The sequence below is a fragment of the Eulemur rufifrons genome, chromosome 6 (assembly GCF_041146395.1).
Source record: "Eulemur rufifrons isolate Redbay chromosome 6, OSU_ERuf_1, whole genome shotgun sequence".
In the NCBI taxonomy this organism is placed as follows: Eukaryota; Metazoa; Chordata; class Mammalia; order Primates; family Lemuridae; genus Eulemur; species Eulemur rufifrons.
Window position 1 is genome coordinate 4605315 of NC_090988.1, and position 144179 is coordinate 4749493.

The 144179-nt window shown below is 46.5% G+C and overlaps 2 protein-coding genes across 2 annotated transcripts; both read right to left on the bottom strand.

Annotated features, from left to right (window-relative positions):
* Positions 1 to 8368: 8368 nt before the first annotated feature.
* LOC138383634 (paired amphipathic helix protein Sin3b-like) lies at positions 8369 to 34827 on the bottom strand. Its single transcript, XM_069468631.1, has 7 exons — positions 34818 to 34827; positions 27210 to 27316; positions 26856 to 26962; positions 25426 to 25579; positions 20018 to 22769; positions 9156 to 9320; positions 8369 to 8389 (listed from the first exon to the last, which is right to left on the bottom strand). The coding sequence occupies exons 1-5, from the start codon at positions 34825 to 34827 to the stop codon at positions 22476 to 22478; spliced, it is 672 nt and encodes a 223-aa protein (XP_069324732.1). The 3' UTR covers positions 8369 to 8389; positions 9156 to 9320; positions 20018 to 22475.
* Positions 34828 to 35299: 472 nt separating this feature from the next.
* Positions 35300 to 85989, bottom strand: LOC138383660 (NACHT domain- and WD repeat-containing protein 1-like). Its single transcript, XM_069468661.1, is given in 19 exon segments — positions 35300 to 35601; positions 37168 to 37273; positions 39770 to 40320; positions 42047 to 42323; positions 44190 to 44344; positions 48040 to 48130; positions 49185 to 49457; positions 52209 to 52417; positions 56932 to 57054; positions 60038 to 60235; positions 62674 to 62832; positions 63979 to 64096; positions 65376 to 65535; positions 66002 to 66205; positions 70768 to 72040; positions 79383 to 79680; positions 83595 to 83711; positions 85910 to 85944; positions 85947 to 85989. Coding segments are annotated over 19 exon segments (4692 nt in total).
* Positions 85990 to 144179: the final 58190 nt, after the last annotated feature.

The window sequence follows — 144179 nt, forward strand, 5'->3', positions numbered from 1 at the left end:
CTGAGGTAAGGAGAAGAACTTGTAGAGGCAGATCCCTTCATCTCGACTGTGAGTGACCCCTGGACGGAGCCCCCTGACCAGCCCAGAACACACTGTGGGAGGCCTTCAGCTTCTGCCCTGGCAGCCTCTCTGAGAATGTTAGTTCCCTTCCTGCTCTTGTCAATGTCCCACCCCATCTGCCCCTCCCAGGTGGTCCCATCCGTGACCCCTTCCCCTACCTTCAGGGAGCCCCTCCCTTTCCTCTTCTGGGCCCCTGATGCTGCCCGGGCAGCCTGGACAACACACACTGCCTGAGCCCACTCAGGAGCCCCCACAGGAGTGTCAGGCTCCTCCCCACCCTCTCACCTCCGGGTCCTCCTTCGTTCCCATCACACGCCTCCCGGGCCCATCTTGGGGTGGGGTGGGGGCAGTGCCATCCCCTTTGAGTGTTGCGATTCAAACCCAAACCACTGGACACAAATGCCAACCCCAAAAGCATGGGATCTGGAGCTTGACTGCTTGGGCTCAAGTCTTGTCTCTGCTGTGTGACTGAGGCAAGTTAATGTCCCTCTCTGTGCCTCTGTTTCCTCAACCATAATGGGGACAACAACACTACCTACCTGAAGATTGTCCTGAGGGCCAAATACAAAGGACTCAGAGCTGTGTCTAGTGCACAGTTAATGCTCAGTAAATGTGGCCTTATCACTGCCTCCCTCAGAAAGTCTGCTGAAGCATGCTGCCTTTCAAGGTAGTTGCTCCTGCCATGACTTTTAAGAGTGTGCCTTGGAACTCGGACACAGGTACTGTAAGATTTGTGCTCAATCAGGCCTTTCCCCTCCAGGGCTGTGCGTACAGGAAGCAGTTATTTCTGAGAGTGGTGGAGCCCCCGAACGTGCCAGGAGGTGGAGAATGAGAGTAATCTCAGATAATGTCTCAAAATATTGCCCTGCTACAGACGTTGACCTCTTCATAGCCTAAGGGACTCTGCAGCACTGAGCCCTGCTGAGTCCTCGAGTCTCTCCAGCTGCACTCAGCCACCCTGGACTAGCCCCTTTGCTCCTAACAGATTATCTTTCCTTGTCTGGGGCCAGTGCGTTGCCTTTGCACCTTTGGCAACGATCCGTTGCCTGTACTTACGTGAGTCTATTTTCTGTGCTTCCTATTCTGTTGCATTGTCTTTCACCAACACCATGACGTCTGGACGACTGTAGCTTTACACTCTCTTGAAGTTGGACAGGGTCAGTCCTCCAACTTCGTTCTACTCCTTCAAGATGGCACTGGCTAATGTGGGTCTTTTGTCGCTCCATATAAATTTTAGAATTAGTTTGTTGGTATCCACAAAATAACTTTCTTGAGATTTTTATTGGGGCTGTATTGAATCTATAGATGAAGTTGGGAAGAACTCACGTTCTGACAATATTGAGTTTTCCTCCTTTACGAGAAATGCTCAAGGAGCACTGCGGAGCCTCGGTTGGCCTCTCGTGCTGCTGTGCATGGAGACCGGGATCTGGTGCAGCGCACCCCTCATCGTGGGAAACCGGGCGCCAAGGGAAGATGTGGCCTCCCCGTCACCCGTCACGCAAAGCAGGTTCTTGGGGACCTGGTGCTAACCCATTCCTAGACGACCCACTTTTGGGTCAGCACTTCGTTCCCAGCACAGCAGCTCCCTTGGCGGGATCTATGGAAACTCAGCCCTTGACACAAGGGTTTGTCCGGCTGCCCCCGTGTGTGTCTCTGCACCCACCCATCCATCCTTCTCTCTGCCCCGGGGGCTCGAGAGTACGTGCCCTAGGAGGACACGCTGACATTGCAGCGCAATAGTGTGAAACACACTTGGAGGGAACAGGCATGGCTATCTTATTATGGGCTATTTGTTATGTGTGATAGCAGGATGGTGGTTATATCTTTCAAAGAAAGTGTCACGTGTCAAAGGTCCATACTGAAGTCATTATGGGTTAAGTAATACAGTGCTTGGGATTTTCCTATCAATACTATAGTCAATTCATGGCAGGGTTATAGATGAAACAGAACTGGTTTAATGTTTACAACTATTGAAGCTGAGACATCAAAAATCATTATGTTTTTCTTCTACTTTTGTGTCTATTGAAAATTTCCACATAAAATGGAATCAATGCAACTTATCTATTATTATGTTAGATGCACACATAGAAATGTAAGCGAATTTTAAAAATATTATCAAGTGAATAAAGCAAAAAATATGAACTCTGTAGTGTAATTCCATTTGAGCACATTAAAAGTATATGTACATAAAACTATCCTGTATGACCCAGTAAGGAAGGACACATGCCATTTGTCAAAATCCATAGAATGTACAATGTAAAAAGTGAACCCTAATGTAAACTGTGGAACTTGGTTAATAATAATGTATCAATACTGGTTCACCAGTTGTAACACATGCACCACACTAATGCAAGATGTAAATAATAGGAAAACTCTTATTTATAGGGATGAGGGGATCTGTGGGAAATCTCTATACTTTCTAGTCAATATTTCTACAAATGTAAAATTTCTCTAATAAACAAGTTCATTCATTTAAAAAATTTTAAATAATTTTAAAACATATGTGCACACAGAAAGCAATGTGTAGCTTACAAGAACATATACAAAAAGTACACATACGGTTCAGTATGTTAGAATGTCTGTCCAACAAAAGGAAGGAAGGGAAATGGAGTGAAAGAAAGGTGATCAATAAACAAAATAAGAAAGGATCTTTTGCAACCCATGGTCATCAAACACCACGAACTGGAGATATCATGGACTCAAACCTCTGCACCTGAAATCTACCAGAAAATGAGACAAAAATATTTTTACAAATACCTTCAGCCACTTTACTAAGAGTTACTGAAATCCTTGGCTCCAGGACAGGACCACCCTTAACTTCTGCGTGGTCTTATCAGGGCATTGTCTCCCAAGTATTCCCCCAGCAGGGGTCAGCCTGGAGCTTGGAGGACACGGAATCACCTGGACAATGAGGAACTTCACAGGAATGAGGACGAAGTAACCCACATGGGAAGACTGCACTTAAGACCTGGGGGAAAAGTCTCTGACCGACCACCCACTCGCCCTCCCCAGAAGTCACGCACCAGCATCAGCTCCCTTCTGTCCCTCACCCTCCCAGCACTTGGCGTCCTCTCTCCCTGCTACACAGCTCTCCCTTTTCTCCCCTCCCCTCCACCCTCCTGGCTCCATCCCCTCCCTCCTGGACCCCTCCCCATGCTCCTTCTCTGCACCCACTCCCCTCTGCCTTCCAGAGAGAATGTTCTGAAACACACACAAGCCATAGAGTCATCAGACCCAGGGCTCCAAACCCAGCTCCCACTGTGTGGCTTTGGAGAAAGAACTTTCCAGCTCTGGGCGTCTTCTGCCCAACTGCAAGAATGGCAGTAACCAGAGAACCGCCTTCGGAGAGTCCATGAGGATTCAGGTAAAGGGCTCAGGGTTCACCTAACAAATGGAATCGTCATTGATTCTGACATAGTTTTCAGTCTTCTGAGCTGGTTGGTTTGCATCCTCCAGTACCAGATGTCACTAACTGACCCCATTCTAAACTCAGGGGCTCTGACCCCAGCAAGGCCCTGAGGACCTCTGGTAATGTCACAACAGTTCCCCCAGGGGCTGATCCAACTGTCACGCTCTCCCCGAGCCCCTGCCTCACCCCTGCGGTCTCCCTTCCCACCTCCTGCTGGGTAGAGCACCCAGGGCTCTCGGGGCTGGGCTTCCCCATCTCCTCTGCAGGCGACAGAGCTCTGCCACTCTGGTCTCACTGAGGATGGCCCACACCCAGGTGCTGAGCAAACATCTCACAGCACGGGGACGCGCCCAGCTCCGCCCTGCCCTCCCCGCATCTTCCCACCCAGGCTGGCAGGGACACAACAGCGAAGGCAGAATACGCCCAGCACAGGGTTTCCCAACCTCGGCGCTAGTGACATTTGGGGCTGGGACATTATGGTGAGGGCTCTCCTGTGCACTGTCTGACATTTAGCAGCATCCTACTAGAAGCATCAAACCACTAGAAGCCAGAAGAACCCCACCCCAAGCTGTGACAACCAAAGTGTCTCCAGACATGACCAAATGTCCCCTGAGGGCCAGAATCACGTCCGGTTGGAAACTGATGCCCTATAAGCTGCAGTGGGCACCTGGGCTGGCTGAACAACCAGGAAGCAGACGGGCAAACAGACAAGACCCTGGCCAGCCACCCGAGGCTGAGGACTCCCTCTCTTCCCCTCTTCTTCCCAGCCCTGCACCCCATCTCCAGGCTGGACAGCTCTACCCACAGCTCTCTGATTCTGCCTCGTACCCTCTCACTCCCGGTCCGTCTCCACTGGCCAGAAGGAGAAGGCAGGAAAGCAACCCTGTTTGATGCTCTCAGGGGGCGCCTGCAGGCAGGTGTAGGTAGGGGCCAGACCAAGGGCCTCTTGGTTCAGATGCTGTGTGCTTTATACCTGCTGTGGCCTTCCTGGCAGGACATTCCCATGGGCCTCTGCAGGAAGCCAACCTGGAAGGGCTGTCCTCTGGGTCTGGAGAGGCCAGGAGTGGCCTCAAGCGACCTTCAGGGACCTGCAGCCCAACTCCCTCCTCCAGCACACAGCAAGGGCTCCCTGTCGCCTCTTCCTGCCCAAAGAGCCCCGGCCCCTGCGGAGGGTGAGGAGCTCCCAGTCCTGGGGGAGACAGAGCTGGATTCAAAAGCCTCCAGCCCCTTGCAATCGAGGCAGGGTCAAAGGGAGGACAGGAGAGGGGGGAGCCCAGAGTGGGACTCCAGGACTCAGCCCTGAGACAAGCGCAGCTGGAAGGCTTCCCAGAATAAGGGTAGCTTGGAGCCGGGTGTGTGGAAAGTGGTTTGTCTCAAGCAATGTAAGTGTTCCGTGTCTTCTGCTCAAGCTGGACAGCCCTGCATCTCTTCTTGGTCAAACCATCCCATCTCTGCTGTCCTGGTGATCCGAGCCAGACAGCTTGGCATCAGTGGTGCGCCTCCCTGTGATACAATGAAAAATAAACATTGGTTCTGTCAGTGGAAACGAACCCAAACTCTGTAAAGTAATTTAAAGAGGCTTATTCTAAGCCAAGTATGTGCGACCGTGACCCAGACAGCCACGCCAAAGAAGCCTTGAGCACATGACCCTGCCGTGGTTGGGTCACAGTTTGGTTTTGTACATTTCAGGGAGAAAGGGATCGCATGTAAAATCATAAATCAGTACATGGAAGGTGTACACTGGTTTGGCCTGAAAAGGCAAGACATCTGGAAGCAGAGGCTTGCAGGTTATGGGGGGGGGGGGGGGGGGGCGTGTTAAGGATTCTTTGATTTGCAATTGTTTAAAGAAATGAAGCTTTGTCTAAAGGCTTGGAGTGTTTTAAGTTAAGAAAGTCCGGGCCGGGCGTGGTGGCTCACGCCTGTAATCCTAGCACTCTGGGAGGCCGAGGTGGGCGGATCGTTTGAGCTCAGGAGTTCGAGACCAGCCTGAGCAAGAGCGAGACCCCATCGCTACTAAAAATAGAAAGAAATTATATGGACAGCTAAAAATATGTATAGAAAAAATTAGCCGGGCATGGTGGTGCATGCCTGTAGTCCCAGCTACTCGGGAGGCTGAGACAGGAGGATCCCTTGAGCTCAGGAGTTTGAGGTTGCTGTGAGCTAGGCTGACGCCACGGCACTCACTCTAGCCTGGGCAACAAAGCGAGACTCTGTCTCAAAAAAAAAAAAAAAAAAGTCCGTTAATCAGAGACAAGCCACTGGACATGTACTGAGACTCAAGTCACCTGGGAAGTAACTTGATGATGGCAGATGTGGTTTAACCTTTGTCTTCCATGGCCTTTGGCCTGTTAATGATTTAGCATCCTGTTGTTACAAAGAGTAACTCCAGAAGGGATGGGCACAATTAGGCACGTGTGACCTCCCTTCCCCTCATGGCTACAACTCAGCTTTAAAGTTTCTCTGGAGTCCCCTTGGCCAAGAGGGGGTCCATTCAGTCAGCTGGGGGGGCTTAAGATTTTATTTTAGTTCATAGATCTGTAATAAAATAAAATAAAATAAATATCAAGACCATCCAAACTCATTATGCCAAAGGGAAAGTTAAGTCTGGACATTGAGTCATGAGTCATGTGACACTGCTGTCTCTTTCCCAAATACGTGACTGCTGCTTCCCAACTTGGTATTCAGGTATTTTACATTAGTCAGATCCCCCCAAACAAACGAACAAACAAACAAAACCCCACAAGGCCCCATGCGTCTCTGGATGACTGCCCTCACAAACTGTTCATAAGTCAATTCTTCACTTAGCCCCTAAACCTTTCAAGACATGCGTCCTCCCATAAACAAAGAGATGTCAACTGTAACCTTAGCTCTGCAGCTAAGTCTGACCCCTTGTTCAGGGAACTAAAATGTGTTCAATTTCACACTGGCAATGTTGACGACAAGCTTCCTCTCCCAGGTGCAGAGCAAACATAGGATGAGATCCATTGTTAGGACGGAAGGAAGGTGTTTTCAGGAGTCCAGGTAGAGGCGGGATCCAGATAGATAAAAGAGAACTCAAACTTGGCTTTGTGACTGGTGTCACTGTTGTTATTTTTTTTAACACAGGGTCTCACTATGTTGTCCAAGCTAGAGTTTAGTGGCTATTCACAAGTGAGATCATAGCACACTACAGCCCAAAACTCCTGGGTTCAAGTGACCCTCTTGTCTCAGCCTTCCAAGTAGCTGGGACTACAAGTGCACCACTGTGCCTGAGCTAGTTGGCTTTTATCTGGAAGGTATGTGCCCATGGAAATGAACCAAAGTTTCAGATGCTAAGGTCTGTAGGGTACAAGGTGCAGAAAACAAAACCCAGAACCTGCCAGACTGGAAAAGTGTAAAATGAGATCCTTTCCCTTTAAGGCAAGAAACACTCAATGTAAGGAGACACCAGACATAAGCACCGCCCCCCCCCCCCGCCCCCCCCAAGGAAAAGTGACTATCAAACTTTTGTACAAGCAGAGGGAGAAAAAAATTACCAAAGAGAATTTGGAACTACAAATACAGGTTTCTGGACTAAATGCTTTCTTGCCAGTCCAAAAGTCTTAAGCTAAGTACTTAAGTTAATCACAAACCCCTTATGATACTCCAGGAGACCGGCTAGAGCAAAGAAAAATCTCTCTGGAGATTTGAGGCCCAATATCCAAATCAGGCTTCAAAGAAATCCTATAAATCTTCGGTTCCCAGCCCCTGGGCTGCAGACCCATACGGCTCAGCAGCCTGCTAGGAACCGGGCCACACAGCAGGAGCTGAGCGGCAGGTGACTAAGCGAAGCTTCATCTGTATTCATCTGCATCTTCATCTGTATGAACAGGATGGCTTTTCTAAACAGGACAAGGTCACCTACCATGGGTACAAGGATAGCAGTTAAGGTCCAGGGCCAGGGATCCTTCCATCTTGGAAAGAACAACAGGAGGAAATGTGACCTGAAGACTTTTAGGGGCTGTGAAAGTGAATAATTCAAAATCTAAGCCGGTGGAACTATAAATTATTTTGAGCCTCAAAGCATCCTCATTATGGGGTCAGAGTCACCTGACAGGCTCCTATGCAACCTTTGTTTCTCTGGCTAGAGATAAGCCTTCTTGCTTACCTACACTGTTTTGTAAAATGTTATAAATGACTAAGGGGAGCCAGGGAAGACCAATCCCCTCTGCACAGCTGATCTCCATTATGAAACCCACTATATTAATGTAATATGGGGCCATAAGGCAAGAAGCGTGGCAGAAGCCCGATTTCTACAGAAGTACAGGCATAGCTGCAAGATGACCAGCCCTTGTTTCATAGCTTGACTTCCTGTAGTTGCTGACTCCTTAGGAGTCACGCATCCCTGGCTGTCATGAGACTAGTAACTTCCCTATTCACATCTACACATACCATCTCTATGGTAAAGCCTAAGACTGGTCTTTGAGATATTTTCCACTCTGCCTTCAAGTGGACCAACCGACACCCAGCAGACCAGCGGCCATACTTAGGAAGTGACTCAGCAGGTCCTGGGACCCTCTACCTAGGAACTGACTCAGCACAAGAAGACACTTTCTGTTTCCCAACCCTCTGAGTTCATCCCCAGCCAATCAGCAACCCAATCGCCTAGCCTTTTGTCCCCCAGCTACCTTTAAAAACCCTGAATCCAAAATCCTGGGGGAGACAGACATGAGAAATTTCTCGTGTCTCTTTGCTCAGCGCCCTACATATGATACTAAAGTGTTTCTCCACTGCAACCCCTGCTGTCTCAGTGCATCGGCGTCCTTCTGTGCAGTGGGCAGTGGAACCCTGTTGAGCAGGAACAATTACAGATTAATTTCCCTGGTACCTTCTTCCCACCGACATCAAGGCTGTCACATCTTAAGATGGAATACTATTAAATTGGGAAGGAAATGAAACCTTCTGAAAGAAAATAAAACAAGCAGTGTGGAAAAGAAAACAAACCAACTAATTAAATTGTAGCAACTCATAAACCAGCCTTGTGGAGAAAATGTTATCCTGTTACAACAGACTTCTTTGTTTTCTGCTTATACAAGCAACAACTTTTAACTTTCCAGCACTTAGTCCATTTCTCTGAAGTTTGTATTTTACCCAGTGGCCATTCACAACTTCTGACTTGAATAAACTCTTTAAAACTGGATTCCATTGCGCCTTCATTTGAAAGTTACAAAAAACTGCATTCGGGTTCTCTCCACCATTTCGGGGTGACAGGACACACATTCACTCCAAACCTGCAGCCCCTTAACTCCTGCTTCCACGTCCTGGGTGGAGCACACGCCTGCCTCCAACCCTTCCCGCTGAACCCTCCTATCTCCCTCACTCCGGTCACTCTGGGCCCCCTCAACATGCCCAGAATGGCCCCACTAACTCTCTAGCCTGTCCCCACAACCTGGCCTGAGCCTAATCTCCTCCAGGGCGTCCCCACCCTCTGCCTGGTCTTGGCCAAGCTCTGAACTTCTGCCCCTGCCTCTCCACGTCCCCTCCCCCTCGCCCCACCCACGCCCCTCCCCCACACCTTGGCTAGCTGCACCGGGACCTCCCAACCTCCACGTCCTCCTAAAGGAGCCACCACCATTGCTAGCTGCATCAGGTCCCCCAACCCCAGGCCCCATCAGCACCAGTGACCTTCTTCCCTCAACCCCGGCTCCACGCAAAGCTCTGGACTCACCACGGGAATAGTCCGGGGTCCCCGCCTCCGCCAGGTCTGGCCACAGAGCCAGTTCTGCTGCGGGGCCCACACTGCCCTCGGTTCTGGGCTCCCCGCCTGCTCTGAGGCAAAGGGATGGTGACGCTGGACACTGAGTCTGGAATTCCCTTCCACGTGTGTGATCACCTCCAGGAGGAAGAGGCAGAGACAGTCGTGTAAAGAAGCCCACAGTGACCCTTCTAGCAATCCGGAGCAAGTTTGGCTGAATTGCAAATATCCACTGAGCAGGGCGCAGGGACCCAGATGGGCTTGAGAGGCTGTAATTAGAACCTGTCAATCAGTTTCCAGCGGTTCCGGCCTGTCACTCAGGCGTCAGGGGGCGGGGCCTCAAAAGTCAATTCCTTTCCTACACAATCACACAAATATACTCAACTAATCTTTGATAAAGAACCCAAGGAAATTAAATCATGAAAACATAAGTCGTTTCAGGAAATAGTGCTGAAAATAACATACAACCACATTTAAAAATTAATCCAGACATAGACCTTAATCTTTTGCAAAAATTAACTTAAAACAGATGATAGATGTAATTGTAAAATACAAAACTATAAAACTTCTAGAAGATAACATGGGAGAAATTCTAGGTGACTTTTGGTTTGCTGATATAATTTTAGATATTAATAATTATAACTTTGACTTCATTAGAATAAAAAATTTTTGCTCTGGAAAAATAGTCATAAGAGAATGAAAAGACAAGCCACAGAGTTGAAGAAATTCTTTGCAAAACACTTATCTGATAAACTGTCACCCAAAATACTAAAAGAACTATTAAAACTCAACAAGAAGAGAGGCAACCCAATTAGAAATGGGCAAATGATAAGAACACACACATCGCCAAAGATTCTGAGAAGGCAAAGGAAAAGATGCTCAACAGCATATGGCGTTAGCGAGGTACAAAGAAAACTGAATGAGGTGTCGCTACACACTTAAAGGAGTGGCTACATTTCAAAACACAGAAAACACCAGATGATGATGAAGGTGTAGAACAACAGAAATCCTCGCTTTCTGACTGCTCTTTCAGGAGCAACCACCCTATGTACCTGCATCTTGCACTTCGTATTGTTTTTCCTCTGAGCACCCTTTAGATTGCGCCCAAGGCCCAACAGAAGCCACAGGTTCACTCTAAAGCAGATAGGAGAAAGGGAGGCGAAACGGTTGACCAGAGACATTGGTCTCCAGACGGTCTCAGCAAGAGAAAGATTCAGGTGAAAAAACAAAGCCAGGTGTAATTCTGAGAAAAGAGCGCCAGAACCTACCGGAGATCCCATGGGAAGAAGCTGTGGAGCAGAACACGAAGGATGTGGTAGAGATCGACCCCAAGGGATTTGGAGCCCCACGGAAAGGGTAGGTGGGTGTGCTTGCGTCTCCTCCCTCGCGCTCCTGGCAGTCTGCAGGCTCCTGCACTGCTGGGGGCCTCTCTGTCTCCGAAAGCCCAGTGAACTGGGAGCTTCCTGAGAACAGAGCCCTGCGCTGCCAGCGCCCTCAGAGTCAGCCCCTCACCGCAGACCTGAGCCAAACTGGCAGGCGCCATACTGCTTTTCCACCCTCTGAGTGCCCTGTCCCACCCAGGGAGCTTCAGCCCTTCAGTTGTCTCGTCTCTGGACCCCACACAAACATTCCCCAACACTTGCCCAGACTGCGGTAGCCACAGGAGCCAGCAGGTCCGGGGGGAACTGTGCAACCCCAGAGCTTGGGCATTCGGGGCAGGCTGCCTTCAGCTGGCACAACCTTCAGCTGGCACAGCCGGGGCAGCTCCTGTGCTGGGCGGCACGAGTGCCCCAAGGGACAATTAAGCTAGGGCTCTCAGGAATGGCTGCGTCTCCTCTGTTGGCTCACCCAACACACCCAGGCTTCCCCGGAGAGTGGAACTCATGCCTCTGCCTCTCCCCTTCATGTCCTAGAGCAGACTGAAGGGTGCTCAGACAGCGCTCCCTGCTCCCCGGCCCTCCGCAGCCTTGCCTGCCCGGCTGCTCCAGCAGAGCGGGGCACGCCCTGGCGCAGAGGGGTGTTAAGTCGGCTCGAGTACTCTGTGGGCAACATTGGGCCAGCACAGCTCTCCCTGTTGTGGTTCGGGCTTGAACTTGGGGGATCAGAGGACAGGCCAGTAGGCCTGATCCCCCACCCCCAGGACCAGGTCGCATTGTTCAGGGGCATGGAGGAGAGATTTATGAACTGATCTTGAGAGGGTAGGGAGCCCACGTGGGCAGAACTAAAAGGCCCAAGTGCACTCCCCCTGTAGGTGACCCACGCTTTCAGTCTGGGACGGGGGACAGGGAAGCCTGCAGCTGCACTGCCAGTGAGCTCAGCTGGGTTGGGTTACTGTTTGTGGCCAGATGCCCAAAGGAGATCCATGGGGCAAGGGAAGTGGCAGAACAGTGGAACCTACTCCCGCCCGCTGGACTGTGAATTCCAGACTGCCTCTCCCCCGTGAGCAGACCTTTTTGGTGTGGTGGGGCTGCCTCAGCTCCTCCCTGGTGGCTTTTCCCCAGTGGCCCAGGAGCCGACCCTCAACCCCTGCTGAGACAGTGCTTGTGCCCACCCTTGTGGAGCCTGAATACAGGCTCTCCTGACCCAGCCCTGCCCAGTCGGAGCCCCCCACCCCACCTTGGTTGTGGTAGAACACAAGAAGGGGTTCCCTGGGAGCTCCAGGGCCTTGCCCATTGCCTGGGACACCTGAGTGCTGCTTCTAACTGACTAGGGCTGGACACAGGCTCCCAAAACACCACCGAAGCTGCCTCTCTCCTGTGAGAGCTGGCTCTTACCCACAAGTGCCACCTACTTACTTGGAGACTAAACTGGGCATCCCAACATAATGCATACTGTTAAGAAGTCCATGGGGCTGGGGAAAGAGAAAAGATTTCAAAGACTTCCATTTCTCCTATTCAATAAGAGGCAGGGGATCTGCCCACACATGCAGTACATCACCACTACCGCCTACAAATAATTAGCAGCTGAGAAAATCCCCACACTAAGGCTAAATCTCTAACCAAGATATCCATTCAGAACCCAGGACCCGCTGAAAGTACCCACAAGCGAAGCCAACGGTCCTTCCCTAACATATGCTACAGCTACACCCTTAAGAGGGAAGTGAGAAAAAAGTTCCATTTAAACAAAAGAAAATTCAAAAACAAGAAAGGACAACTGCCCTAGATGAGAATGAAACAGCATAAGAACTCTGGAAGTATGAAAATTCAGGGTGAGAGACAAGGACAAAGAGGAAGAAGAAATAAGGAAACAGAACACTGGCAAGCTAGGAACAGAAGGAACCTTCCTCAACCTAATAAAGGGCATTTATGAAAAACTCACAGCTCACATCATATGCAGAAGTGAACTGAAAGCTTTTCCTCTAAGATCAGGAACAAGGCAAAGACGCCTGCTTTCCCCACTTCTATCCAACACAGTTCTGGAAGGCCTTGCCAGAGTAATCAGGCAAGAAAAAGAAAAGATATCCACGTTGGAAAGAGAAGAGGGAAAACTATCTTCATTTGCAGATGATATGATCTGATATTTAGGAAATCCTGAAGAGTCTACAAAAACTATTAGCTTACAGAAACTATTAAAGCTAATAAACAAGTTCAGCAAAGTTGCAGGATACAAGATCAACACGCAAAAAATCAGTGGTGTTTCTATACACTAGCAATGAGGAATCCAAAAACAAAATGTAAGAAAATGTTTCCATTTACAATAGCATCAATAAGAGTAACATACTTGGGAATAAATTTAACCATGGAGGTGCAAAACTTGTACACTAAAAACTATAAAATATTGCCAAAGGAAATTAAATGGAAATTAAATAAATGGAAAGACTGTATTTGTAGACTGACTTACTGTTGTTAAATGGCAACATTCCCCAAGGTGATCTAAGGATTTAATGCATCCCCATCGAAATCCCAATGGCCGTTTTTGTAGAAATGTAAAAGCTGATTTTCAAATGCACATGGAATTGCATGGGGTGCTGAGCACCAAAACAATCTTGAAAAAGAACACAGCTGGAAGACACACTTCCTGATTTCGAACTTGCTATAAAGTTACAGTAATCAAAACAGTGTGGTACTGGCGTAAGAACAGACACAGACCAATGGCTTAGAAGTGAGAGTTCTAAAATAAAACCATACAACTATAGTCAATGCATTTTCAACAATGGTGCCAAGATCATTCAAAAGGGGAAAGAATAGTTTTTTCAACAAATACTGCCAGGATAGCTGGATCCCCATTTGCAGAAAAATGAATTTGGACCCCTACCTCACACCAGATACAAAAATTAACCCAAAATGGGTCAATGACCTAAATATAAGAGCTACAGCTATAAAACTATTAGAAGAAAACACACGAGGGTAAACCTTCAAGACCTTGACTTAGCAATAATTTCTTAGATTTCACATTAAAAGCATGAGCAACATAAAAAAAACAGATAAATTGGACTTCTTCAAAATTAAAAACTTTTGTGCATCAAAGGATACCAACAAGAAAGTAAGACAACCTACAGAACGGAAGAGAATATTTGCAAATCATATCTGATAAGGGTCTCATCTCAGAATACACAAAGAACTCCTATAACTCAACAACAACAAGAAAAACAAATTAAAAAATTAGCAAAGGACTTAACAGACACTTCTCCAAAGAAGATACATTGCCAGAAAGGATGTTCAACATCATTAGTCATCAGGGAAGTGCAAATCAAACCCACGATGCGATCTAAAGACACACTGATTATGATGGCCATAAAACAAACACACACACACACACACACACACACACACACAGAGAAAACTAGAAAATAAGCACTGGCCAGAATGCAGACCCCAGCACATTGCTGGTGGGAATGTAAAATGGTGCAGCCACTGTGGAAAACGGTTTAGAGGTTCTTCAAAAAGTTCAGCACAGAATTAGTGTATGACCCGCAATGTCTCTGCTGGGTATAAACCAAGAGAAGTGAGAACAGGGGTTCAAACAAATCCTTGTACTCGAATGTTCACAGCACCATTCCCCACAGCCAAAAGGCAGAAACGCACAAACGTCCATCAACAGATAAAGGGACTAGATAAATAAAACATGCTGTACCCACCCACGGGAGCATTTTATCATAAAAAGGAACGAACCTTGAAAACAAGCTCAGTGAGAGAAGCCAGACACAAAGGCCACACATGTGTGACTCCACTGATGTGAAATGTCCAGAAAAGGCAAATCCACAGACAGGAGGCAGATTAGTGGCTGCCAGGGGCTGGGGGAGAGGGAATGAGGAGTGACTGTTAATGGGGATGGGGTGTCCTTTTGGGGTGATGGAATGTTCTAGAACTAGATAGTGATGAAGCTTGTACAACATTGTGAACGCACTAAATGCCACTGGATTGTTTGCTTTAAAATGGTGAATTTTTTGTTACATAAAGTTCACCTCAATTTTTTAAAAAGGCGTATGTTCACAGAGGAAAAAAAAAACAAAAAGGACATGGAAACGGCAGCCGCGGCGGGGCTCAGGGCACAGCTGAGGGAGAAGGGCTGCCGTGCAGTCCGAGCCCTGAACCTCCCCACACAGGGCTCCTCCTCACCACCTCTGCTTCTACCCCCGCAGCCACTGCCCACCCTCAGGCCTCGCCCCATGCCCGCCCAGGCTCTTGAGATCCAACCTGCTGGAGCCCCAAGGCCAAGCCCTGCTCAACAGAGCCAGGGATGCAGGCTCTGACCCCTCCTGCACCTTCCCGCAGGGTCACAGGTGAGGTGGTTGCTCCTTTGCCCTGGGTGGCAGCTCCAAGGGTAGGCCCAGAAGGCAGACCATTCGGGGTCCCAGCAATCGGGGTCCCAGCAACCGGGTCCCATCGTCTCCATGGGAAGACAGGCTCCGCCTCCCACACCAGCCCTCAAGACTCAGGTACTGTCTGCACGGAGAAGTGCTTCTGAGCATCAGTCACCAGCTTGCTGTGCAAGTTCAGCCTAAGTTGAGGGGCCCCTAGATGCCTGCGGTACCCTTTGTAGCTTCCGGGGGACCCTGGGCGTGTCTTGGGGGGTGGACGGGCCTGCCTGGCCCTGGGCTGAGCTGGCTGAGGCCCCCTGCTGGGCTGGGGCTCTCTGTACTCACCAGGGACCGCTGGGCTTCAGGAAGGAACTGTCCAAACTCCGAGAGCAGGTCCTCCTGGCCCCGGAAGAGGTTGGCCACTTCGGTGAACACCTCCTCTTCAGACATGCCTTGGAACGGCCGGCCCTTCGTGTTCAGCTGCTCCTTCTGCCAGATTTTGGAAAAGGGGAAACGGGTCGTTAGGCAAGGAAGGAGGCACCCCGGGCTGGGACATTCAGGCAGCCCACCGTGGAGACAGAGGGACGACCCTAGGAGCAGAACCTGTTGGCGGCGCCCACGACATCCTGTGTGCCTGCTTCCAGATCCCACTGCCCGGCACGGCCTCAGCCCCTGGCTGGGGACAAGGCCTGTGCCAGGAGTGTGGCGGGGACACAAGGGCACCGGGAAGTGTCCACGAGCAAAGGGAGCGGGACGGGGTGGGGGTTGCTGGCTGGAATCAGGGGCAGGCTGGGGAAGTGCAAGGTCATGGGCAACCCCAGGCCCTCCCAAGGGCAAGGGGAAACGCAGGACCTAACCCTGGGCCCTGAAGGGGAGATAAGAGGTAAAGAACAAAGGGAAGGGACTTCCAGGCCCAGGGACCTGCTGGCCCGGGGTCACCAAGACCCAAGGGAAACACTCTGATCCGGAGCTTAAAGCAACAGGGGACCAAAGGGGACCCAGGTTGGAGGGCAGGAACTGGCCAGCACAACTGAAGGTGGCTGTTGAAAATACGTCCCTGTCAACTTTCTATGCAAGAATGTATGTCACAGTGCAAGAGGCAGCGGTGCCGGGCCCTGCAGAGTGCATGGCCCAGCTTTCAATATTTGCACCCCATGGGTGCAGCGTGGGATGAGTCACCCGCTGGCGGCTCCTCCCCACCGGGCCGGCTGCAGCCCTCGGGAAGGGAAGCGAGGTTTAAATCCTGGCCCTGTAGCCCCCGTACAGGAGAGGGAAAACCCAACAACCATCCTTCCAAAAAGTCACTGGTATACTTGAAAGCCAAATAAAAAAATGAGCAAAGGCCCCTCCATTCAGAGAGTAAGCAGAAATGACCTGTGTACAGATGAAACAATGGCCAAATTGACGGACGTTTAAAGAAACACAATTCAAAACAGGGCCACAGCTATCTTTTGCTCAGCAGCCTGACACAGATGGAAAGGGCTGGGGATTTTCCATGAGGATGCGGGAACAGCAGCTCTCAAACATGGAGGCAGAAAGGAAAATCGATGCGGCCTTTTAGAGGCAAGTTTGGCGACCTCTGCTACCGCGTAGCAGACCTCAACGCAGGAACGCGCTTTCTGGGAATCCATCCTGCAGAGACAGTCAGTCCTCCCACAATGCTTGTTGAACACAAAAATCTGTCTGAACACAATACTCGTACTGGGGACCAGTATGAGCACGATGGGAATTTTGTGTTTGCTTACGCACTATTTTGCCAGGAGAAACACCAGAGAATGCAGAGAACCGCACCTGGCTGACCCGAGCCACGTGGGAGCACACAAAATCGCACCTGCACCCCCTCCCACATCTACTCGCCCCCTCAGGGCCCCCCTGTGCTCGGAGCCACCCTTGTCCCTGTCTGGGGTTCCAATGCCCCATCTCATTTCAGACAACCTCCTGCCAGCCCTTCTCAGTAACTCACAGGCTGCCACCTCCCCGCACCCACAGCCACAAGTGAACCTCCGGGCTTTTCCAAGATCAGTACTGTATTTGCTGTAGTATTCATGTCATCTTAGCCATTTAACATGCGTACGACAGCGCCACCGTTTGAGCAGGGCCCTGTATTGTTTAGGTATCACCGGGGAAGTTTCTGGGTGCTGTGCTCTCACACTGTCTTCCCACGAGCCCTGCGGTTCGACTGCGATTTTTGCAGAAGGTCATTTTGGGGGACGCAGCTGCATTAGGGCAGGACTGTGTTCGTCTGAGAACACAATGACATATGCACAAGGTTGTATAACGGGTGGCAGCTGCCCAGGGCTGACTTGAGGCAGGCCGTGTGCTCGAATCGGCTGCCTCAGTTAACTGCATTAAACCTGGGGGTCACTTGGCACCACCAGCTTTATGGCCATTTTATGGACAAGAACCCCAAGGCTCAGGGAGGTGAAGAAAAAGGCCCCACAGAGCAGGTGGCAGAGGGAAGGTCTGAGGGGAGGCCCCATGGAGACAGAAAAATAGTTACATGCCATCAAATCGACCCTAGAGCCGCTTGGTTTGGCTCTAATGGTATCTCAGAAAACTCTGAACCAATGTTCTAAAATCAGGATAATTCAACAATTCAGATTTCTCGCTTCTCTTCAAGAGATGGACAACCTGAGGGTGGAGTTGCCGAGGGGCTTGTTTAAAATGCAGATGCCAGGTGGCCCCGATGAATGGCAACCCCATGCGTGGAGGCCCAGCCATCTGCACGTTCAACCAACTAGCAGCGGTTCGGGTTGGGGACACTGTGCTGTCCCGTCCCCAGGCGCTCTCTCTGAAATAGTGCATGACACGAACACAATAATTTGTATCATGCTCAGATTGTTGCCCAGTACGTGTAGTGTGTTCAAATAGATTTAAGTGTGCAAAATTAGCATTACAGCAGCACACTGTCCGTGTTGTGTGATCCTGGATAAATAAATCTCTAACTCTCCCGGGCTTCCCCTTCCCCTTCCCCAGAACGGAGCCACTGCACAGCTCTGCCGATCCTCCTGGCCCTAAATGTGAGGACCCCATGAAGCCTGGGAGGGATCCGCACACTCCACAGTCACAAGCGTCATCCCTCCACCCAGATCCAATGCTCACAGCTGCCACCTGCCACCACTCGTCTGCATGAAGCAAGAGTTTTAAGGCTGTACCAGCACCCCAAAGACGCCAGACACTGAGGCCAACAGGGCCTGCATGTGACACCCATACTGTGGACGGCAAATAGTCCCCCAAAACAGCCTGAGTGTACAGGGAGCAAATGCCATCAGTCTGATCTTAAGCGTTCTCTAAGCATTTACGCTAAAAAGAATAGTATTTCTTTACTTGACATATTAAAGCTGTACAGATTTCCTTTTTTTGTTGTTGTTCTTTTTCTTTTTTTGAGATAAGGTCTTACTCTGTTGCCCAGGCTGGAGTGTGGTGGTGTCATCATAGCTCACTGCAACCTCAGACTCCTGGGCTCAATTGATCCTCCCACCTCAGCTTCCCAAAGTGCTGGGATTACAGGCGTGAGCCACTGCGCTGGGCCAAATTTCATTTTTAAAAGTGAGTTCTGCTGCTTAAAAATTGGAAGTGTAGGCCAGGTACAGTGGCTCATGCCTATAATCCTAGCACTTTGGGAGGCTGAAGCGGGAGGATTCCTTGAAGCCAGGAATTTGAGACCAGTTTGAGCAAGAGCAAGACCCCATCTGTATAAAAAAACAGAAAAATTAACCAGGTGTGGTGGTGCGTGCCTGTAGTCCCAACTACTTGGGAGGCTGAGGCAGGAGGGTCATTTGAGCCCAGGAGTTTGAGGTTGTAGTGAGCTTTGATGATACCACTGTACTCCAGCCTGAGCAACAGAGTGAGACCTTATCTCAAAAACAGAAAAGAAAAAGAAAAAAGAAAAAAGCAGCATGGGAAATGCCACGTGTAGGTGAGGAGGACATCTGAGCCTCGTACAAGACGCAGACGTTCCTCACCACCAGCCTGCCTGCATTTCCCAACTCCCCTGCAGGCTGCCCTGACACCAGCTGTCTGCCCTGGCCCCTGACCTTTGCACAGGCTATTCCTGACACTGAGAGAGTCCACCTTTCCTCCGTGCTTATCCACCTGATGGTCTGACAATTTGTCAAGATTCAACCCGATAGTCCCCTCCCTGACCCCTGACCCACTTCTCCCACGCACATCCCTTCTCTCCCACCTGAAGCTCCTCCTGCCCCTGGACTGAACAACTAAGCACCAGCAACCATTCGTCTCCGTCGCCTCGGCCCAGGCACTGGGTCCAGTTGCGATGAGCAAAACTAAAGGGCAGTCGTATAATCTAAACAGTAACAAAGTCGTCTTACAAAAAGACGACTGTATTCTTAGGTTCTTTTTAAACTCCCCTAAGGCACGTTTCCTAGCAGTTCCTGGGTGCGGAGGTGCACAAAGGGACAAGTCAGAATTAGAACTGAGCAGAACTCCAGCAGGGTTTGTGTTCACAGCAACGTCATCCAGGGCAGCCAAAAGGCAGACGCAGCCCAGTGTCCACCGACAGACGGGTGGATGAACACACATGGTGCATCCGTAAAGCGGAATGACGATCAGCCTTACAAAGGAAGGACATGCCGCCACACGCTGCCACACAGCTGAACCCTGAGGACATCCTGCTACGTGAAATACGCCAGTCACAAAAGGACCAATACTGTGTGAGTCCATTTATGACAGGTCCCCAGAGTTGTTAAATTCAGAGAGACAGAAAGCAGAACGGGGGTGCGGGGCTGGGAGGAGGCAGGAGGGGGAGCGAGTGTGCAACGGGGACAGAGTTTCAGTCTGACGAGATGAAGAGTTCTGGAGATGGGATGGCTGCGGTGGTACATTCACAACAACGTTAATGTACTTAATGCCACCAAACTGTGCACTCAAACATGGTTAAAATGGTGAATTTTGTGTATATTTCACTAGAGTAACAAAAAATCAATGCCAAAAAACAAAACAAAAACAAAAACACCACTGATCAGAACTTTATAGGATGTCATGAATTCAGACAAGAAAATCTGAATATCTTCAGTGTTCGACACTGGATGATGCCACAGAAACCCACAAAGAAGTGTGACCTGAGTCCCCTTACCTGCTATGTGTGCAGTATCTCCAGGAACAACCGCAGATTTCCGGGTGGTCCAGGTGGGTCTTGATCTTATTCACGTAGCGGATGGCCGGGCGCGCTGCTGCCCGCAGCTGCAGACCTGTCGCCGCGACAGACACCGCTGCCGGGCTGCACCGGGCCGGGCTGCAGTCAGTGTCTCGGGCACCGTCATCCGGGTCGGTGTGATTAGTCAGCTCAGGCTGCCATAACAAAGTCCCCCAAACCGGGTGGCTCACACAACAGAAATTAATTTTTCTCACAGTTCTGGAGGCCGAGAGTCCAAGATCAAGGTGCTGGCAGGTTTGGGGTCCTCTGAGGCCTCTCTCCTTGGCTTGCAGATGGGACCTTCTTGCCGTGTCCTCACACGGCCATCTCTCTGTGTATGAGCGTCTCCGGTGTGTGTCCCAACCTCCTCTTCTGGTAAGGACTCCACTCGGATGGGATTAGGGCCCACCCTGATGGCCTCATTTCACCTTGATGACCTCTTTAAAGACCGTGTCCAAACACAGTCACATTCCCGGGGTACTGGGGTTAAGGCTTCAACATAGGTACTTTGGCAGGGGACGTATTAATAATTCTGCCCAGAACAGTAGCTACAGAGACAAATCCAGAAAGCCTGCGCCCTGGCAAGCAGAGACACACAAGATGCAGAGCAGCCGCAATGCGAAACACCATTTCTCCTCCACGGGGGGATTTGTTCTAAGAGACCCTGAGGATGCTCCTGCCAGTTCCATCTGCTCAAGCTCAGGTGGTCTGCGTTTGTGTTCCTTCGTGGTGCACAGGTTTGGCGGTGGAAGGAGCTGGCTGAGAGGGTGGGAGGGAAGGCTGTGCGCCCACTGGGAGCCCCCCTCCACTCTGAGGAGGTGTTTTCAGGCCCCCAAAGGTCCCCTAAGATGCCCTGAAGTGAGCCCCTGCGACAAGATGGAGAACCACCCTCTAGACCAGGGCTTGCCAAAAAGGGACGGATAGTGACGGTACAATCGCTGTGGAAATTCTGGCAGTTGCCTCAACAAGTTTAACACAGAACTACCATCGGATCCGATAGATCTGCACCAAGGTATACAACCAACAGAATGAAAACAGGTGCTCAGACAAATCCTTCTACATGAATCTTCACAGCAGCACTACTCACAGTAGCCAAAAAGGTAGAAAGAGCCCAGTCATCCACCAGTAGATGGAAAGAAACAGAATGTGGTCCACCCACACAGTGGAATATCACTCAGCCACAAAGAGGAATGGAGCTCTGACACCTGCCACAACGCGGATCGACCCCAAAAACACGGTGCTGAGTGAGAGAAGCCAGACACACAAGGCCACGCAGTGTGGTTCCCACTGATAAGAAACGGCCAGAACAGACAAATCCACACAGACAGGAAGCAGACTGGTGGCTGCCAGGGACTCGGGGGGAAGGGAGAATTAGGAGGTACCGGACTTGATCTTGGGGTGATGGAAATGCTCTGGAATTAGGGGTGATGGCTGCACAATGTTATGCATATACTAAAAACCACTCAAATTATGATGTTGAATTTTATGTTATGTGGCTATTATCATAATCTTTAAAAAAAACTTTTAAATGTAATCTTTTGAAAAATGTAAAAATCACCAACCATACAAAGCCAAGGTGGCTTTAGCCCATGGGCCACAATTTGCCCACCCTGCTCTAAACATTCTGGAACAAGCCCAGTCCTGCCTTTCTCTGCCCACACGCCCTCCCTCCCATGCTGCTGCGTGGCCACGTCCCAGCAGAGTGAGAAACGCCTCCCACGCTGTGACGAGCCACCCCGGGTGGCCGACTCCTCCACCTGGATATTTAAAAGAGGCCTCCAATGGCACCTGTCACACAAGGAGCAGCCCCCAACTGCCTCCCAGGCCTCAATCACCTCAGCAGGGGCCACCACCTGCACCCAGGGAATCAGGCATCCTGGAGTCACCCCAGACTCTCAACTTCTCACTGACTCCCCGCCCGCTGCCCCTCATCACTGCCCAGATCACCCAGCACCCCTCCCTGGTCTCTCAGGGGTCTCCCGACACCTCAGAGCATTCCCAGCACAGCAGCAGAGTAGCCTTCCAGAACCCTCCACCAGCCCCCATGTCCCTGGCTCTCTTTCCCTACTTTCTCTCCTTCATTTCCCAGCCCCACTGGCCTTCTGGCTGTTCCCTGTGCACACCCACCTGCTCCCACCCCAGGCCTCCACACCCCACCAGGAGTAGCCCCCTAAGCACTCCAGACCCAGGCCGGGTCTGGGGACCTCTGCACGCCCTTCCCTGGCCTGCCCCGTCCTCTCTCTGCCCCGACGCTGCTGTCTGTGGGCCACGGCACTGAAGCCCCTCGCACAGTCGGCATCTGCACATCTGGTTCCCATCTGAGTCCCCACCTCTGCCGTGCAGGCACCCCAAGAGCTGGTGCTCTGAATAAACCCAGGGCCTACCTTGGAAGAAGGGGTCACCCACCGCCTGCTCCATGAGCAAATAAGACACAAACACAAGAACTGACTTGTCGGGAACTGGCTGGGCCTCCCCCAAAGAGTAGCAAGGTGCGGGGGGTCTCCCTTTGCATGTACGGCGGCCACTTATGTTTTGAGCTGCACCTTAAGGGCTTCTCTCTGTCTCTGTGCAAGCCGGCTCTTGTCTCCCAGGAGACAGGGTCTGCCCTGAGAGGACCTGGGAGCCGAGAGTCGCTACTTTCCCACTGACATCCAATTTCTGGGTCTTGCTGTGCTGCTGCCTCAGCAATGTTCTGGAAGGTAGATACGGTCAAGAACAAGACAAGACTTCATCTAAGGACTCGATTTTTACTTCTCTTCCTACTTATTTTGCTATTTTGAAATATATTAATACAACCCAGGGTGGTGTAAGAATGACATGGGGTTGGGAGTGGGGGGCTCTCTGCAGAGGTGACATTATGACTGAGGCCCAAACTACTGGACCCAAAATGATGGTGACCCAGGAGGATGAGGTCCCAGCAGGAGGATGGTCTTTCTTCCAAGCTCCCCAGTCCGTGCTGGCCACACATGCCGTGATGTGTCCGTCTTCCCCTTTAAAAGTGCATTCTCAAGCGAGGGGATTCCACCCCCCAGGGATACCTGGCAATACTGGGAGATATTAAAATATTAAAATACTATCACATCTGGGAGAGGGGTGCGCTACTGGCATCTGGTGGCTAAAGCCAGGGACGCTGCTGGACACCCTACAGTGCACAGGACGGCCCCCACCAGAAAGAACGTCCCAGCCCCCGAATGGCAACAGTGCTGAGGTTGAGACCCTCCGCACCAAAGGATCCACAAGGGCTGCGACTCTCTTATTTACCTTCCTCAGCACCTGACAGCCACTCCTTCTTTGTAGTTGGCGGGCTTCAGGGTGAAATGAAGAATGGAAAAAACAAAAAGGCTCCCCTTTAAAATAGGGAAGCGAGAAAAACCAATAGAAAAAGAGTATCACCAGGGCATCTGTGGGTGAGGAGCCCCGTGAGGTTTTCAGGCTACTGTGGCCTCTAAAAGGACTCCAGGAACCCGAAAGGCCATCTAGTGTCTCCTGTGTGCCTGTTCGGAAGCCACCCGAATACCAGCCCAGACTGCTGGGAAGCAGGGCTGGAAACCGGGCGGGTCCCTCAGAACCCACTAAAACTGAACGGCCTGGCGGGCCGGAGGGAACCAAGCTCCCCAGCTGTGGGAGGAGGCCCTAGAAGTGGCTGCTTCCGGGCCGCAGCAAAACTACGAAGCCCTGTTGAGTAGCTATTAAGTGGAAGTTCTTGTCAAGCCTTTCTCCAAGTCACTGTCACCTAAGCCACCTATGGGGAGACAAGACTGCCAGCCGTCCACTGTGCTGGGAACAGCAGGGACGCCGCAGCTATTTAAAGGAAGCACCAACTCCGAGTCCAACCACAATGTGGCTCCTGTCAAGCTCCAGCCCTGACAGCCGAGCTACTCCCACGGTCAGGGACCGCTGAAAGGCAATTTCCACATGCAGAGGCACAATTTACACCTTCTGACTCCAGCACTTTCTCAGTGAGTGACTGGTAACAACGCCAGCATCTACACAGCATTTACACGGTGCTGAGACCCTACAAAGCGCTCTCGCAGATGCTGCTGCAGCAAACGAGCTCGGTTTCCCCGCAGCCATGACTGTTCCAGAGATTAATCTTGCCGAGGCTTTTATGGTCTGGAGGCACAGACCCTACATCTGGACCCTGGGGCTCCATTTGCAAGTGGGAAATGGAACCTCTTCGGGATTCAGCGGCCACACGCTTCCAAGTTCCCTTTTAAAACTGAGACGGCTTTAATGAGGCAACATGCTGAAGGCAGAGCTCGCCTTACACGGAGAAAAAGCAGCATTAACGCACAAGCCACTCTCAGGGAGGGACCCGTCACTGTCAACGTCACTGTCAACGTTACCTTTCGCTGTTCTCCTTCCAAATCCTGGCTCCCTAATTGATCTGACACTCTGCAATCTCCCCTCTCAAAGGAGAGACCTACCAAGTGCTTCCAGCCATAGATTTTTACATCCCTACTCAAACTGTCAGGGTGGGACTGGAGGAGGTTGAGAGAGCTGGTTCCCTTATACCGATGGTGTGTAACAGGGGCAATTTTGCCCCCAGGAGACACCTGGCAGTGTCTGGAGATGTTTTTGGCTGTCACAATCGGGTGACGGGCAATGGGGCAGAGGTCAGGGATGCTGCTAAACATCCCACAATGCACTGGGCAGCCCCCAACAGCAAAGAAGTGTGCCCAAAATGGCAACAGTGCTGAGGAGGAGAAAAAGACAATGGTCATCTTATAAAAGTAAAGCTCAAATAATCTGTTTTTGTCTCAGAGGTTCCAGTGAGCACAAGCATGAGACTGTAGAAACAGACCAGGTGGCAACCTATTGCCCGAGAAAGAAAGAACCAAAGCCACAAGCCTTAGCTGAACCAAGGGCCCTATCAACAATTAAATGAAGCACAGAGTGTAAACAGTAAAAATGGCCACTCACACATGCATCTCAACCACTTTATTACCTCGCTGGTGGTACTGAGAGCTACCAGATGCAGACTAGCACGTGCCCTAGCGCATGCCCAAGTACGAGGGCAGGCACGCCTGGTCCGCTCCCCAGGGAAGCCTCAAGCCAAGACCTCAGCAACTGTTGACGTGGTTATTTTGACTTATCATAAAATTCTGTCAGGAGGATGCCTCCCTGACAGAATTTAACCTTGATTTAAACCTTCCAAACAAGGGGCAGAGGCTGCCTGTGTCAGTGTTTCTACTTTGATTTGTGCTAGAAGCAATTAGCATGTCTAGGAAAAGAATGGATCATAAGTGGCTTTCCAGCAATGACACGAAGAGGACACGTGGCCCGACCTGAGCAGCAGGGTGTGCTGTGTTAAGGCCAAGATCACCTGAACCACCGCAGCAGCATACCTGGCTTGTCAGAGGCGACTGTATGTTTAACTTGCCATTCTTGGGAATGTCTATTCTGTATTCGAGGGGAAGGAAAGTGTTGAATCCAACAATGAGGTCAGGGTGCTCATGAAAGAGCTGTGAGACACATCTGATGACTCCAGGACTATCCATGCTAGAAGAAAGAGGAACGCAAGTGGGCAAAAGGGTCTTGGAGAGCAAATTAAAAACAAAATCTATTCCCGACTCCCTTGATACTGCCACATAACGAGCTGTTCAACTGACAACAAAACAACCTAAATGTGACTCTTGTGATAGCATCCGCAGACTATGATCTATTTCCAGAGCGGCTAGGCCTTAGCTCCCTGTGCCCTTCTGAAGAGAACCAGAGAATGTTTACACGGCACAACCCCCTAAGACACTCCAAGCACGTGCACACACGCTCAGTTCTGAAAATGTCAGGAGAGCCGAATGCAAGGCCTGGACTCCAACTTGTGGCAGGAGGCCAAAGCCCTCTAAGTGATGTGATAAATTCCCTCATTTGGTATGAATCAGGGATGACCATGACACAGGTTTTGATCTGAGCAACTGATTGCAAAGCATAAATACCAAAGGTCCTTCAAGTGAGGCAAATGCGTAAGAATGTGAGAGATGGGGTCTCCCTCCTGGCTGCAGTCATGGCCCAGGCCTTAGTCAGCCCTGCACTGGTGGAAGGAAATCGGGCCAGACCCACCACGATCCCTAAGAGGGAGCAGCATGGTTGGTATGTGACGCGCAAAAATCTAAGAGTCAAAGGGTCTGAGTTTTAGTCTCACTTCTGCCACGAAGGTGGGTTTCCTTCTATCTCTAACCCTCCTGATTCTGTGTCTACAAATACAGCTCATGTGTTTTAAATGCTCTCCGTGTGCCAGGTCCCTTACTAGGCATTTTATGCACCTTACTTCCAAGCAGGCCTGAGACCAGGGTGAGCCAAGTAAAGCATCTTGGAGACAGGATTTAAGGGAGAGAGGGGGCCAAAAAACTCAATCATCAAGACAAATAACATTTTAATGCAGTGCTCGGAAAAAAAAAAAAATCAAAATGAGTCCCCCCAAATCTTCCACGAAGACGACTTATTTAAAAATCAACATTTTAAATCGAGGCAGGATCTGACTCTGCCTGTGCACTCGCCTCGCCTCTGCCTCCCCTGTCCCTGCCCTCCTTCCAGGACTCCCCACAACAGCTCTCCCCACAACAGCTCAACAGCTCAACAAGGTGGGGGCTGCCCATTCCCATTTCTTTTTTGTTTTGTTTTTAGGAGAAGGAGCTGAGGTTCTGAGACGTTCCGACAACCTGCACAAGGTCACCCGGCTGGGGGAGGAGGAGACAGCGGGATAGGGGTAGCCCACCCTCCTTGGCCCGATTCCGGCCCAGGAGGGCCCCCCCGGGGAGGGGAAGAGTCCCGCGGGTACCTCTGACTTTTGAACTCCTTCATGATCTCCAGGAAGCCATGGTGGGTGGCAGGATCGCTGCCAAAGCGGATCTTCACCTGGTCCAGGTAGGTGAGGGCGTCCTCCACCTGTGAGAAGGGGGAGGGTACCAGTGGGCCAGGGGTCGCGGGAGGTGCGGACAGGAGGAGCTGCTGGGGTCCCTGGCGAGGAGGGGGACGGGCCGGGCCTCCGGAAGGCCGAGGTGAGGGATGGGGGGTCCGGGGCAGCGCGGAGGGGAGGCCGAGGCGGGGGCGGGAGCGGGGCCCGGGTGAGGGGCGCCCGCCCGCTGGGTCCAGAGGACAGGAAACCCCGCGGGAGGGCGGGGATGCTACTCACGTGCACCGGCAGCTTCTCGTGGCCAGCGGAGCCCGAGCGACCCCAGCGGGCGCCGCTCAGTCCCCAGTCCGCGGCGCCGCCAGCGTGCGCCAGGATGGAAGTCAGAGCTGCGGCCCGAGGGCCGACCGCGCACGCGCATGGCCCGCCCCGGTGGGTGGGTCCCAGTGACGTCAGAGAACGGGGCGGGGCTCTTAGAAGGACGCCTCAGATCCTCAATTGGAATCGTAACTAGTGATTGAGCTAGCAAGGGGAGGGTGGGCAAACCAAAACCTGCCGCCTGCTTGTGTCCGGCCCCTCAAGCTCAGAGTGATTTTTACAAGTTTACATGGTTGGGGGAAAAATCCAAAGGAGAAGAATATTTCGTGACGTGTGAAAATTATATGAAATTCACATTTCAGTGTTCCTAAATAAAGTTTTATTGGCACGCAGACACACCCATTCGTTTACCTGGCTGCTCTTGCTCTAAGGAGGCAGAGTAAGTAGCTGTGAAAGATCCAAAGACCTGCAGAGCCCGATGTATTTGCCATCTGGACTTTTATGGGGTAAGTTTATGGATCTCTGCTTTGAGGAGTTAATATGACAATGGGAGTGTGTGCACACGGCACCCTAATACAGGCCCCTGCGCAGTGACTTTTTGCTAAATGGCGTTTGACTTAGTCCCACTCCTCCTAGCTCTACTTCCCTAGCTTTGACACCATTACTTCCCAACTGGACCAGTTCAGGAGCCTGGTACTTTCCCAGCCCTGGTACTTTCAAGAACTCACAGTGTTTCACCACTGCTTCCAAACCTCCAAGGCCATCCTATTTCTTAGGAGATGAAATCTAAGCACCTACACTGCAGCCCATCAGACTTTGCCCTTCTGAACCTTTTCTTGCAGGATTTTCTACACAAGCAAACTGCCGTGTATTCACAATGGAACCTCCTGTTCCATTGCCTGACCAGGCTGGTGGCTTCCTGGCCTCAAGCACGTATATGAAGAGGTGCAGGAAAGTTGAGACTAAATCAGCATTGAGGGCATCATTTACCTGGAACTATGCTAGGTGTTGGGAATAGAATGGTGAAAACTAACATGAACTTGGAACTCAGAACTTTCAGTCTTCCTAGAGATAGACAGGAATCAAATAATCACACAAATGTAAAGTTTCAAGTGTAACATATACTTCAAAGGGAAGATAAAAATGTAACAGTTACTAAATTCCTGTTAGTATGGCTGTGTAACAAACCAGCCCAAGATTCAGTATCTTCAGATGACAGCAGCAACATTTATTTCAGTCTCCAATCTACAACTGGGGCAGGCTTGGCACAAATAGCTTATCCCTGGTGGCTTTGATGTCAGCTGGGGTGACTCATAAGGCTGGGGGCTGGAATCACTTGAATGTTTGTTCACACACATGCCTGTCATTTGCTCCTGGCTATAGGCTGAGACCCTTGCTGGAGCTGTTGCCTGGAACATGCACATGTGGCCCCCTCCCCACCCGACAGGCACGCTGGGCTTCCTCATAACTTGGCTGCTAGGTTCCAAGAGCAAACATCCTGAGAGTGAGTTAGCCAGGTGAAAATCATATTGCCCTTTCTTTTTTTGTTTGTTTGTTTAGCGAGATGGGGGATCTCATCATCTTGCCCAGGTCAGCCTTGAACTCCTGGACTCAAGTGGTCCTCCCACCTCAGCCTCTCAAGGAGCTTGGACTACAGACACACACCACTGTGCCTGGTTCCCATATTATTTTTTCTGGTCCAGCCTCAGAAGTCACACAGAATCATTTCCATTGCATTCTGTCCATAAAGGCTGTTACAAAGTCCCTCCCAAATTCAAGAGGAGGGCAACCTGGGGAGGGGCCAGCTTCCGGAATAGCCTGTGGGACAGGAAATATGCTATGCCTATTTTTGGAAAATATCACCTGCCACCTAGGGAACTTAACCCAGACCAGGACGGGATGGAGGAGGCTTCCCAGAGGAGGTGACATTCTAGCTGAGGTCTGAAGTTTGTATAGGTATTTGCCATAAGAAAATTCACAAGCAGCTGTGACTGTTTATGGCAGAAGGGAGCATAGTACATTTGAAGAACTTAGAAAGAGAGAAAAAAAAAGACTAGTTTCCCAGACTGCAGAGAGGGAAGGAAAGGAAAAGAGTGCAGGATAATCGTGAGCAACCAGGAGGAGCAGACCACGCAGCACCCCCATAAGGGACTTAAGGCTTTGGAGATTAGCGTTAGTGCTGGTGGAAACAGCGCTTGGGTTTTGAGTTAAGGAGCTGCACAATCAGGTTTGCATTTGAAAGTGATCACTCCGACTGTTCTGCAGGGAAGCGATTGGAGGGGACCCAGGGAAGGTGTAGGGAGGCGGTTTCATCATTTAGGCAAAGGACAATGGAGGCTTAGACCAGGATGGGAGCAGTAGAGAGAAGGCAGTGGAAGGGAGAGATATTTAGAAGGTAAAACATCGAGGATTCATGGCTCCCAGCCCAGAAAGGGATATTCCTGTACAATTAGCAGTGAAGGCAACCTGAACCCTTTGTGGCCACCAGATATCTGGACAGCCCATTTCACACCAAAGCCTCCTGTTAGTCACTGTCTTTGAGGGCCAACAGGATTGTCACACAATCCCCACTCCCTCCATGGAGTGTGGATTCTATTCAAATTTTAAGGATCACTTTCAGTTTTTTCTCAAATAGTCAGGTAAAGCCTTCACTCGTTAGGGGAACAGCCCACCTGGGGCATGTGTGTTCACCTGTGAGCATGTATAAGTAATACACATACATTTTTAAATTCTTTCTTTATTTATTTGTTTTTTTGTTTTGTTTTGTTTTGTTTTGTTTTTAGAGACAAGGTCTCACTTTGTTGCCCAGACTGGACATTCTTATTTTTATCAAACATAAAAAGTTGCTACATTTTTTTTCTTTACTATTCTCACCTACACAAAATTGGAAAGAGTTGACAATTTAGATAGACCAGCTTTGGAATGCAGATTTCTTTACCATTTGTCAAATGGAATGGCTTTAAGGCAAGGTTCTTAAGTAGGTCTTTCATGGGATAGTATTTTGGCAAGGTTAGAAAGACAAGATGAGGCCAGGTGCAGTGGCTCACACCTGTAATCCTAGCATTCTGGAAGGCTGAGGCGGGAGTTCAGGAACTCCCGACTGAGGTGAGGAGTTTAAGACCAGCCTGAGCAAGAGTGAGACCCTATCTCTACTAAAAAATAGAAAAAATTATCCAGGTGTGGTGGCATGTGCCTGTAGTCCCAGCTACTTGGGAGGCTGAGGCAGGAGGATCACTTGAGCCCAGGAGTTTGAGGTTGCTGTGAGCTATGATGATGCCACTGCACTTTAGCCAAGGTAACAGAGCAAGACTCTGTCTCAAAAAAAAAGACAAAATCAAAAGATCCTATTCTGGATTAATCTCATCTTCCCAGTGGCAAATTTTATGACCCAATTCTCTGAAGCCCAGAATCATGTGTTATGGTGGCAAAATTCTAAGGTGGCTCCCAAGATGCCCACTCCCTAGTAGTCATGCCTCTGAATGCCCTACCCTGGGGCTGTGAACAGGACCTGGGACTATGATGGAAGTCACTCCTGTGATTAGGCTACCTGAGCTGGCAAAGGGGAAGCATCTTCTATTTAAGATGCCAAATGAGTTGGTTTTGGGTCAATCAGAGGGGAGATTGCTCTGGGTGGGCCTGATCTCATCAGGGACATCATTTAAAAGATAATTTGAGTCAGGTACTAGGACCTGTAGTCCCAGCTACTCGGGAGGCTGAGATGGGAGGATTACTTGAGGCCAGGAGTTCAAGACCAGCTTAGGCAATGCATCAAGACCCTGTCTCTTAAAAAAAAAAAAAAAAAAAAAAAACAGTCTGAGGTCAGAAACTGGAAGTGCCAGAGAAATGCAATCCTTCTAGCCTTGAAAAAGGAACTAGCTGTTTATAAAAACTGCCTATGGAGAGGGGCAGCTGAGCTCCACACTCCTCCTGCTTGGAGGAACTCAATTCTGCCAACAGTCTGAATGAGCTTGGATGAAGTCTCTGAGTGTCTCAGTGAGAACCCAATCTGGCTGACACCTTGTGAGGCCCTGAACAAAGAATCGAGTTCCGCCATACTCAGACTCCTGATCCACAGAAATTATAAGATAATAAGTGGATGTTATTTTAAGCTGCTAAATTTGTGTTAATTTGTTTTGCAGCAATAGAGAATGAATACAGCTATGACGTATCCTTGTCAAAAATGTCTACCCTGTGATAAGGACGTGTCAATGCTGGTTCATCCATTGTGACAACTGTACCACTCTGGTGAGGGATGCTCACAACAGGGGAGTGTGCACATTTGTGGGGGCAGGGGGCATATGGGAAACTTCTGTACCTTCCATTCAATTTTGCTATAAACCTAAAACTGCTCAAAACATAAAATAAAATTTAAGCCAGGTGTGTTGGCATGCACCTGTAATCCCAGCTACTTGGAACACTGAGGTGGGAGGGTGACATGAGCCCCACTAGTTCAAGGCCAGCCTGGGCAACATAGCAAGACCCCATGTCTTAAAAAAAAAACAAACCCTAAAATCTATTAAAAAGATGTTTACCCTAAATCTAATCAAGCCTTAAGACCAAAGGTTGGCACAATTTTTTTTTTTTGATAAAAGGACAGATTGTAAATATTTTTGGCTTTGGGGCCATACATTCTTTATCACAATGACTCAACCCTGCTATTGTAGCATGGATGCAGTTGCAGGCAATACCTAAATAAATAGGCATGGCTGTGTTGCAGTAAAACTCTATTTACAAAAATAGACCAGGCATGGTGGCACATGTCTGTAATCCCAGCACTTTAGGAGGCCGAGGGGGGAAGGATCCCTTGAGGCCAGGAGTTCAAGACCAACCTGGGCAACATAGCAAGACCCCCCATCTCTAAAAAATTTTTTAAATTAGCTAGGCTTGGTAGCCTGCACCTTAGTCCCAGCTATTCAAGAGGCTGAGGCAGGAGGATCACTTGAGCCCAGGAGTTCGAGGCTGCAGTGAATTACAGTGATGCCACTGCACTCCAGCTTTGGTGGCAACATGAGACCCTGTCTCCAAATAAATAAATAAATAAATAAAAGGTGGCAGAACTGCAGGCTGTAGATTGTCGACCCCTGTTCCAGAATATGTGAGGAGGGTAAGGCAAGTTCCCAAAAGTGCAGGGTCAGATCCCAACTTTATATAAAATGTTGATTTTTCTTCATCATTCATTTTTAAATTCATTTGATTTTTTAAAAACTTATAATACATTCCTAATAAATAGTAAATGTTCATTCATTGTCCTCATATTGCAACTTTGCTATAGGTTTTAACATTTTCATAAAGGAAAAAGTTGAGATGGGGAGATAATTACAAAGTCTCTAGAATTATTTTTCTTTTTTTAAGAGGTGGGGTCTTGCTATATTGTCCCAGATGATCTCAAACTCCTGGCCTCAAACAATCCTCCCACCTCAGCCTCCAAAGTAGTCCCAAGGGACTACAGGTTCGAGGCACCATGCCCAGCCAGAGCCTCTAGGATCTAACATAAATCCATTCTTGCCGAAACTAGATGGTCTGGTATGTCAGTTGCCCTGGGAGTGTTCACTTTATTTCTGTTGTCCAGGAGTAATTGTTAAAAGTGTTCTAGTTTGGGTGACACGTTATGTGGTTATGTTTAGCTATAAGAGTATAAAGTAGGGATTGAAATAACCATATTCCCATCCTGCCTGTGCCATGGCTGGGAGACCTTAGGCCAACCAATCCTCCTTAAAGCACAGTGGTTGTCAAACATTCAGCACAAGCAAACTCTCAAATGAAAACTCACTGCAAAATCCCCTATGTAAGAAATAATTTGGAGTAGCATTTTATTAGTAAAAATTTTTTATGATGTTCATATTAGGATTTACATACCAAGCAATTGATTCTCACTGAGGCTGTTGAGATGGATGGACACAGAAATTTTAAACCAGAAGTTGTAGATGAAATGTTCTTCTATCTCTCAGCATCCACTTTGTTTCTGCTTTGGGTAAATCTCTGACTCACCGAGAAGCTGTGGAAAAGAGTAGCTTTTTTCTTTTCTTTCTTTCTTTCTTTCTTTTTTTTTTTTAATAGACACAGGGTCTTGCTATGTCACTGAGACCATAGTACAGTGGTGCCATCATAGCTCACTGTAAATCAAACTCTTGGGCTCAAATGATCCTTCTGCCTCAGTCTCCCAAGTAGCTGGGACTACAGGCATGTGCCACTATGCAACACAATTTTTTTAACTTTTTGTAGAGACAGGAGGATCTTGCTATGCTGCCCAGGCTGGTCTTGAACTCCTGACCTCAAGCAATCCTCCCCCATCAGCCTCCCAGAGCATTGGGATTATAGGTGTGAGCCACTACGCTCAGCCAAGTAGGCATTTTATTCTAGGCCTGTCTTCATAACCTAAGCGGCCTCTTAAATGGAGATGGTGGGAGAATCCTAAATTAGTCATCTCTAACACCTTAAAACCAGCTTCTCAATGTATCTGAGCGTGCACTTTAAAATTACAGTTTAAAATATTTTTTAATGGAATTTAATGCTAATGTTTGCAGAACTCCCAAAGCCCACCTTGGAACACTGGTTTGGGAGGCAAATGAATGAGCTAGACAGCAGGGTCTCATTGAGCTCAAAAGCCTCTGTTTCTAAGATTGCTTTTCCTGAAACTCTGTCTGGAGTTCAACAAAGGGGAGAAGGAACAGCACCTTTAAGATTTGGACTCTCCTACCATTATAGCAAAAGCCCCGGAAGCAAGTGGGAATTTTAGATAGCGGTGGGCAAAGAAAAAAGATCTATTTATGTGGAATGAAAACAGTTCGACTGTTGAACTTGCACAAGGCAGATGGTCCAAAAGCGAAGCAGAGATATGTCAGCAGCTCTTTCTGTCAACTTCCAAGAGCCTCCAGTTTTTAAGATTAAAAAAGCATCTTTGTCCTGAAAGTTTGGAAGTCAGGGAAGAGGGATAGGAGAACTATAACATGGTTATTGTTTTAATGCCAGCTTGAATCATGAAGTCAGCTCCTGTACCAAGGGCACACAGGCCAAATACACCTGTACATATAAATTTGATCCAATTGTCCACTTTAAAACATGGGAATGTTTTTGCATAAAAGTCTGCATTTCTGGCTTTGCTTATGACAACAGGAAGATCTGACAATGGGCTGTTTTGTCATGTTGATTCTGGGCTACTATCAGGGTTCCTATGCTCACCCTAGACACAACCTGTGCCCTCCATATGTCCAGAGCCTCCATCCCTTCCTGCTGCTCACCTAGGTGCATGGAAATCATCTGGATGACTCACTGGCCTCTGGGAGCATTTGAGGGTGCCACCTGTGGAATAGATGGTCGTGCTTCCAAGAGTAAAATTAGAATAAGGTGGTCCAACAAGGATTCGGGCAAAAGGCTCCTGGCTCTTAGAGCTCTTGCACCTTGGGCCTGTGACCTGGAGCAAATCTCAGCTACCTCTGCAAGGCTCTGTTTCACCATATGTAAAATGGATGCAGAAACTCCTGCCCTCCCTAAAGTATGGGCTGTGATGACGATCAGATGACAGCACCAGGTGCTTTATAGACTGATCCTCATCAGTGGTTTGGTCTGTCTCACACTCATCCATCCCCCCTTTACCTGGTACCAGTGCTCCAGTTTACCTCCCAGAAATATTTTCTTCCATTCTCAGACTACATGATTGGCTGGTGTCATCTCCAACCTCAGCCCCAATGGTGGACATTGGGTCCATCCAGCCAATCAGAGTGCTACATTCTCCCAGAGATAATCACTTGTTCAGAGTATGAATCAACTGGGGCCAACAGAGTTGAGGCCAGGACTTTGGTTTAAACTGTGGGAAAGGGAAGCCCTCTTTTCTGTTAAACTTGGAGAAAGTAGCATGTTGGCCACCATGTTGCTAACCTGGGGGTGGAAGATCTGAGACTAAAACCAACAATGAGGAAAGAAGAATAGAAAGATGGGAAGAGATAATGTCTGGGTCAAATAATCTGAGGCCTTGGGTCCAGGTATACACTTCACTTCACTTCAACCAGACTAAATGATACTAATTCATTGGACACCCATGCCCCCACAGGGGGTTTCTACACAATCAGGCAGACTTGTGAGCGTTTGTTTGATTTGGATTCATTTCCCTGGGTACTTTCTGATCCCAAGTCCTGGGGTGCTCCTGCAGCAGCAGACAGCTCTTCTCTCTGCCTGGATTTGACCATACACACTGCCTTCTTGAAGTTTTTGAGAGGGTCTTGCTGCGAGGCTCTTGATGAAGGGCACTGGAAACGCTCTCGGATGAGATAACCATGTCTGCTGGGGGCAATGAAGCCATTGGAGGTTGGAATGATTCTGTTTACCACAGCATGGACAAACTGGACAGCCAGCAGTGTGCCTGTGGGGGCGAAGAGCAGGGCACAAATGAGAAAACTGGGGTGCATAGGTCCAATCGTACACATTCTAGAGTTGGCTGCATGGGGTCAAATTTTGGCTCTACCCCTGACTAACTAACTTAGGCATGACATTGAGAAGGACTCTTAGAGTCCTTCTTGCTTTATCTGCAAAAACGAGAATGATAACAGAACCTACATGCCCCGGGGAATCTTGAAGATTTAAAGACATCATACTTCTAAGGTGCTAAGTATAGGATTTTGACCCACAGTGAGCTTAGTAAATATTATTGTTGGAGGGAGAAGAAAAAGAGGTTGTCAACATGCCCAGGATGAGCTTTTAAGGCCACAATCCTCAGACCTCATCTACTGAGCCATCTGTGACTTTTTTTTACAAGATATCTTTACTACAATGTATTAGACTATAATGTATTCAACCACAATGTATTAGATTAATGTAATAGATTAAAATGTATCAGATTACAATGTATTAGGCTCTACCTAATATTCTTAGCTGGTAACTTGCTCTGTGACCTTGAACAAGTCCACTTCTCCATTTGTCAAAAGAAGATAGCAATGATACTTATCCCCCCAGGGTCATCAGGGTTCAGAAAGGTAATAAATGATGAGAGTCTTCTCTATAGGAGACAGTGCAAAAAAATGACAAAGGTGAGCACCAGAATCAGGTAGGTGAGCTTCAAACCTCAGCCTACCAGTTACTCACCATGTGACCTTGGGCAAGTCACCTAGCCTCTCAGAGCCTCAATTTTTGCTCTGTAAAATGGGGATGACTGTTGAATTAAATGATTCAGGGATTATACCAAGTATACAATATAACTCTTGCTCATATGATGTTGGTGTAATATTGAACAGACCAAGCAACAAGGGGGATTTCAAAGTGATTGGTCTTAAAACAGGCTGCCCCTAACATTTATAGGGCCTGGGGCAAGAGAATACATTGAGATCCACATCCTATATGGCAAAATATGGAAACGCTGCAAATATAGTGAATAACTCTCTATCCTCCTACATTGATGAAGGTATCTTCAGAACCACCTGGAAGGCTGGGATTAGATTGAGAATTCTTGGGCTCTTAAGAGTTTAGTACTGGAATATAGCGATGTGGGAGAACCAGTACCTGCTGTTTGTGACTTGTTCCCACTTTTTCCAGTTTTGTCCCACACTGTAGGGCTCTCACATATATAGATATGAACCCTCCACTCCAGCTCAGACATCTGAACTCTACCCATACCACCCGATGGCTACCTCCTGAGCATAGGGGAGCACACACCAGGGACACTGTTTACCCTCAGAAGGATGACCCAATGGAAGAAGCCTGTGTGTGCCCTAAAGAGGGCTCAAGGCCATGTGGGGAGGGTGTTCGGGAGTTCCACAGCATCGGTCTAGGAGAGAGGTTGTGAACCCATCCCCTTGGCTTGAAGACACCTCCCTAAGCTAAGGAACCCAGCTAGATGAGTACATAACAGGGCACTCTAATACCCAGGACTGAGGACAGAGCCCTCTGTCTCCAGATCAAAGCTCAGTGCTGCCCTAAAAGCAAAACAACTTACCATCCGACACGCTCCAGACAATTATGGAGCGATCCTTTAAGCCTGCAAAGATGTACTTGTCATCCTTGGAGAAGCAAGCGCATTGGACCCCTCTGCAGTAAGAGCTCTGTTGAAATAGACAATGGGATCCTGATTCCAGACTGAAAGACACCCAGGAGATCAGCTCCAAGGAGCCAGGCTTTTTTTTTTTTTTGGAGACAGAGTCTCACTGTTGCCCCTGGTAGAGTGCTAGTGGCGTCATGATAGCTCACTGCAACCTCAAACTCCTGGGTTCAAATAATCCTCCTGCCTCAGCCTCCTGAGTAACTGGGACTACAGGCACCCATCACCATGCCTAGCTAATTTTTCTATTTTTTTGTAGAGATGAGGTCTCACTCTTGCTCAGGCTGGTCTTGAATTCCTGGCCTCAAATGATCCTCCTGCCTTGGCCTCCCAGAGTGCTAGGATTGCAGGCATGAGCCACCATGCCTGGCCAGGAGCCAGCCTTTGAAGCAGCCCACAGGGGAAGGATCAAGTGAAAACCTGGAAAGATGGGTAACACAGCATTCCCAGGAGCAAGGCACACCTCCATGGAGATTGGATTGAAAGGTTTAGAGCCAGTTTGCACTGGAGGGTGGGAATTATACAATTCAACTTCTTAAATGACTTTGGTTATATAAACATTAGCTAAGATTGTATTTAATTAAAAGCTGTGTGCTTAAATAAATAAATAAAAACTATGTGCTAAATGCAGTATGGCATCCCAGATTACATCCTAGAACAGAAGAAGACAATGAGTTGAAAAACTGGTAAGATTCTAAATAAAGTCTATAGTTTAGTTGACAGTATTGTTCCCATATTAATTTCTTAGCTTTAACAACAACACTCTAGTTACATAAGATGTTAACATTAGGGAAGGTGGGTGAAGAAGGTACTTTGTACTATTTTTTCAAATTTTCTGTAAATCTAAAATTATTCTAAAATTAAGCTGATTTAAAAACAAAGCTGTGTGTATTTAACTGTTGTGTTGAAATTTCCCATCTCAGCAAGGCAAAATACTTACATCCCAGTCTCAGTAGTGGCTTCATAAAAACAAGTAAGTCAGGTGGGACAAATATCTTTTAAGATGAAACTATAAATATGTGTTCTCTCTCTCTCTCTCTCTTTCTAAGAGACAGAAACACACTGTGGCTCAGGCTGGAGTGCAGTGGCTCATAGCTCACTGAGTAGCTAGGACTATAGATGCATACCACCAGACCTGGCTAATTTTTCTTAAAAAAGTTTTATAGAGAGGGGGTCTTGCTACATTCCCCAGGCTGATCTCAAATTCCTGGCCTCAAACAATACTCCTGCCTTGGCCTCCCAAGTAGCTGGGATTACAGACATGAGCCACCACACCCCATCACTCTGTTCTCTTTGTTACAATATCATCTCCCTATGTTTATTAATGATTTTTACATCTTGCAACCTAACATCTGACCTTAGTTCTCCATCTGAAAAGCTGGAACAATAACACCCACCCTACAAGATTGTTGTAATAATTAAATTACATAAAAATAGTATGACATATAGTATATATTATATTGCATCCATATATAAATATATAATATATAACATATAACATGTAATATACTCTTAAGAATAATATTGATACAAAAATGGTAATAGCTCCTTATAAGAGGACCCTAAGACACTCTGCTGGTTTCCCTCCTCCCTTTGCAGCTGCTGTTCCTTCTGCCCAGAATGCTGTTCCACTACACTTGCACACCTTTCTTACACAGCAGCCCTTGCCTCTATCCACCCCCTTTACTTTGCTGTATTTTCCTTCAAATCTCTTATTACTCTCTAACCCATCAGGTATTTGTTGCTTTGTTTTTATTTCACCAACATTTATTGAGCACCGAGGAAATGTCAGGACCTCTCTTAGGGACTGGGGACACCTCAGTGACCAGAACGCAGAAAACCCTAATGGTTCTCCCACAAGAAAGTGGCTCCAAGACTTGGGACAGTGTTTCTCCTGGTCCCAGCTGCCTCCTTGGTGCCAGAAAGGGGCCAGACAGAGGTCATGCAATAAATATCAGTGGAATGAAAGGACAGTAAAGAACCAGGGTGAGAAGAATGAGTCAGTGCTATTTTGTTCTTTGAAGATTTTTGGCATTCCTTTTGGGTTTTTTAAAAAATATTGCATTAAGGCTGGGCAAGGTGGCACGGTGGGCCACGCACTGTGAAGCTCATCTTGAATTTCCACTTGCACGCCTGAAGGTCCCAGAGTCCCAGCACTTTGGGAGGCTGAGGCAGGAGAATTGCTTGAGGCCAGAAGTTCAAGGCTACAGTGAGCTATGATGACACCACTGCACTCCAGCCTGGGGGACAGAGTGAGACCCTGTCTCTAAACTAAACAAATAAATATTGCATTAACATATTAGTTATCTGCATTGCTGAGTTTTTTGGTACCTCCTTAAACTTTGTTCCCAAGCCAAGTGCCTCACTTTCCTCATCCTCATTCCACCCCGGTCCCCCCACCCCTGCCCCGGAATTAATAAATGATGGCTGTTTATTGGTTTTCCAAAGCCAGGATCTAGCGCCAGGATCTAGTGGGACCAGGGTGTGGCAGGCCACGCACCGTGTAGCTCATCTCGAATTCCCACCGGCACGCCTGCAGGTCCCAGAGACACAGCAAGTCTTCCTCGGCCCCACTGACCGCCAGCTTCTCCTTGTGGCTGACCTCCACGCAGGTGACTCGGCTCCTGTGCGCCTCCAAGGGGAACACTTTGGAATTTGCGCACTGGTAGAGGAAGAGGTCGCCATTAGTCATGCCGTAGACCACGCGGTAGTCACGCAGCACGGCCACGCTGGATATGGTCTCCGGCAGCTGGGTGTAAAAGGTGTATGTTGGCCCATCGATGACCGGACAGGGGTCCCCAGGGCTGATGTCCAGGACCAGGACGATGTTGTCATAGGCAATGGCCAAACGGTCCTCACCCTTGCTCAAGGACATGCAGTTGATGGCTTTCCGGGCCTCGGGAGGGGGGATGCACATCACATCCTGCCTGGAATTCAGGGGGAACACCAGGACAGTCCCCGAAACAAGGCCAGTAAAAAGGAGCTTGAACTGCTCAGCAACCTCCAGACACCTGACCTCATTGGAAGTGTCCAGGACGTCTTGTTCCTCACCTGCCAGGGGAGAAGACCACACCGAGAACTCATCACAGAGGCATTGGTTCCCTGGCTTTCCTATTTTTTTTTACATTTATTCTTATTTTATTTTTTAGAGATCAGGGTCTTGTTTTGTTGCCCGGGCTGGAGTGCAGTGACGTCATCAAAGCTCACTGCAGCCTTCAACTCCTGGACTCAAGCAATTCACCTTGGCCTCCCAAAGCACTGGGTGTGAGCCACTGTGCCCAGCTGGTTTTCATATTTTTAAGGATTTTTAAAACACTTTTATTACCTGTAATCTTCAACTTGGGTACTACAGATTTTTCTGATTCCATTCCATTCTCCCAACAATCTGAGCTTCCCCCTCAAAATACACACACAGAGTCTCACTCTGTTGCCCCAGCTAGAGTGCAGTGGTGTGATCATAGTTCACTGCAGCCTTGAACTGCTGGGCTCAAGCGATCCTCCAGCCTCAGCCTCCGGAGCAGCTGGGACTACAGGTGCGTGCTTCCATGTCCGGCTAACTTTTTCTATTTTTAGTAGAGATGGGGTCTTGCTCTTGCTCAGGCTGGTCTGGAACTGACCTCAAGCGAGCCTCCTGCCTCAGCCTCCCAGTGTGCTAGGATTACAGGCAGGCCACAAGCCGCCCTGCCATGCCAATCTGAGCTGTTGAAAATGTAACTCATATCATCTCAGGCCCCTGCTTAACCCTCAGAAATGCAGGGTGCTGGGGCGTGGGGTGCGAATTCTGGCTTCCCACCACGACCCTCGGGACATAATACAAACTCCTTTCTACTGTCCTCAAGGCTTCACGTGACCTCTCAGACCTCATCCTAAACTTTTCCTTTACGAATGTCTTCTGCAAAGGGCCAGGTAATAAATATTTTTGGTTCATGAGTCCTATAGACTCAGTTACCTGCTGTTGTACCCCACAGGCAGACGCAGATAGTATGTAAACAAATGCATGCTTCCGGCTTTGGCCCTCAGGCTGCATTTGCAGACTCCTGTGTCATTGAACACCACTCTCCATTGCTTTGTGTCCCACTCTGCTCCCCAACTCACAGACAGGCACCTCGAGACTAGTAACCTCGTCTGACCTGTGCACTGCCAACCCCTCAGAGCCTAGGCTAGTGGGTTGCCACTGAAAACATATCTGTCTGGGCCGGGCATGGTGGCTCATGCCTATAATCCCAGCACTTTGGGAGGCCAGGGCAGGAGGATTGCTTGAGTCCAGGAGTTCAAGAGCAGCCTGGACAATAATGAGACTCCTTCTTTATAAAAAAAAAAAAACCTAAAAAAATTAGCTGGGCATGGTGGTGTACACCTTTAGTCCCAGCTACTCAGGAGGCTGAGGCTGGAGGATCACTTGAGCCCAGGAGTTTGAGGCTGCTGTGAGCTATGATGATACCACTGCACTCCAGCCTGGACAACAGAATCAAACCCTGTCTCAAAAAATAAATAAATAAATAAATAAATAAAAGGGGCCTCAGGTAGCTCCTTTGTCACCTTTGTCCATGTGAGGACAGAGCAACAGATGGCTGTCCATGAACCAGAAAGCGGGCCTTCATCAGAGGCCAAACCTGTCTCCACCTTGACCTTGAACTTCCCAGCCTCCAGAACTGTGAGCAATAAATGTTCATTGCTCCAGCCACCCAGTCTATGGTAACTTGTTACGGCAGCCTGAACCGACTAAGACAGCTTCAATTCTGACCCACACACATGACTATACTTATATCTCACAAACCTTCTGCCAAGTCCCAAATGGTGACTTTGTTTTTGTCCCCAATTTTGGGGAAGTAGACGTAGCTTCCATTGTGGGACACTGCAGAGAGGCCGGTGCGGTCCAGAAAGGGGGCCGATTCCTGGGGTTTCTGAGCACTGGCGAGATCCCAGACTTTGAAAGATGAGGACTGCCAGGAAGCAGATGCCACCAAAGCCCCACCGCGGGCCAGCAGGCTCACAGGGCCCCCGGCACCTTCGAGGATGTGCAGCAGGGTCCCCTGGTCCGACAGACTCCACACCTGAGGATAGAGAATAGGAGGGCAGATGTGACGTCTTCCTTACACAACTGTAGCTTGGAAACAGGCTTTATTAAGCCCATTTATCCACTTACGATGAATTTTTAGGCTGCAACTCAAGGGACTTCACATCTCCCCAACCCCTTAAAGTTCCTCATGCCTCACTGATCAGCTACCACAGCAGTTCCCAAAGCATGTCCCGGGGAACCCCTGTGGAGTACCCCTGGGCTCTTTTAGGGAGTCTGAAAGATAAAAACTATGTTCATAATAATTCTTTTTTTTTCTTTTTTATTTCTTTTCTTTTCTTTTGTTCATAATAATTCTAAGATATTATTTGCCTTTTTCACTCTCTTCCTCTGACAAGTAAGTGGTGGAGTTTTCAGAAGCTACATGATGTGATATCACACCAAATATGAGAATGCAGAATCAAACATGAGGATCTGTATGTCTTCTAATAAGCCAAACATTAAAGAGATTTGCAAAAATGTGAAACATTACCACTCTTCCCATGAATTTTTCTTTTGGTTTTAAGAAACGTATGGATTTTTCTTTAGATAAAAGTATGCTATTATGTGAATATCATGTTAATTAATTAATGGATATTTGTGTATCCATAATGAAATATCCCTTTTCATTTTTAATATGGTACATATTAATAGATACAAAATGCAATGAGGGACCCTGGATTAGATCCTGGAGGACATCATGCCAGGTGGAATAGGCACCGAAAGACAAACACTGCGTGATCTCATTTATATGTGGAATCTAAAAAAGTTGAACTCACAGAAGCAGAGAGTGGAATGATGGTTACCAGAGGCTGGGGTGATAGGGGAGGTGGGGAGATGGTGGTCAAAGGGTGCAAAATTTCAGGTAGACAGGAGGAATAAGTTCAACAGGTCTGTTGTACAACGTGGTGACTATTATTAATAATAATAACATATTGTATACTTGAAACCACTGAGAGTAGATTTCGTGTTCCCACCACCCACACAAAAATGAGAAGTATGTGCGCCGATGCATGTTAGTTAGCTGCATGGAGCCGTTCCACAACGTGTACATATTTCAAAACATCATTGTGGTACACCATAGATATATACTTTTATTATTTTTTTTGAGACAGCCTCACTCTGTCGCCCCAGGTAGAGGGCAGTGGCATTAACATAGATCACTGCAACCTCCAACTCCTGGGCTCAAGTGATCCTTCTGCCTCAGCCTCCCGAGTAGGTGGGACTATAGGCACATGCCACCATGCTGGCTAGCTTTTAAAAATTTTTAAACAGAACACCCAGCTAATTTTCCTATTTTTTGTAGCGATGAGGTCTGGCTCTTGCTCAGGCTGGTCTCAAACTCCTGATCTCAAGCCATCCTCTTGCCTCGGCCTTCTCGAGTGCTAGGATTACAGGTGCAAGCCACTGTACCCAGCCAAATATATATAATTTTTGTCAATTTCTTAAAAAGCTGGAAAAAAATAGCTCATAAGAAGGAGAAATTAAACAAAAACAACAAGAAGAACTTAAAGAGCTCCCGAGACTAACATGTTACCACGTGCTTCACTCCCCAGCTTTGACAACTTTGAACTTATCGAGAATTTTCTTCCCCCACAACCCTGCTCTGCTCTGAAGGCCAAAATCTTCCCAACATTTCAGGCTCCGTTGGGAACACCAATATGAGCATTTTAGTATTAAATAATTCCCACCCACATCTGCCATTGGTGCAGGAGACACCCTCGTGTCCTCTCAATGAACTGCTATATTTTACCTCACTCATTTGTGTGGGTTTCTGTATTTTGCAACTAAAAACAAATCCCTAAAGAATCACATTTTCTATTCCAGAGGCGGAGGTGAGGATGAGGGTTCCTGGATCTCCCACCTGAATGAGTGCATCGAGGGACCCAGTGACGATCAGGTTGTTCTTTGGACCAAAAACGGCTGTCTGGACTGTGTCCTCGTGTTGCAGATCGGTGGCCATGAACCGGTGAAAGCCCTGCGAGTCGGCCAAGAATATGCGCACGGATCTTCCAAACCCTGAAACGGCAGGGAGCTGGGCTTACTCCTCTTGTGCCTGGAGAAGCTTGAGGGTAAGGCGTTCAATCACCAGGGATGTTCTGGAGCACCTGCTGTGTGCCGGGAAGGTGGACGTGATCCTTGGGGAGGGAGCGCCCCCTGCTGACCTCCTGGTTTGAGACTTCAGGACTCTGGGACTATGAGACAGACAATCCCTGTTGTTTTAAGCCCCACCCCCCCAAGTTTGTGGGCTAGTTTGTTACAGTAGCCCCAGGACATTTGAGCCGGTTTAAGTGGGATTAGGAGGTGGCAGCCACTGGAAAGGTGGGAACAGCAAGAGAGTGTGTTTGAAGAGCTGCAGAGAGGCTGGTGCGGCTGCCAAGGAGTGAAGCAGGGGGAGATGGAGGATGAGAAAGCGTGGCTCGATTTAACAAATAAACAAACAAATACCAGGACATCCAGTTAAATTTGAATTTCAGATAGACAATGAGGTTTGTTTGTTTGTACTTTTTTACTAGTACAAGTATATCCCAGATAATTATGCGGGACACACTTACCCTAAAAACTTAATTTGTTGTCTATCTGCAATTCACATTTTGCTGAGGGTTTTGTATTTTTTATGGCAACCCTAACCCAGGGGACTTGCTCACTGGCATTCCAAATATGATCTGAGTGATGTTTTGTTGAGAGGACCCCTGGCAGGGCAGGGAGGTGCACAAAGGACAGATTTGCGTAGGGTCACTGAGGCCCCGTAAAGGACACAAATGGGCCGGGCAAGGTGGCTCACACCTGTAACCCCAGCACTTTGGAAGGCTGAGGCGGGAGGATCCCTTGAGGTCAGGAGTTGGACACCTGAGTAACATAGCGAGACCCCATCTCTACAAAAAGTAGGAAAATTAGCCGGGCGTGGTGGCATGCACCTGTAATCTCAGCTACTAGGGAGACTGAGGCAGGAGAATCGCTTGAGCCCAGGAGTTTGAGGCTGCAGTGAGCTATGCTTTTGCCACTGAACCTCATGTCTGGGCAACAAAGCAAGACCCTGTCTCCAGGAAAAAAACGGAAAAAGACTTTTGTCCTTGGAACAGCACGGGTCACCAGTTGATTTGCCCCTTTCCGTTGGCACCATCAGCTCAGGCGCCGTGTGTGCCTGGTGAATGTGATACCATTCAAGCGGGCGTCCTGCCCTGGCACAGGCACTATTTGCTTGTAAGATAGCTGTGCCATCAATTCTTCCGATATTCAGAAACAGCATATTGGTGAATACACAGATGTTCTGATGCAGGGAAGCATCGTGTTTGAGAGCGTGGAGTCAAGCCAGACTCTGGGTTCAAACCCCAGCCCCTCCACTTACAGCTGTGTGACCTCAGGCAAGTTACTTAACTTCTCTGTGCTTTAGTTTCTGCATCTATCAATGAGAATAATGAAAGTGCCTACCTCCCAGAGCTATTGTTGAGAAGTAAAAGAGTTAACACCTGCAAATCCCTTAGGACAGGTTCTGACACACTGTAACCACCCAAGTATTAGCGACTGTTATGACAGTAACTCTCATGAGTCGCTATGCTATGTGCTTCACATGCATCATCTCATTTTAGCAACTGTCTGATGACACACGTCTACCGTACAAGGATATCTATCTGCATTACATTCTTGTGCACAGAAAGATTCTCAGCAGGCCTGGTTTGACCACATGCTGCACATGAAAGGTTTGCCCTTGACCTACTCCTGGGAGGTGACCTCTAAGCACTTAGAATGTGCTGTCTGATAAGAATGGTTTGCTTACCTGGAGGGTTTGGGTTACACCAGATGGTAACGAAGTGATTTATGGTGGGAGCTTTTGGACATACGGTATCACCTTGACCTATGGGGGGGCTGTAGGCTAAGGGAAGCCCCCCCTGGCCGCCCTGGAGCAAGGACAGTCAGCCATGTCTATGTGACCGACTCCCGGAAAAAACCCTGGATACCAAAGCTCAGGGGTAGTACACCATGGCTATTGTCACACATTGTTGCTGGGAGAATTAAGAGCTGTCCCCATGACTGCACTTTGAGAGGAGAACCAGAAGCTGACACACCTAGGTCTCCTGATCTCTGTTGCATGCACCCCTTCCCTTTGCTGATTTTATTTTTATTTATTTAATTTTCTTTTTCTTTTCTTTTCTTTTTTTTTTTTTTTTTGGAGACAAGGTCTTGCTCTGTCACCCAAGCTGGAGTGTGGAGTGCAGTGACATCATCATAGCTCACTGCAGTCTCCAACTCCTGGGCTCAAGTGAACCTCCTGCCTCAGCCTCTCGAGGAGCTGGGACTACAGGCATGTGCCATCATGCCTGGTTAATTTTTCTATTTTTTGTAGAGAGAGAGTCTCACTCTTGCTAAGGCTGGTGTCAAACTCCTGATCTCAAGTAGTCCTCCCACCTTGGCCTCCCAGAGTACTAGGATTACAGGTGTGAGCCACCATGCCTGGGCCCTTTTTTTTTTTTTTTTGAGATGGGGTCTTGCTATGTTGTCCAGGCTGTCCTCAAACTCCTGAGCTCAAGGGATCCTCCTACCTCAGCCTCCCAAGTAGCAGAGCCCCTTATTTTTGTCTTGTCATAACACCAACCAGAATTTCTCCTGGCTACCTAATTGTCCCTCTTTCCTGCTAGACTGGAAGAACCTAACAGCTGGGGATTGTGTGGACGGACTCATCTGTGTACAAAATCATCCCTCCCTATCCTCGAACCTGGCCCACTCTATCTCTGTGACAATGTGGCAAGGATGATAACTCCTATTTCAAAGATAATAAAGTGAATCCCAGTCATTTAGGAGATTCCCCAAGAACAGGGATTGGCAAACTACAGCTCAGGGGCCAACACCAACCTGCTGCCTCTTTTTGTATGCCTGTGAGCTAAGAATAGTGCCTGCATTTTTATTTGATTTTATTTTTGAGACCGGGACCTGCTTTATTGCTCAGGCGGGTCTCAAACTCCTGGGCTCAAGTGATCCTCCTGACTCAGCTTCCCGAGTAGCTGCGACTACAGGTGTGCACCACCACATGTGGTAGTTTGTATATTTTTAAGCGGTTAAAAAAAATCAAAGTAAGATTCATATTTCATGACACATAAAAATGATATGGGATTCAAACATCAGTGTCTGTAATAAAGTTACATTGGCACATGGGCACAGCACTTTTTAAATAGTGTCCAGACCGGGTGTGGTGGCTCACGCCTGTAATCCCAGCATTTTGGGAGTCTGAGGTGGGAGGATTGCTTGAGGCCAGGAGTTCAAGACCAGCCTGTGCAACAAAGCAAGACCCTGTCTCTACATAAAATTAGAAAAATTAGCTGGATGTGGTGGTGTACACCTGTAGTCCCAGCTACTTGGGAGGCTGAGGGAGGAGGATGGCTTGAGCCCAAGAGTTTGAGGCTGCGGTGAGCTATGATCAGGCCACTGTACTCCAGCCTGGGCAATAGAGCAAGATCCTGTCTCAAATAAATAAATGAACAAACAAATAGATAAATAAATACTGTCTATGGTGATTTTCATGCCACAAGAGCGGAGTTGAGTCGTTACAACAGAGAACATCTCATGTGGAGTGCAAAAATGTTCCCTGTGAGGCCCCTTTGCAGGAAAAGTCTGCTAACTTCTCACCTAGGACTCTTCTTTGTCTCCAAGCCCCACCCCCGTTCCCACCCCACCCTGATCTGCTTCCTTGATCCCCCGAAATGAGAGCCAAATGCTACCTGCCGCGAGAAGGGACTCATCTTCAGAGACCACCAGGAACCCCACAGCATCTGGAAGCTTCTCCAGCAACCTGTCTCCTTCTGAGGAAACCTGTGCAAAGTCAAGGATACCTGTCAAACATTTCCGTAGGGTTGAGGGTTAAGCGCTTGGATTGGACGCAGGGCTCTGCAACTCTAAGCAAGTTTCTTAACCCCTCTGTGCCTCAGTTTCCTCCTCCTGTTAAATGAAAGATGATCTCAAAACCCCTTATCAGAGATATGGTGGGATGAGAAGTACATAGAATTATTGTTCAGCATATAGTCAGCCCTCCCAAAGTAGCAGCTATTGTTATTGTTGACATCATATTATTGTTGTAAGCAGTCAGGGGCCCAGAGAATATTCCAGCACTCCTACTGGCATCTGGTGGGTGGAGGCCAGGGATGCTGCTGAACATCCTATAAAGCACAGGACAGCCCTTGTAGCAAAGAATGATCCAGCCCCGGACGTCAATCGTCTCAGGTCGAGAACCCCTGCTTTCAGGTAACTTAAGAGTAGAAGTTAAAATCACAGATTCTAGAGCCAGACTGCTTGAGTTCAAAAATCACTCGCCACCTTTATGACTTTAGGCAAAGGACTTCACCTCTCCTTGCCTCAGTTTACCCATCCATCACAGACATAATGACAGCAACTACCTCATGGTGTTGCTTTCAGGGTTAAATACGTTCACAGGGCCGGGCGAGGTGGCTCATGCCTATAACCCTGGCACTCTGGGTGGCCGAGGCAGGAGGATCACTTGAGCTTAGGAGTTTGAGATCAGCCTGAGCAAGAGTGAGACCCCGTCTCTACTACAAATAGAAAAATTAGCCAAGTGTGGTGGTGCATGCCTGCAGTCCCAGCTACTTGGGAGGGTGAGACCGGAGGATCACTCGAGCCCAGGAGTTTGAGGTGGCAGAGAGCGATGATGACAGCAGTGCACCCTAGCTGGGGTGACAGAGTGAGACTCTGCCTCAAAAAGAAAAAAAAAAAAAAAAAAGAAAAATGAAAAAAGAAGCCAAGTGTCATTTATTAAAAGATATAAGGCAAGATCCTTTCTCCCAATTTCTAGGACATCGGAGCACTTTTAGGCTGATTTAATTTTCTCATCACAGTCAGTCAAGTTGCTTACCAAAGAGATGGAGCCGCTGCTAAACCCAGTGACCAGCTTTCCTTGTTTCTGACCTGAGACTGCACAGGTAGGGGTTTCTTCTTTGATGCTGGACAAACGTTGCTTCCCCTGCAGTTTTCCCGTGGCGGAGCTCCACACACTGACCACGCCACCCTTGGACACTGCCATCAGCCTGGCCTGGGAGGCCAGCACGGCTGTGCAAATCCAGGGGTCAGAGGCGTCTCCCAGGATATGGAAAACCAACTCCGCAGTTTCCAGGTTCCAAGCATTGATCTACGGAATAAAGAGGAAATGACATCTCAGCAGGAGACCTAGACTGCACGATTTCCAGACTCAAATGCAAGACCTGTTCTTTTTTTATGGTGTATGCGTTTTATTTTCAACACTACCAGTTCAGAAATAAAAAAGAGAGGGAGGCCGGGTGCGGTGGCTCACACCTGTAATCCTAGCACTCTGGGAGGATGAGGCGGGAGGATCGCTTGAGGCCAGGAGTTCGAGACCAGCCTGAGCAAGAGCCAGACTCTTTCTCTACATAAAATAGAAAAATTAGCTGAGCGTGACAGCACATGTGCCTGTAGTCCCAGCTACTCAGGAGGCTGAGGCCAGAGGATGGCTTGAGCCCAGGAGTTTGAGGTTGCTGTGAACTATGATCACACCACTGCACTCTAGCCAGGTCAACAGAGCGAGACCCTGTCTCAAAAAAAGAGGGAGTGGATCCTATATTGGATCCCAGAACAACAACAGAACATGTGAGAATAATTGATGAAATCTAAATAAAGTCTGGAGTTTAGTTGACAGTAATTATTAATATTAATGTCTTAGCTGTGACAAACATACCCTTGTTATGTAAGATAGTGACATTAAAGGACACTGAATGAAGAGTGTATGAGAACTGTACTATCTTTATAGCTTTTCTGTAAATCTAAAATTGGTCTAAAATAAAAAATTTTAAAAACAGAAAAAATAATGTCAGTGGTGCCATATGCATTCATATATATATGTTCATTACAAGTTTTCATGTTCAATTTCACCTCCCCCAAAGTATCTTTTCATTAGCAGTAACCATCTAAATATTAAACACTTGTCCATTAGTTCTACATCTGAGGTTTCAATTAAATAAATAAGCAGAGATACACACAAAGATATGTGTATAAGTAAAGTTATTTCAGTTATTTGTAAGATCAAAGGACTGGAAACAACCTTTTTGTCCAACAACAAAGGATTAGTTAAATAAACTTCAATGAAGCCAGACGATGGACTCTTGTACAATCACTAAATATGCTGTTTTCAAAAAATTAAGGTTATGAGAAAATGCTTATGAGCTCATGACATATTAAGTGGGAAAAACAGCTTTATAAAACTGTGCATGTGTGTGGGTTTTTTTGTTTTTTTGAGACAGAGTCTTACTCTTTTGCCAGAGCTAGAGTGCAGAGGCGTCATCATAGCTCACTGCAGCCTCAAACTCCTGGGCTCAAGCAATCCTCCTGCCTCAGCCTCCCAAGTAGCTGAGGCTAGAGGCACACACCACCAAATTGGGCTAATTTTTCTCTTTTTTTGTAGAGATAGGGTCTCACTATTGCCCAGGCTTTTCTCAAACTCCTGGGCTCAAGTGATCCTCCCACCTCAGTCTCCCAGACTGCTAGGATTACAGGCGTGAGCCACCTTGCCTGGCCCCAAGTATGTATTTTAATCCCAATTTTATTTTATAGACATAGTCACACACAAACACACACTCACGCACACATCACATAAAGCAAAATCATATAAATGCTAACAGTGGTTTTTTTGGGGGGGGGTCATTTCTATATATTTTATTTTCTAAACTTTTGGTGATAACAAAGATTTTTAGAATTGATTTTGAAATCAATCAATACTTCTCTAATATTTCAGCCTGCCCTGTCCAATAAAAATATAATGCAAGTCACATATGACTTTAAATATTTCATTAGCCACCTAAAACAAGGTAAAAATGAACAGGTGAAATCAATTTTAATAATATATTTTATTGAACCCAATTGGTCCAAGTATTATCACTTCAACATGGAATCAATATAAAAATTCCTATAGGGATAGTTTATATGATTTTTATTATACTAGGTCTTTGAAATCCAGTATGTGGGAACAGCCCCATTTCAAACGTTCAGTAGCCACATCTGGCCAGTTACTCCCATTCTGGATAGCACAGTTGACAAGCGCCAATATTACTGCCAACAACCACCAATAACTAATGCAATACAATAATTAAAAAATACTAATTTTTTGGTGCTTACTATGTGCCGGGTGTTTTGCCGTCATTATCTTATGAGGAAGATGAGAAAATGAGACTCAAAATGGTGAAGTGACATGACCAAAGTCACTCAGCTCTCAAGAAACTCTACTGACAGTTAAATACAGATTGTTCCGCCTGGCTTTAGTTACTAAGCTCTTACCCACAATGCTATTGTGTATATCCCTTCATAATGCTATCAAATTATAGGGTGTGATTTACATAAGGGAATAACACAATGGAATATACATTGTTTCCAGATGCACACGGAACATTTACCAAGAGAGATCATAAAACAAGTCTCAATAAATTTGAAAGGATTCACATCATGCAAATGGAATTCAACTAGAAAAAATGATAATGGAACATTATCTGGGAACCCCTCAAATATTTGGAAACTAATAGCACACTTCTAAATGGCCCATGGATCAAAGAAGAAATCAAAAGTGAAATGTCAATGAAAACACAACATATCAAAATTTGTGGTATGTAGGTATAGCAGTACTTTGAGGGAAATTCGTAGCACTGAATGACTATATTAAAAAAGATGAAAGATCTCAAATCTTAGGGTCAGAAAAACTATCAGGAAGCCAACCATGAAGTTTGAAACCTCTTATAGCACTCTTTCAAGTAGTTGTGTACTCCTGGCTACATTCCCCATGCATATATGGGAACTCCTCCTTATAGAAACAGCTTATTCCTGTCTTTGAAGGCTCTGGTCTCGGTTTTCCTTTACAAACAGGGCAGGTGTTTGTTACCTTTGAGCCAGATGCTGAATATACAACCTTGTTTGCTTCATCCACGTGAAGGCTCCAGATCTGAGGTTCAGTGGGAGTTTTCGAGCCTCCATCCCAAATGGTGAATTTCTCCTGACCAGAGAGTAAATTCCACAAGCGCAGCGTGTGGTCCCTCGAAGCAGAGATGGCGAGGGTCCCATTGGCAAACACTTTCACACACCTCACCTCTCCTGCAGTGGGCCAGGGTGGGAGAGAGTATATTAGTTGGGAACATTTTGACCTTGCAGCTACCAAAAAGCGTGTTGGCTTGGAAATACCTTGGTTTACCAAAGAAAAGATGGATGGATTTGAACATATCCAAGTTGAACATAATGGAATGTGGCAAAGTAAAATTAAGAGCACAGTAACTAGTTGGGATTCAATCAGTTGCCCCAGATGTTGAATTTGTAATAAACAAAAGTAACTAAATTTTATGAAGATTTAGCATCCAGGAAATGTCTAAAATTAATAAATGTTTAAAAAGGGTAAAATTCTGGAAAAATTATAGGACGTCTCTTATAATTTTTATTTCCTAAGACAAACATAAAATTTGGAAGACATAAAGGGGAAAAATTGACCAAATGGATTACGTAAAAATGTAAAACTTCAGGATGATAAAATGTAGTTGAAAGGCACATGACAGATTGGGGGAAAATATTTGCAACATATAACAGACAAATGGAGACTATCCTTAATAAACAAAAATTCTCACAAACAAATAAGAAAAATGCAAATAACCTATTTACTAATTAGACAAAGAATAGAAACAGGAAGTTTACAGAAATAGTACAATTGGAGAGTAAGTGTTTGAAAATAATACTCAACTTCACTGGTAATCACAAAAAGGCAAAATGAAACACCAATGTACTATTATAGCCCACCATAGGGGCAAAAATCTTAAAGACTGATCACTTGAATTCTGGCAAAGATACAAAAAAATCAGTTACCTTATTACCTTGCTGATGGGAGTGTGAATTGATAAAACTTTTTAAAGGATAATTTGGTAACATTTATTAAAAGTTAAAATGTGCAGTCTCCTAATTTTGAATAATGTTCTACACTATAGTTATGCAAGATGTTGCCATTGGGGGAAGGTGAATAAAAGACCTGCAGGACCTTCCTGTACTATTTTAGCAACTTCTTGTGAGTCTCTAATTACTTCAAAATAAAAAGCTAAGAAAAAGGGAAAAAAAGGAAAATTATGCATATGGTTTGACTCAGAAATCCCATTTCTAGGAATGTCTTACTGTTATTTCTAGTAGCAAAGTGTATAAAGATGTAGAAGGATTTAAATTGTAGCATTGTTTGTACCAATAAAAAATTATCCAGGTGTGGTGGCTCACACCTATAGTCCCTACTCTGGAGACCGAGGTGGAAGGATCCCCTGAGACCAGGAGTTTGATACCAGCCTGGGCAACACAGCAAGATCCCATCTCTAAAATTAATAATATAATAATAATAAGACCAAAAAATTACAAACAACAAAACTGTCTATGCAAAAGAAATTGGTTTAACAATATACTGCATCCATAAAAAGAATATTATGCAGACATTAAAAATAATGATATATACATTGACCCAACCATAATTATTATTGTTATAACAGTCAATATTTACTGAACATTTTCTATAGGCCATGCATATTTGTAAGTGGTTTACATGCATGAATCTCCTTTAATCCTCTTAACTCTATGAAGTACTATTTATTTATTTATTTTTAGAGACAGAGTCTCACTCTGTCACCCCGGCTTGAGTGCAGTGGCATGATCACAGTTTACTGTACCCTCGAACTCCTGGGCTCAAGTGATCCTCCTGCCTCAGCCTCTCAACCACAGGCATGCACCACCATGCCCAGCTAATTTTTTAAATTATTTGTAGAGATGGGATCTTACTGTGTTGCTCATGGTGGTATCAACCTCCTGGCCTCAGTGATCCTCCCATTTCGGCCTCCCAAATTGCTGGGATTACAGGCTATGAAGTACTGTTATTGTTACTGCTTATTTATTCAGCTTTCTTATGAATATATATTTCTTCTACAATTTTTGGCTATTAAAAACAATGCTCACTGGATATTTTAATACATGTGTACATGTATAAAAGTTTCTCTTTATCCTTTCTCCACTAAGGTTCTGTGAGAATTAAATCCTACTGCTCAGGCATCCATTATGTGCAATGAATTGATTCTTTGCTATGCATCTAGAATGGAGCTAGCTACTGAGAAGGTAGTTGTTCAAATTATTTTCTGTAGGACTGAGTTTTTACATAGAACTCCAATTTAGAAAGACTATACACAAATAAGTGAAAGGGGAAGTTTCAAAAAAGTATATAGAATATAATACTTCCAATCAAAATTTTACTAGCACACCAATTGTATGCACTGTTTTTCAATAAACATCTATGTAGTAAAAAAACAATTTTTTTCCTCATTAATGTTATAACTAAACAATGTTGAATGAAATTATGTTATCTGATGTTATTTAAACTGTATGTTGTTTTATTTCAAGTCAGAGTTTCCAAGAACCTATCAATGACATTCAGTGAGGACCTACTGTGTGTGTATATACATATATATATATGTATATATATGATATGGAAAGAGGTAAAATATTTGATGCTAATTGAAAAAAAAACAAGTTGCAAAAGCTTATATGAATACATATTTTATATATATATATATTTAATCTGAAGAAATATAAACTAAACAACCCCTAAGGGAAGTTAAAACAACAACAGGCTGGTAAATGTGTAACACCTGGCTCTCTAAGAGGGGTGCTTTGCTGTGATGCGTACGTAGTATTTGCCAGTTTCCATGGTGTAAATATTCTCACTGTGGTTGATTTCAAGCCACTAATGTGGTATCATTGAATGTGGAGCTGGGAAGAGACACTCAGCAGCACACACACTCTTTCCTCCACATGGATACAACAGCCAAGTGCATATGGAATAGTAAAGTGTGACAAAATAATTAGAAACTGATGCATTTTGAGTACTTATCTTCTTTCAATATAGTGTATTAACTGTAAGTTTTTATCATTTACTGTTTAATGATGGCGGTGTTTGACACCCGCCTCACAAGATTCCTGAAAATTCCACAGTCATCTCTTCTGAGCCAGTATAATCCAGTTCTAGCATGCCACCATGAGACAAGAAACTTTCACTTTCCATATTACATATATCTATGAGGTTTTGGGGGTCTTTTTTTTTTTTTTCAAAAAATCAATTACTGAGTTTTTCTGATTATAAATAATAAGGGTTTGCTGAATTTAAAAAATATAAATCAAGATCACCATTGGAAAATAGGGTCAGCTCATGAACAGATGGTTCACACAAAAAGAAATATAAGTATTGAACAGACCTATGGGAAAATAGTGATTCTGATGATAATAAAATGAAGGGAATCTGATTTGATAGATATTAATACATTATCAGTATCTACGCCACCCCCACCCCAAGAAAAAAAGGTAAAATAAAAACATTTAATGCTGGCAGCTTTTGGATTGGGGAATGTTTTAATCTGCTACAGACTGCTCAGAAAGCAGTAAGATAACACTTCTTAAAACCCACAGAAATGTTCATATCCTTCCATTCAAGATTCCCACTCATTGGAAACATTCAACAGAAAGAAAAAATATTGATCACAGTAAAAAGAGATTCAGCCGGGTACGGTGGCTAACGCCTGTAAAACTGGCACTCTGGGAGGCCTAGGCGAAAAGATTGCATGAGGTCAGGTGTTCAAGAACAGCCCGAGCAAGAGCGAGACCCCTTCTCTACTAAAAATAAAAAAATTAGAATGTCTTTTGTTCTTTTGGTTAGGTGCCCAATAATGGGATTGCTGGATCAAATGGTAGGTCTACTTGTATCTGTTTAAGGTATCTCCATATTGCTTTCCACAGAGGTTGCACTAGTTTGCGGTCCCACCAGCAGTGTATGAGTGTTCCTGTCTCTCCGCATCCATGCCAACATGTATTGTTTTGGGACTTCTTGATAAAGGCCATTCTCACTGGAGTTAATGATATCTCATTGTGGTTTTGATTTGCATTTCCCTGATGATTAGAGATGTTGAGCATTTTTTCATATGTTTGTTGGCCATTCTTCTGTCTTCTTTTGAAAAATTTCTGTTCATGAAAGACCACAATTCTTTACCCTCCCTGATCCATACCCTTGGTGATGTGACCTCGTAGCTCCTCCCATCAAAAGATGAAGCCTATTTCCCTACTCATTTACTCTGGACTTGTGACTTCCTTTGGCCAATAGAATGTGACAGTGTGCCTGTTCCAAGTCTGGGCCTTAAGAGATCTTGTGAACTTCTACTTGTTTTCTTGAAACCCTGCCTTTGCCAGGGCTAGGCTGCTGAAAGATGAGAGAACATGTGGAGCACAGCTGAGCTGTCTCAGTTGAAAACATTCTGATTCAGCTGGCTCTCAGAGCATCCGCTAGCTGACTGTAGATGCATGAGCTGCAGAACCGCCCAGCTGAGCCCAGCCTGAATTGCCAATTCTCAGAAGGCGAGCTGAAGAAACAGTTTGTTTGAAGCCACTGTGCTTTGGGGTGGTTTGTTATGCAGCTCTAGCTAACTGATGCAGGAACAAAGGCCAGAGTTTTGATACAGAGAAGTGAATCTGTGGGGAAGGGGTTCTAGGGAGGGACTTTTCCCTGTGGAACACTAGAAATAAGCCGACCATAAACCCCACTTCTCAAGCCTCACCTGTGTGTCCAGTTAGAATGTGCATCACCTGATGCTCTTCCATGTCCCACACAGCCACGATGCCATCCTGGGTGCCAATCACCAGCAGCATCTCCTCCACACCCCACGCCATGGCAGTGATGCCTGCAGCCACGCAGAGACAACAGCAATGACCTCAGATCCCATGTCCAAGTGCTCAGCCCTGGGCTTCTCTAATAAGCCCCCACTTCACAGATAAGAAAACTGAGGCATGGACAGATTCAGTCCCTTGCTCAAAGCCACACAGCTAGGATTTCAAAATCAGTGCAGTCAGACGCCCAGATTCAAACTCTGGGCTGCCCGTGATATTTATGTTGCTCTTAGGTAGCAAAAAGGACTGAACCGCAGCTCAGTCATAATTGTCTGTCTAGTCTAGTAGCTCTCACCCAGGGGTGATTCTGTCCCCCAGGGGACACACATTGGTGTCTGGAGACATTTGGGGGTGCCACAACTGGGGACAAGGGTGCTACCGGCATCTGGTGAGTGCAGGCCAAGAATGCTGCTCAACATCCCACAATGCACAGGACACCCCCACTACAGAGAATGATCCAGTCCAGACGTCAACAGTGCCATGGTTGAGAAACCCTGTCCTAGGTGGATACGACCCCAAAATAGAAATATAGGCCAGGCACAGTGGCTCACGCCTGTAATCCTGGCACTTTGGAAGGATCGCTTGAGCACAGGAGTTCAAGACCAGCCTGGGAAACATAGTGAGACCCTGTCTCTCTGTCTCTAAAAAACAAGCAGGGGTGGATTATAGTGGTTGAGAATGAGGACCCTGCTTCTGACTTCTCTTTGAATTTGACCTGTGTGAAAAAATAAAAGTCATAAGGAAAAATTATTTGCCAATAGTTTGGGCAAACACAGCCCAAGGCTCTCTGCTGGGTGGATTTTGGTTAAAACATCACTGGAGAGAGAAAGAGGAGTCACATTACATTAGAGAAAGCATCAGTCCAGATATTAAGAAACCAGACTTTCTGACTGTCATTGAGTAAGCACAGGAAGTCCTTTTCCTTCTCTGTGCCTCAGTATCCCCATATGCTAAATGGTGCAGGGAGTGTTAAATCAGAGCCAGTGCAGCTCTGAGAATCCAGGGTTTTGTTCCCACCTCATTGAGACGGAGAATGAGGAGATGGGATTTGTTTTCTTTTCTTGTTTTTCTGTTTCTTTTTTTCTTGTCACACTCACTGTGTGACCTTGGAAATAACTTAAACTCTTCCTTTTTAAAAATGAGCAAACTGAAGCCCAGAGCAGGTAGGAACTTTATTAACTTCAATGTGACTAGAGGATGTATGGTGGGGCACAGGGAGTCTGAAGCACAAAACATTTCCCTGCCGTGAAGATGACAAAATCATCACTCCAAGCTGTAGCTTCCTAGGCTTGTGCCATGGCAGACATCACTAATCAATCACAGTACTATATGTGATTTGAGGCCCCATAACCATTCTCTTGCCATGGCAGACATCACTAATCAATCACAGCACTCTAAGTGATTTGTGCCCCCATAGCCATTCTATCATTTGACCTTTACTAATAAAACCCCAAAGCCCAAAGGTTTTAGCTGAGTACATGGCTATCCACATAAAGACTGGATCTCCAAGGCTCCCTTATAGTTGATGATATCCACATTCTAGCCAATGAGACAGGAGCAGAAACAATCAGCTCTACTTCTAGGTCATGCATTCAAAAGGAAGGAGCCTGCCATCCACTCCTCCTTCCCACTTCCTGCTTGCTGGAATGCCATCGTGATGGTAAGAGCTAGCGCAGCCACCTTGGGCCAATGAGAACAGCTCTACACTGAAAATGTCAGAGCAACCAAATTGAAGGAATATGAGTCCCAGACACCCTACGGACTCCATTTTACATCTGTTTTTGCTTGATTTGTTACATGAGAGTAACAATAAACTCCTGTGTATTTATGCCACTGCTATTTAGGCCTTTGTTACACATCTGAACCTATATCCTAACAAACACACACTCTTTCCCACTAAACCAGCTTCCATCTCAGAATCCTTCTCAACACAGCACTCTAGGGGCTGCCCCTATGTCACGTTCTCCATGCATTGTACTTAGCATCTCTCAGAATTTCTATTTTGGAACTAATGTGCCTAGGGAGTGCTTTGGCTACCAGGTAATGTGGTACAGAAGGAGCCTGCATAGTAATGACTCTGACATGTGAACCCCAAGCTAATTGTATTCAGTGGTCTCACAATTAATGTGAGAGACCGTGGATGGGCAGATAAAGGGATGGGTGAAGGGAGGTGGAGAGACAGGTGGCTGGTGAGATGAGTGGGTGGGTGAATGGACAGGTTGGTAGGCAGGTAGATGGATGAATCAGTTTCTAGATGGCAGGCAAGCTGATGAACGGCTGAGTGCATGGATGGGTGGAGGGGTAAGTGAGTGGATGGAACATGGCTGGATGAGGAAAATGGAAGGGTAAGTGGGCAAAGGGGTAGATATATGAGAGGATATATGAGTAGAAAGATGAATAGAAGCATAGATAACTAATGGGTGGACAGATGAATGGAAGGAAGGAGGGAAGAAAGGAAGGCAGGTAGGTAGGTTGGTTGAGGGATGAATGAATGGATGAATGGATGGATGGGAGGGTGGGTGTGTAGTTGGATGGATGAATGTATGGGGTGAATGAAAGAAAAAAATGGATAACAAATGGGAGGAAAAAACTAAGTCTTCTCTCCCTGACATCCCGGGGCCCCAGGAGCAGTTACAGTTCCATCAGCCCCTCAGGGGCCAGCCGGGCGTCAAGTGCTAACTTCCACACTTCCTAACATGAGCCTTTCGGCTGCAGAGACTACCTGCAAGGTGGGTGCTAAGCTCCTGGCGATGGGAAGGTAGGAGGCATCCTCCAGCTGCAGGCTCCTTAGCAGTATTTACACCAGTTATCTAAAGTCCCTGGGGCGCAGAGAGAGCCGATTCTGCGTGAGACAGCAGGGGCAGGCCCTGATGGCACCCTCGGGGCCTTCCCACTGGCAGAGGGGAGCCCCAGAGAGCAGCCCCCAAACCCCTGCCAGCCACTGCCTTCACGCAAGCAGGGGCCTGGCAGGACTTTTGCTGTGTTGGGGAGACTCACCTTTGTGACATCCAGTTAGGGTCACCCGGAGGGGTCCTCCTGGGGGCTGGAGGAATCCTCCAAGGGGCACCAGCACAGGGTGTGGGCACACCCGGAACCAGCTCTGGGCCTGCTGGCACAGCGGCCCCACCAGCGCTTTATGTGAGGGGGCAAAGAAATACAGTCTGGCCAGGAGTTCCGTGTACAGCAGGCTCCGCTCTGCAACAAAGGGGACGTCAGTTAAGTCACCTGGGTTGAGTCCCCACGCTCTGCAGGGGCTTCTGGACAGAAGAGAAGACCCAACACCTTGGATGCTGACCCCTGCCATCCTCTCCTGCTTCCTCTACCATTCAGACACCCTCACCCCTACTTCAAGCACCCGGCGATCTCCAGCCTCAGGGCCTTTGCACATGCTGTTCCCTCTGCCTGGAACACTTTCCCATCGTCCCCCTTTCTCATAGCAACTGTTGACTAAGGAGGGGAGGAAATCAAGCTTTTAAAGAATTCCGGTTAGTTTTACTCAGAAGTCTTACTGAGGACTACAAACCGAGACCTGTAGCCCGGGAGCAGCCGTTCAGACGGGCTCAATCACACTGCCCCGGGACAGTGTTTCAGCCCAGGTGGTGGAGGTTTAGGACGTGCAAAATCACATCAGACTTCCTCAGAAGTTACATTCCAGCAGCAGCACATCAAGGTTTGGATATAAGAGTGCATCTGATTTTAGATCACAGAAGCATATTCATTAACCCCGTCAGATGCTATTTTTTGTGTAGAAAAAATCCAAGGCCACATTCATTTATCTTTTAAGGAATAGAGTGACTCAGGCAAGAGACATGGGGGCCCCCTGCTCTATTGTATTTTGTCTTCAAAGCATTTTTTCAGAGAGCTGCACGTCCTCACAGAGTCAGGAACTTCGTGAAATTATGCCGTCAAGCGGCCATGAGCATACATGGTCTCTGACATTTGCTACTTTGTGTCATACAAGCTACCCCTCGTCCTCAGCTTAGCCCAAACGTCACTTCTGCAAGAAGCACTCTGCAGCCCCAACCTCCTATCCCCACCTCGCCCCCAGCTCATGTTGTATCACAGTTGTGATTTCACATTTTTTGTGTGTGTTTTTACATTTCATCTCATTTCATTTTGTTTCATTTCCTTTCAGTTTTGGAGACCGACTCTCGCTCTGTCGCCCAGGCTGGAATGCAACGGCATGATCAGAGCTCACTGTAGCCTCTAACTCCTGGGCTCAAGTGATCCCCCCACTTCAGCCTCCCGAGCAGCTGGGACTACGGTTGTGCACCACCACATCACACCTGGCTAATAAGGTCTTTAATTAATCTTTAATTTAATCACATCTTTTGCCATGCAAGATAATAATCACAGGTTGCAGCAATGGGGAAGTAAAACAGTCAGCCCTGTGAGATATGGTCCATATCTGTGAGTTCTGCATCTGTGGACTCAACCAACTATGGACCAAAATAATTTTTTTTAAAAATTTAAATTTTGACAATGAAATGTTAAAGAATTTTTTAAAAATGTAAAAAAAAAAAATTGCACTTGTACTGAACATGTACAGACTTTTGTCAGGGTTCCCTAAACAATATAGTATCACAACTATATAGATAGTGTTTATATTGTATTAAGCATTTTAAATAATCTAGAGAGATTTAAAGTGTGCAGGAGGATGTGTGTAGGTTATATGCAAATACTACATTATTTATATCAGAGACTTGGGTGTCCACGGATTTTAGTATCCACAGGCGACCTAGAACTCATCCCCCTCGAATACCAAGGTAGGACTATATACCTTTTAGGGAAGCAGTTTTCTGCTTACTACACAGAGATATCACAATTATTATTCCAAGTTTATAAAGAGGAAAATTGAGGCACAGAGGTTAAGCAACTTGCACAAGTTCACTCAGCCAGTAAGAAGAGGGGCTCTGGTCCAAAATGATTCCGGCAGGGCACAGTGGCTCACACCTGTAATCCCAGCACTCTGGGAGGCCAAGGTGGGAGGATCACTAGAGCTCAGGAGTTCGAGACCAGCATGAGCAGGAGTGAGACCCCCCCCCCCCCCCGTCTCTACTAAGAACAGAAAAATTAGTAAGGTATCTTGGCAGGCACCTGTAGTGCCAGCTACTCAGGAGGCTGAGGCAGGAGGATCACTTGAGCCCAGGAGTTTGAGGCTACAGTGAGCTATGATGATGCCATCGCACTCTACCCAGGGCAACAGAGTGAGACCCTGTCTCAAAAATAAAAGTTTCTACAGCCATGTGTTTGCAATGGACTGAATGACAGGAAACATCAACTTTCAACCCTAAATTCTGCTGTCATTATTATTATATTTTGAATTTCATCAATACAAACACGTGGGAACTTTGTTTTCTCTTGTTACATAAGTACCTACACAATTTCCTCAATTCTGCTTGAGATATTTCCTGTCTGGCCTTTCTAGAGAAAGGTGCCCGCCCAGGGTGAGGGAGGGCGCTGCTCTCCCAGGTTCAATTCAAAATTCTAGAAGTGCTAGAAGAAAACCTACAGGTTTTACTGGGAAAGGTGAGAGTTTAATGAAAATCCAGCTCGCAGCTCAGGCAGCAGAGTGGGTTTCTAGAGGTCGGTGCAGAGCAGCCCCGCCCCCTGGCCAGGCCGTGCAGACTCACCCATGCCTCGGAGCTCCACGGCCGGGCGGCAGAGCTGGAGGGCTTCACGGACCAGGCTGACCTCAGGACAGTCCAGGTAAGGGGCACACAGGTCGAAATCATCCAGCAGGTCCTCAATGTCCCCGGAGAGGCCCCGGCAAGAAATCCAGCTCATGCTGCCTGCAGAGCAAAAGAGGGGAGAATGTGGGAAGGACACACCCACCTCCAGTTCATGCAGGGGGCAGAGAATCACCTCCCCAATTCATCCAGGGCTCAAGCTCCACAGTACTGACGTTGGGGCTGGATGATTCTCTGGGATGTGTGTGTGTGGGGGCTGAACTGTGCATCGTGGGATGTACAGCAGCAAGGCTGGCCTCCACCCACAAGAAGCCAGTAGCACCCCTGCCCCCGAGGGTGACAGTCAAACATGTCTGCAGACATTGCCAAGTGTCCCTGGGGGGCAAAGTCTCCCTTGGTTGAGAATCACAGGGATGGATTACTGGGTGGGTGGATGGATGGATGGATGGGCGAATAGATGGATGATGAACAGATACAAAGATGGATGGATGGGTGGATGGATGGATGGATGAACAGACAGGAAGATGGATGGGTGGGTAGATAAATGGATGGATGGACTGATAGATAGTTGGATGGATAGATGGATGGACAGATGGGAAGATAGATGGGTGGATGGATAGATGTATGGAAGGACAGATGGATGGATGGATGGATAGATGGATGGATTGATAGATGGATGGATGGATGGATGGACTGATGGATGGATGGATGGATGGATGTACAGATGGGAAGATGGATGGGTGGATTGATAAATGTATGGAAGGATAGATGGATGGATTGATGGATGGATGGATGAATAGATGGATGGGCTGATGGATGGATGGATGGATGGACTGATGGATGGATGGATGGATGGATGTACAGATGGGAAGATGGATGGGCAGATGGATAGATGTATGGAAGGACAGATGGACAGACAGACAGACAGGGTCTCTTGCGCTGAGGCAGGGTTTCTCATCCTCTGCACTCTCAAAATCTGGGGCCAGATCATTCTCTGCGGTGGGGTGTCCTGTGCACTGTGGGATGTTGAGCAGCATCCCGGGCCTCTACTCATTAGATTCCAGTAGCCCCTCTCCCGCAGTCGTGACAAGCAAAACTGTCTGCAGACACTGTCAAGTGTCCCCAGGTGCAGAATGGTCCCTTGCAAGAACCTCTGCCTTAAGAGGAGCCCAGGATGTCCACATTTGCCCCATGCCTCTATGGGCCTCCCGTGTGGCCCGATGCCCTCTGAGATGGGGCAGCCCTTACCCAGCACCTCCTGCTTCAGTTCCTCCCAGCGGCCCGAGTGGAGCAGGTGATAGGGCAACTCCTCCAGCTTCCGCACGTTCGCAACCGTGTCCGAGAACCACAGGGGCTGCGGGGCCACCTGGCAGGGGAGAAGGGAGGCTGCAGCTTGGAAACAAACATGGGCCAGGCCTGACAGTGCTGGAGGGGACGGTGACACAATGGCAGACCAACATACCCTTCGTCCCCCATGGTCAGGGCTGGGATAGGGGAGGGGATTTGGGGAGAGGAGAATCCAAGGGGGTGGTGTGTGACACTTCCTGGGGAAATAGGGAAGGTTTCCTGAAGGTGGGGGCATTAGAGCTGGGCCTCAGAGGACAAGTAGGAGTCTGCCTGGTAAATGTGTCAGAAAACAGTGGCATTCCAGGACAAAGGAACGGAATGCCAGGACTGAATTATTAATGTGGCAGGCCAGGTAGAGAATCACAGTGGGGAATGAGATTGGGGAGGTTTTAGGCGGCAGGTCATGAAGGTGAACATCAGGCTGGAGGTCCAGCTCAATATAGAGAGCACCGGGGAGGTATAGAAGGTGTTAGAGGAGAGGCATGATCAGGTTGGATTGTCAGAGCATTCCTTGGGAGGATGAACTGGGACAAGAGGTCCTGAAACTGGGAGACCAGAAAGAGGGTCAGACTATGTACTCGGGGGACAGGAGGAGGCTGAGACCGCAGGGGCTCTAGGCACACAGGAAGGGGTCTCTGAGTCACTGGATAGAGGAAAGAAAAGAATCAGGGTCTGGCCCTGCCTCCGGCCTCCCCGGTCCAGCAGGGGAGACAAAGAAAAAGAAAAAATTGAGCTATAACCAAAGAATTAAAAGTGTGATTTCCTAGTTGTGATTATTGTATATGGTTATATAAGATCTTAATATCTAGGGAAAGGGTCCATGGGAACTCTCTGTACTCTTCTTGCAACTCTTCGGTTTATCTAAAATTATTTCAAAATTAAAAGTTTTTTAGGATCTCATTGTTGCCCAGGCTGGAGTGCAGTGGTGCAATCACAGCTCACAGCAACCTCAAACTCCTGGGTTCAAGAGATTCTCCCGCCTCAGCCTTCCCAGCTGGGACTACAGGTGTGTGCCACCACGTCTGGGTAATTTTTTTTTTAATTATTTTTTTGTAGAGACAAAGTCTCTCTACGTTGCCCAGGCTGGTCTTGAACTCCTGGTTTCAAGTGATCCCCCTGCCTCAGCCTCCCAAAGTGCTGGGATTACAGGCGTGAGCCACAGTGCCCGGCCAAGGATGGTATGTTGAGTGGGAAAGAAGGAAGGACGGAGGTAAATATGCCACACCGGGTAGCCGTGGCCTTGCCGGCTCTGCAGGGTGGAGGCTGCAGGTGGGAAGCAGGGGTCCCGGGCACTTCACCTTGCGGTCCAAGTTCAGGGGCGTCCCCACGAGCGGCAAGGTGATGAGTTTCTTGGTGCCTTGGCCCCAGGCGCCTGAGAAAAAGTCAGCCAAGACGCTGTGCCTCTTGGCTCTCTCAGGCCCCGACAGGTAGCGCTCGAGGACCACCTCGACCAGCTGTCTGCGGAGAGGGGACACAGGCTGATGAACCTGGGAGACCCATGGAGCTCAGAGGTGGCCACTAGTCTTCCCGGAGGCAGATGAGTTGTTGCCAGGGGCTGGGGGAGGGGAGTGGGGAGTGGCTGCTAATGGGGATGGGGTTTCCTCTGGGTGTAATGAAAATATTTTAGAACTAGACAGAGTGGGTGATGACCACACAACATGGCAGGTGTCCTGAATGACACTGAATCGTCCACTTTAAAATGGTGAATTGCATGTTATGTGAATTTCACTTCAATTTCAAAAACAAGTTCATTGTGTAGGAGTCTCTGGTGTGGAAACCCTAGAATTCTGAACACACTGGATTTGAGTCTTTGAGAATCGGGAGTGAGGAAGGATCCGGCACAGAGAGGTGCTCTGTCAGTGAGTCCTCCTTCTTGGGGTCCTACCCAGACAGTGTCGCCGCCGCCACCGCCACCTGGACCTACCTGTGGCTGATGGCCAGGAGCGTGAAGCCGTGCACGGGCCGCCGGGCCAAGCAGTAGCCCAGATCCCGACGGAGCCGCACCCACAGCAGGGGTGGGAACCGCAGCAGCTCCTTGCTGGGCGGGGTCCAGTCCCGGTACACGGCCTGTAGGACCTCGTCGTCCAAGGACAAGACATCCTTCAGCTCCGCCTCTGAGAGCCCGTACCTGCAGGGAGGAGGGATGGGGCTTTGGAACACATCTTGTGTCTTCTGTGTTGGGAGGATGTAGAAGCCAAGAGAGGAAGAGACACAGCCACCTGCATGGAGTCCGGCCCCCACCCTAAGGAACAGCACTGAGACAGTGCCCAGCGGGGACCAGCGACCCCTGTGGCTGACCCACCAAAGAAAATCCTTCTGATCTTTTCCTCTGTACTCACAGCTACAGAACCAGGAAGCGTCTGCTCCCCAACCTCAGAGGAGTCTGACACAGTCAGCATAAGGAGGGAAGTACAAGATAATGCAAAGAAAATAATGCAAAAACCAACTGCACCCACCACACCCCACCACACCCTGGCCCACTGGGAAGTATCTTCTCATTGTTGTTCTTTGGAGACAAAGTCTTGCTCTGTCATCCAGGTTGGAGTGCAGTGGTGTAATCCTAGCTCCCTGCAATCTTGAACTCCTGGGCTCAAGTGATCCTCCTGCCTCAACCTCCTGAGTAGCTGGGACTACAGGCACATGCCACCACGCCCAGCTAATTTTTGTATTTTTTGTAGAAATGGGTTCTTGCTATGTTGCCCAGGCTGTCTCCAACTCCTGGACTCAAGGGATCCTCCTGCCTTGGCCTCCCAAAATGCTGGGATTACAGGTTTGAATCACCCACTGTGCCTGGCCCACGGAGTGTCTTTAAACAGGATGAGCCATTAAAGTTTCAGTACCAGGACTGGAGTGGCCTTCCTAATACCTGGGAGCATTAGATTGGAAAAACTGCAGGATTTCCTGGAAATTTCATCAGGGTGCGGAACAATCAAATGGAGTTTATTTCAGAGCAGGGAAGAAGGGGAGGCTGTTTTCTGTTTGCAACACACAGGGCCCGGCTCATCGACAGAGCCCCGGCACTCTTGCTCGAGGACTACTGGTGGAGTGTCGTCTCTGTAAGAGGCATGGTGCTGCCTGACCCCTGAGGGACAGGGAGCTAGGCACCTATTTTAGCCTATCTGGGCTGCTATGATAAAAATACTGTCCGTTGGGTGGCTTGACTAATGAACATCTATTTCTCACAGTTCTGGAGGCTGGAAGTCCAAGGTCAAGGTGCTGGCGGATTCGAGGTCCGGTCAGGGCCCGTTTCATGGTTCATAGATGGTGCCTTCTTCTGTGTCCTCATGGTGGAAAGAGCAAGGGAGTTCTCTGGGGTTCCTTTTATAAGGGCACGAATCCCATTCATGAGGGGTCCACCCTCATGACATAATCACCCTCCAAAGGTTCCCACCTCCTAATATCATCTCCTTGGGGGTGAGGATTTTGGTATAGGAATTTCAGGGGGCACAAACACTCAGTGCACTGCAGATTCCCTGGAGCTTGTCTTCTAGTGCAGGGAGCCAGGCAGGAAAGAAACACAAAAGCATTGAGTAGTACCAAGTGCAGGAAGATGATCAATGAAGTACCGTGAAAGAGAGGGACAAGGTGAGGGGTGGAGGAGGGATATGGATCTCGGAGCAGGTAGGCCTCTCTGGGAAGGCGCCATGTGAGCTGGGATTAGATGGGTGGGAAGCAGCAGGGGAAGATTTAAGGGTAGGTACTCCAGGCAGGGGGTGGCCAGGTCTGGCAGGCCGTGGTAAGGAGGGTGGATACTTTCTAAAAGCAGTGGGTGCTGGGCTCAGCAGCTCATGCCTGTAATCCCAGCACTTAGGAGGCCAAGGCAGGAGGATTGCTTGAGGCCAGGAGTTCAAGACCAACCTGGGCAACATAGTGAGACCTCGTATCTACAAAAACTAAAAAACACAAAAATTAGCCAGGCATGGTGGTGTGCACTTGTAGTCCCAGCTACTCAGGAGGCCGAGGCAGGAGGATCACTTGAGCCCAGGAGTTGGCAGCTGCAGTGAGCTGTGATGATGCCACTGCACTCCAGTCTAGGGACAGAGCAACCCTGTCTCAAAAAAACAAAGGGGGGGGGGGTTTAGAAATAGATAATTAGAGGTGACAGACAGACAGACAGACAGACAGGATCTCCCTGGCAGGGTTTCTCGCCCTGTGCACTACCTACACCAGGGTCTGGGACGTTCTCTGTGGTGGGGTTGTCCTGTGCACTGTAGGGTGTTGAGTGGCTTCCCTGATCTCCACCCACCAGAGACTCCGGGAGCACCCATCCCCCTCAGTTGTGACTCCCCAAATGTCTCCAGACCCTGTCAAACGTTCCTTGGGTGGCAGAGTCACCCAGAGGTGAGGACTCTGACCTGCAAGGAACTAAGATCCTCCCCAAGAGTGAGTCTCTCAATCATCCCAGCACACTGACTTCACATGGAAACGTAACATGCTTCATGGCACCAGACGTACCGACATCATCCTCCTTACTGTCGCCTTCGTAAACCACCACCCCTGCCAGCACCCCAGGGTGGAGGTCCTACACCCTGTGAGCCCCCCGGCTTTGCTGATTGCACCAGACACGGGGCCAAGTAGGCCAACTGGTTTCTGTCTCCCCAGATTTTCGAATTGGGACTCAAAGAACAAGCCAGCAAGAGAGTGCCTGGTCCCCAAAATACAAGCTCCTGACACCAACCGAATCTCAAGGCAAGCTGAAGTTCCAGGAAGGCAAAAGGAAGAACCTAGAAGAGAAGCCAATCTTCAGAGAGGACCCCTGAGGGAGAGAGGATGGGAAAATGCCCTTATTCTCATGACTTTCTGGTTTCCATGACAACTCGCTTCCTCCAAGTAGGCTTGACCAGAATGGCCTGATGGGGCCACCCTTCTATTCTGGAACATTGCCCAATCTGCTTGGGGTTTATTTTTGGAGTTTTTATTGTTGTTGTTTTGGAGACAGGGTCTCACTCTGTTGCCCAGGCTTGAGTGCAGTGGCGTGATCATATATCACTGTAACCTTGAACTCCTGAGCTCAAGGTATCCCCCCGACCTCAGTGTTTCAAGTAGCTGGGACTACAGACACGTGCCACCAGGCCCGGCTAATTTTTTTTTTTTTTTGGTAGAGATTGGGTCTCACTGTGCTGCCCAGAGTGGTCTTGAACTCCTGGCCTCAAGCGATCCTCCTGCCTTGGCCCCTCAAAGTGGTGGGATTATGGGTGCGAGCCTCAGTTCCCAGCTTGCCTTTGTACCCTTGTACAGTCCAGGCCAGTCATGAACTCTGGGGTGCAACATGAAATCTGGAGTGCACCCTTAGAGTCGGATACAAGGTGGCCCTGGACTTCCCCAACTCCCACCTGGAATAAGACCCTTAGTTCTCAACACTGGCATGAGCGGTTTCCGTTGAAAGGAAACAAACTAAAAGCTCCTCCTCACTGGGATCTGCCCTCTAGGCAAGTATGTTGTAACAGACAGAAGTCTGAAATAGCACAGATCAAAAAAGAAAAAACTGCCCCCTCCCCAAACCAAGAAGAGGCACAACTGTTAGTCTGTCACCCAGCACTTGGGGTGACGGGCTGCAGCACCTTCTGTCGGCCCATTGCGGCAAAGCAAAGCTTTGTTCCTTGGTGTCTCTGCTAATTGGCCTCTACCCAACCCTCCTGGGGAGGCAGCTTGGATGCTGAGGTGACTCTGATTAACACCCTCCTCTCTGTGACTCCCCGTCCACACCCAGCATTTCTGAGCAAAGGCTCTGGTCTGTCCTGTCCCTGGTTGATTGGTGTTCACAGCCCTGAGACTTTCATTGGGTTGAGCAACCGGGTAGGCAGTCTCTTCTTTCTTTTTTATGTAGGTACTTATTTTCCCGGCTTTATGAAGGTATAGCTGATGAATAAAAATTGTATCCGTGCAAGGTGTACAAAATGATGATGTGATACACACGTATACATTGTGTAATGATGACCACAATCAAATTAGTCAACATGTCTGTTACCATGCAGAGTCAAGATTGTGTGTGTGTATGTGTGTGTGTATGTGTGTGGTGAGGACACTTAAGATCTACTCCCTCTAGGCCAAGTGAGGTGGCTCATGCCTGTAATCCCCAGCACTTTGGGAGACTGAGACAGGAGGGTTGTTTGAGGCCAGGAGTTCAAGTACAGCCTTGGCAACATAGTAAGACCCTGTCTCTACAAAAAAATAGGAAAAATTAACCGGGCATGGTGGTGCACACCCTGTAGTCCCAGCTACTCAGGAGGCTGAGGCAGGAGGATCACTTGAGCAGGAGTTGGAGGTTGCAGTGAGCTATGGTGGACACCACTGCACTCCATCTCTCTGGATGAGAGTGTATCAAAACAAACAAACAAACAAAAAGACACAGAGACACTCAGGAAGGAGAAGGCTGTGTGAAGACAGAGGCAGAGATCGGAGTGGCGCATCTATAAGCCAAGAAATGCCCAGGGTGGCCGGGACCTAGAACCTAAGAGGAAGTTGCAGAATACATTCTTCCCTAGAGGCTTCGGAAGGATCGCGGCTCTGCAGACACCTTGATTTCAGTCCTCTGGCCTCAAGAAGTATGAGAGAATAAGTGTCTGTTGTTCTAAGCCCCCCAGTTGGTGATTTGTGACAGCAGGAAATGAATGCATGAACTATATCTCAGTTTTTAAAAAGGGGGGAAAAACAGAGTTAAAAAAAAACACACAAAAAACAGAGACTTACCGGGAAGACACGATGTAGCCCAGCACGTGGCCCACGAGGAGCTGCCCGTGTGTCTGCTCCAGGCGGGTGCAGAGCTGGTGTGTCGCTTCCTTGGCCGTGGTGGCTAAAGGGGCTGGCACAGAAAAGGAGGCCCATTTCCGGGCCTCCTCGAAGGCCAGCCTCAGCCGCCCAGGGTGCCCGCACTCCGGAAGGCTGGCCCAGAGCAGGTCCCTCTGCACAGGGGTCAGCATCCTTCTCGCAGCCACCAACAGGAGCTGGATCATCTCTTGCCCTAGGTTTCCTGAGAGGGGCTTCACCTCCCAGTAAGCCCTGGGGTCTGTGAGCATCTGCCGCATGGTGTTCAAAATCCCCCGCTCCCCTGAGCAAGTCGAAAGAATGAGGTGCACCCTCGGGGGGCATGTGAGAGGCAGCCAGGGGACCCTCCTAGTGTGGTGGGCCAAGTCCAGGTCGTCCATAGAATCCAGTAGGAGCACCAGGGACTCGAAGTTTCTGCAGGAGACCGTGTGGAGGAGGATGTGGAAAAACTGGAGCACCCTAGTGTGTGCATCCAGGACTTGGGCGGGGGGCAGGGGCAGCCCGTAGGCCAGGCACACCTGGAAGCAGATGCCCTTAAGAAGGCTGCGAGTCTCCAAGCTCATCTGTGATGTCCCCAGCAGCCGCAGGACGGTCACTGTCTTGTGGCCGAGCAGCCCTGGCATCTGCTCGGCCAGCTTGCACAGCAAGGCTGTCTTTCCAACGCCCGGAGGACCTGAGAGCACCAATGGGGTGTGGGGCTTGCTGTCGTTCTGCCTGAGCCGCTGCCCGAGCTGGGCCAGGAGCTCCTGGCGTCCACAGAAGGTCCGGGTGGCCTCCGCACTCTGCCAAAGGTGGTGGCGGATCTCCTGGTAGAGCCACCCCAACTCCTGCCTGGCCACCTCCAGCTCACGCAGGTGTTCGAGGACCTGGTGGTTGGCCCTGGCCACAAACTGCTCACTCAGCTCCTTCAGGTAGCGAGCGTGAGCCTTGTTCTTGGGGTTCACCAGGTCTCGGCTCCACGGGAGGTGGTGGACCTTGAGGACTCCTGGCTGTGTGTTGGCAATACGCCCCTTGAGGCTGCTGAGAAGGTTCTGGGCGTCGGCATCCAGGCAGCCGTCCGGGAGCCGGTCCACCATCTTGAGGGCACAGTCTTCCAGGATGTGTTTGTTGAGGTCTTGGATTTCTCGAAGGAAGACGGTGGCTCCCTGGTCCCTGTTCTCTGAGCTCAGCAAGCCCTGCTCTATCTCCCATTCAATGACTGCAAAAGTGGAAAAAAGGCGGTGATTATTATGTTAGCAATTGGCCTGCGCGGGGTTGCTTGGGAGACATGCTTATGGGGGGTACACTGGTTCTCAAGCTCAACGTGCACCAGAGTCACCTGGGGCTTTGGTCCCCAACCCTCAGGCCTTGGACCGGTACCAGTCCATGGCTTGTTAGGAACCAGGCTGCACAGCAGGAGGTGAGCGTGGGCGAGTGAGTGAAGCTTCATCTCTATTTACAGCCGCTCCCCATCACTTGCATCACCACATGAGCTCTGCCTCCTGTCAGGTCAGCAGCAGCGTTAGATTCTTATAGGAGCCCGAACCCTACTGTAAACCGCACACTCAAGGGATCTAGGTTGTGTGCTCCTTATGAGAATCTAATGCCTGATGATCTGAGGTGGAGCTGAGGTAGTGATGCTAGCGCTGGGGAGCTGCTGCAAATACAGATTATCATTAGCAGAGAGGTTTGACTGCACAATAAATGTAATGTGCTTGAATCATCCCGAAACCATCCCTCCCAACCTCGGTCTATGGAAAAGTTGTCTTCCATGAAAACCAGTCCCTGGTGCCAAAAAGGTCGGGGACCGCTGCCTTAGGGGGCTCAAAAAACCCCACATGGCTGGGCCCCATCTCCAGAAGTTCTGATTCCCCAGATCTGGGTGGAACCTGTCAGTTTGCATTTCCAATAAGCTCTGAGGCTTGCGGTCCAGGAGCTGCAAAGAACCCTTGGGGTAGGCAACACAGAGACCGTGTGTGAGAAGCAGCACCATCATAGAACAATTCTCTCATCCTCAAAAAGTGAAACCTGGCGTTATACAGGACCAAGCAATTCTACTTCCACATATCTGCCCCCAAAGAACTAAAATAGAGACTCAAAGAAATGCTGGCATGCTCTTGCCCACAGCAGCGCTATGCACAGTAGCTAAAGGGAGGAAACAACCCAGGTACCATCAACAGATAAGAGGATAAACAATATATGGTGTATCTATGCAATGGCCTATTATTCAGCCATGAAAATGGACAAGGTACTGACATGTGCTACAACGTGGATGGACCTTGAAAACAGTACACTGAGTGAGAGAAGCCAGGTGCAAAAGGTCACATATTGCACGATCCCAATGACATGAAATGTCCAGAACAGGCCAATACGTAGAAGGAAATGGATTAGTGGCTGCCAGAGGCTGGTGGAGGCAAGTGGGGAGTGACTGCTGATGGGGACAGGGTTTCCTTTTGGGGGGATGGAAATGTTCTGAACTAGATAGAGATGGTGGTCGCCCAACATGCCAAATGTATTATACTAAATGCCACTGAATTGTATACAGCTGACCCTGAACAACACGGGTTTGAACTGTGTGGGTCCACTTACACTCAGTTCGTCTTTCACCTCTGCCACCCCTGAGACAGCAAGACCAACCCCTCCTCTTCCCCCTCCTCCTCAGCCTACTCAACATGAAGACGAGATGAAGACCTTCATGATGATCCACTTCCACTTAGTGAATAGGAAATATATTTTCTCTTCCTTAGGATTTGCTTAATAACATTTCCTTTTCTCTTGCTTAGTTTATTGCAAGAATACAGTATATAATACGTATAACATACAAAATCTGTGTTCATCAAGTCTTCATGTTAATGGTAAGGCTTTCAGTCAACTGTAGGCTATTAGTAGTTAAGTAGTCAAAAGTTATATGTGAATTTTCAACTGCATGGGGGAGGATAGGAGGGTGGTTGGCACTCCTAACTCCTAAGTTGTTCAAGGGTAAACTGTATTTTAAAATGGTGAATTTCATGCTATGTGAATTTCACCTCAATTAAAAAAAATCGAATGTTGTCAGTTTCAGGTGCCGTCCTCACCCATTCATTCAACAAACTGTTGTTGAGTTCCTACTTGTGCCTCTGCTCTCCACACTGGGGATCTAGCAGTGCACACAGCACTCAGAGATCCCTGTCGAGGTGGAGTGGACATTCCAGAATGAATGAATAAATGGACACAGAAACAGACAGACAGATAGTGAAGGAATGAAGTTGGGGCATCCGAAGCTGCAGAAAGCCATTTCCAAAGCCACAGAGGCTGGAGAGAGAGTTTTTAACGAGCTTGGAGGCTGCATTCCTGGAGGGGTAGAAACCCACTCATGTATTTCTGAGAGCAAGGGTTGGCACATTTTGCTGTAAAGTGCCAGACAGTAAACATTTGAAGCTTTACAGGCCATATGGTGTCTGTCACAGCTTCTCAACTTTGCTGTTGTGGTATGAAAGCAAATGGACAACATGCAAACTAATGCACTTGAGTAGGTTCCAATAAAACTTTATTTACAAAAGCAAGCAGTGGGCCAGATTTGGCCCTCCAACCATAGTTTGCTGACCCCTGTTCCAGAGCATGCAGCAGCTGCCCCAAGGACCCATATTTTCTAGAGTCACAGGTCCATACTGACTTCTGCTTGGAAGCTGTTGTTTTGAAATAGCAGTCAGATCTAAGGAGTTATTTTTGAAGCAGCTCTGGGCTCAGTGGAGATTCCCAGATCTCTGTGGCTGAATGAGCCAGGCCCTTGGAGACAGGGCTCAACCTCCAAGCCACAGACAAGAGCCACTCAAAAGTCCTCCTTGGAGAGACCTCACGCACACACCTCTGCCACTTGGCCCTGTGAATGAAGGTCAAAGATGAAAGCAACTAACAATTCCAAAATGGGATTCCTCTCAGACACATTCCAGCATGAACCAATCTAAGACCACCTGCAGGCTGGCTGTGTGGCCTTGAGGAAGTCACTGCACCTCTCTGATCCTTGGTTTTCTCCTCTGTAACACTGGTGTACTATTTCATCCTGATAGGGGGCTGTTGTGTGAATTTTCTTACGGAACAAGCCTTGTACAAAGCTGAATGTATTACGCAGAAGGAAAAAGGCCAGTTTCTAACGGCTACAGGTCATTCCAACTTCTGTAACATTGTTAAAATAACAAAATTATAGAAATAGAGACAGATGGGTGGTTGCTAAGGGTGAGGGATTGGGGCGGGGAGAGTGAGTGTGGCTATAAAAGGGGTAGCAGGAGGGGCCTTTTCAGCGAGGAACAGGCCTGTATCTTGACTGCGATGGTGTTTACTCGAAACTGCATGCGATGAGATTGCATAGAATGAAATACACACACATGCAAAAATGTGCCTGTAAAAGTGTTGCTCTTTCCGGATTATAATGATGCCCATTTCTTGGTTGTAATATTGTTCTCTAATTTTGCAACTAAATGATGCTGGGGACATTGAGAGCCTAAATTCTCTTGAGTCTTCTTTCCTTGGGGTAAACCAGGGTGAAGATACATGGAATCTCTCCATCTATTTTTTTTTTTTTTGCAACTTCCTGTGAATCTCAAATTATTTGGAAATTAAAAGTTTTAAAAGAAATAGCTGAGCAAGATGCCTGAAAATCATATGCCCTGAAGACACAGTCACTGACATGCCCCCGACCCCCCTGAACTCAGCTCTAGTTTTCTGCTAATTTCAAAGTGTTCCTATTCATTCATTTGCATGGGACTTCTCAACGGGTGAGGTTGGACATTGTCTGATGAGGTCAAAAGAGGTCATGGCTGGGCTAAGATCCATTGCATCCTCACGTGACACCATGAGGTCTGACTTCTGACTAGTTCACTTTACAGATGAGGAAACTGAGGCTCTAGCTCCACATAGCTAGAAACGAGCAGGGCTGAGCTGCAAATCCCCGCCTGTCCCAAAGCACATATCCCAGATGCCGATTATGACACCAATCACAGACACCTCTATGAAAGCAATTAGCACGATTTGGCTTCATGTCACAGAGCAAGCAATAATGACATGATAAGTCTTCAATAAACAGTAGCCATTAACATCATTCACATAAGCCGTGTTTTCAAAATTAATGTGTGATATACTAGCTTAACTAAGGGATCAAAGTTAACATCACCCATGATGTCTCTTGGGTATCAGGTACCCCTGGTATGATGAAATAAGGTCTTCCTCCCACAAACCTGTAATCCCAGTCTAATCACGAGAAAACATCCGACAAGCCCAGATTGAGGGATATTCCACAAAAGACCTGACCAGAACTCTTCAAAAGTGTCAAGGTCATCAAAAAACAAGGGAGACTGAGAAACTGTCACAGACCAGAGGCACCTAAGAGAATGTAGTGGCTGAATGCAATGTGGGATCCGGAAACAGAAAGATATTCATGGGGAAACTGATGAGGTCCCCATACAGTCTGGAGTCGAGTTAATGGTTAGGTACCAACGTTAAGTACCAATGTTAATTTCTTAGCTTTGGCAAATGTACCCTGGCCGTGTTGCATGTTAACTTCATGGAAAGCTGAGTGAAGGGCGTGTGGGAGCTCTGTATTTTCTTTGTAGCTCTGTAACTTTGCAATTTATCTGTAAATGCAAAATTATCCCAAAACAAAAGGTTTATTTTTAAAAATGTATGTGTCATTAGTAGAATGACTATATATGCATATAATGGTCAACATATTATTAATAAAATTAAAACACTCGGCTGGGTGCAGGGGCTCACACTTGTAATCCCAGTACTTTGGAAGGCTGAGGTGGGAGAATTGCTTGAGGCCAGGAGTTTGAGACTAGCCTGGGCAACACAGAAGACTCTGTCTCTACAAAAAAAAACAAAAACAAAAACAAACAAAAAAAACCAACAAAAAAAGCTAGGTGTGGTGGTGCACATCTTTGGGACTCCAGCTACTCAGAAGGCTGAGGTTGGAGGATCCCTTTGGCCCAGTAGTTTGAGGCTGCAGTGAGGTATAATGATGTCACTGCACTCCAGCCTGGGAGACAGAGTGAGACCCTATCTCTAGAAAAAAACAACAACAAAAAAATTAAAACACTTTCATGTAAATTCTTATGTTCAATATCTTTAAATAAATCAATATATTTTATGTTGATAATATAAATTCACATATCGAATGTGGGTTTTTGTTTTTTTTTTTGAGACAGAGTGTCACTCTGTTGTCCTGGCTAGAGTGCTGTGGTGTCCGCCTAGCTCACAGCAACCTCAAACTCCTGGGCTCAAGTGATCCTCCTGCCTCAGCCTCCCGAGTCGTTGGGACTACAGGCATGCGCCACCATGCCCGGCTAATTTTTTCTGTATATATTTTTAGTTTTCCGTATAATTTCTTTCTATTTTTAGTAGAGACGGGGGTCTCGCTCTTGCTCAGGCTGGTCTCGAACTCCTGACCTCGAGCGATTCTCCCGCCTCGGCCTCCCAGAGTGCTAGGATTACAGGCGTGAGCCACCCCGCCCAGCCTGAATGTGTTGAGGATACAAATTCATATATTTAACATTCTTTGTAATATAAATTTACATACTAATAATCCACACAGGGACATATTACTAACTCATAAATAATAAGAAAGAATCTATTTCTTTCGGGCAGCAGGCAGTGGAGAAATGACTTGATCGTGTTGCATTTTTAGGAAAAAAAAAAATCTTTCTAGGGCCAGGCATAGTGGCTCACACCTGTAATCCCAGCACTTTGGGAGCCTGAGGCAGGAGGATCGCTGAGGCCGGGAGTTCAAGATTAGCCTGGGCAATACATTGAGACTGTACCAGTAACAATCACTCCATCTTAAAACTAACTAATAGCTCTTTCTTTTTCAATGCCTAATTGTGTGCTTGCTCAAGAATTCCCAGGAATTGGACTTGAACAGCTGACCAAAATCAAGACTGTGGGACTCTCCCCTGGTAGAAAATGCTGAGAAGCTAACCTTGAATTTTGTTGCAGTCTGGCTGGTGTCAGCCGCACTGCCAGATGGCCCCTACTCAAGGTAACTGTGGGAACAAGATATGCTGACCTGCATGTAGGCAGCACCTGCACGTAGCTCCCCGCAACTTCCTCCCACAACTCCTTCGCCTTCAAAATCACATGGTCAAGCCAGGCAAGGTGGCTCACGCCTGTAATCCTAGCACTCTGGGAGGCCGAGGTGGGAGGATTGTTTGAGCTCAGGAGTTCGAGACCAGCCTGAGCAAGAGGGAGACCCCTTCTCTACTAAAAATAGAAAAATTAGCTGGGCATTTGGCATGTGCTTGTAGTCCCAGCTATTTGGGAGGCTGAGGAAAGAGGATTGCTTGAGCCCAGGAGTTTGAGGTTGCAGTGAGCTATGATGATGCCACTGCATTCTACCCCAGGTGACAGAGTGAGATTCTGTCTCAAAAAACATAAAAATAAAATAAAATCACTTGGTCAGCCCGAAAATTTTGAGATGGTCTTTGCAATATGAGCCTGCCATCTCCTTAGGCTGCCGGCTCTTAAATAAAACCTGCTTTTCCTTTCACCAACTCTCAACTCTTGGGTTTTGGCTTTTCAAGTGACAGGCAGCTAACCTTGGGTCCTGTTACAAGACCCTGTCTCTACAAAGAAAAAAAAAATATTAGCCGGGCAAGGTAGTGCAGCACCTGTAATCCCAGAACTTTGGGGGACCAAGGTGGGAGGATCCCTTGAGGCCAGGAGTTCAAGACCAGCCTGGGCAACATAGCAAGATGGAGACCCCTTCTCTACAGAAAATAAAACACTTAGCTGGGCATGGTGGCACTCGCCTGTAGTCCCAGCTAGTGGGGAGGCTGAGGCAGGAGGATCGCTTGAGCCCAGGAGTTCGAGGCTGCAGTGAGCTATGATCTTGCCACTGCACTCCAGCCCAGATGACAGAGTGGGATCCTATCTCCCAAAAAAAAAAAAAAAAAAAAAAGTAAATAAACATTTTAAAAAAGAAAATCCTTTCTAGTAGCCAGTGTGAAAGATAGAAGGGACAGGGAGAGGCTAGAGGTGAGAGGCAGGGAGGGGACTGGTGCCCCAGGGGAGGTGATGTTCAGAGAGGTGGTGTTCAAGTGGAGGGACTCCCTGACATAGGACCCTTGCAGGGAGGTGCGGCCACAGCCCGCTGGGAGCTGGGTGAGGAACTCAGTCCCAGGTTTGAAGGTTTGGATCTTTACTCACCCCGTGGGCAAACGACTCTCCTTCTTGTGCCTCAGTTTCCACATAAAAGCAGCAAGAGGGTAGGGCTGGCTCTCAGGCCAACATGGGGTACACCCATACTTGCAGTTTGGCAGCTTTTGCTTTAATTTTTTTTTTAAGAGAAGATGTGTTGCTCTGTGGCCCAGGCTAGAGTGCAGTGGCATGATCATAGCTCACTGCAACCTCCGACTCCTGGGCTCAAGCGATCCTCCTGCCGTGGCCTCCCAGAGTGCTAGGATTACAAGCGCACACCACCACGCCCGGCAAGAATGTTGCATTTTTGGCAACAGCACATAGATATTCTGAACATGTGGTCAGTTCCTCACGGACCACCCCACCCCATCCCCGGAGAGTCCCCGTAGCCTCACCTGACCGGTGGTAGCGGTGCCACTGCTCCTGCGAGATGAGGCCGAGCCTCCGGGCCCCCTGGGCTCCGGAGTGTAGGACAGAGGTCAGGGTGGCCTCCTCGGGCCCGCGGGCCTCCCTGGCACCCGGCGCCTGCAGGACGTAGGTGGGGGGGATGGCGTTCTCGTCCCTCCGGAAGCGTCGCGCCACCAGTTCCAGGTCCTTCGGCCTGGCAGTTAGCTGCGCCCTCAATGCCTCCCACTCCTTCTCCTCGATCTGCGCAGGGAGCGGACAGGGGCCGTACAGGTCCCCCAGGAGGGCCTGGCAGAGAGGTGGGCAGAGAAGGAGGCACAGGTGTCACCACCGAGACACTGAGCTTTGTGACGGTGGGTGAGGCCCGCTGAACTCATAAAAATGAGACTGCAGCCAATAGCATCGTGATAATTACACTAAGTGCAGGCAGAGGTGGGGACCAGTGGCTCACGCCTGTAATCACCACACTTTGGGAGGCAGAGGTAGGAGCATCGCTGGAGGCCAGAAGTTCAAGACCAGCCTGGGCAACATAGTGAGACCTCATCTCAAAAATAAAATGAAAAAATTAGCTGGGCATAGTGGCAGGCACCTGTAGTCTCAGCTACTTGGGAAGTTGAGGCCGGAGGATCACTGGAGCCCAAGAGTTCGAGGCTGCAGTGAGCTGTGGTTGTGCCACTGCACTCCAGCCTGGGTGACAGAGCAAGACCCTGTTTCTAAAACAAACAAACAAAAAACACCAAAAATGCTCTGGTCTGTGGGATCAGAGCGAGGGAAATAGGAGGAGGTCCCTCCAGGAACAAGCCTCAGAGCTCTGGAGGCACCAGGGCTGCTGGTGGCCCGAGAGAGCAGAGCCTCTTAGCAGCAGTGCCATGGGGAGCTGTCCCCGGACTGGGTGCTGCCTAATGACTTATTTACCAGAGAGACACCTCTCCAAGGGCCCCCTCACATCTCTGATTTTCGTGGAAACTCCCCCAGATCAGAATCTTGGAGCAGAATCATGCTGTGCCTCTGGGACAACAGAGGGGTGATGGTGGGTTCAGAAGGAAAGCAGAAAGTAAGTAGACCTTAGCCAGCCACCGGACCTTCTGGAAGGTTCCAAGGCTGGTTGGTCAGGCCTGGAAGAAGCTCAGGGATCATCCTCCATTTCCCCATGCAGCCTGGAAGCCACGTTGTGCTTTTCGCTGCCTGCAATTTGGGTTGCAAAACCAAATTCCTCCTGGAATTCTTTTTCCTGAGTTAGAAGACCGGGGGAAATAAATCTATGAAGGAGATTTACAAGCAGGGGTGTAGAGCCTTCCAAATGTGAGAATGTATTTTAAAGTGATTACAATGAAAACAGAGTGGTGCCCACATGCCATGGAAGTGTGGGACAAAGGAATGAACATTCAGGCTCAACCCTATCTAAACGCTAATACATAAATCAAAAAAACTTCGTACATTCTGTGATATTGTTATACGTACACATATAGATGGTTTCTTGTGCACCGATCCTGGCTCATGAATCTCATAGCCCTTTTTTCCCCTCTGTGTGCTCACTGGTGTCTTGTCCCCTTCCCACTGCACCCCCTCTGTCACCATATCAACCCCTGGCCCACAATTAATGGTTTGGGCTGTTACTGTCAAATGACACTCCAGTGTCTTGATTTATTACACCACGAGGTAAGTCCAGATACATACAAGAACTATGACATTTTCTCTCATAAATTCTAGAGCAGGGGCCAGCAAGCTACAGTCCATTGGGCAAGCTACAGTCCACTGGGCAAGCTACAGCCTTTTGTTATAATGTTGGATACTTTATGTCCAAAAAGCAGCCTCAGGAAACAGAATTTCTCTCTGCCCTTCTCCTGCCCTCCTTCCTGCTCCTTTCTCTCCGAGGCAGGAACCGTCCCCTCCCTTTCTGCCTCAGAGCTGCCCAGACATTCTCTGACCTACCTTGTCTGACTGCAGACCCCCATTTCAGAAGCGGTCCTGCCCCACACCCTGGAGGAAGGAGTGCTGCCCAGAGAGGCCAAGAGGGACGTGGACAGACAGGCCCTGCTGGTTTCCCCGCTCCGTCTGGGAGTGTTGGATCACGCCCTCGTTGTCCAGCCACATTGCTACTCGGCTGCAATCAGGCCTGTCCAATGGGGGTTCCATAAAAGGCACAAGAGGAGGGGTTTGGGGGTCGCTGAACACGTGGAGCTTCCTGGAGGATGGTGCACTGCCCCCGGGGAGGACGCGGAAGCTCCACGCCCCTTCTCCACGCATCTCTTGATCTGTGTGCTTTGCAGGGTCCTGTATACTAAACCCAGTAACTAAGTGTTTCCCTGAGTTCTGTGAGCCGCTCTAGCAAGTTAATTGAACCCAAAGAGACGGTTGTGGGAACCCCGCCTTGAAGCTGCTCAGCTAAGGTTCCAGAGGCATCTGAAGGTGGGGGGCCGTCTTGTGGCACTGAGCCCCCCCCCCCTCGTGGGATCTGACTGTCTCCAGGCGGATCGGGTCTGCACGGAAGTGGAGGACGCCCAGCAGGTGTCCGCTGCAGGACCGGCTGCAGGCTTGCTGGTGGGGAGAAGCCCACACACGTTTGGTCACAGAAGTCTGTGTTGATTGCCGTCGAGGTGTGAGGACAGAGGGAAACACAGTTCCTGTTTTTTCCACTCACCGCTTCCCTGCCTGGATCTTAGTTTTATTCTCCTAGGGAGGCCTCATCTCTAAGCACTGCCGCCACAACTTTCTGCAAAGCTAGAAGACTTCTAACCTGCGCTGTCCGATATGGTGGCCGCCAGCCATGGCTGTGCATTTAGTACAACCCAGAAATGAAGATTTAAATTTCATTTGATTTTAATTTATTTAAAGTTCAATTGCCACATGTAGTTTTTGGCTACCACATTGGACAATGTAATTCTAAGGCCAAACAATTCTTCTTTATTTTTCTTCTTCCACTAGAAAACAGCTTTTAGAAAGGGAACCACTCTCTCTACTTTCTGATTCATTTTCAGGAGAGGTTCCACACGGCTTTTCCTCTTATCTGAAGTTGCTCAAAGCTTCCTCTGAGTACGGTATATTAAGCAAAAATACTTTCTTCACTTTTCTTTTCTTTCTTCCTTTTTTTTTTTTTTTTTGAGACAGGGTCTCACTCTCTTGCCCAGGCTGGAGTGCAGTGGTGTCATTATAGCTCACTACAACCTCAAAACTCCTAGGCTCAAGTGATCCTCCTGCCTCAGCCTCCCAAGTAGCAGGGACACAACCCCTGGCTATTTTTTCTATTTTTAGTAGAGACTGGGTCTTGCTCTTGCTCCGGCTGGTCTTGAACTCCTAACCTCAAGTGATCCTCCTGCCTCAGCCTCCAGAGTGCCAGGATTACAGGCATGAGCCACTGTGCCCAGCCCCTTTCTTTACTTTTTTCCTCTTTACTGTCTAGAATAGATGTCAGAAACTTTTCCCCAAAAGGACCAGAGAGTCAATATTTTTGGCGTTGCAAATCAGATGGTCTCCATCAAAACAACTCAGGTCTGCCATTATAGCTCAAAGGCAGCTCTAGAAAATGTGTACACAAATGGACATGGCTGTGTGCCAATAAAGCTTTATTTACAAAAGCAAGCAATGGGCTGAATTTGCCCAGTGGACTGTAGCTTGCTGGCCCCTGCTCTAGAATTTATGAGAGAAAATGTCATAGTTCTTGTATGTATCTGGAACTTGGTGGTGTAATAAATCAAGACTCTGGAGTATCATTTGACAGTAACAGCCCAAACCATTAATTGTGGGCCAGGGGTTGATATGATGACAGAGGGGGTGCAGTGGGAAGGGGACAAGACACCAGTGTGCACACAGAGGGAAAAAAAAATTCCCAAGACCCAATGGGTTTCTACCTTCTTTATGGTTTTCCAGGATCCCAAAGTTCCACAGATATGAAGTGGATGGGGTGGGAAAGGTGGCAGAAGGTCCAGATCAAATTCTAAGATTCCATTCTGCTTCGACACTGTACTCCCCAGCTCACCTGGTGCTTCCATTTGACAGTTAATGCCTGGATCCCAGCTAGCTATGCAGAAAAGAGTGCTGTGATCAATTAGCAATGTCTGCCACGGGCAGGCTATAGAAAAAGGGTATGATCGCATAAACGCCACCCACTTCCTTCCATTGATCAGCTGGGCTAGGGAGCAGAGGCTATATCCTAGTGATGGAATGAGGAGTAAGAGCTAACCCGTCCCTCCGAAGAGACTCACAACAAAAGCAGGTCCTATGGATGTTTTCTGACACCGGTCAACCTCCTCCAAGCAGAGTTCTGTGGTCAGGTGTTTGGTGGCCTCAGTGTGCTGCATACCCCACCTCAGATCAACGACCTGAGGATTACAAGCACCGGTTGTCAGGGAGGTGGCATGACAGGTGATTTTTTTTTTGATTCCCTTTGACAAAAGCATAAACTTTCTTTCAGTACTTTTTGACAGCCTCTCGCTGTAGTGGGATGTCTGGATTAAAAGACATTGAACAAAACCCATAAGCTCAGTGTAATCCTGAGAAAAACATCAGACAGACCAGACTGGGGGAAAGGGTAATGTCTACGGTGCCCTTCCAGTCCTCCCTAACACTGCCAAGGGCATGAGCAGCAAGGAGACTGAGAAACGGTCCCAGACCAGAGGACACTAGGGTGACATTACAACTAAATGCAATGGGATATATCCTGGGCGGGATCCCTCTAGCAGAAAGAGGATTTAGATGGAGGACTGGCAATATCTGAATAAAGTCTGGAGGTTGGTTAATATAATAGTAATGTACTAATGTCAGTTTGATAGTTGTAACAAAGTTACAACTATGGTAACATTGTTGGTTGTACCACCCTTAGGCAAGATGTTAGGCGTTATGGGAAACGGGTGTGAGATACATAAGAATCCTCTTTACAGTCTGCACAAATTTCCTGTAATCTAAATTCCAAAATCAAAAGTTTATTTAAAAATCACATTTAGCTGGGCATGGTGGCACATGCCTGTAGTCCTAGCTACTGGGGAGGCTGAGGTGGGAGGATCTCTTGAGTCCAGGAGTTTGAGACCAGCCACCTGGGCAATATGGCAAGACTCTGTCCCCCCTCCCCCCCAAAAAAGAAAATTAAACATAAAAAATGGTTTTTAAATGAGTAAGGTTTTTAAATAAAAGAAAGAAAACAATATTGGATAAACTTTTTTTTTAAAAAGGAACTTGGGTGTTTTCAAACTGTGCTTTTGAAAGTGAAGACATGTTCACACTTGTTTGCAGAGCTTTCTTTGCAAAGGACGGTGGTTAGTTTGGCCAGAATTGGACGTGGCAAGATCTCCTTGGCAACCCATACTTGTGGTCCCTTTCTGCCTGCTCAGGAGAGGGGGGCTGGGCTGACCCTGCAGAAGGCTGGGGTGAGGGGAATACAATGGGGGCAGGAACAGTCCCTGCCCCCTTGAATTCTTTAGCACGGAGAGAAAGACACACGAATTCCTAACCTACTACAGTGTGCGGTAAAAGGCCAGCAGTACTGAATGTGACTGCAGGAAGAGGGGGAGAAGCGATTAGTTGTGGGAACAGGAAACGAAGTGGGGCCAGGGACCAGCCTCCAGCAAGAGCTCCTGTCTGCCAACAAGGCTGTTTTAGGATATCTACAACATCCGCCTCAGAGTCCGGAGAGGGCTTTAAAGAGACGAGCACAGAGCATTTCAATGCAGTTCTCCATGCAGATGTTTTCCCTTTTAGTGCCTCTGACATTGAACTATGTCTCATGATCACGGGCAGGGCAGAGTGGAATTGCCAGCACCGCTTTTTTCTTGGTAATAAATATATCAACTATGGTGTATCTTTTAACCAAGGGGGACTTGGATGCGATGAATCACTGTCGTCAGTGGCAAGGCGGCAGCCACTGAGAGTCTCAGCCATTTAAGCTGAGACTCCAAGGATGATTCATCATTTTCCATGTGGAAACGTGCAGGGACATCCCCTGCCAGGGATTGGTGCCAGGACACACTGTTTGGGGTCCATGGTGGCTGTGCCCAGCAGGCATATCATTAGTGCTCCAGAAAAAGGCGTGTCCCACCTCCACACCCACCCCCCCACATCCTGTAGCTCTCCTTCTGCTCCTCCTGAAGCGCCCCGGTGTGTACAGGGCCAGGAGGTTCCGAGAACAGGACAAAAACAGCCACAGCTCACACCTGTAATCCCAGCACTCTGGGAGGCCGAAATGGGAGGATTGCTTGAGGCCAGGAGATCGAGACCAGACTGAGCAACATAGCAAGACCCCATCTCTACAAAAAATAGAAAAATTAGCCAGGCATAGTGGCATGCACCTGTGTCCCAGCTACTCAGGAGGCTGAGATGGGAGGATCACTTGAGCCCAGGAATTTGAGGCTGCAGTGAGCTATGATGACATCATTGCACTCTAGCCTGGGCAACAGAGCAAGACCCTGTCTCAAAAAACGTACATATATATATATATATATATATATATATATATCTCGTTATGAACTTCCAGACTCAATAGTAAAGCATAGAACGGAGCATGGAGCCCAGGGTGACTTCCTGTTACCTCGAACATCAAGCCGTGCTTCTGGCAGAAGGTTTGCACTTCGGGGTAAGCGGTGCCCTGCAGGGCTTCCCTCTCTGCATCCATATCTGCAAGGAAGAGCACAGAGGGGGTCAGGAGGAAGGACCCAGAACTCTTCCCAGCTCCACAGATCTGCTTTGAACCTCGGTGGCAGCCCCCCACCCCCAATACCCACTAAGGTACCCCCTAAGGCTGGAGTCCTTCACACAGCAAATCAAGATACAAAAATAGTGTGCTAAACCCAGGGAGGCTTACCATCCCGGATGGCCTGGAACTTTCCTGGGGTTAGCTCTAAAAAGCCCACATCTCAGCAAAACCCTCAGGCCTGGGTTAACCAAGATGGCTGGTCACCACCCCTGGGTTAGGGTTGCCAGATATTATACAGGACGCCCAGTTGAACTTGCATTCCAGATAAACTTGTTAGCATAAGTATATCCCATTCCAGCATTATTTGGGATGTACTTATACTAAAGGGTTATTTGTGGTTTGTCTGAGATGTAAATTGAACTGGATGTTCTGGTTTTGTGATTGTTTTGGGGTTTTGTTTGTTTGTTTCTGCTAAATATGGCAACCCCACTCACTGTAAACCTGGATCCTAAGACCTTCTCCACCACTAACTTCACTGTGTAGCCTTGTGCCAAGTGTCAGCTTATCCTCAGTTTAACCATCTGTAAAATGGGAGTGATGCTTCTGCTTGGCAGGGCTAGAAGCTCCCCAAAGTCAAGAACCTCCACTTGCTGTGGTCGTTGCTGCATTTTCAACACTCAGCACAGGTGCTCAGAAAATGTTGGTTGGATCACTGAATCCTACAAGTACAAGCACAGACTGCAATGTGGGCATTGAAGAAACATTTGTTTTTTCCATGTGGCCAGAAGGGAGGTCATTTGGGTGTCCATGAAAGAAGCTCCCCAAAGCCACTGGCCCAGAAAACCTACCCCCTCAAAGAAATAAAATATTTTTTGAAAAGCTGCCAGGTGCAGTAGCACACACCTGTGATCCCAGCTACTTGGGGAGCTGAGGCGGGAGGATCGCTTGAGGCTGAGAGTTTGAGACCAGCCTGGACAACATAGTGAGACCCCCATCTCTAAAATAATATAAATAAATCAATAAGAGAAAGAAAAAAAAAAAAAAAAGCACAAAAGAAAGCTGCCCAAATCCTAGCACTGGAGTTGACCTGAACACCAGTCTTGGATCTGTCTCGTATCTAAATATTTTCATCGCTTTCCTCATCTGGGATGTGGTACAATTGTGGCCTGCCTTACAGACTCCACAGGCTATTTAAATGTGTCCATAAAATATTTATTAGGCAGTTACCTTATGCCTGGACCTTTGCTACAGATCCGAGTAAAATGACAAACAAAACACATATGTAATCAACGTGGTGTGCTAGAAGCCGGCCCCTACTGGCTTCAGAGAGCTGATTGCTAAATCTTCAGAAATTTCATGAGCCATTTGTTAATACAGCAATTATTAAAAATTACATTAAATCAATGTAAAAATTAAAAGCAGAACTTACAATGGAATACATGATATTAAAGGCAGAAATAGAAAATACTCAAAAGTCATCACCCCCAAATTATTTTACTACATTTGGCTGTGAACACTACACTGGAGGTTGTTTACAAATATCGATTGATTTGGCAGGGGGGCGGGGCTGGAGAAGCAGCATCCCCCATAACGCTGATACCCTCTGCCTCCCTTCCCCAAATAAATAAAAAAAAAATTGATTTGGCATCAGAGAAATATTAGATAGTGGTGTGCTACCACACAGCTCTGCCCAACTTTGTGTTCAAGTGAAGTCCATTGGCAGCTTGAAATTGACTGTGGTGGGAGCATTTACGCCACAGAAATTGGCAGACAAAAAAAAAAAAAAATGAAATTAAAAAAAACACTGGAGGCCGGGCACGGTGGCTCAGGCCTGTAATCCCAGCAGTCTGGGAGGCGGAGGCCAGAGGATCCCTTGAGCTCAGGAGTTCGAGACCAGCCTGAGCAAGAGTGAGATCCCGTCTCTACCAAAAAGAAAAGGGAAAAAAACCCAGCCGGGCTTTTCAGGCGCACACCTGTAGTCCCAGCTACCCGGAAGCTGAGGCAGAAGGGTCAGAAAAAAGAAAAAAAAAAAAACTTGGAGAGCATTTGCCAGGACATCATGCTATATAGTCTTTGCCCTCACGGAGTTTACAGCCCAATTGGGAAACTTACACATAAATGAAATGATTGAAATTAAAAAAAAATAATTGGAATTTATGAAGAGTGCTGTCAAAAAACCCTGAGTGAGCTGGGCTAGAGAAGAACAATGACAAACCTATTAGACTGGGGGACAGGGAGGGGCTCCCTGAAGAGGGGGTGTTTATGCTAAGACCCAAAGGATGGGAAGAAGGAAAAGAAAGATCTCTGAAGGTGAAGGTCTTTATATGGGGTCCAGAGCTTCATGGGCTGCGGGACCTGTCGGAGGCAGCGTGGCTCCAGCACATGGTGGGAGAAGATCATATGAGATAAACGTAAGGAGGTGAGCAGCGTCCGGTCACACAGGGCCATGGATCTGTGGCAAGGCTCTGGCACTTTTTAAGCCTAGCACATAGTACGTTCATCATAAATGTTACTTGCAACATCATATACCTGCCACCTATAGCAACTCTATCAGGTCTGGCTCTTAGTCTGGTTTATCGAGGAGGAAACAGAGGGTCCAGGAGGATCCCTCTCACTGGTTCCCACGTTGGTCACTAGCCGAGCTGCATGCACATCCAGGTCTCTGCCCATTGCCCTAACTGCCCCTGAGAGTGCCTGCAGGCACTAAGTCCCCAGCCCTGCCCTGCTCCTTACCTGACACCGTGGAACTGATGAAGATGGTCACACCGCAGGACGGAGGCGCTGGGAGGGGGCCCACCTGACCTTGGAGAAGCCGCCGGCGGGTGCCTGGGCTAAGGGGGCTGACACTCATTGCTGCCCACCCAGCTCGATAATTCTTCCCTGGGAAAGGGCCCAGGGTTCAGCGACCTCACGCCGGTAGCCCAGCAGTCTTCCTGGGAGGCCGGCCGGCAGTGCCGTCTGCAGCGGGGCACCTGTCTCGCCTCCCACGGCCCCGCGGCGTCCTGCAGCCCCCAGCACCTCCAGCGACCCGGGGAGTTGAACCAGCTGCTCCCCACTGCCCTCGCCGGTCTGTAAGTGCTACCGGGTGGACATTAGACAGTGGCCTCCCAGCCACGGCCTCTGGATGTTGTCTCCTCGACGCACAGGCTCCCTCCCCAGCTCCCAGCCCTGAGCGCTCAGTGGTAGCCACAGCAACGGTGGTTTCCTGGCACTGGGTGTTGGGGCCCAGGGACCAGCCAGCCTCTCAAACACCTGGGTCCCCCGGGGCCTCCCTGTCAGTGGAGCCTGAGCCCCGGTGTGCACGGGGAGAGGCCGGGAGCTGTGCCCAGCCCCGGCAGCAAAGGTGAGAGGGACACTCGCCCACCAACCGGGAACAGTCCTTCCAGGTCCAGGCACTGTGTGTACTATTTATTTATACTTTTTAGAGATAGGGTCTCCCTCTGTCACACAGGCTGCAATGTAGTTGTGCAATCATAGCTCACTGTGACCTCAAACTCCTACGCTCAAGCTATCCTCCCACCTCAGTCTCCTGAGTAGCTGGACTACAGGTGCATGCCACTCAGCTAATTTTCCCTTTCTTTCTTTTCTTTTCCTTTTCTTCATTTTTAGACAGGGTCTCACTCTATCGCCCTGGGCTAGAGTGCAGTGGTGTCATCATAGCTCACAGCAACCTCAAACTCCTGGGTTCAAGCAATCCTCCTGCCTCACCCTTCCAAGTAGCTGGGACTACAGGTGTGCACCACCATGCCTGGCTAATTTTTTTCTGTTTTTAGTAGAGATGGTGTCTCACTCTTGCTCAGGCTGGTCTCAAACTCCTGACCTCAAGCAATCCTCCCTCCTCAGCCTCCCAGAGTGCTGGGATTAGAGGCAGGCGCCGCCACGCCTGGCCATGTGTGCTATTTAAACCATCGGTTCTCATATAGGGGACTTTCTGCCCTCAGGGGACACTTGCAATGTCTGGAGACAGTTTTGGTTGCCACGACTGGTGGGAAGGGTTTCACCAGCGTCTGGAGGGTGGAGGTCACAGATATTGCTTAACACCCTAGAAGGCACAGGACAGTCCCCACCACAAAGAAAGACCTGTTCCAGGTGGTCAGCAGTGGCGAGAAACCAGCTTTAAATCTTTGCCTGCTGGATGCGTGGAGACTGAGACCAGCTCTCTTTGACAAGGAGGGAGATTGGCAAGCCTCTGAGTGGTGACAAAGGACCTACTGGTGTCAAACTGAGACATGCTCTTTGAAATACTCAGCAGCATATGCTATATGTCCAGGGAAGACTCATGATTCAACATTATTGAAAATGCCCTGGGGGCCTGACCGTTGCCCCCCTCCTGTCAACTGTACCCACCCACCGCTGGAAGCAGAGAGAACAGACGACACCTTGGCATCCGTGCGCCTGGTTTGAACGCTGGCTCCTCCATCCCTTTCCTGGGGGGTTTATGTAAGGGGCTTCAGCCACACGGTCTGTGAAATGGGAACGAGAACCACTCAGGACACTCAGAGGCAATAGGCAATGGAGTGCAATGTGTTGACAGATCAAGGTCAATGCCAAAATCCACCATGAACACCACAATAATAAGGCAGGTGGGGGATGGGTCTGTACGTGCCCAGTGTGTAGTGGGCACCCGATAAACAGTGATATCGCTTCTACTGAACAACCTGGGCTTTTTCATATACCTTTGTGCCTTTGTCCATATTATCCTTTCTGCCTCAACTTCCCTTCCCTGCCTTGTCCGCGCAAGAAAGACTCTGCCACTCAGGGGTCACCCAGACCCTCCTCAGGTTCAACGATTTGCTAGGAGGACTCTGAGAATTCAGAAAAGCTGTTATACTCATGGTTGCGGTTTATTACGATGAACTTCCAGGTGTCTCCTCCCAATGAGGTTGTGTGAACAGTGCTTAAGTTTTCAAGCAACGACATGTGCCAACATGCATGGTGTACTACTAACCAGGGAACCCTGCCCTGAGCTTTGGTGTCCAGGGTTTTTATTGGAGGTTGATCATGTAGGCAAGGTTGACCACCTGCATGGCTGACTGCAATCTCCAGCACGTCCAGGGCTCAGCTGATACCATGCGACCCAAAGCTCACACCATAAATCACTTTGTGACTGTCTAGTGTGACTCAAGACCCTCCAGGCAAACAAAGACACTCTTATCAGACAGGATATTCCAAGGAGGTAGAGGTCAACTCCCAGGAGGAGGTCAAGCAATAAACCTTTAATGTGCGGGGTGTGGACAACCCAGGCCTCCTGAGTTAATCCTTTAGTCAGCAGTAGCGACACATTAAGTGGAGTTGACTGTCACCATTTGACAGATCGGAATACTGAGGCTCAGAATGAGAAATTTCTCACTAGCCTGAAGGGCAGAGTTGGGGAGTGAGGGCTGGTCTGGCCCCCACCCCAAAGCCAACCTGGCCATCCAGCCACCTTCCCACAATGCACCTGGACCTTCCAGTTTGGCCACACCCCACTGACTTCTCTGAGGCCCCGGTTCTGGGCTCCAGTGTCAGTCCAGACCTTCTCTTAGCACCTCATCTCACCCATCTCTAGACCTTGAATTTGCCTGCACCGTAATTTCTGTTCCTTCCCCCCTTTCCCTGGGTCCCAACAGGCTCCTTGGACCTATCTCCGCTGTATGGCTGCATATGGCTGTGACCCCTCGGTGATGCCTCTTGATGTTCATAGGAGGATCAGAAGGCTTTGACCTTGACTTTGACCCTGGCTTTCTTTCTATTCTCTAAACTGGGCTTTCTCAATCTCACCATGACTGATACTTGGTGCCAGATCATGCTCTGCGGCGGGGCTTGTCCTGCGCATTGTAGCATAGCATATCTTGAGTAGCATCCCTGGCCTCCACCACTGCCCCAACTGCCAAAGTTCCAACAATTAAAAAATATCTCTGGACACTGCAATGTCCCCCAGGGGGCAGAATTCCCCCTGTCTGAGAACCCCTGGTCTAACGCATCTAGCTTATTTCAGCCTCAGGGCCTTTGCACGTGCCATACCTGAAGTCTCCATCCCGTATCCTTTCGTGTCGTTCACATTTCAGCTTAAATGTGAACTCCTGAGGAGCTCTCACTGCCCATCCATTGCTCAATGTCCCCTTAAGTCACTCCCGATGCCATCATCCTATTTTAATTTTCTGCATGGTACTCACCACCAGCGGATATGTTTCTGCTTGTTTACTGTTTGTCCTGTAAGAACATGAATTCCATGAACACAAGGATCTTGTCGGCCAAAATAGGTGTGCCTGGTGCATAGTAGGTGCTCAGTAAATAATCGTCACATCAAAGGGCTGATCCATGACTGTTTCGTCTTTCTCTGCTCTTGTGTGTTACTGCAGACAGCTGAGCAAGACTGAACTGCCCCAGGAAGGACAGAGGCCCTCTGCAGCGCCTGCCTCCTTGGCATTCCTTGGGGGCTCCAGCCTCCCTTTTGCTCTTGCTGGTGGTAGAAGGGCCAATTTAGAACCCTCTGGAGAAGTAGGTTGGAGAAGAAATTTTCCTGGGCTCAATGCCACCCGGAAGACACACACCCCTGCAGCAACCCTAGTAACTTTTGTCTTAGCTACTTCATGGGTGTCTTCGTGTCCAATTCTCCCAGCAACTAAGATAATGAAAGGGACTGTTTGGCTCTTGGGTACTGGCTTAGCTGGGCACTCAGCCAGACCTGGTGGTTAACTGTTGTGTGCCAGGCTAATACAGCTGCTCGTAACAGATGCCATTCGTTGAGGGTCTGGGAGGTGCCAGCTGGTTGACATTCCGTGTTGGCAGTCTGCACAACGACCCCAAGAGGCAGACATTAGGATCCTGTTCCATGGAAGGAAAAGAACAAGGTGTAGAGAGATGGAATCCCTTGCCCATGATGCTTCCCCTCTGTGGGCTTGAGTTTTCTCAGCAACCTCCTGGGCTGTGGAGAGAATGAAATGCGTTTACATAGAGAGTGAGCTTTGCAACACGCCTGCATCGTGAGATGGGCGCGAGAGATGCTGGTCATGATTAATTAATATTATTCCTCCTGCCAGTTTCACCCAACAAGTGGTAGAGTCAGGAATCAAACCAAGTTCAGCCTCCAATGTCAAGGTTCCAGCAAGTGTTATTGAAATCTAAGTCTCTAGACTGGGGTTTTCTGTCTTCGATACTGCAAGACATTTAGGGCCAGACTGTTCGTCCTTGTGGGGGCTGTCCTGTGCCACAGAAGGTGTTGAGCCAGCAGCAACCTTGGTCCCCGCCCCTCCCCCCCCATGCAAGTAGCACACACACGCCCCAATTGCAACAGCCACAAATGTAGCCCAATATTGCCAAACTGTCCACTGGGGGCAGAATGTCCCCCCCACCAAGAACCACTGCTCTACCGGTAGTAATAATAATGTTACAATTTTTTTTTTTTTTTTTTTTTTAAGACAGAGTCTCGCTCTGTTGCCTTGGCTAAGTGCAGTGGTGTCATCATAGCTCACTGCAACCTCAGAGTCCTGGGCTCAAGCGATCCTCCTACCTCAGACTCCTGAGTAGCTGGGACTATAAGTGCGTGTCTCTTAAAAAAAAGAAAAGGAGAAAGAAAGAAAATAAGTGTCACAAACAATTTGCCAAAAGGCCCTCAGCAGGGAAGTGAGCTGAGAGTCAAACCCAAATACGATTCTAAAACCCAACAGTCATTGGCTAAACTGGAATCTGTGGATAGTAAAAGAATTCTTGGCAATTTTTTTGAAGTGTGACAATGGTATTGTGGTTCTTTTTTTTTTTTTTTTTTTTTTTTAAAGAGGGTATCTTTTAGGGACACATAATAAAATATTTATAGAATGATAAGATAATTGGTATTTGCTTCAAAATAATACCAGATGGGGAGGTGGATTGGGGTTGAGGGAGGGGGTAATGGTGGCAGGGGCTGGGCCTGCGGGGGGCTCATGACCCCATTCTGCCTACTTTCCTGAGTGTCTGAAATTCTCCAAAGGAAAAGTGTAAAATAGTCTTCAGCTTGTACTCTTAGAAAATAATCACCATTATCGTCACACATTGAGTAGGCTCTGAGCCCCAGGCCAGGAGATTCTAGACTTCCTTTGCTGTCTTGCATGGCTAACATGATCACTGCCACTTTATGGAAAAATCCAGGCTGAGCAATGTTAAGAAACCAAATTAATTAACTCTGAGCCAGGAAGCGCCTGGACTCGGCGTGAGCGGGGAAGCGGCGCCCCCTGGAGCCCATCCTGTGAATGAGCAGAAGGAGCTTGAACCCAGGGCAGGGTGGAGGGAGAGGTAGCAGGTAGCGGAGGTGCTGGCCAGGGAGCACTGCTTGGGGAGGGAGGGCAAAAACAAACAAACAAAATAACAACAATCAAAAAAACAGCAATCGAGAAAATCAATATTTTCTTTGATTTTTTTATTATGTCTAAATACTAAATAATATTTTAATGCAACATTTTAAAAAATCAAAATTAGGCCAAGCACGGTGGCTTATGCCTGTAAACTGTGATGCTGCCCATCTGCAACAAGGGCAGCCGAGGACCAGGCCTGCCAGGACCCCTGCGTGGCATCGGCCCCAGAGGGTCCTCTCCCATCAGCCCTAGGTGTAGACGCCTCAGCCCGCGTCTCCTGTCCGGGCTCAGAGACACTGTGCGCCACACTCTCACACGGCGTTGGGAATGTGCTACAGGAGAAAAAGGCTCGGGAGAGGTGGCTCTTCCCAATACCTTCTAATCCTCTCTGTATATTTCAAGGCCCCACACAAGTCTCTCTCCTCCAGGAAGCCCTCCTGGATCTTCTATAACCCTTCTGTGGGTCCCCATGGCACTTCCTTCCCTTTAGAGCAAGGAACGGACCTTTGCATCTCCGTGCCCCTAGGGCAAACACAGGCACAGACACGCTAAGCTTTAGCCAGTGTTTGTTGAATGAATTCATGTCCGCCCTGATGTGACAGGCTGAATTTTTGCATCACCCCCAGAAATCGATGTGTTGAAATCCTAACTCCTAGTATGATGGTATTTGGAGACGGGGCCTTAGGGAGGTCATTAGAGTTAGGTGAGGTCATAAGGCCGGGATCTTCATGATGAGATTGGTGCCCTGATAAGAAGCACACATTGAGAAAAGGCCATGCGAGGACACACGGAGAAGGTGGCCATCTACAAGCCAGGACGGGCCCTCACCAGACACTGAATCTGCCAGCACCTTGACCTTGGCCTTCCCAGCCTCCAGAGCTGTGACACGTAAATCTCTGTTGTTTAAGGCACCTGGACTATGGGATGTTACGGTAGCAGCTCGAGCTGACTAAGACCCCAAACTTGCTGCAAACCAAGTCACATCATGGAGCAGCTGGGATAGAGCTTGGCATGCTGGATTCCTAGGGCTGTCATCACAAAGGCTAACTCTTCTATTTTTTTGTAGAGACAGGGTCTCCTTCACTCTTGCTCAGACTGTTCTTGAACTTCTGGGTTCAAGCGATCCTTCTGCCTCAGCTTCCCAAAGTGCTGGGGTTACAGATGTGAGCCACTGTGCCTGGCCAGAAAGAATATTTCTCAAGGTATATGTAAGTAATCGGGGAGAGGAATGTCTGGGGAGGAGGAGGAGTCCACACACCACCCCTTGATAACTCTAAATCTTTTCCCACGTGCTTCTGTTATAGCGACCTCATTTTTATTTTTAGGTGCTAATTAGGAGTCCTCTATGGGGGCGCTGTCCTCCAGAACTTTCTGTGATGATGGAAGTGTTCCCTGTCCACCACACGCAGTGACTGAGTGCTTGAAATGGGGCTAATTCCACTGAGAAAGGGAATTTTCAATTTTATGTAATTGTCATCTGTTTAAGTGCAAACAGCCACAGGTAGCCGGTCACTGGTGACCAAATCAGACAGAGCTGCTGCATAGCACTGCGGAAAACATTTTAGGATGTTGGACAAAAAGAGCCAGGTTCCAAAGTCAGTGTAGAGTTTGCAGAAATTATGTTGTCTTTTTTTTTTAAAAAGTAGATGTATGGGGAGGAAAAAAACTGATGAGAAATTGACTAAAATACACGCAGGGGCTGGGATTGGGGTTATTTTTCTTCCTCCAAATGTTCTGTAACAAGGTTACAGTATTTTTAGAAATAACTTATACGTACAGTATTGTATAAATAGTAGAGTAAATGTTATATATTTAGGATATTAATTTACTGTATGCAATGATATAGTATATACTATTTAAATTACTATATGCTATTTTAAATTACTATATACCACTGCAATTTAAATGACATGTAGTATATTAATTTAGTATATGTGGCTGAGTGTGGTGGCTCATACCTGTAATCCCAGCACTCTGGGAGGCGAGGTGGGAGGAGGCTTGAGGCCAAGAGTTCGAGACCAGCCTGAGCAAGAATGAGACCCTATCTCTCCAAAAAATAGAAAAATTAGCCAGGCGTGGTGGCATGCCTGTAGTCCTAGGTACTTGGGAGGCTGAGGCAGGAGGATCACTTAAGCCCAGGTGTTTGAGGCTGCAGTGAGCTATGATAATGTCACTGCACTCCAGCCTGGGCGACAGAGCTAGACCCTGTCTCATAAAAAAAAAGAAAAAAAAAAAATTTACTATGTCCTATGTGGTAGGACATAGTAAATTAAATTACATACATTAATTTACTATATCCATGTTATAAGACATAGATTAAAATAGTATATTAATTTATTATATGCTTTGTGTATATGGTACACAGAAAATGAAATTACATACAGTATATTAACTTACTATATGCTTTGTTATGTATAGTACATAAAAATTAGATTACATATAGTATATTAATTTACTGTGTGTTATGTTATAGTACATTGTTACTCAAATTGCATATGGTATATTAATGTGCTATAATGTTATAAAGTTAATTTATAGTTATAAAGTTAATTTATTAATATAAACTTTATAACCATGTTATAAAGTTAATTAAATTATACATAGTACATTTATTTATACTATATCATAGTATATAATAGTTTACATTATATCTGGCATCGTAGACATCATTTAGACGTCCTCAGTTATTCAAGCCCTCCCTGCACGCTGCCTTTGAGTTTTGTAAGTGCAGTATGGTCCAGCTTCCCGGACACATGCACTTGTTCTTTGTTCAAAAGTTGGGGGTTTCAGTCCCTCTCTGGCCCTCTTGGACAAGCGGTTTTCTCTCCCTGAATGTTAGTTTATTCATCTGCAAAATGGGAATGTCGTCATGCCAATGAGGTGCTGATAAATAGTCTTCAAAGTGTGCTTGTTCCGGGGTCGTCAAGGTCAGCCCCGTGAGCGTGGTAATAGTACAAGGTCATTTGACCTTTGCCCTGGCTTGACATTTGAACTGACAGTACAAACTGCTGGCGCCTTAGCAGGAATCAAAGACGGTGGCACCAAACATACGGTTCATCACTGTGCACGCACCAGAAATGGGGAGAAAAGCTAGTTTCAGTTAAGGATGTTCTTAATGAAGCCTGATGAAACAGTAAGATTACTAATTAAAAAAAAATCTCAACCCTTGAGTATGTCTTTTTCTGCCTTATTCATTTTGTTTTATTTCCCCAGCTTTATTATGAAAATAATAATTGTATATGCAATGTGATGTTTTGATATCTGTGTGCATTGTGGAATGATTAAATCAAGCTAATTAACATATTCACCACCTCATGTACCTATCCTTTTTTGTGGTGAGAACAATTTAAGATCTACTATCTTAGTAAATTTCAAGTATACAATACCCTCACTCATTTTTGTCATATTAATTTCAAGTTTATATACAGTAAGATTGGCTTTTTTTGGTGTGGGGGTTTTTTGTTTGTTTTGTTTTTTGGAGACACGGTCTCTCTTTGTCACCCAGGCTGAAGTGCAGTGGTGTGATCATAGCTCACGGCAGCCTCAAACTCCTAGGCTCAAGCGATCCTCCTGCCTCAGCCTCCCCACTTGCTGGGACTACAGGTGTAGTCCCAGCTAATTTTTGTTTTTAGAGACAGGGTCTTCCTGCACTGTCCAGGCTGGCCTCAAACTCCTCAGCTCAAGCAATCCTCCCCGCTAAGCCTCCCAAGTTACTGGGCAGAACCGAACGGCTGTATCATCCCCCCGAAAAGCTCCCTCACGCTGCCCCTTTGAATTCCCACCCCCTCTGCAACCCCTGGCAACCACTGATGTGTCATTCTCTGTCACAATAGGCTTGTGTTTTGGAGCATGTCGAATGACCTCCCGAGGTGGCTTCTTTCACTTAGCGCAATGCCTTCCGGATTCACCCATATCACGTGTGCATCAAAAGCACCGTCCTTTCTTATTGCTGTCAGCATTCATTATACGAATGTATTGTGCATCAGTCTCTCTCTTTTCATTCCCCTGTAGAAGGATATTTGGATGCTGTCCTCATTTCCTGTGGTTGCCATAGCAAAATACCACTAGGTGGCTTAAAACAATAGAAGTGTATTCTCTCACAGTTCTGGAGGCCAGAAGTCCAAAATTAAGGGGTCAGCAGTCCAAAATTAAGGGGTCTTTGAAGACCTGAGGGGAGGATCGTTCCTTGTCTCTGCCAGCTTCTGGGGGTGACCATCAATCCTTGGCATTCCTTAGCTTGTAGACACGTCACTCCAATCTCTGCCTCTGTCACCGCACAGTGTTCTCCTCTCTCTGTGTCCAAATTTTCCTTTCCTGAAATGGACACCAGTCATTGGATTAGAGCCCACCCTAATGAACTCATCTCAATTTGATGACATCTGCGTTATCTTCTGAATGTCTGTCATCCCCCCAACCCCACCTGCCAAATCGCCATATTGAAACCTGATCACCATTTCAACGGTATTAGGAAGTGGCCATTTGGGAGGTGATTAGGTCAGGAGGCTGGAGCCCTCATAAGTGGAATTAGTGCTCTTATAAGTGGCCTTATAGGTGGCCCCATAGAGCCCCCTTCTCTGCTTCTACCACGTAAGGACACAGTACGCATCATTCATAAACCAAAAAGCAGAGCTTCAGCAGATAGCAAATGTGCTAACACCTTGATCTTGAAATTCCCAGCTTCCAGAATTGTGAGATGTAAATTTCTGTTGCTCATAGGAAGACCCCACCTCTACAAAAAATGGAAAAATCAGTTGGGTGTGATGCTATAGTCCCAGCTTCTTGGGTGGCTGAGGCGGGAGGATCGCTTGAGCCCAGGAATTTGAGGTCGCAGTGAGCTGTGATGATGCCACTGCACTCTACCTGGGGCCACAGAACAAGACTCTGTCTCAAATTAAAAAAAAAAAAAAAGAGAGAGAGAGAAGGAAAAAAACCTTCAATGATCCTAATTTCCAGATTAAGTCACATAAGGTACTGGGGCTATGGCTTCAGAATATCTTTTGGGGGGTACACAATTCACCCCACGACAGGAGAATGCGTGTCTTTTTAATATTCTGAGTGACGAAATGGGAAATCCACATAAAGTCCTCCTGCTAAGCATCAAGTCCATGGTCACCTCTAGAAAACGCACTTGAGCGAATGTTTGCTGTGTCGGCAACTGAACTGGTGGCCTTTTCCAGGTGACACCATTTTTGCTGGAAGTGTCTGACAAACTATGATTCAGACTCGGTTGTTTGGCAGGCATTTTCTTAAAAATGAACAAAATGAGCCTGTCACCTCAGGAAAACAACTGGCAGTATTTGTTGCCAAGGATAAAATTCAAGCTTTCAAGGGAAAGACAGAATTTTCAAAAACTTGTATCCACCACTGTGAGTTTGGCAGCTTCTTGGACATTTAAAGGTTTTTCTACGCCTGCAGTGCCAGCTACTCTGGAGGCCAAGGAGGGAGGGTCGCTTTAGGTCAGGAGTTTGAGACGAGCCTGGGCAACATAGTGAGAACCTGTCTCAAAAAAAAAAAAAAAAAAAAAAAAATCGTCTAGTCCAGAGGGTGGCAAACTTTGTCTGCAAATGGCCAGATAGTCACTCTATTCAGCTGTGCAGGCCAGACGGTCTGTCAAAATGACTCAACCCTGCTGTAGCGCAAGAGGGGCTATAGATGACATGTAAACAAAGGTATGTGGCTGTGTGCCAATAAAACTTTATTTGCAAACACAGGTGGGGGGCCAGATTTGGCCATGGGCCATAGTTTACCTACCCCTGACCTAGTCCAACATTTTTATTTGACCAGGAGGGGTTCACCCAGGTCACACGGCAAATTAGTAACAAAACCAGAACTCATGCTTGGGCCTGCCAACATCTGTCATTGTGCCCTCACTTTGTCCTCTCAGCTGGCTTCTAAGGACTCAGTTAGGTGCTCATTTCCTCCACTAATTGAGCAGGGACTTTTCCCAGATGCTTCCAGGCAGGTGCCAAAAAGAAACCACAGTGTGAATGTGGCAACTGCTGGATGGTGACCTGGGAACAAGCGGGGGATGGGAATGTGGCTAATGTCTGCTCCGTGTCAGGGATAACCTTAAATGCTTCCATGCCTGCATCTTACACATCCCTAAGGAGAATCAGAGAAGTGAAGTACACAGGGAAAAGCATAGTCTTTGGAATTAGGTGGTCCTGGACTTTAGTTCTGACCCACTGTTAGTAATATGTGACCGAGGTTAACTCACTTCACCATGGAGCCTCAATATTTTTCCATAAAATGAGGATAACACACCATCTCACTGTGTGTAAAATACCTGCTTATGTGCTTGGCATGTTGTGCATGCTTCATAGAAACTTCTAGGCTCAGCTGTAGACTGGATTTGCTTACAAGATGTGGTAGGCAGCTTCTAGAATGGCCTCTGTTGGTTCTCATCTCCTGGTACTCACTTCCTTGTGTAATCCCCTACCCTTGAGTGTAGGGCATTTAAGATTTGCTTCTAATGAATATAACACATCAAAAGTGATGAGGTGCGGTTTCTTAAAAAAATTAAATATTGAATTATCATATAATCCAGCAATTCCACTTCTGGGTATTCACCTAAAAGACTTGACAGCAAAGTCTCAAAGAGGTTTTGTGCACCCAACCCATGTTCAAAGTAGCATTATTCACAGTAGCCAAAATGCAGAAGCAACCCCCCAAAATGAATGGATAAACAAAATGTGGTATATTCACACAATGGAATATTATTCTTCAGACTTTATTTATTTGTTTGTTTTTGGGACACGGTTTCGCTCTGTCACCCAAGCTAGAGTGCAGCGGTGTGATCATAGCTCACTGCAGCCTCGAACTCCTGGGATCAAGCAATGTTCGTGCCTGAACCTCCCGAGTAGATGCGACTGCAGGCACATGTCTGGCTAACTTTTTTTCCACTAGAGATGTCTGGCCAAGCCTACCTAAATGTGCTCAGAATACTTGGATTAGCCTACAGTTAGGCAAAATCATCTAACACAAAGCCTATTTTATCATAAGGCGTTGAGGCTGGGCAGGGTGACTCAAGCCTGTAGTCCCAGCTACTCAGGAGGCAGAGGTAGGAGGATCACTTGAGATCAGGACTTTAAGGCCACCCTGGGCAGTCATACTGAGACCCTGTGTCAAAAACTAAATAAATAGGCTGGGTGTGGTGGCTCACGCCTGTAATCCTAGCACTCTGGGAGGTGGAGGCAGGAGGATCACTTGAGCCCAGGAGTTGGAGGTTGCAGTGAGCTATGACAACGCCACTGCATTCTACCCGGGGTGACAGAATGAGACTCTGTCTCAATAAATAAATAAATAAATAGTTAAATCTCTCATGTAATTTATCGAATACTGTACTGAAATTGAAAAGCAGAATAGTTGTTTGAGTACTTAAAGTATGGTTTCTGCTGAATGTGGATCACTTTCAAACCATCATAAATTTGAAAAATCCTAAGTCGGGGACCATCCACATTTACATGAGATCCCTGGAGTAGTCAAATTCACAGGGACAGAAAGCAGCATGGTGTTGCCAGGGGCTGGGGGATGGGAAATGGGGAATCCATGTTTCATGGGGACAGAGTTTCAGTTTTGCGAGACGAGAGAGTTCTGGAGACGATGGTGGTGATGGTTGCACAGCACCGTGAATGCAGCTAATGCCCTGAGCTGTGCACTTAAAAATGGTTAAGATGGTAACTTTTATGTTGTGCGTTTCAACACAGTTTTTTTTTAAGTGGCAAAAAGAACCTTTCTCCCAATCCAAGACCAAGGAAGTTAGTGAGTGTGACTGCTGCAGCTAAAATTAGCCTGGAGTAGGGAGCTCGCCATCCACGTCCTGACACCTGCACGGGCACGGCAGGGCCACCCTGTCCTGCCAGTCATCCCCCGGCCGGCCAGTGGGGGCCCAGAATAGGCAAGGAGGCTATTTTGGTACAATCTGTTTTCTCAGAAAGTGAGATCTGAGAACGTTCATGCTGGCAGGCAGGGAGCCGACTTATCGCCAACACTCACCAGGTGCTAGATAAACCCAAGCAGAGTCTATCCAGGCATTTTTACAGAGCTGGCTTTTGTCATCCCCACTCCAGACCTCATCTTGTGCAAGGGCTTTCTAGCTAACTCCTCCTCGTCATCCTAAGAGGAAACTGAGGCACAAGGAAGAGGAGTTACTTGCCCAGCACCACACATCTCAGAGGTAAAAAGCCAAGATTTGAAGGAATTTGGGAAACCTCAGAGGCTGGCCTCTATTTTCTTCTCTTTCTTGTTCTTTTTAGATTAGAGTGTAAGCATACTGCAAGTTCTGACAAACACATACGGTTGTGTAACTATAGCCACAATCAAGATACAGAACAGGGCCAGGTGCGGTGGCTCATGCCTATAATCCTAGCACTCAGGGAGGCTGAGGTGGGAGGATCACTTGAGGCTAGGAGTTCAAGACCAGCCTGAGCAACAGCGAGACCCCATCTCTACCAAAAATAGAAAAAATTAGCTGGGTGTGGTGGCTCAAGCCTGTAATCCTAGCTACTCGGGAGGCTGAGGCAGGAGGATCACTTGAGCCCAGGAGTTGGAGGCTGCAGTGAGCTGTGATGATGCCACTGTACTCTACCCAGGCAACAGAGTGAGACCTTGTCTCAAGGAAAAAAATAAGGTATGCATAAGTTTGCTATGGTTGCCGTAACAAAATACTTCCCCGCCCCAGATTAGGGAGCTTCAATAACAGAATTTTTTTTTTCACAGTTCTTGAGGCTGCAAGTCTGAGATCAAGGTGTTTGCAGGTTTCGTTCCTTCTGAGGTCTCTACTCAGCGGCAGATGGCCTCCTTCTCCCTGCGTTGTCACATGGTCTTCCCTCCGTGCATGTCTGTACCCTCATCTCTTCTTCTTCTTCTTCTTTTTTTTTTTTTTTTGGCATTACAGACACTTTTTTAATGACAACAGATGATAAATTTATACAAATTACAGGCTAGAATATAATGAATACAAGATCCATCCAGATAACAGTTAGAAAAGCATCATTTACAAAAGTAAATCTGATTCAAGTGGCTAAAGAATGCACGCCCCCCCCATTTTCATAATTACACGGCTTGAAACGCAGCACATCCAAACCTCCCCCCAGTCAGCGCACTATTCGATACTACATCATATTCAGTGACTGTAGGGATTTAAAGATTCTAACACTTTTAGCATCGACATCAAGAGACATCTGGTAACAGGTTCACTATGCAAAAGTCAAACGAGAATGTGTGAACATTCTTTGCAAACCGTGCAAAGCTGTGCAGATGTTGTTAGCTATTGCTATTATTACTGTTCAATGAGAGTTCACTGAACATGGGTAAAAGGAAGACTACTTTGTATAACTGACAAATATGACTTATAGAACATCTTAAAAGGAATGCAGATACTACTTTGAAGGACATGTAGCAATAACACGGGCAAGGAAAGTGTGGCCAGGAGTGGTGTCAAAGCATTCACAACTATTTTAAGGAATATATAAAGGATTAAGCTATTCATAGATTATGTGTAATATTTATTTGTTGTTAGGTTCCCAAAGTCCCTGAAAATAATTTGTTTTTTAAGGTGACTCTTTCCCCCTGCAAAAGGAAAAAGAAATCTTGTCCACTTGTTAATGTGCTGTTTCAGCCCAGCTCTTACAAAAAATTATCTTAAATAGGAGTACAGTCTGAATTAACAGCTATACTATTCTGGTGGACAACACAGGGTGCTTGACAGCAGAGAAACCTGCCACTAACCTAAGACAAGTGACAAATTCTGTGCCATAGTTGAACCATTTATCAAATGGGCCTAACAATAGTTTACAATTTCACCTGAGTATAAATTAAACAATAAACATGAACTTGTCTAGAGAAAAAAACTACACACTAGATAGGTTTAAAACAGGATAGATTTAAAACAGGATTTAAATCCTTTGTTTCATGTACCTCAGATTTAATCTTTCTTTGGGTATAACTTACTCCTTGGGTATTCTTACTGTATATATAAAATTTATATGAAAATGGAAAATAAACACCAAACAAGTCAATTAGTTGCTTCTTTTGGCAAAACCAATGAGATATGTGTGATGAAAACATTCTAATCACTACAAGGTATTTCTATTAGATTCCCATAAAACACAGGTTTAAGTTTCTTCACTAACAACTCAAAACCAAATTCTACCGTTATATGTGAAATGGTATCCATTTGAAGAGCTAATGACATCAGATGCATTCTACAGCAGACTTTTCATTTTTCAGCACAACAGGAAAAAGGATTAAATTCTGGGGGGCAAAATGGGAGGTGAGAAAGGTAACACGTTACAGTAAATAGGGTTAAATCAGTAGCTTGGACAGATAGTTCAAGTTACACTTCCTAATTGAGGTTATTCTTACAATCAGTTTTCGAACAGTAGTGAACATATTCCTACCTTAAAACATTTATAAGGGCTCATCTGTTGCTTTCCTTTCTATACATTTTGAAGTATATACACTATGCAAGAGGAAATAAGTGAGGCATCTTGAAAAACATATCTATCTGCCAAATACTGTATGTTATTTACCATAGTTAAGAACAGCAGCAAACAAGTGAGCTTACAGTTTAAAACCTAGGAAAAAACTGCTTTGAAAACAAGCCTATTTTGAAATAATCCTAAATATCAACCTAGCATTAAATTTTAACTTTCAAACACTTGTTTGAAATTACAACTGCTTGTGCACGTATCCCTGGTTTAAATATTGCTGAAAATACTCATATCATTACTTATTCAGCAAATATCTGAAACCAAACAAAATAATCCAACATTGGACATTAATATTTTACAAATAGCATAAGATCCCAAAAGTACAAGAAACACCTTGGCATTACATAAAAAGAAATTAGTTGGACAATTCTAAATCCAACAGGGCATCTTAAGAGGGGACCATCTAGAAATCTGTCACACGATACTTCGGACTCAAACATTATACTAAAATTGTAATCTTTATTAAACAAACGACACTTTACATTTAAAATAACTACTTAAAGACATTTACACTGTACACAACATGTAACTATAAGCAACAATGAAAAACAGTCCTATAATAATCATCCTGATATTTTATTTTTCTCAACAATTAAATAAATACAAATGCCTACTTGACTTTTAGGTCTAATCATCTCTCTATTCTTTTAGTCCAGTTCTACAACATAAAAAAATAATAAAGGTGAACAAACAAATCAGTAATGGCAAATACTTTAGCAAGGGCCATTGTATTAGAATTATCAGTAACAGGAAATTTGGATTTTAAAAGAGTAAATTTTAGTGTGTATCAAACTAACATTAGAAATGGCTTTCAAAGATGCATACATGATATAAACCAAAACAGTGGTTATCTTTAGGTGGCAACATTATGGGGAATTTTAATTTTCTTCCTGATTTTCTAGTTTTTTAAAGAGAACATATATTATGGTTTTATAATTAAAAAAACAAATAGTTGTGGGGGGTAGTGTTTTTAGATTACACAAATAGTGCCAAATGGCTAGAAAGAACACAGACTAAGTATACCCACATAAAATCAGGGGTTTTTATTTTTTTCCATCAGAAAGGGTCTCAAAAATTACCTAATTTACTGTGTATGTGTGTGTGTGTGTGTGTGTGTGTGTATAAAACTTAGCTCTCATTTAAAAAGACCGCTAGACCAGAAATCCCAAGGAGAATATTTCTTGGGTGATAAAAATAATCCATTTTTAAAATTGTTTACACTCCCAACATATGCAAAAATGAACACATTTAAATGTATACACTATCATATACGCTATAATGAAAAAAAAAACTGTAGGAAAAAATATTTTAAATGGAGCTTCCCCAAACCTTGTAACTGAAGCCTAACTTCAATGTTGAATGAGGAAGCAAAGCATATCATTAAAAAGTTGGCCTGAAAAGCACAAAGCTGGCCTGCAAGGGGACTTTAAGAAGCAAGCTGGGTGTCCTGAGTAGCAAGCTCTTTGCTTTGCTCTCTAGATCCTTCAGTAAATCAAAGTCCTTTTACATGAATGGGTGTAATTTAGCCAAGTTTTCCCATAAAATAATGTAATGAAAGATTTCTGCTGACTAGGGATTACACTTTATGTGAAATTCCTTAGTGACATTCAGATTAATTCCAGTGTCCACAATTTAAGCACCTTTACATAGGAAATTAAAACTCCAAATCCAAGGACCTGGCATTTTCATGATAGCTAGGGAAAGTATTCCAGCGTAAAATGAAGTTTAGATTTGCTTCACCGTGCACATCTTAATATATTCAGAGGAGTAAAACCCAAAAGCAACTGTAAGTCAAAATGCTATAAAACATTTTTTGTTGTAAGATAATTAAATTCTTTCCAGAATAACGTGTAACTAAGTTAATACAGTCATTTGTAACTAATTTAACTTTTCCAAATTCTCATTTGCAAATGAGACTCATACAGTTAAAATCAATTATACAAACTATTGTATTAGAAGGATCAAAATTTACACTACTCAAATGTGACTCCTTAAGACCGATTTTAACATGTTCTTTCAACTTTATTCAAATCATCAGTGTCCCCCACCCTCAGCATTTACCGTTTTAGAAAGATCAATTTAATGCTATCAAAAGGTGACGTTCACTTTAATCCTGTTTGCCTTCACGCCACTGTCGTGAGCCTTCATTCCAAGCCACGTACACACAGAGGGCCAGCACCGCATGGCCTGCCACCACTGCAACGACAGCAGCGTAAAAATAGCTGTCCCTGTTGGACATCCCAGGGGCGCCTTCAGATATATAAGATGTAGTTGTGGAATATAACCCAGTAGGAACAGTGAGCATTAAAGCTGCGAAGAACAGGAGCGCCTTCAGGGTAGACACTGACGACCTTCCGTTTCCGAACGGGCTGCCGCGCGACAGCGCCGCTTTCTCCGTGGCGACGCCGGTGGCAGGCGCTGGGCGGCCGCGCTGGGCAGGCCCCGGGGCGTCAGTTTCAGACAGGCCAAGTGCCCCCTCATCTCTGCTTATACGGATACCGCTGACATCCTCCTAAGTGCCCACCCCAAAGACCTCACTTTAACTTGTACTTCTTATAAACAACAGGAATTTATTTCTCACAGCTCTGGAGGCTGGGACGTCCAAGATCAAGGTGCTGGCACATTTAGCAGCTAGCGAACACTCTGGTTCAGATAGCATCTTCTCGCCCTAACTTCCCATGGCAGATGGAGCTGGAGCTTTCTCTGGGGCATCTTGAAAGGGCACTAAATGCATCACGGGGGTTCCACCCTCATAACCTAACCACCGCCCACGGGCCCCGCCTCCGAACACCATCACCTTGGACAGTAGGACTTCAACGTATGGATTTGAAGGAAACACAATTCAGTTCTTCACAGACACGCAGTGGCATTTTGTTGTGGTTTCAATGCGCAATTCATGTGATACTTGGCATTCCTATCTTTCCTTTGGTGAAGTGTCTGTTCAAATATTCTGCCCATTTTTTTGAGACAGTGTCTGGTTATGTCGCACTACAGGCTGGACATGAACTCCCGGACTCAAGTGATCCTCCCACCTCAGCCTCTGGAGTAGCTGGGATTACAGGCGCACACCATCATACTTCGCTTCTTTTGCCCAATTTTTTATGAAGTTATTATTACTATTGAAGGTTTTCTTTTTACAGCTTCACTGAGGTATAACATACAGGCACTGAACATGTTTAAAATGTACAGTTTGGTAAGTCCTGACATGTGTCTAGACCCACGAAACCAGCACCACAGTCAGACCGTCAACAGACCCGTCGCCCAGTTTTCTCATTCCTTCCATCTGCCCCGTCCCGGCCCCCTTTCTCAAAGCACCCACTGATCAGATTTCTGTTGCTACAAATTAGTTTGCCTTTTCTAGAATTTTAATTTTTTATTTTATTTTATTTTTTTGAAGCAGTCTCGCTCTGTTGCCCTGGGTAGAGTGCAGTGGTGTCATCTTAGCTCACAGCAACCTCAAACCCCTGGGCTCAAGCGATTCTCCTGCCTCAGCCTCCCGAGTAGCTGGGACTACAGGCACAACACCTGGCTAATTTTTCTATTTTCAGTAGAGACGGGGTCTCGCTCTTGTTCAGGCTGGATTTGAACTCCTGACCTCAAGCAATCCTCCCACCTCAGCCTCCCAGAGTGCTGGGATTACAGGTGTGAGCCACTGTGCCCACCTTTCAAGAATGTTATATAAATGGACTCATACAGTATATTCTTTTTTGTATGGCTTTTTTCACCCATCATGATGTGTTTGAGGCTCATTCATGTTGTTGCATGTCCACCCTTTTCTACTGCTGAGCACTATGGCATTGCATGGGTGGAGCACAGGTGTTCACTCATCCACCTTTTTGGGGGAGGGGAACAGGTTCTCACTCTGTTGCCCCGGATGCAGTGCAGTGGCATCATCCTAGCTCACTGGAACCTCAAACTCCTGGGCTCTAGTGATCCTCCTGCCTCAGCCTCCTGAGTAGCTGAGACTACAGGTGGGCACCACGACGCCCAGTTAATTTTTCTGTTTCTTGCAGAGACGGGGTCTTGCTTTTGCTCAGGCTGGTCTCGAACTCCTGACCTCGAGTGATCCTCCCTCTTTGGCCTCCCAAAGTGCTGAGATTACAGGTGTGAGCCACCATGCCTAGCCTTACTATTGGGTTTTGAGAACTCTTTCAGTATTCTAGACACACTCCCTTCATCAGATGCATGATTTGCAAAGCTTTTCTGCCAGCCTGTGGTTTGTCTTTCATTCTCTTTACAGGGTCTTGGACGGGACTCTCAGTTGCAAATGCCAAGCGCCCCGACTCATCCTCCCACTCGCCCTTGATGGACAGTGAGAAGCATCACCCCCCGCTTTTTCCCAAGGAGCCAACAGTCTCAGAGAAGGGAGGAGCCACTCAGCCTGTCGGTGGCAGAGCAGGGATTCGAACCCAGGTCTGCTTGACCTCAAATCCCGCAGACCTCACCTACTGCTGCCATCTCTGCCAGAGATCGGGGGCTGCCAGAACCATCATTCCTTTGTAAACCCTGAGCATCTCTGAGGACACAGACCCTGCAATGTCCATATATCGTGAAGCCAAAAGCCTAAGAATGAGCAAGACAAGCCGTGAGGGTTCAGTTACAAGAGATTTATTGGCTGATGCCTCAGGCCAAGCTCTGATGGACATGCAAGAGGATGAAATTGGGGGCCTTACCGCCTCAGGATCCACCCAACTCCCAGGCATCACTGGAACAAGGCACTTTCTCAACAGCTGGGCAACACCTGGGACCCGAACAGTGTCTGGGCCCAAACCTCACCTAAGACTGGCCATGCCCACCGCATCCACCCTTCTCGGATGCCCTGGTGACCAAGGCTGAGATGAGGGTGGCCAAGAGGGGCCCTTCAGCCATCATCCCCCTCACTTACCCCAAAGCAAGTTCCCGGCCTGCCCAGCAGCAGCACAAGGCTCAGCACAGAATAGGTAGGTAGCAGTGTTTGTTGAATGACTGAGTGAGCATCAGTGGACTTCCAACCTGAGGGAGGACTAATACTTTCAGGTCCCAATGTGAGCGCGTGGAGCCCCTTGATGAACCTGGATCTTGGAATCCCTGCCCAGCCGGCTGCATTTCTTTGGTTTAAGGGCAGCCTGAAGGCAATGGATCAGAACAAGCCTTACGCACACTGTGATTTCTCCAGCTTGCACCAGATGTGTCTACCAAGGGCTTCCTTTGTGCTGGGTAACTTGAGAGGTTCTCTGATCCACAAACACAAATGATCTAATGTGCAAAGCCATGTTTGATCGTAATTTACAACCGTCCTGGACTCCCCGCCTGACTGCATGGTGTTTATGAACTTGTAAAGCTTTTCCACGTCCAGCCTCACATCAGCTCTTCTGTACGGAGCAGGGCCAAGGGTTTCTGCTATACGGATGGGGGACAGGAAGCTCAGAGCAGCGAGGTCACCTGCCCAGGGACGTCCTGCAGGAGTCAGAACTTTCTGGGCATGGGAGAAAGTCTAGCCACTGTGGGTAAGAAGAGACTTGAAAATCAGCCCCAATCTCACGGCAGGTACTTCGGAAATGTCCATCAGATGAATGAGTCTCAATGTGGCCTGAGAGTCTTTCGGAGTCAAGGTGCAATTTTAGAGAAGGAAAAATAGAACCAAAAATTTAATAATCTAATGGCTGGGGTTTCTGGCCGCAGCTGCTGCTGGGATTCCGTTGGCCGCCCCCACGCCCCAAAGGCTGTGACTCTATGGGGGCCTGGGAGAGAGAGCGGGACCCTCTGTTAACCCCCACATCAGCCCTGGTAGGTGGGCTGATGGCCCCAACTCACAATTGGGGACATCAAGACCAGGAAAGGGTAGATCTGAGCCCAGGACACCTCCCGGTTCAGAGGTCCTGGGTCGGGGTCCTCTCCCCAGTGTCCCTCAGGGCAGCCCCTAATCTGCCTTGTTGGTCTTCTTCTTCCTGGAGCCCTCACTCAGCTCCTGCTTGGACTTGGCAGGCACGGCCAAATGCTGGGTGCCCGGCCCACCAATGCCGTGGGAACCACCGTGGGACCCTCGTGGTTGTCATGGTGATGGTCACCAACCCCCCACGGCTGCCCCAAACAACACGGGGCAGATGTAGCCCTCCAGGGCATCAAAAGGGGAGCTGTGAGAAAAAGTGGCCATCAGGAACACCTGAGGTGGGGTGACAGCAGGGGAGACAGCAAGAGAGCAGGAGGGAAACTGAGGCAGGAAGCAAAGCAGGAGGGGGAAGGGAGAGAAGAAGGAGAGAATGTCAGGGAAGCCCAGCCTTCTGGTTGCATGCACCCCCAGGAGGACGATCAGCCACCCCAGGTTCCCCATGACATGGGACTCCTGGTGTTGAAGGCTGGATAGTCTCCGGCATAGTGGGACTGTCGGTCACCCACCCGCTACAAACCCCCCCAACACACCTGGGCTCAGAGAGCAGCTGTGCCAGGTGCTATGGTCTGAATGCCTGTGTCCCCCAGAATTCACGTATTGAAACCTAACCACCCAGGCGATGGTATTAGTGTAAGCTTTTGTCTATTTTGTCAAAGACAAGTGGTTGAGCTAGTGCCCTGTGCCCCGCTGGGCGCCGCATGGCCCTGTGGGAGCTGTAGTCCAGGCACAAGATTGACAGCGAGGCAAGAGTCAAGAGACAAGAGTCTCACTCTGTCACCCTGGGTGGAGTGCAGTGGCATCATCATGGCTCACTGCAACCTCAAACTCCTGGGATGAAACAATCCTCTTGCCCCAGCCTCCCAGGTAGCTGGGACTGCGGGTGCATGTCAGCATGCCCGGCTAATTTTTCTATTTTTCAGTAGAGACGGGGTCTCACTCTTGCTCAGGCTGTTCTCAAACTCCTGAGCTCAAGTGATCCTCCTGCCTTGGCCTCCCAGAGTTGTGACATTAGTTGTTTATTTGTGATCTTTATCTTTTTGCGGTAGGCATTTAATGCTATCAACTTCCCTTTTAGCACTGTTGTTGCTGAATCCTGGAGATTTTGATAGCTTATGTCACCATTGTCATTTAATTCAAAAAAATGTTTGATTTCCACCTTGCTTTCATCTTTGACCCGAAGATCATTCAGCAGCAGGTTGTCTAAGTTCCACGTGTTTGTATAGTTTTGAGAGTTCTGCTTGAAATTGGTTTCTAGCTTTATTGCACTGTGGTCTGAGAAGATACATGGTTGATTTCAGTTTTTAAAAAATTTTTAAGACTTGTTTTATGGCCTAACATATGATCTACCTTGGAGAATGTTCCCTGTGCTGATGAGAAGAATGTGTATTATGTAGTTTTGGGGTAGAATGTTCTGTAAGTGTCTGTTAGGTCCATTTTTCCATTTTCTCTAGCATCTCGTTTAAGTCCAGTGTTTCTTCGTTAATTTCTGGCTTGGTGATCTGTCTAATTCTGTCAGTGGAGTGTTGAAGTCCCCCATTATTGTTATGTTGCGGTTTATTTCTTTTCTTAGGTCTGGTAGTGTTTGTTTTATGAATCTGGGAGCTCCAGTGTTAGTTACATATATATTTAGGATTGTTGTATCTGTTTGTTGAATTGATCCCTTTGTCATCATATAATAACCATCTTTGTTTTTTTTTTTTTTTTTACTGTTTTTGATTTAAAGTCTGTTTTATCAGATATAAGAATAGCTACTCTCACCCACGGCCATACCACCCTGAAAGCGCCCGATCTTGTCTGATCTCAGAAGCTAAGCGGGGTTGGGCCTGGTTAGTACTTGGATGGGAGAATAGCTATTCGTGCTCACTTTTAGTTTCCATTTGCATGAAATATTTTTTTCCACCCCTTCACCTTGAGTCTATGAGAATCTTTACAAGTTAAATGGGTCCCTTGGATCCATTTGCCTCTGTTGGAGGCAACAGATATTTGGGTTGTTTTTTTATTTTTTTGAGAGATTAAATGTGCTTTAATGGGGGTAAGCGCCCAGGTCCTGCATGGGCCCCGGGGGGTGGTGGCGGCAGGGCCTGTGGGCTGTTTGCCCTTCCCTCTCAGCCTCCCCTTCTTGGTGGCTCAGGAGCTGGCCTTCCTCTCACCAGGCAGGATGGGGGCGGCAGTGTCCATGGTGGGGCTGCAGGCAGGGTGGCAGCTTGTGGTCCAGCGCCCTGAAGTTGAAGAAGCAGTCCACATTGGACACGGTGTCCAGGATCTCGGGGACGCTGTAGTCAAAGGACGGCGGCTCCTTGGGCAGGTGCAGCAAGCAGATGTGGCTGGTTGAGTCGTCACCACCACTGTCACTGTCTGGCAGGGTGGCTAGGGGCTTTGCAGGGGCCACCTTCGGGTTCGGCGCTGCCCGGCAGGTGGTCAAAGAGCTTCATGGAGTCTTCCAGCAGCACCTTGTCAGGCAGCGTGAAGGCTCTGGCTGCCTCGGGGGCCTTGGCCTCGCCTGTCCCCAGCGGGGCCACCTCCTGAGCCGTGGCCAGATGGCAGCAGCTCCTTGGCGGGGAAGGCCTCATGCCCTGGGTTGTGTTTTTCTATCCCTTCCGCCAGTGTATATCTTTTAAGTGGGGCATTTGGACCATTTACATTCATTGGTAACGTGGATAAGTGAGACGCTGTCCCCGTCATTTACATTCATTGGTAACATGGGTAAGTGAGACGCTGTCCCCGTCATTTACATTCATTGGTAACATGGATAAGTGAGACGCTGTCCCCGTCATCTTGCGGATCGTTACCGGATGCTTTGTATTCTCCCTTGTATCACTGTTTTATAAGAGCTGTGAGTTTTTACTTTTGAGTGTTTTTATACTGGTGAGTATCAACCGTTCTTTTTTATTTTAAGAGCACTTTTGAGCATTTTCTGTAGGGCAGGCCTAGGGTGACAAATTCCCTTAGTGCTCGTTTGTCTGGGAAAGACTTTATTTCTCCTTTCTTTGTGAAACTTACTTTTACAGGATACAAAATTCTTGACTGACAGTTACTCTGTTTAAGAAGACTAGAGACAGGACTCCAGTCCCTCTGGCTTATAAGGTTTCTGTTGAGAAGTGTGCTGTTAGTCCGATGGGTTTCCTTGTAAGTTACTTGGTGTTTTTGCCTCACAGCTCCTAGGAGCTCCTCCCTCACACTGACGCTGGGCAGCCTGATCGCTGTGTGTGTCTCGGTGACGTCTTTTGTGCAATAAGTCCCCCAGGTGTGCGTTCAGCTTCTCGTATCTGGATGTCTAAATCTCTGGCAAGACCAGGGAAGTTTTCCTCACTTATTCCCTCAAACAGGTTTTCCAGGCCTTTTGTTTTTTCTTCTTCTCCCTCAGGGATACCTATGATTCTTATATTTTGGTGATTTACATGACCCCCTATGTCTTGGAGACTTTGTTCATTTGTCTTGATTCTTTGTTCTTTACTTTTGATTGAATGGGTTCATTTGAAAAAGTTGTCTTCAAGCTATGAAATTCTTTCTTCTATTTGGTCTAGGCTAGTCTTAAAACTTTCCCCTGTGTTTTGTATTTCCCTAAATGAATTTTTCATTTCCAGAAGTTCTGTTTGTTTTTCTAAAAAACTTATCTATGTCATTAGTAAATTTTTCACTCATTTCCTGAATTATTTTTCTGGTTTCTTTGGGTTGGTTTTCCATTTCCTCTTGAATCTCATTGAGCTTCCTTACAATCCACATTCATCTGTCATTTCTATATTTTCATTTTGGTTGGTATTTATTACTAGAGAGCTGGCATGATCTTTTAGGGGAATTCTCTCACCCTGAATTTTCATACTTCCAGAGTTCTTATGCTGATTCCTTCTCATCCAGAGCAGCTGTCCTTTCTTGTTTTTGAATTTTCTTTTGTTTAAATGGGACTTTTTTCCCGTTTCCCTCGTAAGGACACGTGTAGCTGTAGCATATGTTGGGGAAGGACCGTTGGCTTCGCTTGTGGGTACTTTAAGCGGGTCCTGGGTTCTGAATGGACACCTTGGTTAGAGCTTTAGCCTTAGTGTGGGGGTTTTCTCAGCTGCTAATTATTTGTAGGCGGTAGTGGTGATGTACTGCATGTGTGGGCAGATCCCCTGCCTCTTTTTGAGAAGGAGAAATGGAAGTCTTTGAAATCTTTTCTCTTTCCCCAGCCCCATGGACTTATTAACAGTATGCATTATGTTGGGATGCCCAGTTTAGTCTCCAAGTAAGTAGGTGGCACTTGTGGGTAAGAGCCAGCTCTCACAGGAGAGAGGCAGCTTCAGTGGTGTTTTGGGAGCCTGTGTCCAGCCCTAGTCAGTTAGAAGAAGCACTCAGGTGTCCCAGGCAATGGGCAAGGCCTTGGAGCTCCCAGGGAACCCCTTCTTGTGTTCTACCACAACCAAGGTGGGGTGGGGGGCTCCGACTGGGCAGGGCTGGGTCAGGAGAGCCTGCATTGAGGCTCCACAAAGGTGGGCACAAGCACTGTCTCAGCAGGGGTTGAGGGTCGGCTCCTGGGCCACTGGGGAAAAGCCACCAGGGAGGGGCTGAGGCAGCCCCACCACACCAAAAAGGTCTGCTCACGGGGGAGAGGCAGTCTGGAATTCACAGTCCAGCGGGCGGGAGTAGGTTCCACTGTTCTGCCACTTCCCTTGCCCCATGATCTCCTTTGGGCATCTGGCCACAAGCAGTAACCCAACCCAGCTGAGCTCACTGGCAGTGCAGCTGCAGGCTTCCCTGTCCAGGACCCCGTCCTAGACTGAAAGCGTGGGTCACCTACAGGGGGAGTGCACTTGGGCCTTTTAGTTCTGCCCACGTGGGCTCCCTACCCTCTCAAGATCAGTTCATAAGTCTCTCCTCCGTGTCCCTGAACAATGGGACCTGGTCCTGGGGGTGTGGGATCAGGCCTACTGGCCTGTCCTCTGATCCCCCAAGTTCAAGCCCGAACCATGACAGGGAGAGCTGTGCTGGCCCAACGTTGCCCACAGAGTAGTCTAGCCGGCTTAACACCCCTCTGCGCCAGGGCGTGCCCCACTCTGCTGGAGCAGCCGGGCAGGCAGGGAGCTCACAGTCTGAGCACCCTTCAGTCTGCTCTAGGACGTGAAGGGGAGAGGCAGAGGCCTGAGTTCCACTCTCCAGGGAAGCCTGGGTGTGTTGGGTGAGCCAACAGAGGAGACGCAGCCATTCCTGAGAGCCCTAGCTTAATTGTCCCTTGGGGCACTCGTGCCGCCCAGCACAGGAGCTGCCCCGGCTGTGCCAGCTGAAGGCTGTGCCAGCTGAAGGCAGCCTGCCCCGAATGCCCAAGCTCTGGGGTTGCACAGTTCCCCCGGGACCTGCTGGCTCCTGTGGCTACCGCAGTCTGGGCAAGTGTTGGGGAATGTTTGTGTGGGGTCCAGAGACGAGACAACTGAAGGGCTGAAGCCCCCTGGGTGGGACAGGGCACTCAGAGGGTGGAAAAGCAGTATGGCGCCTGCCACTTTGGCTCAGGTCTGCAGTGAGGGGCTGACTCTGAGGGCGCTGGCAGCGCAGGGCTCTGTTCTCAGGAAGCTCCCAGTTCACTGGGCTTTCGGGGACAGAGAGGCCCCCAGCAGTGCAGAAGCCTGCAGACTGCCAGGAGCACGAGGGAGGAGACACAAGCACACCCACCTACCCTTTCCTTGGGGCTCCAAATCCCTTGGGGTCGATCTCTACGACATCCTTCGTGTTCTGCTCCACAGCTTCTTCCCGTGGGATCTCCGGTAGGTTCTGGTGCTCTTTTCTCAAAATTACACCTGGCTTTGTTTTTTTTACCTGCATCTTTCTCTTGCTGAGACCGTCTGGAGACCAATGTCTCTGGTCAACCGTTTCGCCTCCCTTTCTGCTATCTGCTTTAGAGTGAACCTGTGGCTTCTGTTGGGCCTTGGGCGCAATCTAAAGGGTGCTCAGAGGAAAAACAATACGAAGTGCAAGATGCAGGTACATAGGGTGGTTGCTCCTGAAAGAGCAGTCATTTTAAAAAAAGAAAAACGAAGAAAGAAGAGAGCAGCCATCAAATGGTGGGCTAAGCCCACAAGCCTAATGCCAAAGGGCTCACCTGAACTTGGTAGCCAAGTCCTTGGCTACCACTGCCACCTGGTTTTTAGCTGCAAAGATCCTGATCCTTATAGTTATGGGGGCAACATGAATGGCACCCCTGTGGCAGAGCAAGGCGGATCGTTGAAACATGACTTAGGCCCAGGGTCCTTAAACTTTTTAAAGCAACCATTGCCATTGATGATACCGAGTTGAGGCTCTATGGAGGGGAAAAAAATGATGAATGTTAAGATAGAGGGGACCCTCCCTCCACCTAGAAGTATGTCAGCAGCTCCTGTTTTGTTTTGTGAAAACTGCCCATCTTCCAGAGTAGGTGCGCAAGTTTCCACTTCTGCCGGCATGGAGCGAGGATTTCTGTTGTTCTACACCTTCATCCTCATCTGGTGTTTTCTGTGTTTTGAAATGTAGCCACTCCTTTAAGTGTGTAGCGACACCTCATTCAGTTTTCTTTGTACCTCGCTAACGCCATATGCCGTTGAGCATCTTTCCTTTGCCTTCTCAGAATCTTTGGTGATGTGTGTGTTCTTATCATTTGCCCGTTTCTAATTGGGTTATCTCTCTTCTTGTTGAGTTTTAATAGTTCTTTTAGTATTTTGGGTGACAGTTTATCAGAAAAGTGTTTTGCAAAGAATTTCTCCAACTCTGTGGCTTGTCTTTTCACTCTCTTATGACTGTTTTTCCAGAGCAAAAATTTTTTATTCTAATGAAGTCAGTTATAATTATTAATATCTAAAATTATATCAGCAAACTAAAAGTCACCTAGAATGTTATCTTCTAGAAGTTTTCTTCTAGAAGTTTTATAGTTTTGCATTTTACAATTACATTTATCATCTGTTTTGTGTTAATTTTTGCAAAAGATTTAAGGTCTATGTCTGGATTAATTTTTAAATGTGGTTGTATGTTATTTTCAGCACTATTTCCTGAAAAAACTTATGTTTTCATGATTTAATTGCCTTGGGTTCTTTATCAAAGATTAGTTGAGTATATTTGTGTGATTGTGTAGGAAAGTAATTGACTTTAGAGGCCCCGCCCCCTAACGCCTGAGTGACAGGCAAAGCGAAGGGAAACCAGAACCGCTGGAGACTGATTGACAGGTTCTAATTGCAGCCTCTCAAGCCCATCTGGTTCCCTGCGCCCTGCTCAGTGGATATTTGCAATTCAGCCAAACTTGCTCGGGATTGCTAGAAGGGTCACTGTGGGCTTCTTTACACGATGGACTGTCTCTGCCTCTTCCTCCTGGAGGTGATCACACACGTGGAAGGGAATTCCAGACTCAGTGTCCAGCGTCACCATCCCTTTGCCTCAGAGCAGGAGGGAAGCCCAGAACCCAGGGCAGTGTGGGCCCCGCAGCAGAACTGGCTCTGTGGCCAGACCTGGCGGAGGCGGGGACCCCGGACTATTCCCGCGGTGAGTCCAGAGCTTTGCGTGGAGCCGGGGTTGAGGGAAGAAGGTCACTGGTGCTGATGGGGCCTGGGGTTGGGGGACCTGATGCAGCTAGCAATGGTGGTGGCTCTTTTAGGAGGACGTGGAGGTTGGGAGGTTCAAGTGCAGCTAGCCAAGGTGTGGGGGAGGGGCGTGGGTGGGGCGAGGGGAAGGGGGCGTGGAGAGGCAGGGGGCAGAAGTTCAGAGCTGGCCAAGACCGGGCAGAGGGTGGGGACGCCCTGGAGGGGATTAGGCTCAGGCCACGTTGTGGGGACAGGCTAGAGAGTTAGTGGGGCCATTCTGGGCATGTTGAGGGGGCCCAGAGTGACCGGAGTGAGGGAGTTAGGAGGGTTCAGAGGGAAGGGTTGGAGGCAGGCGTGTGCTCCACCCAGGACGTGGAAGCAGGAGTTAAGGGGCTGCAGGTTTGGAGTGAATGTGTGTCCTGTCACCCCGAAATGGTGGGGAGGATCCGAATGCAGTTTTTTGTAACTTTCAAATGAAGGCGCAATGGAATCCAGTTTTAAAGAGTTTATTCAAGTCAGAAGTTGTGAATGGCCACTGGGGAAAACACAGACTTCAGAGAAATGGACTAAGTGCTTGAAAGTTAAAAGTTGTTGCTTGTATAAGCAGAAAACAAAGAAGTCTGTTATAACAGGATAACATTTTCTCCACAAGGCTGGTTTATGAGTTGCAACAATTTAATTAGTTGGTTTGTTTTCTTTTCCACACTGCTTGTTTTATTTTCTTTCAGAAGGTTTCATTTCCTTCCCAATTTAATAGTATTCCATCTTAAGATGTGACAGCCTTGATGTCCGTGGGAAGAAGGTACCAGGGAAATTAATCTGTAATTGTTCCTGCTCAACAGGGTTCCACTGCCCACTGCACAGAAGGACGCCGATGCACTGAGACAGCAGGGGTTGCAGTGGAGAAATACTTTAATATCATATGTAGGGTGCTGAGCAAAGAGACACGAGAAATTTCTCACTTCTGTCTCCCCCAGAATTTTGGATTCAGGGTTTTTAAAGGTAGCTGGGGGACAAAAGGCTAGGAGATTGGGTTGCTGATTGGCTGGGGATGAACTCAGAGGGTTGGGAAACAGAAAGTGTCTTCTTGTGCTGAGTCAGTTCCTAGGTAGAGGGTCCCAGGACCTGCTGAGTCACTTCCTAAGTATGGCCGCTGGTCTGCTTGGTGTCGGTTGGTCCACTTGAAGGCAGAGTGGAAAATATCTCAAAGACCAGTCTTAGGCTTTACCATAGAGATGGTATGTGTAGATGTGAATAGGGAAGTTACTAGTCTCATGACAGCCAGGGATGCGTGACTCCTAAGGAGTAAGCAACTACAGGAAGTCAAGCTATGAAACAAGGGCTGGTCATCTTGCAGCTATGCCTGTACTTCTGTAGAAATCGGGCTTCTGCCACGCTTCTTGCCTTATGGCCCCATATTACATTAATATAGTGGGTTTCATAATGGAGATCAGCTGTGCAGAGGGGATTGGTCTTCCCTGGCTCCCCTTAGTCATTTATAACATTTTACAAAACAGTGTAGGTAAGCAAGAAGGCTGATCTCTAACCAGAGAAACAAAGGTTGCATAGGAGCCTGTCAGGTGACTCTGACCCCATAATGAGGATGCTTTGAGGCTCAAAATAATTTATAGTTCCACCGGCTTAGATTTTGAATTATTCACTTTCACAGCCCCTAAAAGTCTTCAGGTCACATTTCCTCCTGTTGTTCTTTCCAAGATGGAAGGATCCCTGGCCCTGGACCTTAACTGCTATCCTTGTACCCATGGTAGGTGACCTTGTCCTGTTTAGAAAAGCCATCCTGTTCATACAGATGAAGATGCAGATGAATACAGATGAAGCTTCGCTTAGTCACGTGCCGCTCAGCTCCTGCTGTGTGGCCCGGTTCCTAGCAGGCCGCTGAGCGGTATGGGTCTGCAGCCCAGGGGTTGGGAACCAAAGATTTATAGGATTTCTTTGAAGCCTGATTTGGATATTGGGCCTCAAATCTCCAGAGAGATTTTTCTTTGCTCTAGCTGTCTCCTGAAGTATCATAAGGGGTTTGTGATTAACTTAAGTACTTAGCTTAAGACTTTTGGACTGGCAAGAAAGCATTAATTTAGTCCAGAAACCTGTATTTGTAGTTCCAAATTCTCTTTGGTAATTTTTTTCTCCCTCTGCTTATACAAAAGTTTGATAGTCACTTTTCCTTGTTGGGGGTGGGGGTGTGCTTATGTCTGGTGTCTCCTTACATTGAGTGTTTCTTGCCTTAAAGGGAAAGGATCTCATTTTACACTTTTCCAGTCTGGCAGGTTCTGGGTTTTGTTTTCTGCACCTTGTACCCTACAGACCTTAGCATCTGAAACTTTGGTTCATTTCCATGGGCACATACCTTCCAGATAAAAGCCAACTAGCTCAGGCACAGTGGTGCACTTTTAGTCCCAGCTACTTGGAAGGCTGAGACAAGAGGGTCACTTGAACCCAGGAGTTTGGGGCTGTAGTGTGCTATGATCTCACTTGTGAATAGCCACTAAACTCTAGCTTGGACAACATAGTGAGACCCTGTGTTAAAAAAAATAACAACAGTGACACCAGTCACAAAGCCAAGTTTGAGTTCTCTTTTATCTATCTGGATCCCGCCTCTACCTGGACTTCTGAAAACACCTTCCTTCCGTCCTAACGATGGATCTCATCCTATCTTTGCTCTGCACCTGGGAGAGGAAGCTTGTCGTCAACATTGCCAGTGTGAAATTGAACACATTTTAGTTTCCTGAACAAGGGGTCAGACTTAGCTGCAGAGCTAAGGTTACAGTTGACATCTCTTTGTTTATGGGAGGACGCATGTCTTGAAAGGTTTAGGGGCTAAGTGAAGAATTGACTTATGAACAGTTTGTGAGGGCAGTCATCCAGAGATGCATGGGGCCTTGTGGGGTTTTGTCTGTTTGTTCGTTTGTTTGGGGGGATCTGACTAATGTAAAATACCTGAATACCAAGTTGGGAAGCAGCAGTCACGTATTTGGGAAAGGGACAGCAGTGTCACATGACTCATGACTCAATGTCCAGACTTAACTTTCCCTTTGGCATAACGAGTTTGGATGGTCTTGATATTTATTTTATTTTATTTTATTACAGATCTATGAACTAAAATAAAATCTTAAACCCCCCAGCTGACTGAATGGACCCCTCTTGGCCAAGGGGACTCCAGAGAAACTTTAAAGCTGAGTTGTAGCCATGAGGGGAAGGGAGGTCACACGTGCCTAGTTGTGCCCATCCCTTCTGGAGTTACTGTTTGTAACAACAGGATGCTAAATCATTAACAGGCCTAAGGCCATGGAAGACAAAGGTTAAACCACATCTGCCATCATCAAGTTACTTCGCAGGTGACTTGAGTCTCAGTACATGTCCAGTGGCTTGTCTCTGATTGACGGACTTTCTTAACTTAAAACACCCCAAGCCTTTAGACAAAGCTTCATTTCTTTAAACAATTGCAAATCAAAGAATCCTTAACACCCCCCCCCCCCCATAACCTGCAAGCTTCTGCTTCTAGATGTCTTGCCTTTTCAGGCCAAACCAGTGTACACCTTCCATGTACTGATTTATGATTTTACATGTGATCCCTTCCTCCCTGAAATGTACAAAACCAAACTGTGACCCAACCACAGCAGGGTCACATGCTCAAGGCTTCTTTGGCGTGGCTGTCTGGGTCACGGTCGCACATACTTGGCTTAGAATAAGCCTCTTTAAATTATTTTACAGAGTTTGGGTTCTTTTCCGTTGACAGAACCAATGTTTATTTTTTATTATATCACAGGGAGGTGCACCACTGATGCCAAGCTGTCTGGCTCGGACCAGGACAGCAGAGATGGGGAAGGTTGACCAAGAAGAGAGGCAGGCTGTCCAGCTTGAGCAGAAGACACGGAACACTTACATTGCTTGAGAGAAACCACTTTCCACACACCCGGCTCCAAGCTACCCTTATTCTGGGAAGCCTTCCAGCTGCGCTTGTCTCAGGGCTGAGTCCTGGAGTCCCACTCTGGGCTCCCCCCTCTCCTGTCCTCCCTTTGACCCTGCCGCGATTGCAAGGGGCTGGAGGCTTCTGAATCCAGCTCTGTCTCCCCCAGGACTGGGAGCTCCTCACCCTCCACAGGGGCCGGGGATCTTTGGGCAGGAAGAGGCGACAGGGAGTCCTTGCTGTGTGCTGGAGGAGGGAGTTGGGCTGCAGGTCCCTGAAGGTCCCTTGAGGCCACTCCTGGCCTCTCCAGACCCAGAGGACAGCCCTTCCAGGTTGGCTTCCTGGAGAGGCCCATAGTCAATTGGTTTTAATAAGATTTTGTTGATATTGAGGCTTTTGTTGCATGCAGTGTATAATGTTTATGTAAAGGTACAACCATGCTGTCTTTTGTTCTTTTGGGTAGATGCCCAATAATGGGATTGTTGCATGACATGGTAGGTCTACTTGTGTGTGTTTATGGTATCTCCATATTGCTTTCCACAGAGGTTGCTCTAGTTTTCTGTCCCACCGGTGTGTATGAGTGTTCCTATGTCTCCACAGGCACGCCAGTGTTTAGTGTTATGGGACTGTTTGATAAAGTGCATTATCACTGGATTTAAGTGATATCTCATTGTGGTTTTGATTTGCATTTGCCTCATGATTAAAGATGTTGAAGATTTTTTCATGTTTTTTGACCATTTTTCTGTCTTCTTTCTAAACATTTCTATTCATGTCCTTTTCCCCCTTTTGGGTAGGGTTGTTTGTGTTTTTCTCGCTGATTTTCCTGAGCTCTCAATAGATTCTTGTCATCAATCCTTTATCGGAAGTGTAGCATATGAACATATTTTCCCATTCTGTAGGTTGTGTATTTGCTCTCGTGACTGTTTCTTTTTGTGTGCAGAAGCTATTTTTTCTTATTTCAGCATATTGTGGGGGTACAAAACTTTAGATTACGTGTATTGCCCTTTCCCCCCGAATCCCCCGAGTCGGAGCTTCAAGCGTGTCCATCCCCTCTACAGTGCACTTCGCACTCATCATGTATGTATACACCCATCCCCTCCCCCACCCACATCTGCCCGACACCCGATCAATGTTATTCCTAAATGTGCTCTTAGGGGATGATCAGTGAAACCAATTTGATGGTGAGTGCATGCGGTGCTTATTATACCATCTTTGGGATGCTTCACTGGGTAGAATGGGTTCCCACTCTATCCAGGAAAACACGAGAGATACTGTATCACCATTGTTTCTTACAGCTGAGTAGAACTCCATGGTATGCATATACCACATTTTATTAATCCACTCATGGATTGATGGGCACTTGGGTTGTTTCCACATCTTTGCAATTGTGAATTGTGCTGCTGTAAACATTCGGGTGCATATGTCGTTTTTATAGAATGTCTTTTGTTCTTTTGTGTAGATGCCCACTAATGGGATTGCTGGTTGAAATGGTAGGTCTACTTGCATCTGTTTAAGGTATCTCCATATTGCTTTCCCCAGCGGTTGCATTAGTTTGCAGTCCCACCACCAGTGTAGGGGTGCTCCTGTGTACATAAGTATGCCAACATTTCTTGTTATGGGACTTTTTGATAAAGGCCATTTTCAGTGACTTTAAGTGTTATCTCATTGTGGTTTTGATTTGCATTTGCCCGATGATTAGAGATGTTGAGCCTTTTTTCACATGTTTGTTGGCCATTCTTTTGTCTTCTTTTGTAAAATTTCTGTTCATGTCGTTTGCCCACTTTTTGATAGGGTGGTTTGATGTTTTCTTGCTGATTTTGCTGAGTTCTCCATAGATTGTAGTTATCAGTCCTTTCTCAAATGTGTAGCATGCAATCATTTTTTCCCATTCTGTAGGTTGTCTGTTTGCTGTGGTGACAGTTTCTTTGGCTGTGCACAGACATTTTGATTTCATCAGTTCCCATTTATTTATTTTTGTTGTTGCTGTGATTGCCTTTGGGGTCTTCTTCATAATATCTTTTCCTAGGCTGATGTCTAGAAGTGTTTCTGGATGGATACCTTCTTCCTAGACACGGGGAGTGTGATGGTTTTGTCAACTGCTCGTTATTGGTAGGCTACAGTCCTGGTGTCCTGTGGCTTTGGAAGATTCCCTGTGTCTTGTTGGCAAGGGAAGATGGAAAGCTTTGCAAGTTTTTGTGTCTGGAAGGAGGGGCCATGTGGTGCCAGGAGGAGGTGGCTAGGCCAGCGAGCCTAGCAGGTGAGAGCCCCAGCCTAGCAGGTGACAGCGGACCGATCTGTCCAGGCCTGGGGCGGTGGTGAGGCGGTGAGGCGGTGAGGCGGCCACTCATTGGGGCGAACTTGGCCAGAACTTGGCAGAAGAGCGCAGGGTGCGCAGGCAGGCGGCAGGGCTCCGAAGAGTGCTGCGTGGCTGCCGGCGCCCAAGCTGGTGTAGCCGCTGCCGCCAGAGCCGCAGCCCCAGCAGTGCGAGGTCGTCGTCATCGTCGCCGCCATGGCCCGCTGGAGGTGGACCAAGAGGAGGAAGTCCGCGAGGTTGGTGAGTGCTCGCCCCCCGAAGTTTGTTGAGAGAGGCCCTGCGGGTGTTGCAGGGAGCCCGGCGGTGGACGCCGGCCAAGGGGTGCGCCCTGCCCGGCCTGGCCTCAACGTGTTACCCTGGCGGGCGGGCGCCATCCGGGCTGAACTGCTGCTGCTGGGCTCCAGAGCCTGTGGCGGTTGGAGCCATCTCCCTCCTGGGAGCGTCCTTGGGGAAGTCATGTGTGGTTTGGGGACTGTGGCTCAGAGCGCAGCTGGGCTTCAGGACCCTAATCCCGCGCCGGGATCCCGAGCTCCAGCGCTAGGCACAGTGGCAACGTCAAGGGAGGGAGCGCGCCTGAGACTCCCGTGGCGCCGCCGCGCTGCCACCCGCCTGGTGGAGCCAGAGCCAACTTGGGGTCTCATTCAGGAGTAGGTAGCCGCCAGGGGTCGGCACGTGGCTTGCTGCTCCTTGTCGCTGTGCTTCTTGCCTTCCCTCTCTGTAGGTTCTTCTCCCATGCTCCTAAGTGAGGAGTCCAGGGTGGAGAGCCACCCCTCCCCGTTTCCTCTGGGGACTGGACCCCTGGCAACTGTTGTCAACTGAATGGGAAACCAAAGTCTTGATGTGGTGGTGACGGAAGGGTCAGGAAGTGTGTGGCATGGGCAGGGGCTGGCTGGCCGGCCCTTGGGGCTGTTGGTGTGGTCACTGGTCCCCTGATGGAGCATGTATGGAGAGGGTCCTAAGGCTGTCTTCTGCATCCTGAGTTCCATCAGGGGACAATTTCATCAGATGACATTTTATTCAGAAAACGGTGACAAGGCTGGCGCTGGGTGCTGGGCATTTCTGACAGCTGTGGTGGAGAGCCCCCAGGAAGCCCTAGAGAGTGCTCGCTGTGTTGCTGTGGATCCTAAACAAGGGATGTGTGTGTTGTGGGGGGGGGGGGCAGCAGGGCGGGTGGTTGACTCAGGTGAAAAACCTTGGATCCTTTCATTTTTTTCTCAAAGAATGTGGTGGTTGAGGTCAAATGGGAAGACTTCTGCCATTAGCCGGGGCAATTACTACTGGCTGTTAGAATCAAATATTACCCAGGTGTGTGACCAGAGTGATCCCTTTGGTCATTGGCAACACTGAGGCTTTGTGATCCTTTCAACTTGGGATCCTTTGTGTTCCTTCCCTTTTCTTCCTTTCCACTATGCTGTCGTGCCTCCTCCCCCTTTCCTTTAACCTCTTTTATTTCCTTTCCCTTCTCTTCTAGTTGACAAGTTCCTGTAAATCAAAATAGCTCAGTCACTTTCACCCTCCTGGTCTTTAGCTGGTGGTCAGTGTTTTTCAATAAGATTTTGTTGAATTTCAGTGGTGTGGAGGCTTTTGTGGAGTGCATTGTGTAATCTGTATTTAAAGGCACCAACAGTAGGCAGCGCTGCCCCTGATTTTATAGCATGGGTATAAGGTTGCATGTTTCCCGATGATTATTTCAATTTTTTTAAATTGAAGCTCAGAAATGTCTTGAAATTTTCCTCTTCTATGTGGGGAATTATCCTAACCATTGGGCAAACACACATATAGTGAAAGGATACCTGTGTAAAGGGTCTGTTTATTGCATAACACATGTTACAGTAGTTCTCAAGCTCTGGGATTACTGAAAAGGTATATCAATTTATATTTGCAGCAGGAATACATTCTGTGAATAATATTTCACACGTGAGTACTACTGGTTTTCCAATGAATCAGTTTAAGGGTGATAAGAGTGTAGTGTGGAGTCCGACTGTCTCGATTCAAACCCCAGCTCCACACATACTATCTGTGAGATTTTGGGCAAGTTCTTGATGTCTGCGTGCCTCAGTTTCTTTATGTATAAAATTGGGATGATAACTATCTCATGGAATTGTTATGGGGATTAATTTGGTTAATTAATTGAATTTAATTATATAAGTGTTGCCTATCTTTATTAAATGGCTATTATTGCTATTACTGCACTCAAAGTTTCTATTGAAAACAATTATAAATTTAGAGTAGCATTTTGCTGTTGTGAGTGGAGAAGAGTTGTAGGAGTCCTTGTACATACTGACTATAGTTGGTGACTATGGTAATAATGCATAACAGGCTTTGGTCAGCAGTATTACTGATTTGCATAATGAAACACATTATTGAACAGACTCTGAAGTGGGAGTCACATAATACAATGGAAAAGGCCCCTGACCTGGCAGTCAGGAGACTTGGGTTCTGATCCCACCTCTACCACAAACTAACCAGCTGTGTTGCTTTGAGCAAATGACTTGTCTTTTCTGGCTATCAGTTTACTCTGAGTAGCATGAGGACTAGATAACCTCTGTAGCTCCTTTCAATTTTACCATTTTTTGTTTGTTTGTTTTTGAGACAGGGTCTCTTTCTGTCACTGGGGCTGGAGTGCAGTGGCATCATCGTGGCTCACTACAGCCTGAAACTCCTTGGCTTGGCAGTCCTCCTGCCTCTGTGTCCCAAGTGGCTAGTACTGTAGGCACGTGCCACCATGCCTGGCTAGTTTTTCTATTTTTTGTAGAGATGGGGTCTCGCTCTTGCTCAGGCTGGTCTCAAATTCGTGGCCTTAATGAATCCTCCCACCTTGACCTCCCAAAGTGCTAGATTACCCAGCCCAGACTGTTACTCTTCGCATTAAATGGGGAAAGCATTGTCCATTTTAGAGATGGCCAACTCACTCATTGCCTTTTATCCTTATGTGATTGGTGAGTGCTTCATGTTGCAATTCTTGAACCAAGCTGAAGGAGAAAAATGATTGCAAATTGTACTGATGCTGTAATTAAAAGGGATTTGTCCTTTGAAAAACCTTAAATAATAGTATATGAAGGCATCTAACCAACCAACATCAAAGAAACCACTTTTTCAGCAAAGATAAAATTGGTTAGAAAGTCGGATACCATGAATTGAAACCTTAGGGTTTGTGCGAATTATGTCTGATGACAAAGCTAACGCTCTATTCTAAAGTTATGGATTTTAATCATGACATTTATCGAATAATTCAAATGTCTTAATTACTTTGGTTCTTAAAATGCCCATATATAGTTTAGACCAGATTTGAGCTATCTATAGCTCATAGACCAAATCTTTATCTATGCATGAAGAATTGTTTTTACCTCTCCAAATGGTTGGAAAAAAAATCAGAAGAGGAAGGAGATTTCATTACATGTGAAAATTACATGAAATTCATATTTTTGTGTACATAAAGTTTTACTGGAACACACACAAAGAAATCTGGGATAGGATAGTTGAAAACAAATGGAGTTGCTATTTGCCATGCTTGTCTTAAAAATTTTATCAGGATGGGGAAAAATGGTATTGAGAGTTTTTGTTTTGCTACACTTTGGGTCAAATATAGTTCTCTGAGAACTAAAGATGTAGCATTATTGTCCCTAGTGGAGTCTCTTAACCTCATGAGAATGGAAAAAAAACCAACAACCTGGCCTTTTATTTGATGGTCTCAGGGCTTCATCATGTCTTGGAAGAAAGGCCTTGGGCCCTCTGGACTACAACAATCTGTGTGTAACAATTTAATTGTCACCTTGCCATATGAAGGCTTTCATTTTTGGGAGTACTTTTTTCTCATTAGCATGTGTGTGAATCCTTAGAAAATTGAATAAATTGCATATTCAAGATTCAAGAATTAGGAAAATGTGGCATAATGGACAAAGTATTGCATGGTTTAGAATCAGAGAACTTGTGTTGAAGTTTTTGTTTGGTCATTTGTAGCTTTGTGATCTTTTTATAAGAGGCTTAAGCATCCTGAATCTTCTCTTTCTCATCTCTACAGTAGGGACAGTCATGAGGCCAGACTCAGGGTCCTATGACAGTGCCATCAAAGTGATTTATACCTAGTTGGTGTTCAACAACTGTTTGTTAAGAACAACGTGTTGGGGGCCGGGCGCGGTGGCTCACGCCTGTAATCCTAGCACTCTGGGAGGCCGAGGCGGGTGGATTGCTCAAGGTCAGGAGTTCGAGACCAGCCTGAGCGAGACCCCGTCTCTACTAAAAATAGAAAGACATTATATGGACACCTAAAAATCTATATAGAAAAAATTAGCCGGGCATAGTGGCGCATGCCTGTAGTCCCAGCTACTCGGGAGGCTGAGGCAGTAGGATCGCTTAAGCCCAGGAGTTTGAGGTTGCTGTGAGCTAAGCTGACGCCACGGCACTCATTCTAGCCTGGGCAACAAAGTGAGACTCTGTCTCAACAAAAAAAAAAAAAAAAAGAACAACGTGTTGGGGAAGGGTGAATAGAAATGGAATAAAATGTGGTGGCAGGTGGGGTTGGAGATAATTTCAGATCTTTGCTGTTATCAGTAAAATGAGAAAAAATTTAATCATCACTAAAGTATATTAAAAGCATTTATTGCATTACTTACAATAAAGCTATAAAATTTAACATCTGCCCTCACTAAAATTTTTGACAGATCAGCAGTTACACTTTAATTTATAAAATACACATGTAAATGAGTTTAGGTAAGACTCAGAGTGTTTAATATATAATAGACAATTTCATAATAAAGTATACTTACATCACACTGATTGTAGAGCAATTGGTATTTTCTTCTTTCATGTATGTTAAGAAATTTGAACTTGGACTATTTTTTCTTACTACATACCATCCACTATTGAAAAGTTTTTATTACTGCAACTTTGAGTTCTTTATAAATTTCTGTCTCATCCAAGAGTCTTCCTCATATCATATTGAATCTCCTTTCCAAACCACACCCAGTGGTTATTCAAAGTTTCCTTAAATACTCCTTCCCTTGATTAAAAAACTGTCTTTTTGTAATCTCTGATTGCTTTTCTCAGTTAATTTTCTTAGTCTAATTGAAGAAGTCTAAGTCTTGACTTAGACTAAATTGCAGTATTATACTATCATTTACTCTTCAACACTTCCAGTATGTCTTAATCTCAGAACATTGCTGTGAGTTTAAAGCCATATATATTCTGGATGACAGTTTTGTCAAGAGGGGCAGGATCGTTAGGTTTGGTGATGAATCAAGAACTAAGACACAACTGAATTAAGCATAGGCCTTCTGCCTTGTATTTTAGACCTGTGGTAAAAGTGAACGAAAATTTTTCAACTCCCAGATTTTCTTTTCACTTGTACGAATGTGATTCCCTCTCTAATCATTCACTTTCTATTTCTTTAGTGGATCCAACCAGAAAATTGGAATTTCTAAAAGCCATAAAATGTCAGATTAGAAAAGAACTTAAAAGGTTTAAGAGCCAATCTGATTTCTAGAAAGGTCTGCAACCTCTTCAACAAGTTGTTGGCCAGTGATGTTAAACTCACCATTCTTGAAGCATCTTATTTTACTTTTACAGCTCTGTTTGCTAGACAATTTCATATTTGTATTCACTGAAATCTCTCTTTAAATCTCGTCGTGTTGTTTAGGCAGTCCTGTTTATTCACCAGCCATGTTGTGACTTGATTGTAGATGTATCCACCTCATTTGCTCTCTCCAGAAAATAATATGACCTCGCCTAAGGCAATGTGATTGCAATTGTGATCTTTAAGAATGTTTATTTTCACCTTCAGAGATTTGGCTTAGAATGACTCTCGGGACTGTTGCATAAAGAGGTTAATTATTATCGTAATCAGAGTGTTAGAACTGAAGTAACTAATCACAGTTACAAAGTTAAGGTCTTCTGGAAGAGTCTCTTGGGTGCTCTATTTTGTTTAAAAAAAAACTGAAGAGATTCGTTTCAAATCCTCACGGAAAGAGAGACTTGGAAAACTTAAGAAAAACAACAACAAAGTGTACATAATATCTTAAAGGTTTAAGCTGCTGCTTGAACTGAGATTATTTACATATATGTGTATGTATATATTTTAAAATCCATTTTACTGAGTTTCAATTTATATATAATAGGCAATTTTAAACACATAATTTGTTGAATTTTTGACAAGTGTATGCAGTCATATAGCCATCATCACCACAATGGTTTAGAATTTCCCATTACCTTAAAAAGTTTGTGCCTCTTTGCAGTAAATGCTTTTCTTTCTCCAATTTAACCCCTAAAACCACTGATATGCTTCCTGTCACAGTAATTTTAAATTTTCTAGAATTTTATATATGTGGAATCTTACAGCATGTAGTGTTTTGTCACTAATTTCTTTCCCTTAATCTGATGCTTTGAGATCAATCCTAGTGTTTCAGGCATTAGTAGTTTCCTCCTTTGTTCCACTGAGAGTTATCAATTATATAGATATACCACAGTTTGTTTATCAATTCACCAGATGACGGACACTTGAGTTGTTTTAGGTTTTGTCTATTGTGAATAAAGCTTCTGTAAACATTTGGGTTTATGTTTTTGGGTGAATATTTTTCTTTCTTTCTCTTGGATACATTCCTAGGAGTGGAATTACTATGTTGTATGGTAAGTGTCTTTTAGCGGTACAATAAATTGTTCAAGTGTGTTCCAAAGTCATCGTACTTTTTTCATTCTTACAAGCAATGTATGAGAGTCCTCCAGTTCCACATTCTTGCCAACATTTGGTGGTGTTAGCCTTTTAATTTTGGTCATTTTAGTACATGTATAGTGGAATCATCTAATTTTACTTTCAGTTTGCATTTTTTAATGATACATGGCATTGCTGATCTTTTCGTGCATTTATTTCATATTTGCACATCATCGTTGTTGAAGTATCTTTTAAAATATTTTGACCAACTTTTAAAAACTGTATTAGAATATTTGTTTTCTCATTCAATTGTAAATGTTTCAAAATACATTTCAGATACAAGCTATTTATCAGACACATGTTTTGCAAATGTTTTCTCCAAACATGTGACTTGTCTTTTCTTTTTCTGAAAACTTTCTTAGCTACGATTCAACTGATATGCATTGTTATTTCATTATATTGGTGGCACAATGTTGGTATCTCAATGTGAAGATCAAAGGAAGACTGAATTACAAATGGTGGTTAATCGTATGACTACGGAGTGGCTGATTAACCTGGCTGAAGTATAGAACCCAATAAGGCACTAAAATTCTGAGCATTGCTTGGGCTGGAGCCACTAGAGATATTCTTCAAGAAACTATGAAATAAGTGATTGTTTCTGACAGCTCCAATGGCAACACAAGAGGCAAAAAGATTGAAGGGTTGTTTGGTTTCTGGGGAAATTGCACTACATCTGAGAATTTTGTTAGTCTCTGTTAACAAAATGAGCAGGAAAAAAACTGAATTTGATTGGGGCTGTAATTATTAATAACAGCATTTGGTACTGTTGCTTCACAGAGCCACTTGATTCCTTTGGCACTCTGCAACCCGTTTGCTCAAACAGTATTAGAAACATCAGCAGTATACGCTTAAGCAGAGCAAAACTTTGCAAAGGCCTATGGCTGTCACCTAGAGATAATGGCTTCAAAGTTGGACTTGAATTATGTGAGGCTGCCTTCAGGTTTACTCTCTTTGATAGGTAATTGTTGACCTTCAGTTAAAATTATGTATTGGCTTTAATTGAAACTTCTATTACACAGACACCTAAAATTATTTTGAGAACTCATGGTTTTTATAGTAACAATATTCCAATAGAGACATACGTGCCCAAGGAGGTTACTTAATCAAACAGAAATGATATGTTACAAAAATATGCAATGTAGGGGACCACTGTGGGTAGCTGCTGAATATAGGAACAGGTGATTTCTATTGCTTCAAGCCCTATTTTTGATAGCCCTGATGAGTTATCTAACTCCAGAACTAAATAGAACCCTCCTTCTCATCAGTTTTCAGAGGATGCCAAATAAGCAACATGATTTACAGATAGTTCAAGGGTGGAAGATGAGCATTCTATCTGGAAGGTAATTACATTGAACCTGGTCGATGGCTTTCTGATGGTGACAGTATTATAGAATATTACTGAACCAAGAGTTAAAGTAATATTTTAGACAAAATGTAAAACATAGAATGATAAATAATAGGGTGGACTGTTTCTCACTAATTTAGCATTCCAATAATTAATTATTTCCCCTATTACCTAAGTGAACTAAGACAAAATATAACAATGAGTGTAATAACGCTATTCTGTCAGCATGAATAATTACTTTTGTAAAAGTAACAATACTGTTGACCAAAAAAGTAAAAAATTGCAAATTGAGTGATTGAAACCATTATTTCTGACTGGTTATTTATTCTTTCAATCAATTTGATATAGAACAAATCAACAGGGTGCAGGCAGAGCAGGTAATAAACAGAACAGGACTTGACCCCTGTGAACATGCCTTTGAAAACCCCCTTCACCATCCTCCCCATGCCGTGTCACTGGCCATCGTCTTCGATTCACTCTCAGTGTGCATGTTATAGGTTTCCCCTTGGGATGCCCTCATCATGGCTTTGCTCTCTGCAGGCACTGTAGGTAAAGGAAAACAAATAAGTGAAATTCAGAATAGGTCTCGGTTCTGTAACACATTCAGAAAGGATCATCAAGAAATAACTGGAAAATACAGGGATATCTGCCAGAAATTTTGGAGGGGGACAGAGAAGCCTTTAAAGAAATCAGAATCCAGCTGGACTTGGATCTTAGATATCAAACTCTTTTAGTAAACAGAGAAGCCAAGAACACACAACAATGACAGCTTGGACCTAATACTTTCCCCTGGTTGTGCAGAGCAAGACAATGCCAAGTCCAAACTTTCTAACACAGAATCATAGCACAGTCACTACTCCATGGATTCCCCCACCTACCTTCTGTCCTGACTCACATGCTGCCTGTTCACAGCCAGGGACTGTTTCCAGCTCTAAGCCCAATGGGCAGGGTTTAGAAGTGACATAGCACATGTACCTCTGGTTTGCCTGTAAGAGACCTGCCTCAGGTGCTGGCTAGAAGTCTTTCTCTTTACACCACTTTATGATATAGAAGTAACAGGATGCCATTTGAAGCCATGGGGATGCACTTCTCCCACTTTTTCAACAACTCTGAGAATAGTAAGATGAGGGTTCATCCAATGCGGGCATTTGAAGACACAATAATGCAGCCAAAAGGAGGAAGTCCCAGGGTGGGGTGGGGAGAGGAGGAGAGGATGGAGGAGGATGAAGAAAATAAAGGAGAACCAGAAGGTCCATGGGAAGAGTCCATCCCTCCATCTTGAGCACTACCTTGCCCTCAAGAGAGCGCAGGTCCAGAGTCAGAAAACCAGTCCGAGAGTCTTCATTCTGCCATTCAGTCCTTAAGTGTCCTTGGACGAGTTACATTAACTCTTTGAGTCTTAGTCCCCACATTGTAAAATGGAGATAATAATACCTGTGTTGTCAAGCTCAAAATATTTGTGAGAAGAAAAATATTTCCCAACCTACAGAGTGTGGTGGTTAGCTACTTATCTGTCTCTACAACTGCGCAGGAAGGAAGAGCAGTTGATGTAATACTTTCCTCAGCCATGATTTCAGCCCTTTATTCCTGAGGCTGTAGATCAACAGTCAGCATGGGGGTTAGCAGGTTATTCAGGATCTGAACAGCTGCATCCAGACAGGGGCTTGGGGCTGGCCTCTGGTATATGAGGACCACTAGCAGGTGGAAAAGCAGGATGGCAGTGAGGTTGGCACTGCAGGTGGAGAAAGCAGTGTCACCCCTTGGCGGAGCAGATCTGCAAGATGGGACAGGTGATGTGACTATAGGAGGAAAGAATAAGAAGAAAAGAGCTGAAGGGCATGAGGCCCATGTTGACGAACCCCACCATATTCAGGGCTGACGTGTCTGCAGAAGGCAGCTTCAGCATCATTGGAATATCAAGAAGTAATAGTCCACCTCATTGGGGCCACTCTAGGGCAAATGGAAGGTCAGAGTGGTGAGAAAGGTGGCCTGAAAGTAGCCCAAAAATGAGGTCCCCAAGGGAAGGATCGTGGCTCACTCTGTGGCTCATGATGATGGTGTAGTGTACATGGTGACATATGGCAACAAAGAAGTTGTAGGCCATCACTGAGTACAGGAAACTCTCAGTATAGCCCAGGACATGGTGAAAGAAGAGCTGGGACCTGCAACCTGCAGAGCAGAGGTGTAGCTGTTCCCTGAGAGGTAGAGCAGCATCTTGGGGGATCTCACAGAAAGGAAAACTATGTGAAAATAGACAGCTCGCACAGGAGGAGGTAGATGGGAGTGTGATGCTGGGTGGAGACAAAGCCAGTAGGATGGGCAGGTCCCCACAAGGGTGAAAATGTGGAAGGACAAAACAAAACAAAAAGCATCATCTCCAGACCCTCTATGTGCAGGATGCCCAGCAGGATAAACTGAGTCACCACCCAGAGCTTCCTCAGAGCTGTGAGAAAGTCCAACCTGGAAACCCTCGGGACTCAAGACACCAAAGTCTAAACACCAGAATAAAGTTATCAAGCTTTTTGCTGATGAGTGCACTGGCTGGGTTTTCAACAAGCAACAACCTACTTTCTTTTGTAGAGGAAAAATGAGATTGTTATAAAAATATCAGGTAATAAGAAGTTCCTGTTTCAGAATCACGGTTTGTTCAACTGACGAAAGGAATGTTTTATAAAGGCAGATGCCTTCTATAGCAAGATTCAAAGTTTAGAGACATTCAGAGCCATCTCACATTAAAAAAGTTTTCATCATGGATGTATTCTGTTTGAGCATATTTATATTTTAAACACCCATGTCTTTATGTAACAAACTCCCACATTTTATCACATGTTTTTTAAGTAGGCAAGAAAAATGCTACTAATCCTTGGAAGACTAGGATATCTTGAGCAACCATTTTCTTTTCCTTCACATTTCTTTTTCCTGAAGCCTTTGAAAAAGACTCCATCTCTAGTGAAAAGAAACAAATCAACAAACACAGCCAATGAAAAAACCTGACATCATGCTACCCAGCGTTCTTTAACCACTATTTTCTCCACTCTGGGTGCATGAATTGGCTGGTTCCTGGAATGATTCTGTGAGGACGCATGACTGTAAAATGCCACAGAAATGGCCACTGGCTTAGATTTAGAGAAAAGTCTCACATGATTTTCTTCATCACCAGACATGCTTTTCTGCTTAATGCTTTGATTAGTAGCATCTTTCTTGGCTACTTATTAAAATGTGGATGGTTTCTCTGTACAACTTCCTCTCTCTCGCCCTCCCTTATTCCTCATTTGTGACATCCTGGCCCTCCCAGGCCACGAATCCCAAGACTTCCTCTGCAGAGTCATGCTTCCTCTACAGAGAATGTTTTCTCTGGTCCTCTGCGAGTACCTCTAAAACCACGTGACAGGACCAATCCCATGCTGTAACAAGGAAAAACCTCTAAGTACTTAAGTAACAAATATTTTTGGCATAAAATTTTTGTAAACTCATTTCAGTAAAGAGAATTATTATTTCTTCTTGCCGTAAGTATTAACAATGGTTATCCTCATGCTGCCTCTCCCAGGTATCTTACCCAAAGGGGTCATAATAATTATTATCTTTATGTTATCATTGTCCCATTTCCTGTTCTTGTGGACATCAGTTTCTTATCATGGTTAAATGTCTGTGGTTCAGTGTTTGTCCCCAACATCACAGACGACTGTAGGCCCGGAGTCTGGGCTGGCCACAGAATCCCCAGTTGAAGAGCTGGCTGAGGCTCCTCCACAGGCAGAGATTCAGAGGAGCCGTGGCCACCATGCTCTAGTGCCTCCTGTGACTCCACACACAGCTTGAGTTTGCTTTCCACCGGGCTGAATTTGGAGCTACAGAGTCTGTCTGAGTCCTGGCAGGGAGAACCACACCGCTGGGCTGACTGCACAGCTCCCAGTCCCTCCGCTGCCCTTAAGGGAACGTCATTCTGTTCCTCTTGCAGTGAGTTTTCTTCTAGAACACCAGAAACATTTGGAGGTGGCTCCAAGTGTCCTTCTACAGGATCTGTCTTCTTTCCCTCTGGTCTGGCTGCCTTTGCTTTCTTTTTGAGGAATCAGTTTTTCATGCTGGCCACACCATTTCTCAGCCATGTGGTGGGATGAAGAGTTACAGAATGTGTTCATGAATGCCACTCTTTGGTGTCCTTTTTGTATAAGCTGGGCAGCTGCTGGCCTGCCCTGATGAGGGTCCAGGCATTCCAGAAACAAGGCCAGAACTGCTACAGTAAGAAGAGAGCCTGTTCTGTCTTTTATGAACTGAAAAGTGTGAGCTATTGGAGAGGAGTTTCACTGGGTATAAACACAGAGTGTTCAGAAATCTGAGAAATAGCACCGTCCTAGAGCCCACTGGTGCGCCCGATGGGGAGGTACCTAGAGAGGATAAGCTGGGCTGGCTACTCCGTGGGCAAAGGATTAATCTTGGGTGTAGAATCTTCTCAGTGTTTTGGTTTGTGGCACTACTCTAGCCCACCTCAATCCCCATGACCAAAGTCTGATTAAGAAGCTTTTGTCCATCTATTCGCAAAGACTTATGTAGTTTGAGATAATCCTCCTCTTCATGAAAGAGAACAGATTCCCGGAGACTTTTATGCTGCTGCTTTAAAGAAATACCCCAGAGAAAGGACAGTTGCCTCTGCAGTCATTTATGTTGTGCTCTGAGCTGTGCTGCTCTTTCCTTGAACTCTTGAGGGCATGTGTTGCCCATGGAGGGGAGTTTCCAGTTGTATCCAAATCAAGCAGCTGTTCTTGGAATGATTCTGTGAGGACCCAGAAATGGCCAATGGCTTGGACTTGTGGAAAAGTTTCATACAATTTCCTTCCTTACCAGACAAGCTTGTCTTCTTAATGTTTTGATTAGTGGAATTTTTCTTGCTGGCATCAGTGCTTGTGAATAAACTCTGTTTTAAAACTCTGTCTTATCCCCCTGCATGGAGGGGTTAATTGTGCTTCAGATAGTCCTCATCTTTTTGACACAGAAGAGCATCACAGCTGGATTACACAGCTTTTTCTGATAAAACTCCCTGAGATAGGAAAGCTATGGATCCAGACAGTAGATGCCGGGCTTTCAGCAGCACCAGTTTTGCCTCACATTTTTGCTGCTTCTGCTGCAGCTATGGACAGGTGGCCGGGTGTGCCAGACAGGGCCTCGGCGGGATCCCGCAGCAGGACACTTGTGCGCACTGTAACATTGACTGCCTTGGCTTCACAAGGCTGGACCATCTGAGCATCTTCTTACTCAGGATGGTCCACGAGGAAGTCATTGAGGGATAAAGGGTATTCCACCTTCCACCTCAGGTTGGTCAAGGTCACCACTGAACATTGAAACAGTCTGTACTTCTTCTCCATTGGCCAAGTTTCTTTGCCACATCGCTGCATGGGGGCATAAATGTCCTCATTCAGTTCATTAGCCAAGCTTTTCATATGAGGAGGAGTGCCTCGGTTGGAAGTGAGAAATATCTGTGAAAAAAAATCAAACCATGATTAACACTTTTACTTAGTACAAATACAGCCCATACTGCCTTAGAAACAAACTATGGTGCTTAGTTTATTTCTCTTTTCATATGGAGTATTCAAATTCCTGCTCTTAAGAAAGAATCTTTTACAATCTTCCCAAATGTTAGAACAGAATAAAAGAGGAAACACCTGTTGGGGTATACTAGATTTATCTCAGGTCCTGATGAATGGGCTTTCCTTAAGTAAGATTTTTCTCTAAACAAGGAACACATCATAGACCAAAACATGGTGAAAAATATGAAAGAAATAATGCCAGCTATACCTAGATTCTGAATAAGACTCTGCCTTCTGACATGGATTGCTGGTTGTTACACATAATTAACTCTAGTCTTGGGAAACCTGTTTACTAACCCTATGAATTTCTCTTTTACAAAGTTTTTTAATGTCCATGATCTTATTTAATAGTTACAATAACCACAAAGACATTATTTTTACCCACATTTCATAAATGAAGATACTGATGTTCAGTGGCGTAGAATAACTGGCCAAAGATAACACAACTGGTATCTGGTGGTGCAGGAAGTCATATTGGGGAAGGCTGTGTGTCTTTCAGTTCAGTGTTTCCTTAACCCCAAGTGATGCAAGTTGTTTTCTAAACAGCTCATGGCAAATTAGAATTCTGAGAAGTTTCTCAGGGACCAGTAAAAGGAGGGAGAGGAAAAAAAAAACCAGGCCTGTCTCTACTATGTCTGAACTTTTTTTTTTCTTTTTTCTTTTTTTATTTCAGCTTATTATGGGGGTACAAAAGTTCAAATTACATACGTTGCCCATGTACCGTCTATCCCCCCGAGTCAGAGCTCCAAGCGTGTCCATTCCCCAGACAGTGCGCACTGCACTCATCATGTAGGTATACACCCATCCCCTCCTCCCTCCCCCCCTCCCCGAGTCAGCACCTTCAAGCGTGACCATCCCCAGACGGTGCGCCAGTTTCCACCATAGCACATTCTACTATATATATTCAGGATCCTCATAAAGTTTCATTGAAAAAAAGGTTGAAACCATCATATTATAGCTTGCTGCCACCAATAACTTCTTGAAAGCTGTGACCTCATCATGCACATTTCTTGAGCCTACCGAAATATTACCATGTACTGACCTATTGGCAGGTCTTCTAAGAAAGGATCAGGAGCCCCGGGACCTACTGACCCGGGTCAGAGGCTCCTTCACGTCAGCTGCCAGGGGCTCCAGGAAAACCTCTGTCCCAGCATCTTGAGACATATGTCTACTTTTCACAAAAAAACAATCCCGCTATTGACAATACCTGAGGCATTTCTGCTAGTGCCACATGTCCCTGAAACCTCTCCATAAAGGGAAGTGATTTCTTCTCCAAATACCCTGTGGCAATTTTCTGACATAAATTGCAAGAGCAGGGTGACCTGTACAAAAATGGATGAAAATGAACTGTTAGTTCTCATATAACATGTTAATAAATCACATTTCATATGTGCATATGTATAATATCTCCAAACATGTCATTCATTAACCTCTTGTACTATAGGACTGCGATTTTAAAGTAAGTACTATATTATTACAACTTCCACATTTTTAGATGAAGACACTCTGGGTCTGTGGCACTGAATTTAACCAAGATTACGCATATGAGAAGTGGGGATGGCGCTGAGAATTGAACCTTGGCTTGCCTAACTCCAACATCTTTTTTGTTTGTTCCTTTTACCTCATTTAAATTTTAGAATCTCATCAGCTGCCGTCTTCTCACTCTGCGGCTGAAGCCAATCACAGTGTTCATCCCCCTTAAAGTGAAAAGAGAAGTAAATCAATTGTTACTGCTTCTCTGCCTGACAGATCACTTTCCTATAGTCTACCAGGATAGAATAAAACACCACATAATTAGTAAATTCAAATTTATAAGGAGGTGTACTTAAGTTATTTAAAAAATTATCTTTCAGGATTAATACCTCAAATTTCATTTTCAAAATGGTGATTCAGACCCCCAGGGCATACAAAGACAAAGTTCATTATCTTTTTTTGTAAATTCATTTTCTAGTTCTGGGCTGCAGGAAGTTTGAGGCCAAAGAACACGTGGAGCGATACATACCGCTAAATTAAATGCATCCATCTGAGTGGACGGGGAATGTTGCTCAATGTTGTGTGCTAATACAAATAGGTATTCTAGAAGGACAACATTGGCACTTGGAAGCTGCTCTAATAGCCTAAAGACAAAAAATGCCTCTTTAAGCAAGACATTTTATCTAAACACTTGTAAAGACAGGCAAACCCAAGTTTGCATGAGGAGGAGGGCGAAGTCAAGAACCAGCTCAGACAGAGAAGCTTCAGGTAATGTGTACCCAGCAAAGTGAGGGCTGCCTGTAGAGAAGGAGAAAAGAAGCCCTGTGGATTTACTTTTTTGTATATTTTCACACTGTCTTCACAACCCAATGAAAATGTATTTAGAGGCCAGAAAAAGTCTCATTAAAAAAATAAAAACCTGCCTGAAATATTTCCCTGAAACTAGTACAATAAACTAAGGCAAATCCTGTAACATTTCAGAATAATCTCAACCAAAACCACAAAACCTTTCTGATAAAATTATGCAGCAATTATATTTGTAGTGCTTTTTCATTTCTACGTAGCAACTCAGGAATGTTGTCTCTTGGTGAGAACCCAAACCTCAGCTATAAAGACTTCCAGGTCCACTGTGAGAGTTTCTGCTCTGCTCCAGCATCTTCTAAGGTTGATTTTGTCCCAAATCTTGCCTCATTGGTCTCACTTACACATATAAGTCAACCTTATAGTATTATATTTTCTACTGTTCTCATTTGGTAATTGCTAAGGGATTTTTAAATGGTTACTCACCAAAAATTATTATTGCTACTATCCGGAAAACATATATAAGCTGACATTCATGATTGCTGCTTTTTTCTATAAGAATCTGCAACCTGGGGAAAACAAGGTAGTCTGACTCCTGTTGCACAAGTAGCAGAAAAGCCTTTCTTCAGTATAATAGACAGACAGTGAATATAGCTTTTGTCAGGGTAACTTATGAAGGACTTTGAAATAGATAAAAAGATAACTGGGCGTATTCAATGGAAAATAAGGCATCTAGCAAATGCTTCTGGGATTCTATAGGGTCCCTAAGTCTTTTCCCAACAAGGGCTATTTTACAACTGTGTAAGTTGTAGGTAACGGATAGCAGTGTACACGATACTTGGGTGAAGGCTTGAAAATTTTGTCTTGTGGAGACACAACACATTTATATTCACTCTTGTCTAGTACAAAAGATCAGTTTTGCATCTTTTTGTAACTTTATTTCAGTATTTTGGTTCAACTTCGTTGAACACACGAATCGTGGTAATTTGAAATATACAAAGATGGTTGTAACATCTTACTGGTTTGTTTGTTAGTTAATAATTTAAATAAAATCTTTCACTTGTGTTCATTTTATATTTGCATGATAGTCATAATATTTAAAAAAATCAGCCTTTAACAGCTTATGTGATATATATAAATATGATATATATAAATAGATTTATATATAAATATTCAAAGATAGATATAAAATATTTTGGACACTGAGCAAACAAATAAAGAATTTGATGGTATCTGAATGGCCCCCACCAAACTTCAATGCAAGTGGAGGTAGTATTATGTCATGGTTTAGTTTCTGGCATCCTCAACAGCCGTATTATGTTGCACATATAAAGGATGTCTACCAATAGCAGTATGTAGATAATTCATATTTGAAAGCTGCTCGAGAAACAAAAAGCTGTACTAAACAAGCATATGCAAATGAATGATACTGGGCTGCTTGAGTTTTCACAGAACTCAAAGTATGGCTTTTTGTTGATGGACATTTCTTTCCTATTTTCTTATCATGCAGGAAATATTCAGGAATGCAGGTAGTGAGTGAGTTCTTCGAGCAATTTCCCTTTGCATGTGTACAAACAGTGCATGCTCTTTGATCAGACTGAGACTTTGCAACCCCCTTTTGACCTGACACTTCTCAAGGAGTTAACTGATTCTCTGCTGTACTACTGCAGTACTCTCTAAATATTTCTTTTATAGCATGAGTTATACAGCATTATTATTGTAACTCTTCGTTTATCTATCTTTACCAAACTGAATTCCTTGAGAAGAGACAATAGGTCATTTTCTCTGTATGACTTCAGTTCCTGAGTGAATTATATAAGGAGTTGTTTGGTTACTTAAATATTTACCAAAAATTACGATCATAAGTTGTAGACTGGGCCCACAGTATTAGCTAGAGAAATACTGATGACAGTTTATATCAATCCAGATGTATGGAATATATACAAAGTTCAAGTATTCCATGTTAATAGGATTAGGGAGAAAACAATAACAATGACAGGCTAGCATAAATCTCTTTTTAAAATCATCACGATGAATATGATTTTGTTTTTAATACACAAACTTATAGTTTTTAATGTTTCTAAAAAGGATTTTTGAGATATGAAACAATTAGAATAATTACCTTGAATTTTATTTATCTTATCTTCATCACTTCCTTCATCCATCAGACAGACCAGTAATCATAGAGATCTCATGAAAAAATGCCTTCTGGAATATTTTGCAGAAAATCTTTACATAAATACAAAAAAAAATTTCAAATACTTATTTTCATGCACTTATATATTAGAGAAGCCAGAAAGAAAATATCTTGTTGAAAAGTTCAGTTAAGTCCTCCCTTCCATGAACTACATAGGGCACTGTGCCAATACTTTACTGACAAAGAAACAAATGCTTTGATTTTTTTCTAACAAAAGCCATTGAGATAACCAAAGTATGGATTATGGTGGGAAAGATAAAGGACAACCTATCTGGGTGGAACCTCCTGTTTGCACACATTTTAGTACTAGTGTGCAAACTAGTACAACATGACAGTGTGTGGCAGGAAACCATTCTAAATCCTCTTTTCCCCTTCCCTTAAACATCTAGTTCAAGGAAATATGTCAGGATTTCTGTGAGGCTCATAATCTGGTCATCATGCATTCCACCATTCCATATGTGGTTATTCATAGGTGTCAAGCACTGCTTGAGGTGCTAGGGAGAGAGAAGTGAATAAACTTAGAAATTTATATTCCAGTGCTATTGGTGCACAATTGCATCAAGAGCTACTTAGGGTTTTCCCTGCATTCCATATAGGAGAGTTCTCATCTATTTGGTGAGAAAAAGCATTCCAGGTGACAGCTGGAATCTAGGACATTGGGGCAGCACCCCCATGCCTGATGTACACCAAGTAATGTGTCCACAGTACATTATCTTTTCTTGGAGGCCCTATTCTGCTGAGAATACAAGTGAAGCTGGGTGTGCTGAAACCAAACCATGACACAGGAGATGACCAAGAGAGTTTCTTTTTTGGTTTTTATTTACAGAGAGCTTAAAAGTAAAATAATTTGGTCTTGGTCCTAGACAGTTGATTCTAGGCCAACTCTCTCTTGCTTTTGGCATGGCATGAACAGCATCAAGCTTGTAGTCTGATCTCCAACTCAGCAAACTTTATTCAGAGTAAATTGAATTTCATGTTTAAGCACTCTGCTTATGGTTTTCTACCTTCTTGCAATTTCCTGCTTGTAACATAGAGACAGATTAAAGTCTGCAACTGTATAATTTTAACTTTTACTGGGAATCCAAATCAATAATTTTATGTTCCTTATAGAAGGTAGCGCCATTGTTTTTTGTAGTTGAGTAGTATTCCATGGTATACATATACCAAATTTATTAATCCACTCATGTATTGATGGGTACTTAGGTTGATTTCACATCCTTGCGATTGTGAACTTTGCTGCAATAAACATTCTAGTGCAAGTGACTTTTTATAAAATGACTTTTTTCCTTTGTGTAAATGCCCAATAGTGGGGTTACTGGATCAAATGGTAGTTCTACTTTTAGTTCTTTGGGGCATTTCCGTACTGCTTTCCATAGAGGTTACACTAATGCAGGCCCACCAACAGTGTACAAGTGCTCCTTTCTCTCTGCATCTATGCCAACATCTGTTGTTTTGGGAGTTTTCGATAAAAGCCATTCTCACTAGGTGATATACCACATTGTGGTTTTGATTCGCATTTCCTTGAGGATTAGAAATGTTGAGCATTTTTTTCATATGTTTGTTGACCATTAAGTCTTTCTTTTTCAAAAAATTTTCTGCTCATGACTTTTACCCAAATTTTAGTGGGGTTGTTTGAATTTTTT

Excerpts from the sequence above, each read along its gene's own strand:
- LOC138383634 (XM_069468631.1), bottom strand. Across the intron at positions 26,963-27,209 it reads ACGAGAAGCTGCCGGTGCAC|GTGGAGGACGCCCTCACCTA; the intron begins GTGAGTAGCATC and ends CCCTTCTCACAG. Across the intron at positions 22,770-25,425 it reads AGTCGCCTCTGACAAGCCAG|AACATTGCTGAGGCAGCAGC; the intron begins GTATGCTGCTGC and ends TCTACCTTCCAG.